Genomic DNA, 125,539 nt, shown 5'->3' on the forward strand with positions numbered 1-125,539 from the left:
GCTAAGTGCCTTAAAAATGCCTCATTTCTGGTACTACAGACTTTAGAGAATTACACTGTACATGTGCAGAGAGCTCTGAGACAGCAATTGCTGATCGCATGGGATCTAATCGATCTTTCATTAGATCAATAGGAAAGGATACCCATTGTGCACACGGATTTGTTGCTAGCATGAAGCACATATTCAGTTGGTGGGGGTTTTTTTAGCACAGAAGATGTAGGGCCAGCTCTACTTTTAAAGCAAGACGTCAGTTTAAGTCCTGGTTCAATCTGCTTTGAACTTTTGATCTAGCTTAGCAAAATTTTGTCCAGATTCCAAAACGTGACAGTGCCTGAACTTAACCTCTTTCTCACTAAGCTTTCAATCTCATCATGCTCTTAGCCAAGTCCATTTTAGCAGGTTGAGCCAAATTAGTGGAAAACTTCAATGTAATAAGCTAAGAGTATGATTACTGGAAATACTGGTTAACTGGAAAGCATCTCTTTGTAGACGCTTTGTGCAAGAGTCATCACAATAATTGCAGTACTTTGGCAAAAGCAAAACAAGGAGCAGAGAGTATTACTAGAATACACTGGCTGTTTTACAACTTTGTGGTGACAGCAGCGATCATCTTTCCCTGCTGAGCTATTACCTTCAGAAGACTACTTGGCAATAATCGGAGTACAGCTGTGGAAGGGATACTTCAGTGATAAACAACACAAGGTTTACAAGCAAAGAGAAAGGATTTAATTAACCTAACCAACGTAGCTGGAGAAAAGAGAGCAAAAAAAAATCCCCAAAACTCATCAACAAGCGTTCAGGCTCTTACGTGCTACAAACCTGAGGCGGAGTTTCCGGACTTGAAAGAAAGTTTGTCTCTCTCCTGTGCCTCCCACCCAAAGCCATATTGCTTTGCTGTGGTGATTGATAGTGTGGATTTAGTTACATCAAAGTGATCTCAAGTCTTCTACTTTCACCATGATTCGACATAGCTAGCAGGAAGATCACCCAAATAGAGAGATTTTAATCTGGTTTTGTATTTGGATTTTAAGTATTATGTAGAAGCCACATTTCTACAGCTGGCAATACAACCAAGGGGGGGGGGGGGTTGCTCCCATAAAACATTTTTTGCAAATACTGAGTAAAACAGAAGTATTTGAGAATCATCATGATGAACCTTCAATAACCATGGCAGATCTGCTCCTCCCAGCCACACCGTGCCCATTCCTGGACCTGAAGAGCTCAGTAGCTGCCCGACCACGGTGCTGGCGTGAGAAGAAAGGAGGGAGGTTTCTACAGTGCCTGACCATACCTGGCCTTCCACTCACCTACCTCCACTCTTTCTTGGGTGAGGGGAAAACCCTCCAGAACTGAAAGTCTTGTCTTTTTTGAAAATGAAAAATAATTCAACATTTCCCTTCTAGGGGAAATTCTGAATATTTGAAGTTCCAATTCAGAATGAAGTTTATTGAATATTTTCCAGTGAATGGAAATACCCAGTCTGTGAACAGTTCTACGTAGTGAGCATTGAAACAGCATGGTTTACAATTCAGTGTGTTCATTTATTGATTCATTTAAAGCTATCCAACCATGTCATGGCATGCCTTAATTGAAATATAAATTAAACTCACAAAAAAAGAAATAAAGTGGTTCGCTTTTCTAACATGCCAAATACAGAAAACGTAAATTATTTAACATATTAAAATTAATGGTTAATGGTTGGACTCGATGATCTTAAAGGTCTTTTCCAACTGCAATGATTCTATGATTCTGTAAAGGAAAAGGTCACTTTGGGGGATTAATTAAAATAATTAAACACAAAACCTGTAGAATTGGAGAGGAAAAATCCAAATAGGCTTGCTTTTTAACTTCACAATTTATTCCTTAATTTTGAATCATCCACTCACTGAACTGAAGGGAAAAAGTATGCTTTTTCTGAATCTTTCAAAGAAGCCATTGCTAATGTCTTTATTTGGCACTTGAACATATTTGGGTCTAAGCAACTAGGTAATGGCTTTCATCAGTTTAGCAACCTGGCATTTTCAGTGACTTCAGCAGCTAACAGAGACATGAAATATTGGAGCTACATTTGGTAAGGCTACAGCAACCTCAGTCAAATTCCAGTCTGAGAAGTTATTAACTCGCTACAGCGTTACGAAAAAAACACGTCAATGTAAGAAAATAGCAAGGCACTGAGCACGCTTGGGGTGAGAGCACAAGTCTTGTGCACAGCCTCATCTCAGTTTCATTACCCCAGCCAAAAAAGTTACAGTTGTACCATTGCCCACTGATTGCGTGGGTTGACTTCACTTTTCAAAGGGAAAAGGGCAAAGCAACACTCAATTTTTCTTCTCTGGGTTCTGCACGCCTCAAATGTGGTGTCTCATTAAACCATTGCCATCTCTTCTGTCTCAGTTTATCTTCTCAACCCAAGAATGAAACGCCATGCAATTATGTTGAAAAACATTCAAACATATTTATTCATTCTTTAAACAAACTTACAGATCAAGTAACTGCAATGCAGAACAAACAAATGATAGCAAAACTTGGAAAATTTCAAACTAAAAAACCCCTAACCATAAACAAGAAAGTTAAAGATGAGAATATACTCACACACATACTTTACATGCCAAACCACAGGCTCAAGAAATTCATCCATTAGGAAGTGTGTCAATTACTATTATTCAGGAAACAAAGAATTACCCAAAACATTTCTATATAGTGATTGAAACCATCCTCTGCGTTTAAGTCTTCTTTTGGCCTAACACCTTCCGTCTGTTTTTTCCACTCCTTTGGCTTTAAGAATTTGGGGTTTTTTTTTTTGTTTTACCATAAACACCAAAACAAAAGTCAAAATAATTTAGGGTAAAGTACCAAGGATCATCCTCCTAGATTGCTATACTGAAAGCCACATAACTTTATATTACACTGTTAGGCTTACTTATCTTGAAATCATACATTTCTGTTTGTCTAGTGGTCTATGATGAGCAACATTCTAGATGAGGTAGATTTGAGAAACACTTATATCGCTATAATGATATAAATGTTGTGGGGGAGAGGGAACGAAGTTGGCACAGGAATTTAATTACCCTTTCCATTTCCTTTCTGATATACCTCTGGAATATCAGATAGTGCTGCTAGCTGACTTTGTATAACCTGAGTTTCGTTTTATCTGAAATCCCTGAGACTTTATTCTCATTTTGTCTCATTAACCAATTTTCATAATGTCTTTTTTTTTTTTTAGCCTGATTGTAAGTAAAAGATTTAAGCTAATATGGGGTCTACTAGCTCTGCTACATTTCTCCTCCCCTTTCTACCACCAGTGACGAAAGGTAGATAAGAGATGTGGAGGAAACTGTGTATTTGAGAGGCTCAGTGGGGACCGGGGAAAGAATTTGCTTTATTGAGAGGGAGGGAATACATAAGAGGGTAAAGGATGTAAATTTGTAGCTAAAAAGCAAGCGCCATTAGTTCTATTTCTCACAGAACAGTATGTTCTCAAGATGTAGCATTCATTTCAGATTTTTGTTTGAATGGAGTTGGAGGACAGGGCTGAACTTTAAAAGGCTAGTGGCTATACAGTTTGTTCCTAGGAAACTTCTGAGATCTCTTCCCAGTCTGCTAAGACTGACTATATCAATGACTAACATGTCTGCACTTAGCTGGGAGGAGCAAGAAATTCCTGAACACTAACCATAAACAGCTTGCATGGATCCCTTTCTCCTCATAACATTACTTTCTGCCTGCAGCACAACCAAGATACTGCTGTTAACACCCTTGCAGCACAGGGTAGAAACTAATGCTCAGAATTCAGAGCAGGGAAATGTCACAGTTGTGCCAGAAAACGTCTGTTGAACTTTGCTGGGTAAAGCAAACTCTATCCAAAACCATCCAAAAATTAACAAATCAATTACTGATTTAAAAAAAAAAACAATAACCCCCTCCCCCGCCCCGAGTCATCAAGCTACTGCAGTAAAATATAGAACAATTTTTTTTTTAAAAGTCAAATCAGCACCTTGTTTTAAATTGCTAAGCTCCTAGAGGGGAAGCTCAAATCACAGCCTCATCACTATAGAAAGAATAAAGCTTATCCCTTAGAAAGCAGGCCAAGGTTGTCATCCCCTCTTCCCCCAAATCCACCAGCTCAGCAGTAAGGATGGGTCTTGAAGTCTTTGAACTAATTTGGTTTTAGTGGTTTAGCACTTGCTAATCAATTTGACCACAACTCCTTAAGCTCACGTATCCATGCTGGTAATTTTGCTGGACAGACTCAGGATGACTTAGCTTCCAAAAATCAGGTGGTCTCAGGCCAATATGGCCAAAGTAGAATCACAGTCTGGTGAGACTCAATACAGTTATCTGCCACTGCACAACACAAGTAAAAAATTCCATTTATCATTTTAAACAAAGTGTAATTAACCCAAGAAGTCCATGAAGGCAAGGCATATGAGGACAGGCACTTGAAAGGATAAAAAATTAAGTTTTTTCTATGAATGGTCTGAATATCAGCTGCAAAGCGGAGAAGCTTTTCATACACATTTTTAAAGAAAAAAACAACCCTTTTGTAAGGGCTTTCACCAGGCCACAGCTGACACACATTGACCAGAAGCGTAAGGTGGTCAGTCCATAAATGCCCTCTGGAAAGCGTCCTGCCCTGGAGCCCATGAAACAGGCCGTCCACAAATGGTCCTTGCTCCGGCATCCCACCTGGCAGCAGTTCCACATAGTAGCACTAATGAGCCATCTACTGTAAACAAGCCTCATCTCACCTGCTGCAAAATTGAGCCAAATACTTCAGAGAAGTCACAGTGCTTGCTCCAAAAAAACTCATTTACAGTCTAATGTGAGGCACAAACACAAGTGCAAATGGCAAGTAATAGGGCAGAGCTGGCTGGAGCCAGGACAAGAGATGCTGCAATACAGTCAGATCAAAGTTATGTACACGCTCATCTCGAATGATCCAAGATGAGTATTTCTACCAGAGATGGAGGAATGGCCACTGTTAGTGATGTATCTTCTGAGCATCAGAGAACTAAGGCTCAGAGAGGACTCAGTAAGGTGAAAGTTAGTGAATGTCTTACAGGCCTCTTCACATCTACATTGTCACCTGAGGTACGGGAGCAGGAATGAAAGTTTCCTCGTCTTTCACTGGTAAAGCAGTTTATCGGTTTTCTTTTTCAGAATTAGCACACTCTGGAGTTTCTGTAAAAATTAAAGAATGAATTTCTTCTTCCTTAATTAACCTGTCGTAAGCATTCACAGAATCATCCTTTGCACAGTTCTGAAAGAGAACAACAACATTTTTAACAGCGCTTCTACATGGTGAGCATTGTTATTTCAGCCCAGTAAGACAGACCCATTTCACAACATATTGCCTGTATTATGGTGAAAAAGCCAAGTCAGCTGGGCAACAAATTGTGCTTATTAGGGACATGGCTTAGGCTTGGTTGACAGAAGAGCTGTCCTCTCTGGAGACAAAGAAGAACTGAAGGTTGGCACATCTTAAGAGTGCTTCCAACTACAGCTAATGGGTGAAGCTCAGGCAGGAGGATGGAGAATTACACGCTTAGTAGAGTTTCCACTGAGACCTTGAGCACACAGAGAAGATCAAGATAGTACTCAGAGGCAAGAACATAGCATTACTGGGGGCAGCAACAAAGCACTTGTCAAAGCACAACAAAGTGTAACAGCTCCCATACTTATGATCCTCATGGCCAAGAGTCCCATCTTAGTCCCATAATGACCAATACCTGCTGAAATATTTATCCAAAAGGTAGTAAACTAAGAGGCCAGATCCATGCTTTCCACATAGTTCTGGTTTATTATTAGGTGAACTCAAAATACCCCTGTGGAAAAAGGGAATACTGGATTTTGGACTCTGACTCCATTTGCAGTTGGGAAGGATTTCTCAAAAAGTCAGCGATTCCTGCAACTCCTGTTCACCTGAGAACGTCCAATGCACATGCAGCACCAGACACCCCGATAGTCATTTTCCTCTACAAACGTTTCACAGGTGGCATAAATTTTGAGATGCAACAGTGAGTCAGAAGGTCCCTTCCATACAAGGATTGTGTTCAGAGAACAACATATATTGCCTCATGTCCAGGTTTGAATTAGGGCTTATCCGTGTACTTCCCTTAGGAGTTTTATAACAAGCTACTGAGTTAGATTTGTTTAGAAAGAAGAGTTTCCATAATCAGTATTATGTTTATTTTTCCTGAAATAAGGGCCTATAGCAACCAAAACTTGAAGCAGCTATAGTTAGTTTTGTTCTATTGCCAGCGAGAAGCTAAATTTCCTGATTTACTTCATAGCTAACTGACTGTGAATGTGAAAGTGCTAAAAATACAAGTTTCTGGTAGTCAAATATGAATAGCTTTATTCAGCATCATAAATATAAGCAACTAGCAAAGAAAGACCTGAATGTTCGGGAGAAGTAGTTTAATGGAGTTGCAAACCCCCACCCTCCCCTAAACACCAAAACAAAGAAACAAAAACCAAACAAAACCCCCCAACAACCAGAAAACCCCCACCCAAACAACCCAACCCCTAAACCAACCCAAAACACATCTAAGGGACTAGCAGTCTGTGAAATAACAGAATAATGCAATTCTGCTAATGTATCTACAAAAGTATACGCAATTTGAGGGAAAAAAAATCCCTCTCATCTTGGGGTAATTGTTTCTGAACAACTCTTACTATTGTAAATACTTAATTTTCATACGATATAATTACTTACATACAGTTGGTTTTAAGATAGACATACGTATTAGGAAAAAGAAAATTGGAAGTCTACAGATTCCAGTTCAATAGATTAGTTGGCTCAACAGCTTCTTACTAACCTGGGAATCCTCATTCTGCTCTCCAAACATGCGCTTAAGAATTTCTCTAGGGTCCGGAATTGGTGGCAGAATTAGTATTTTCAGCCTTCAGAAATTAAAAAAAAAAAAAGATTTAGATGAAAGATATATTAATTTTAAAATCACCGTTTCAAAGTCATACTTGGGTGAAGTCAAGAAAATTTTTGGAGTCAGCTTTGGCATCACTGGCCAGCTTTCATTTTCTGTGTAACTGTACCCAATCCTTATTTTTACTCCCCAAACCAAAAGGAAATGGGAATATTCACACAGACAGATTCTAAATAACTTTCACTGTTGACAAGGACAGCAGCAAATGTAGACTTTTTAAAAAAATGTAAAATATACTTTATATATAAGCTTAATTTCGAATTTAGTCTTCATTGCTTAAAGAGACCCAATGCAATAGCTGTGCAACAAGAATCTAACTATAAGCAGATATAAGCAATGTTACCCAAGTGCAACCAAAGCATGTATATAGTCTATAAACCTAATTGTAATGACTGAGGCACAATGGTGCTGGCGTTTTTGTTATGCAATACATGTTACAGATAAAACAGATGCTATTGAAACACGCCACATCATGGACGGTTACCTGCCAGAGGGATGAACTGTAGTGGATTGTAAATAAAAGGAGACCGTTATTTACCTTTTTAGATAAACTAGTAGAATTATCGTCGATACTGCTACTATTAATGGAATGGTGATTATTAAAACAAAATAGAATGTAGAGTCCATCTTCTCACCTGGAAAACAAAAATTGTAGAAACTTAGGGATGTCTTGAGAGGCTTTTTAGGAATAATGACAACAAATTAATTAATTCTCTAACTTGTTGATAGACTGAATGTTTTGCAAATACACTAGCAGTTTTGTAGGCAAGGACTCATTTTTCAAAGCATGAGATTATAATGTAGATACATTTGGCAAGAAAATGCAAACCAGCGAGACTCAGGTCAGAAAAGCTGACAGCACTGGAAAGGGGTCGTTGCACAGCTACACAATGGCAAGCCCATCAACATATATAGCAGTACGGCAGTAAGTCATGGCACTGCTGAAGGGCTAGAACTCTCTTGCCTTCTTTTCACCTAAAATTAAATAGATACATAGGAAGATGATCTTCGACTCCCATTTATTTAGCAGACAAAAGGTATTAGATGCCTTACAGATGAAGAATAAATTGCAACAAGTTGCAGGAACAGCTGCGCTCACCAATGCTCTTCTCTTCACTCCAGTCACTATAGAGCTTGCTGCTGTAACACTCGGGCTTTGGTTTTGCTCTTACTTTGAAGATGTACTTGCTATTAGGATCAACGCTAGGAATTGACGTATAATTCTTTTCAACCTAAGGCAAAAAGAAAAGGCAATATGCTTTGTTCAATTACCAGTGTATTTTCAGTAATTTACAAAGCCTATTTTCATTATGCAGTTAATGTGTTCTGGATGTTTTGATGGAAGACATTTTTGTGAATACTGAACTTCATAAAAAAGGACATAGTAGCATTTATCCAGCACAGACTGCCGAAACAGAGATTCCAAAGTTAAGATTTAATCTTATTCACTGCTACATCTATCATGCAGCATTTGGCATCAATGATTAAACTAAGACTCAGTGTCTGGAACAGTGTCTTTTTTTTTTTTTTTTAAGAAACATCTGCAATTTGCACTGTCTTCCCCTCTCTGTCAGGGCAGCAATGTTGATCTAACTTTGAGCATACCAAAGTCTTCTGTGATGCTTCTACAGAGAGGCACACATACTAGATGGGATCAAACTTCACTTATTTTTGATCCAAAATGCCAGTTTCCTGAGGAATGTTGGTATTATTTGTTTGCTAAATTTAAGGTAGGACAAACAACTAAATATAGACTCGTAGAACGGTTTGGGTCGGAAGGGACTTCAAAGACCATCTAGTTCCAACCCCCTGCCACAGGCAGGGACACCCTCCACTAGACCACGTTGCCCAAAGCCCCATCCAACCTGGCCTTGAACACTTCCAGGGATGGGGCATCCACAGCTTCTCTGGGCAACCTGTGCCAGTGCCTCACCACCCTCACAGGGAAGAATTTCTTCGTAACATCGAGCCTAAATCTACCCTCTTTTAGCTTAAACCTATTACCCCTTGTCCTATCATATATGCTCCACAGGAGAAGACTGCCACCTTACTTTTAAATTTATCACACTGTTTACCATTCTGATCAAACAGTACAATCAGTTTGGCTATGCCAATAGAGGCATGAGTCCACCCAGACACTGAACTCAATGTTTTTTATACATACGTTAAAATCAGTGTATCTAAGACTGCACACCTTTTTCTTCCCTCCCATCCTCAGTTTTTTTTCCCCCTTGTTTTTCTGTATAACATTCTGTGTTCTTGTGTGCACCAGCAATTACTTTTGCTTTACGGTAATCAAGTCACATCATTCAAGAACAAGGCAGTCATCTGACTGAGCACAGACCAACGACAGGAAAACCCAACACCAACAGACCAAAGTCCTGTACCACTGAGAAGCAAACAGGTACATGCACCACAGTGTATTTCCTGATAAGTGTTATTTAGTTTAGTATACACTTCTTTATTGGACTGTTCTTATACATTACCGCTTTGCCCTGACAAATGATGGCACGGATTCTGAAGACTCATATGAATTGAGCTGTATAGATACTACTACCAAAAACCTACTGTATGGGAGAAAAATCTTACGTCCACACAGCACTTCCAGCTAGTGCACCAGACCCATTCACATGCAGCATATATAATTTTTCATTTTTAAACAGCAAATAATTTGAGTTACTGTAAATATCAACACAAATTATAAAAGATACATAGAAAAAAATCAGTTAACTGTAAGCAATGAAGAATTACTTTAATTATCTGAGCAGTGTCCAAATCACCATTGTGATATTCAACTTCATAAAATAAACAATTTTCTGGAAAGGTGTCCGATTCACTCCATTTTACATATATTTCATCATTAATCTTTGCCAGTGTAACTCGTCTTGGTGTAGCAGGTTTTACTGAAATGCAAAATGGATGAATTAGTTAAAAAGTATATTTCACTGCTTACAAAAATTGTTCAAGTCCTGTATTGCATAATATTACACTTATACCAGGAACAGAAAGAGGAAAAAGCACAAAAAGTCAAGAAAGAATAAAAACAACTAAAGAATAAGCATGAGTGCAAAATGACACACAGCCCAAACACCAAACCCTGTTTATACAATTCCCAAATCAAAGATCAATAAAAGGGAGAGAATCATGCTGTCTCATCCACAGCTTATGAGGTGCAAGCTTCTCAAACACAACAATATACTAGCAAACTTCTTTTTTTAATTATTTTTTATAATGTGGTGTTAAACTTACCAAGGGTGGTAGGATTGTTACTTGCACATACAGGCCTAATTTCTTCAGAATCATCTCTAATTAAAATACTTATAGCTGGGTAAGTATTGGTGCCTTTTGGGAAGCTAAGATTGAAAGTGCATCCAAAGATTCCTTGGTGCATAGAATAGTTGCTGCACTTCTTATGGTTTTTCAAACCATCAAACCTATAGGAATAAAAATATTTTTTTAAACTTCAAAAGAATAGGACAGCAAGGGGAAAGCTTGTTTTTAAACCTGTGTTACAAATTCTAAAGACTGATCTTATATTAAAGATGTGCTATAACATATAAAAGTAAAGCTAAGCAAAGTAAGAAACTTCTAATTTATCTCAAGCTCTAGAAAGAATATTATTTTTGTAAAAAGTGTCAAGCAGCAGCAGGAGAGGCAGGTTTGCTTTATATCGAAGTATCAAAGACAACAGCTGTTGTCAGCTTTGGTCCACATTTTCCACATGGGAAAACAATTTTAAGGAAAAAAAATATTTAGGAAGCAAACTAATTCGGATCACTTCCTGTCCACAGAATTTCACTTCTGTGATAGTGTGAGCTGATCAATCTCCTTTAGCTATGCCTCAGGTATTGCAGCTCTTGTTTGAGATGGTCGAGTTTCACCTATTGCCTGCATTTACTTTTCAAAATGTTAGTATTCACTTCCAATAACAGAGAAGCTATGACAACGTTCTTCTGTTTCTCTTTGTTCTCCAAGTCCCAAAGAAAATATGCCTGTAGCTTTTCCTCTTGAGAAAAGTGGTTATTTATTTATTTAAAAATGATATAGAGTAAACCAGAGCTTCATTTAGGAGCACAATAGGAGTGACAACCCCCAACTTCACATCTCAATATATAGGGGCTGGGGAAGCCAAAACCATCTGCCCTGTTGCGCAGAATGTGCTGGGTTTGGCTGGGATAGAGTTAATTTTCTTCACAGTAGTTTCTATGTTTTGGATTTGTGCTGAAAATGGTGTTGATAACATAGAGATGTTTTTGTTACCACTGAGCAGTGCTTACACAGAGCCAAGGCCTCTTCTGCTCCTCACACCACCCCACCAGCCTGGGGGTGCACAAGGAGCTGGGAGGGGACACAGCCAAGAGCTGACCCCAAATGACCAAAGGGATATTCCATACCATATGACGTCATGCTCAACATATAAAGCTGGGGGGAGAAGAAGGAAGCGGGGCATGTTCAAAGTGATGGCGTTTGTCTTCCCAAGTCACCATTGTGTGTGATAGAGCCCTGCTTTCCTGGAGATGGCTGAACTCCTGCCTGCTGATCGGAAGCCGTGAATGAATTCCTTGTTTTGCTATGCTTGCATGCGTGGCTTTTGCTTTACCTATTAAACTGTCTTTGTCTCAACCCACAAGTTTTCTCACTTTCACTCTTCCAATTCTCTGCCCCATCCCGCTGTGAGGGGAGTGAGCGAGCGGCTGCCCGGTGCTTAGTTGCTGGCTGGGGCTAAACCACGACAGTCCTTTTTGGTGCCCAACGTGGGGCTCAAAGGGTTCGAGATAATGACAGTTTTGATTGGAATGTGCTAGATCAAATTTATACCTGTTAATGTTGTTTAGCTATTAATTGGCAGGCTCTGGCACTTGCCATGGGGTTTGCTTCTCTTACTGTGTATTAGTGTCTAGTGCTCGTTAGTGGCTCTTCTTGCTTTTGCTGTTGCTGTAGTGCTGTGCGGCTTATCATCTTACTGTGCTGTGCCTGGGAACATTTCGATAACAGCAATGGCGACGTGCCTGGGCTGGCAGATGGCCAGGGCATCCCTGCTGTTTCTGTGCTGCTGCACTGGACAGGCTGGAACTCCAACGTGAGCTTGAATCAAAAGAACCATGACCTGTGGATGAGTGCATGTGGGAGCAGGATACCCTGAAGCATCTGTGGCCGTGAATAAGTCCGCAGCAGAGCAGGAGCATCTCAAAGTGTCTGTGGCTGTGGTTATGTCTGTGCTGTAAGCAAGCATACCTCTGAAGGGATTGTGGCCCAAGGATGAGTCCACACTGGAGAACGTACACCTCAAAGCATCTGTGGCTGTGGATAAGTCCATGCTGCAGCAGGTACACCTTGAAGCATCAGTGGCTGTGCAAGAGGTCATGCTGCAGCACCTCAAACACGTGGACACAGATGAGCCCACGACAGAGCAGGTTTACTTCTGAAGAGACTGTTGCTGTGGGCAAGGCCACGCTGGAGCAGGGATATCTCTGAAGGCATTGTGGCCCATGGAGAAGGCCATGCTGGAACAGGTGCACCTTAAAGCGACTGGGGCTGTCGATAAGTCTATGCGACAGCAGGTGTACCCCTGGAGAGACTGTGGCTCATACATAAGGCTCCATGTGGAGCAGGTACACCCCTAAGGGACTGCAGTCCGTGGATAAGTCCAAGCTGGAGCAGGGGCGAGAGAAGGAGTTCATTGCAATGTCAAACCCGATGATCTGGTCCAAAGTGACCAGGGGTGGAAATTGTAATGGGAATACCTTTAGATTGTTGTAACCTGCAATTTGAGTTGCCTGTTATGGAAACCAGGAATGACCTGAACCAAGGGAAGACAAGCCTTACAAGAAGCAGTGCAAGTACAGCAGTGACCCAACCTGAGCTGGCTTTGGTGCTCAGTAACTCCACACAACACACCACCTCTCCTGTCCTGAGGGACCACCATAACAGATGGAGCCCAAAGTCATGGACTAAATGAACTCAATGGACATTTTGTGGACATTTTAAAGACATTTAACAGGGGTTAAATTAAAATTAAAACACTTTGCTGTCACCGCAGCTACATCTTTCATTAAAATTAGGGGGTAAATTGAAAATATATAGCTTTAATCTAAAGCACTATTCCAGTAAGTATCCATATACCCAGAAATTCAGATCTTCAACACCTCGTTGGTACTGGTCTTATAATAAAGAAAAAAAAAATTTGACTAGCGGTTTAGAGAGATAACAGTCCTCCCTGCGTTTAACTAAAGCAGCAAGTTTTCTGCGGTTTGCTGTCCAAATGCATTAAATTGAACAGCTAGCCTGCAAGACTGCCACTGGAGAGGAAGAGGAAAAAGTTTAGTTAGTTCAGGTAAGACAGAAAGCTGATTTAAAACTACAAGGGGCTTTCAGAAAGAAAACTTCAATATTTCTACAGAAGCTAATGTAATCTGGCATTTCACAAGCCCCATCAACAAGAAGTATGCATAGATTAGTGTGCACAGATCTTGATGCCAAGTTTTTGCTCACACCACAACTCTGTTCCTTTGGAACAAGAGTCTATTTATGGCATTCAGCTGGCAAGCGGGGATGATGATAAAAAGATGTTCTCCATAGCTTTCAAGGTGAAACGGTTATTTATGACATTGAAGACACAAACAAAACTACTGCTAAGTGTTATTAATGCTTTCATACCATTTTGCAATGATTTAAGAGCTGACACATACATTAGTGAGTGATTCTAACTTAAATGGCCCATGTTTGTTGGGCTGCAAAGAAAGCAATTAATATGTTGGTCTAGCTCAGTTCTTAATTCTTCCCTGTTTGAATCCACAATTAGAAAAATTAGAAAGCAATAGCAGTTATTTTAAAATGGGCTACAGAAGCAGCCAGTGCTTCACATGATAGTTATATAAACTTCACAAAAAGACTCAGCAACAGCAACCTCTTGACCCTTCAGCAGCGAAGTTTTCTGTTGGACAGGACCCAACACTAACTTGTACACAATGCCCTGGGACCTTTCAAAGCAACGGGAAGCAGACAAATAAAATGTGTAAGGTAAAACTAAAGATTAGCGCTAAAGCACTTTAAAGTTGGGAATAAAAAGTTCATACGAACCAGTAGAACAACGTATAATTGGTATCGCTGCTTGCATTCTTCCCAGGATGCCACGTACAAACCATGTACTCCAAATTGTACCAAACACAGCTCAAGCCAACAGCAGCAGTACCTGGAATACCTGCAAGGCAAGTTGGAAAGGTCTCTTAAGATTTATTTTGCTGTTAAAATCTTCTCTCCGGTTTCCGGAAGTAAAATATCCCTTTTTACATAACTGAAACTGTCCAGAAAACAACGACGAGTTACCTCTCAGCCTGCACTGCCTGTCTCAGCGCAGCCAGAGATGAATTCCAGCTGTTTATTACTTGCAGTAGCTGAAATCTCAGCAGGACAATTTCTAAATGGAAACTAATCATAACAGGGAATCTCAGTTTCCACCGTGTCTGAATTACTACTCAGAATTACCTTATGCTAAGGACAAGGCATTGAGTCAGGAAAATATTTTGTTCTATTAAACTACAGATACTTTAAAAAGAAGTTAAAGTAACTGGCAACTATAGGGATAGCACTTAGCCTTATTACAGTTATTACAGTCATCAATGGTAAAATCAGGCAGCATTTAATTATAGTATCTTCTCCAGATATATTAGTTTCTCAGTATTCTGAGTATGGAAATACCTATAGATCTTAAATGTGGACAAAAGCAACACAGGGGTAAGTTGAATTTTTAATTGAGACCCATATACCTCTAGATATTCAACTTCTTCAACATACTGAAAACCCAAATTACAGAACATAAATACAAATGAGTACACAGCAATTTTGAATAGAGATGTCAATGTATCTCCCAGGCAGAGCAATTATGGAATGAAGTCTTTCATATTGAATCTTGCATTTTTGTATGGTACAAGTTCTTTATACTGTATTATCATATTACAGCATATTAGGTATTTTTTCCTTTTAACAAGTCGCAATGTCTCCAAGAACTAAAAAAAAAAAATCTTAATTTTATCAAGTCCAGACTTTTATTGACAGCAAACCCCAAACTGCCTCCTACTTGCATTCTCCCTGAAGTAGCGACTAAGAGTACAGGAAAATGAAACTTGTTTTCCTAGTCCACGAGGTATTTAAAAATATTTTATCTGCAAGCAGATTTTTAAAAGCCCCAGCCTGTTTAGTACATGCTGTCCTAATGATCTGCTTCCCTGATTTTCCAGATTACCCTTTTGACAGACATGCAGACAAGCCTGACAAGGTCTCAGATTCTCCCGTCCATGTGCGATTTTCATCCACATCGAGTCACGCTCCTGGGTTAAGCAGACATTTACTACTCAGGGAAAGAGGCTCTATTTCCTTGCTGTACCTCCTAACTTCCAGCATCCACCAGAATACATTATTCCTAGAAGTCTGCTTCCTAACAATTTTGCTATGGACCCCTTATTTCTGGATGTCAAGAAACAAAAAAATATTATTTCTCTATTCATTTGCTATGCACAGCTTTGTAGACCCCAGTCATCTCCTTCGAAAAAGAGAGAACCCTACTATAATGATTTTAATTAAGTCACTTATTTATTCAACAAGTTGTTAAATTTGCTAGCTTCATCCCTCTAACATTTACAAACGTAGGGTTATGTTAGGGACTCATGCTTGTACAGAAAAATCATACAAAAAAACCTAACTTAGATGTTAGTCATGAAGTCAGCAGGCTTAATACAAACTAAGTTATCTGTTACCTCACAACCACAGCATTGCAGAGACCAAAGGAATAACAGGAATCACATCATTGCCTTGGAAGAGCATTTAAATTTTACAACTTGCCCATAAGGTTTTAAGCAGCAGAAGACTCCAGCTGTGTTTAAAGGTAGTGTAATCATTCTGTTTAAGCAATCAATTGAATCAATTGAACTACCTCTTGTGTCTGGTATCTCCCTACTTCTCTAAGATATATTTCTATGATATTTGGTTAGAATAGGACAGAAAACACGGCCATGTCTCCTCAGACCAAGAGAGGCAGGTCAGTCTCAGCTCTGGCCACTGCGTGTGTTACCTTTTGGCAGAAGAGAGGTCTCCACCCATCGGCTGGGCTCGCTGGTGTTATCATACTTGCACTCACTTCTCACTTTGAAACGCATTTCCTCATTCAAGAACGTATCTGTCACACGGAAGCGACTCTTACTCCATTCCTGGGTTTAGATGGGGGAGGGAAGAGAACCAGAACATTTGGCATACCGTATCAGACATATGGGAATTACTATTAAGGTAAGAAAACATTACAGTGCCTCAGAAAGACTGCAACTCAAAGCCAAATGAAATGAGTGGCTGACAACATGGGAAGCCTCAGCATCGCTTAGCTTTTCTTTTTCCTCATCAGGCGCACTCAGAACTCGCCAAAGGAAAACTACTTCTACTCCAGTGACCTGCAGACATGAGCAATGGCCACACTGAGATCAAGGAACAACTATAACGTGGCGGGAAATGGTCCTACAGTAAGTCTTCACGGATAATGCAAAATAAGCATGTTTATACTACAGCTATATAAATAGGAGTTTACAGATCTAATCTCCATCTTTCTGTGTGTGCACACGAGTGTGTGATGAACAGAAGAAAGAACATTTGAAGACGTAACCAAAAAGCAATGGAAAGAGTTTGCATGGATTTAAGGAGCAAAGGAAAAAAAATACCAAAACAAATCCACAAATGGCTATTAAATATAGTGTCACCACATCAGGCCCAAGTAATCCATGAGCGTCCATTTTCAGAAGAGAGTATGTGTTTCTGCGAGAAAAAAGGCTCCCTTTTCTCACACACTTTCCTGAGCAACTTTTATTGGGCTAGGGGGATGTCTTTTACTTGACTGGAAACAGGATACAAAAAAAAAATAGTATTTGTTATGACCAAAGAATGGTGTAACCACTCGTGTATATAAAAAAATAATAAATATTGGCACTAATGAAAGGGCAAGGAAATGAAACAGCAATTAACAGACCAGGTTCTACCAGCTGTAATGCAAAAAGATGCAGAAGATGATATATGCAGTCTGGTTCATCCCGCCGTGTGAAACTGCTGTCCCACAGCTCCTTCACTGCTGCTGACCTTAACGTCTGTTAGACCCTTCCACAAACTCATTCAGCTCATTAATCAAGCAGGCTTTCAACTTGTTAATTTGTTAATGAACTCATCAGAAGAGGTAAACAGGTTTCTGCACAGTTAGCAAGTTCAACTGACTCATCTAAAGGTCATCTAAAATCATTAGAGAAAGGGGTGTCAACAATGAAATATTACCCTTTTAGCAGTGTTAAGCCATTAAATCGGCTCAGTTGTTTTCCAAACTACAGCTTTACTTCAAGTCCAGGATATCCTGGAGCTGTCAGAAAAGTACGGCAGCCACCATGAAGAGCCCATTATAAACATCAGGCCATAAAAGGGTAATAGGGCTCAACAACAAAGGACCGGTTCAAGAGGCATTGTATCGATGTTAACTGCATCCAAAATAGCAGCGCTGCTGACCTCACAGTTGATGCGTATTCAAGGTTTCATATTCTGATGGTTTGGAATTATGACTGATGGCATATTATCTTACCAGCAATAAATTCTAAAAATGTTTGTCCTACAGCCCCTTCAGTACAGTGGCAGTGCTGCTCTCAATTAACAGTTGTTAATCCACATCAAGGATCACATCTGGGCTGCAAACCATCTACCACAGAAATAAAAACAAAAGCCCAAACCAAACAATTTTTACAATTTCTGTTCAGGGAACAAACGTGTTCCATGTTGTGTTCATAACACAACCCCCGTGGATAATTGAAAGTGCAGGCGCCAGGAGAGGGCAAATGCAGGAATACATTAATACTTGGCATTACCTTCAAAAGAGGTAAGTATCACAAGTACGCCAAGGTTAATGCACACGCCTCTTTCTTAAATTGAGTTCGGATTGAAGGAGATCGGCCTTTGCAAAATCACATTTAAGTCTTAAGGATGTGGACTGCCCTGTATGTATTTTATTTTCTCTAGAAAGCTGCATAACCCAAGACTGAAACAAGTCTTTTCACATTATTATTATGGTACTTCTGTGTTATCAGTAGCAGCTCAATTATCAGAGAGCGACAGACAGATTGTTCTGATCTGCAGATCCCACATGCTGGTATGACTCATTTTTGAGGATTTGATCCCATGACAAGAAGTTAAGGCTATATTAAAACTGTGTATATATATATTTACATTTCTATATGTATATATGCTTACACACAGTTTTATTACAGTAAGACATTTACTGGAGCATAGCAGAGTTTAAAGAGGCGATGCACTTACTCTTTTGTGCTGAGGGACCTCATCAATCACGATGTCACTGGAATACTCCAGGTCGCAGCTACTGCTGATGTTCTCTGGGGGGTTCCACGTCCAGTTCAGGGTGCAGATTTGGATAAATGAGTAGTCCAGGTTGGATGGAGGTGGAAGAACTTTTGCTTCTAAAAGAAAGAAGTTATCAGTGTAACAATCCCGTTGGTCCACATTTTACCCTTAGTAATACTGACTCTCCAACAGAAAACACAAATGACTTCTCAATTTCATCAGCTTGTATTTGCTATCAGATAAGCTACTATCCACTAAATTGTTTCTACTATTCCTGCTATCTCAGTCCATCAATCATTTAAATAATTATAAGAAACACACACACAAAAAGAAAATAATTGAAAAGTAATTTTTAAGAAATTGCAGCATGCAACAATGTAGTAGCTGTGGTAATGAAACTTCCGCTCATGGAGGGAAGATGAGTCTCATTTTTCAGGTCTTTTCTGCTGCAAGTTTGCATCGTGCATGCTGAATCTTTAGTAAAAATAGTATATACATTTTGTGGAGCGATTAATACTTTATTCTACCCCAAAGTTACCCATCAATGCAGTTGTAGAGAGAAAGCTTTAAAATGACAAGTGATTACATCCTGCAAGCAACAGCTGTATGTTAGAACCACAATTTAGCCCAATCCAAGCAAAACCGAGAATGTTAAAAAAACAACAAAGAAACCACAATGCTTTTTCAATTACTCACCTATTAAACGTTTAATGCTATGCTCTGGCACAGTGAGCAAAAACCAGTGTGGGACAAATAGTAATTTACTGCTGGCGCACTTCAGCAGTACATTTTTTCACCTCCCCAAAAGCAAGATAGAAGCAGAGGAAGAGCCATGACTCAGAGATAGCTGCTGGGATAAATCCATTTGTGCGCTGACCCTTCCTTACTCTTGTGCACTGAGTCACAGCCTTCTCAACACCCAGCCACACAGCTTGAAGGTCATATTAAAAAACAAAGAAGGGAAATATGGCAGAAAATAGAAAACTGCCAGGAAAAATTAAAGTATGTGTCAGACTCCAATTCTAGAAAAAAATTACGAATTGGTAATTCCCTAAGAAAATGAAAGTGAATTTTTGTTTTTTTAAAGGGCTACTCTACTGTGTACTATTAGAAGATTTAAATAAGAGCCCAAGTGAGACTGCTTCTTCAAGGGTATCTACAGGTATCATCACTGAGGCACCACCACCTATTTGTCTGTGGAAAGAAAGTACCTTGTTACGCAGTAGTTTCACAAACATTTCAAACTGATACCAACTAGTGCTGCAAGTCTTGCTTATCCCAGGAAACTTGCTTGGCCCAGGAAACCAGGCTCAACCCACCCCAACATTTGGGGGAGCACATAGGGAAAGGGCAGAATAATTCCACCGAGATCAGTTTTCCCATCCAGGTCATGGCGCAGCCCTGTTTCCTTCTGCTAGCACAAGAGAGCGGATGGAAAGGCAAAACAGCAAGAATTCTGCTCAAAGCGTCCATGACACCATTATCTTACACTTCCCGAGAGCCAGAGCTGCCAAGAAAGCTTGAAGAAAATTCATCAAACTCCTGGAGCTTTCTCAGACCTCTGCATAGTTAGAGGACAGGCAATGGTAGTCACCAGACATTATTAGCATCTGTGTGTCCGTGTGGAAAACGTATGCTCACACAGAATATGAGAATAATTACTAGGATTTACTGGTTTAGTCTGAATGTGCTTAGCTTTTTTTGAACACTTAAAACTTTTGGAATTTTTGTTTGTTTTATTTGTTCAGTTTTACAGTTGACCTCGGGAGCAGAGAAGAGAAAATTTTGTTCTTACAAAAAGACAGTCTCCTCTGTAAAAACTGAACCTAGCCAGAACATCTTTGCCTACTACCTGTTCCACTCACAAAAATTTATGATGGGTTTTAGGAACAGCATCAGGGCCTTAAGTTTGCAAATACTGAGTCCTTTAGATCACGTAATAAAAAGAAAAAATATTCAACCAGACTACACAGCTCCAAGCATCCTGTCTTTTCATGATCAAACTTTTTATTACCTACAAAAGCCACAAACCATTACAAAAAATTTAGTGTCATCCTTGATTGCCGTTCTGAAGTTCTACACATTTCCTCTTAATAGATTTGATTAGAAGTAATTTTGCTTAAGCTTGCAGATTTTTAACCACACAAAGAAGTGGGAATAGTCAAAGTTTATAAATAAATAAATATATCACATTAGCATAAAAAGTTTAAATCCAGTAGGTTTTAGATTAATCTATACCATTCTGAAGCTCGTGCTTTAATGTCTCAATCAACTGAAGATTTGCTTTTATTCATAGGCTTAGCCAGTCTCATAGTTTTGTTATATAAAATATACATACAGTCTAATACTTTTGTTATTAAAAATCTCATCACTACAGCAATTTAGCAGAACTCAAAGACCAACTACAAAATGTAGGCAAGACATTATTTCACTTTTAAAAAACAAAACCACAGTGATGCTACCGAGAAAATAAAGCGCGACAGTAACTAGCAGAGATTAGCTGAGGCAATCCTGCATAGAAAACATTTTATTTCTAGAAGTCCTAATGTGGAAACATCAATAAATACCTTGCATCGAGTATCGTAAAAGCGTTGTAAAGGACTCTGTATTTGTATTTTGTCCTCTTGTATTTTCTTAACGTTCATTTCATAGTTATAAAACGAATTGTAGCCAGCTGACAAATAACAATGCTGCAATGTTTGCAACTGTATTTTTGCATAACATCAGCAAAGACAGAGCTAATAAAGCTTCGAGCCCCAGTTCTTCGAAACCCTCACAGACACACACATATCTTTCCTGCAGCTAAACGTTCGTGCTTCCCAGAGCGGGGAAACTAAAAGTAACGGCAAACGCAACGGACGAAGCACCCAGCAAGGGGTGCAGCCCGTGCCCCGGGCTCCCACAGCCAGCAAGCCCAGCTCCCGCAGCGCGGCCAGCGGCTGCCTTCGCCTTACTTCCAAGGACCCGCCGCAAGACACACGCACAGCGAGAAAGGCGGTGGGCTTCTGCTTTGGCTTTTAAGGCAGAGACAGTCCCGGGAACCGAAGACAGAGATTAAAAGATTTCTGCCGATCTTGTCAAACGCTGCATGACTGAGAGAGAAAAGCAGATTTTTAAGCATCCCCGTTCCTCTGCCCGGTAAGAGGCAGTGCGCGCTACCGGCATTGCTCTCGCGCACAGCTGACGCGCTCCGGGCGATTTCTACTACAAAATGAAAGCATTTCGCTTGGATACACGAACGTAGATGCACCAAGCCCGCAGCCGAGCGGGCAGCGCAGCTCCCGCGGCCGCCCGACCCACGCACGGGAAGGTCCCCGCAGCGGCTGCCTCGCGGGTGTCCCAGCCCCGGCTCGGGCCGGCAGCGAGCGGCACCGCGGCCCTGGCTCCGCCGCGGGGAAGAGCGCCCGGCAGAGCCCGGGAGCGCAGCCGGCCGGTGGTCCCGCTCCCCGCCGCCCCTTCCCGCTCCTACCTGTCGCCGTCCCTGCGGCGACCAGCCAGCAGACGGCGAGGAAAAGCCGGCACCGCAGCGGAGCTCCGGGAAGATCCATGGCTCCGGCATCCGGGCCGTCCAAGCGCGGCCCCTCGCTCCCACTTCCCGTCGCGGGGGCCGGGCCAGACGGGAAGAGTCGCGCCGCGGCCCGCCCAGGTAACCCGAGCCGAGCGGGGAGCGGCGGCCGGGGCGGGCGGCAGCGGTCCGCCCCCACTACCTGGGCAGCGCCGTCCCCGCGCCGCCCCGCAGCCCTGCCCGCCCCGGGACTGGGCTCCCGTCCCGACACCGCGGGGATGCCCGCTGCCGCGGCGCTGGGCTGCGTCTCCCCTGCTGCCAGGGGAGCTTCCCACCACGTCCCCCTGTCCCACGCCGCCCCCACTTCCCTCCCTCCGATGTAACCCTTTGTGTCACCCCATGTGTCACCCACTGCCTTCCTTCCGGCCTCTGCTGGCCACCGCTGCCTCTCGCACCCACACCACAGACACGCTTTTCTCTCCCCTGCAGCTTTCTGTGCCTTTCAGGAGCTCTCCGCAAGCCCTGCCATGGCCCTGCCGTAATCCCAGCGCTCCAGTGCTGCCCAAGGGCCCTGAGCGCTTCCCGCGCACCCTCTGCAGGGACCACAGCCCGCACGGCGCACCGCGCTGCTCCCCCGGTCCGGCCCGGTGCCCCGCCGCCCTCCTGCAACACCCTGCCGGCTCCCTTCACATTGCACTTCAGCACGGCCATAAACTCTGAAGGATCTTGTTTTGGGAGTCAAAGTAATTTTCCTTTTACAACCAGATCTATACTCGGCTCCTACTATTATTGAAACGTCCCCAAGACGTTCATATCCTCGCACCAGGAAATCAGCTATGTTAGCACATCCCCTAGTAGTTCTCTTGATGTTAAACCTAGTTATTCAATCCCCCCTGCAGAAGTCCTCTTTTCAAAATCCCTCCTGCAAATTCAGGTCATTTCTATAGATCTCATCTGAAATAAAAATGCAGATTGTTCTTTTGCTGATCCACTACTACAGATTCTTCTTTCCACACACTTCCCCAAACGCCTCTTCCAAATGTGACATGGTCACTTGCAATTTTGTTCTCACTTTTATTGGTGTGATGCAGCAAGTAGTTTTCCCAAATTTCCACAGAATTAGGAGTACAAAGTGATATTTTGATACATTCTAGGACAAGAAAACATTTGGGATAAGACTTTTTCTTCTGAACTAGATTTTTGTGGTAGCTAGCATGCTTGCTCCTAGTTGCCACCCAAGTACAGGTATTACAAAAATAGTCTAGCAGAGAGGAAACTTTGGCTAAGTTTCAAGGCAAACCAAAATTCACTGGTGAAAATTACTTATTCCTAAGCCAACAGAAGATTTCAATATTTACTCAGCTCTTCAAGGAGTTTTGCAAGAATTCATCTGCTTTTTAGACACTCATTTTAGAAAAAGGGAAGCGGATCTTTTTATGATAGGGTGGGGAATATCCTGTGTTTTGGGTTTTTTTTGCTTTTCAGCCTGTTTGTTTTTAGATCCTGTGAAAAGAAGAGGATTTAGCAAATTTCCTAGTTGCTGTTAGAAAGTGCCCAAGGACCTGCAATTATAACCAAATAAAAATTGTGGCTTGAAGTTGCAGGACATGGAACTTTTAAGTTGTGTGACTTTGGAATGTTAAACTGTGTGACTGTGCTCAGGCTGTGCAACTACCTATAGCTGGCATGGACTATCCCTGATAGTGATAACCTTTGTAGAGTAAAGCTGATCCCAGATACGGTGACCTCCCTTCTTGCTTTCGGTTTCCTTGCTGATGTTTTCTTTCCTTCCTTTCTTCTGTTTTGTACACTCTTTCTCCTGGGAGAGCCAGTGCCAAGCACGCATCCAGTGGTTCACACACTTTTGGCTGCCTGCCCGTTGTTGTTGGCAGCTGAAATGTTTTTTCCCCAGCTCTCTTCCTCCTCCCTGAGCGCTCGGCTTGATGTCGCATTCCCATCCTGGTGTATGGCAATCAGAATTCCTGCCAGAGCCTTTGATCCTTGCCACCTACCCGAGACTTCCCATTTCTCAATCTCATTGAGTCCCGTCCTGCATCTTTCCGTTGCAAATCTCATGCTTGCTCATGTTCTCAGACAACATGCCTGCACTGTAGTGACTGGAACTCATATAGACACACCTGAGGTATCTTTAAAATAATCTGTTAAATAAGTACTTGGGGTATGGCTTCGTGCTTGGTGTAACCTGATTTATGATCATGCTGGTGATCTGCCCTTGGCCATGTGTTCCTGCTGTTGCCACCTACACAAACAAAGCTACTGATCGTGGGGCTGTGCAGCAAGTTTGCTGATGCATTAAAAAACCCCAACTAATACTTTTTTTCTGTGCATGTTCTCTAAATCATATTAAGAAATGACACTGATGCATGGTGTGGCTGCATGATCGCTATGCCCAACAAGAGGCAGCAGTAATTAGCAGCATGGGGCTGTGGGGAATTGTCCCTTTTGCGAGCAGAAGAGTCCATAGTTGCCCCACATGGATGGTGAGATTCCTCCTTTATAATTTCTGATTTTGCAGCAGCTTCTGTGAACACTTTAGGTCTCAACTGACATAATTATAGGCTCTTCAGAAGATGGCTGGGGTCAGTTCAAAAAAGGGCAGAGTCAATTAGAATACAGCTGGATCTGAGGCAAAAAAATCCAAACCTGTGAGCTGAAAAAACCCGATCTGACTCACAGGGCCTCTCCCTTTTTGACCTCAGTGTTCGTTGAGGGACATCTAGAGCTTTGTGATAGGTGTGTTCAAAACGGCCATGAACTCTGCAAGTTCTCTCCGAGCTGCTGCCCAAGCATCACCGGAAATCAGAAATTACACGGAATAAAAACTACATCCTTTGAAGAGCATTTTACAGTCAATAGGGAAACACGTATGCTTGTGAAAAAAATTGTATCCCCCCTCCAATAAATTGCTAGTGCAAGTCCATGCATCAACCTTTCCGCTCATAGTTCCCTAAACACCAGGGTCTGTTTAATTCACTGATCTGCTTGGCAAGGGAGTGACTCCTTGGCCTCCTATTACTCGTCAAGGGAGGGAGGCAGGGCCTGAACCCGGTTCTACAGCTGTTTGGCCAAGGCTTGCAGGAGCCCTGTACAGGAAGCCTCAGTGGTGGAAGAGAGCAGTAGAAAAAACATCTGATGGTGTGAGGTAAATAACAGTATAGCTGACTTCCGTTACATCATGTAACAGCCAATACAACTGCCTGAGCTTGGCATGTATATTAGTATACTAGCCATTTAAGTTGAATTAGTTGGAGTAGAGCAACAATAAATACATTCCCAAAGAACGTTAGTCTGGGTTTGAAAATTGGAACTACCAACCAGAGCAAAAACCCGATCACAAACTTACTGAATATTCTTTAGGAAAGTAAGGTGATTTGTTGGGACATTTCCATATTAGTGATTCACACCTTATTTTTATTTATAAATTTGTATGCACCTTGGTATCTGTCTCAGGTTTCCTGATGAACCATGTTTTTGAGATCCTCCCAGCTGGATGTGTGGTATTTGTGCCCTTTCAGTATTTCTGAATCAACACCTTCTATTTGCTGCTGAATAATTTACTGTTAACAATTTCATTTGGTGTACTTATGTATTTGAAGATTTATTACAGTAATCTTCTTTAGAGGCAGCATCTGCAATACCTCATTTGAGTAGGTTTTAGTCCCATGAATTGTACGCTGGTATTAGCTTCAGATCACTCATCCTGTTCTGTGAAGGGAAAAAAACAAAACCCTAAACAAACCATGTTTATTGCAACATTTACTTTTCCTGGTTTTGTAGCCTTTTATTTTGACCTGGAATAAACTCTATTTTATCTGGATTGACTGAAATGTGATTGGCTTCTGGTCAAAATTATTGATTCTTCAAGAAAAAGAAAATGAGAATAAAAAGAGCCATATAGGATCGTATTACTCGGTGTCAGAGGTACATCAGTTAACAACCGAGGCAGACGGGATGTACTGTTCTGTCGTTACACACAGAAGGTTGAACAGGGCTTGTACAACACACGTATTATATACAACATGCATGATAAAAGCATTTCTGTTATGAATATGTAGTACTAGGTGTTACATTTATATGAAAAGAGAGTAAATTACATCCAGAATAGCTGAAATAATGTGTGTATCATACTTGGTTCACCATTGCTTGACACAAGCATGTTATTTAAAGGTTAAGGACTACAGTCTGTGGCTGTGTAATAATTATCTGTACCCAGTACTCCTCAATCCAGTAAGAACCCTTTGTTTAATTAGAAGGGTTCAGCTCAGTGAACATCAAATGAACATGCTACTCTCCTCAAGTGGGTAAATTGAGTAAGATGGGGTTTTATTTGTATGAGACTTTTGAGCTCATGACTTCTACATGTTTTCCTCAAGTCTTTTGGGCTGTGTTATGTCAAACACCACATTATTCTGAAGCCTGCTGTGAAGTCCATGAGACTCTGTCTCTACAGGAAGGGAAAACAAACATATTTTATCTGCTTTGAGACAAAAGGTGCTATGTTTATGTAAACTCTTATTCTATATCAAGTACCATGTGGCATATGTTCAAAAGGCTTCTGGAACAAAATAAACGCATTACACACTACAGATATTCTTACAACCATGATTTTCCATTTGTTGGCCTATCTCATGAAAATTTGTATTATCAGAAGAAATTTAGAACATCAAGAAGTACGTAGAAATATATCCTTGCCTGCAGTAAATTCTGGGTTCCAGATTTTTTTGGGGGAAAGAAATGTAACTCTGAAGTTATTTGTCTTAAAATACTACTTTCTAATCTCTCTGCAGACAGAGAAGCAGTAAGTCAAAGAAGAGAGTAAATGTTCACTCTTTGCTTACTCTGTCTAGGTGTATAAATCTCTAAAAGCATGTTCTTGCACATAAAGTGCTGGCAGACCCTGTGTTGCTTTATATGTTCTATTTGCAAACAATCTGGCTCTAACACGTACCATTGTCCAAAACAGTCCTGATACTGAGAGCAGCCAAGTGCTCTTAATCCTCATTGACAGATACTTTACCCTATTTCTTCTCCTTTTATGCAAACAATTGAGTGATTGCAAAATTACCAATGCATCCCTTCTGGAGACTTGATGTGTTATATAGCAGTTTTGCAGCAAAGGTAATTAGAGGTGTATATATAAAATATGTATATGTAGCTATATTGATATATAGAAAGAGTGCATGCCAGGTTCTAATTTGAAATATGTCTACTTATTTTTCCAGACAAAAAACCTCCCATCATTCCTTAGGCAACGTAAGAAAAACAAGTGTTAATGAACAACAAATATTTATATTCTTCCAAAAAAGGCAGCAAATAGGAAGTACCTAATGTGAGTATCAGCTACATAAAACAGGCACATATTTAGTATGCTCCCCAGATATATCTGTCAATTGAGCTGTTCAAACCAGAAATAAGAAAAAAATCTGGAGGACTTATTTAAAAACTGGGACAGTTATGTAGGAAAAGGATAGGAAGAGAAAATGTGAACACCTTCTTGGCACCATTGTCCAGATACAGCTGTAAAACATCTAATGACCACTCCCTATCATTTCTAGATTGGTGAAAATGTAAAGAAACTGGTTTGTTACCAGTCTTTTAATAACCCATCTAAAAAGAACAAATTTGCCTTTCAGATTTTTCTGTTAAAAAAACAGTTGAATTATTTACCTGCAGGACAGAAGGCAAATCCTTAGGGCATGATCATTTTTCTAATTCATCAAAACTGCATGTAAATGTGTATTCTGAACCGTACTGGCTGTATATATTCTAACTGGACTGGTATTAAATACTTTTTATGGCTGAATTACCGAGCCAGCTTTCTAATCTATTAAATTGAAAAAAACAGGACAACTCCAATACCAACAATAAAATGAGAAGTTCAAACAAAAATTCATCTTGGACCATTAAAGACATCCGAAGATGTGAGTAAGAATTTCACTGGAATTCCAGCAAAAAGAAGGAATAACAATCGAAAATTCACCCAACAATGTTATTTCAGAACATTAAAGACATCAAAAAACCTGATTAAGAACTTCACTGCAATTCCAGGAAAACTATTAGGTTAGCTGTAGTATTTAAAAGAGCTATAGTGCAAGAGCTTTTGGATGTCCACATCGCATCATTGCTCACTGTATTCAACATGTGGCTTTAGTACTGATGTTTAGAGTTTAACTAGCTCAAAAAAAATCTTGTAATGTATCCACTGTTAAAGAGCTTCATCACCTTTTAGTAAAGTAACTTGGAAAACTCTCACTATCTGCCTTTGAATATTATTTGTTGAAAGATGAAAATCAATAAGGTAGTAACCATATTTAAACAAACTAGTCTCTCTTCCTCTTTCTGTTAAGCTAAATTTAGAGCCTGCCTGGCATAAAAGCACATACAAGCAGAAATGTGGTCTGTTTGTTCCATAGGCACATCTGTATTTTGCTTGCAACAGCTAATGGGTGAATTTACGGATCACAACATTATTTTCTCAGAAGACAATTAATTTTAGGTATTTAGAATCGTGCATAATAAACATTTTGAAATGTGGTCCAGTTACTATTTGAAGATAATTTTTGTTACAGAAATTAGAAGCCTAACATTTTATAGACACTATAGCCAAGCTAAATACCCAGCTAGAGTCCTTTTATTATGGCATTTTGTTACATATCCTTAAAAACCCCCACCCTTCCCATATGAACTACTGGAACCACTTTTACAATTTATGGGATTTCAAAAAACATGGATTTAAAAAATGCTGCTGGATAAAAGAATTACTGATCTGTTTTCTTCTTCCTGCATCTGAAAGTGTCTTATCAAAAAGAGACAGAGATAATGTATTAAAGCTTTGGGGAGGGGAAGAAGGAATAAAAGAAGTCTGGAAAATAATATGTCAGACAAAAACAATGGGCTTTCAGAAAACAGATCTGTTTAACAGGAGGGAACATGCATGAACATGCATGTCATATGATGTTAAAAAACCCCCTCAATTTTGTATGAATTATTTTGATGTGCTGCATTTTTTTTTTAAAACACATCTCACAGTTTATTAGAATTTTTCTGAAAGGTGTTAAAGCACTTGATAATTCCCAACTCAATTTAAGGTGTCCTCAGAGTTTATATTTGTCTGAGACCATGAATGGTAAATAGAAAAACTCATATCAAATGATAAATCTCCTCAGCGAATACAATCCATCTTCCTGCAGCCATGAAAGGTTAGCCAAAATTGAAATCAGCTATAGTAAGCTCAGCTCTCATGAGGGTTAGTTTAGAATTATCTGCTCGGAGGATGTATGAAAATTATCATTTCTGACTTAGGTTTTAGTTATTCCAGACTAGGAGAAGTTTATTCGCATTGTCTGAGTGCAACAGGGGCACCTGGACCCCAAGTCACTTTTTAGAAGAGGAAGGTCTCTTACTAGTGACTACAATTTCTCCTTCATGTTCCCTGTTCAACAAAGCTTTTTTAGCAGCAAATATGATATAATGCTAAATTCTATATACTCTATGCTCCTTCTATTTACAAAGTAGTTTTACATTTTATTATATTCCATTGTACAATTTTACACAGTTGTTATTTCAATTCATAGTTCAGCAATTCAATACATGTTTTGATAACTGCCTTTCCACGTCCTGTTATACATTTACTTAAAAAAAGAAAAAAGTAGAAAACAAGCACAGTGGCGCAATGTCCAGGCACTTTCAATGTTGCTTGGCAAAATAAGCAAGCACCCTGTTTGAAAGCATGGCAACTTTTTTGGGGAAAAAAAAAAAAAATCTTTGCTCATCATGGATTTTTTTAAACATCCTTTGTACAGTTCCAAGTATTCCTGAGAAAGCTCTGTAAAATATGACTGATATGTTTAAATTTCAGCAGTGGGTCTGAGTGAACAGTAATTTCCATCACCAGATGTTCCGCTGATCGCACAGAAAACATGTAGGGAGTCATGCATCCACGGCGAATGCATTGTATCTTCATGGTAGATCTAGACAAAACAAAATAATCACAAATTCAGTGTAAGTTTCAGTTCATTATTGTAATCAACCTGTTTAAAAAGGTATGCAAAAGAGATATCCAACCTTGTCTTCAAAGCTGTTTCGCAAAGGCAGCATAACAAAGAAATGAGAAAGAAGAGTAATTTAGCAATTTCTATAGCATTCATATATACACCATTCTGTGTATTACTGGATCATTTTTAGTTACAACTAACCAGTATAAGAAAGAAACCATTCTCTGTATAGCAATTTTTTATTATATCTTAGGAGTAACAGAATTCTAATAGTTTTTTGGTAAGCACGGGGAGTACCTGCAGCTAAATACTGCAAATGCTTGCTACATCCATGCCATGTGGCAAGATTTTGTACTTTAGAACCTGAAGGATGGTCTTACAGCACAGCATCTAACTGGACTGGTAGAGCTGCTCTAGAGCTGACTGTGGGTTTGTTTTTCACCCTGTGGTTCACTAGTCAACAAGTTAGCCCCAATTTACATTAGTGAAACTGAGATCACTGGCCATCATCAAGAGTTTCTGGACATCCAGTTTTCTGCCACTCTCTGACGCTTCCTGTACCTGTTCAGCTGCAGTTTTTCAGTTTTTTGTGTTTACCTTTCCCTAATTTAAAAGATCTGTAGATAGGTCACAGGCTGACCCGTGAGTTACCCATCTGCCCTGCCATCTCAAACTAAGTGCACTGCCCATCTTGTTTTGGGGCACTGACAATATTTAGAAAAGCGTATGTTATTTGCAATGAGAACCCTTAATTAACGTAATATATTTGTTATGTTTAATTGAGTAATTTTGCAGAAGAGGAAAACATTTCCATTAAGTTTAAACTGTTAGACACTTAGGTCATTTGATGGCAATACAAAGTTCAAGTCAGCACTTATCTACATAATGTTGTACAACCATAAAGAACAGAGCTCGTAAACATGATCTTCTAAGCTGCCTTTTGATCTAATACAAGAAGAAAGTGAAAAGTATATCTTCCCAGTGAGCCCTTCACTTTGACATTTCAGTTTCTGTTACATTTTGCCCATTAACCAAAGACAACACGACAGTGGATTTCTAAATCTATCAAGATAATAGGGATTGTGCTTTAACAATGCTTCTTTGTTCTAAGATAATCTTAACTACTGTACTGCGACGGTGCAGAACTGAGTGATTTGGTTTTGATTTGACTATTGCAGAATTCAGAAACCACAAAAGTTCCAGCAGCTGCATGCAAATTAAATGTCTTGGAAAGGTTTACTTGCAAACAGCTTAGAGTAAGCAGGTGGCAACTCCTATGAACGAACATTTCTGAGCAAAATTCAGCAGTGGAGTATACATGGTAGGTAATGCACATGAAAAGAATGAGTGTGCAGAATGTGCAAAATTAGTAGTTTGCACATGAAGAAAATGGTGGTCGTGAGCAGAATAGCACAGAAATCTAACAAAAGGGAGGAGGATGCAGCCGTCACTCTCAAATGGATCCTTCCTTATAGTCCTACAACAAACTTCAGCCCCATCATGAGACTGTTTCCCTGAAATTACATTGTACTCTTCCAAAAGAAGACTTTGTCTGATTCCCATAAGCATTTTTTTATTGTAAATAACCCTAACTTAGACATAGCAGCCTCGTGCAGTTGTATTATATTGCCACTTGCACATTTTTGCATTAGTTTGAACAACTGCTTGACTTATTGTGGAATTTACCTATATATTTTTAGTGACTTAAAATGTTGCATTTTTAATTAATAGTCACACATTGACTGTATGTTGAGTAACTGGGAGATTTTGAAAACATTCTTCTAAATTTCAAGTACTATGAATCACAATGCAGCCTCTACTGTTCATTTTATGTGCTTGATACTATAAATTTACAATGAGCTTTTTTTTTTTTGGTCACAATTAGAATTAAATATCAAAATTAAAGAGCAGAGGTATGGAGATTACTTCATAAAGCCAGTTTTCATCTAATTTCACAGCATGATACTAGGTACATGTGCAACTGTTCTTTGAATCTCTAACCTCTCTGATGCTACTATTCAAAAGTATTGTCCTAGAAAGATGCAAGAAAACATTAAAACGTAGGTCAGATAAATTAGCACAAATATTTTAACAGTGCACATAAATAGCATGTTGGCATTAGGCCAAAATTAAAAGAAAACATCGTTTAATGAAAAATAAAAAAAAAAGAGGAATTTAAGCTGGATATAACTGAGGAAACAGAAATTTTGCCAGAGAGTTTTGACCTGTGACTTATCACAGGATTCTTATGATGCAGAAAACATGAGACAAAACATGGAGGGTTATGGATGACCACGGCAGCCAGGAAACTAACGGTATGTGTCAGCAAAGACTCCAACCTGAAGCATACTGTATACCAACACCAGGCTGAGACTGTCAATCAACAAAAACCAGTTTTAGGAACCCATCAAGTGTATTATTTACTTTTCACCTTGTTACCTGCCTTTTTATATTTAGCTAAGCAACATGAGGAGTTACCAACTTTTCAATTAGTTTTCAGTAAGTTTTTGGCATTAGCTAATTTTCAAGCACAGGGAACCACCTCTGTGGGCTCCTGACATGCAGTACGTGCCTGTTCGTGGATGATGTCAGAAAGCTCTTTCACCATATCCCGAAAGTTTGATTTTAGACCCTCATGGTACTCCACTTGATCCTCCTTAATGAGTCGCTCGTTGAGCTCCAGAGCAATTCCACAGGCTTGTATAAACTTCCTGGGGAGGAAAAGAATGAACTTTGGGCATTACAATAGCCCAGTCTTCTACCAAAGCAAACAACTAGAGAGACAAATCTCATTTTCCCCCCCCTTTTCTCCAATGTTTGGGACAGGTCACGTTCTAGGGGCATCCCTGGCACAGTGGATCAGGGAATGGGGAGGGACTGCAACACAGGATTGGGCTTTTGGCTGGCGCTCCTTCAAGCCTGGGTCCTCAGTAAATGGGACATGCACACCTGCAGTGCAACACCGTTGTCTCGTACCTTCTGCCCAGCCACACACAGCTTGCAGATCCCAGATAAGCCCAACCAGCTGCACATAGGGAGGCCATGGTCAGGCACAGGAGGGAAATCAGTCGTACAGGGCTTGACAGATCTGGATGTATGTGATGTAGGATGTGTGCTTAAGGTCAAGTTACTAACAGCAGATACACTCTCCAGAAAGAGGTTTAGATCATGGGGAGCTGTAATATTGTTTTCTTGGTTACTGTTACTAATTTTCTTTGCTTCATTTCACATGCATATTTCTCTTTTTTATAGACTTTAATGAAAATACAAGCATGACTGGGATTTTCTGGGATTTTTTGCATGAAACAGAGATTGTGTTTGTCCTTCTGGGTGCACTGCAAGGCTGGACAGTAAAACCACCTTCCCTCTGTTCTGCATCCACGCATGGCGTGTTTGCAGGGATTGTTCCCTTATTTGTCACACGGTTTGCTGGGTTACTCAATCCACTGGAGGAAAACAGGATTGGCCCAAATGCTGCCTTCTCCACACAATGACCGATGGGCAAAATGGGAGTCACCAGCACCCAGTAATGAATGCAGGAGCTGGTGGGCAACTGGTTGCTCCCAAGAAGTCCAGAAAATAGTGTGGCAAAGGTGAGGTGAAGCAGGAGCTGCCTGGTTCTATCTTGGGAGACACTTTCAACTGGGAGGTAAAACTACCCTCAGGGACAGGAGTTAGAAAAATGCCTGTGCAAGTCACATAGTTTCAAAAATTAGCAACAGAAACAAGAATGATGGTCACCCATAAACCAGAAAGGGATTTGCTTTAAAGTATTTCAAGTTCATCATTATCTAGTAAAAAATCCCTTTGGAAAGATTGGGAAACAACGCACAATATGAAAGATCCCTGAACACAAGACTGTCAGACCTCTGGTTTTCAAACATACTTTCTTCACACTCAAATACCCAGACAAACCATTGAAGCAGGTGTTCCAGTACATCTCCTCGTGGAGATCATAGCCCTGTGCTTGGGAACTCTTGATGTACATTGCTACACTGGCTTTTTTCATATGTTTGAGCACCCGCAACCCTGTGAGACCTGGATCTTTATAAGGCACATCTGAGCATTTCAGCCTCTGCTACTTTTGGAGACAGACAAAAATAGAAGCAAAGCAGGTACCATGTTCCAACCAGCTGGGTAGTTTTTATTACATTAGAAATCCTACCTGAACATTTCTTTTAACTCATTCACCTTCTTAGTAGGATATTTGCTGGACTGGCTGTCACTTAGGAAAGCTCTGGCATAGGCCAAGGGACCGGCATTAACCTAGAACCAAAGAAAAAAGAAATTATTTATGCCAGAACTTCTGTTGAGTTGCTAAAGAAAGTTATGAAGGGAATAGCAAATATTGTTTTTTTTACAAAAGTCATTAGCATATTATTTGAATGCCACCTGCTCTGCATTACTAATGTCACTGGAGGCACCTGAAGTTTCAAAACTTGAGTATTAATTTTTCTATTTAGGTTTTTTAAGACCAAAATATAAATGGAGATAAAGAGAGATGCAATCTGTTTCCTCATATTTTCCTCTTATTTGTGTTTGGAAAAGCAGTATGGTCTGAGTCTTAATGTCATTTATCCAGTTTGAGAAAAGTCAAGTTCACAAAAAGACTATTTGTGCCTGATATTTACAGTGCAGTCTTCAAGAATTAAGTATATTTCAGCATTCACCCATGGCTAACTAATGTGCAATCATACTTGGACTTGACGCTGTAAACACCACTGGACAAAATGCTCGTTGCCATCAGCCCCCCGCTAATGTACTGCCATACGTGGCAGGGCAAGCTGTGCTGGCAGCTTGATGGCTGCAGAGCTGCAAACGAGGTAGTTAATGATTTCTGGAAAGTAAATGTGTTGCCTTGTGAAAAGATGACTCAGTTGGAGACGTGTATATAAATGTAATTTTGAGCTGACATCAAGCCTTACCTGCACAGAAACACAGCCTTGCAATTTGAGCTGCAGCTGGATCATGTCAACATCACCAGCAGAGCAGAGTTTCTGCAGCTCTGCTGTCTTGTCTTTTATTTCATCAGTAGCAACATCAATTGGTTTTAAATTAACCTGATGTTCATAATTGACTGGAATTCTCTTCTTCACATATGGAAAGGAGTTCAAAGCTAGCAGAAACAGCAAAGGAAGTTTATAGATTGAAAAGTGATGCAGCAAATAGGAATACTCTTCTCAGAACATACACAGGCAGATTCTTGCCCTCAGGGTTTTACTCAGTGTGTGTGAAATCCTGAACAAGGCTATAATTTACCAACACAATTTATTAATTTGTAAAAATTTGCACATAGAAATATAAGGTAAATTCCCCTACTGACCAGAATATTGTATCGCAATTCTGATTAAGTAGCTGAGAGAATTTCTGACTCTTTTGGGATATTTTAATGAGCTAAAATAGTCTAAAAATAGTTTCTGATACATACTGTCTCATGTTCAGATGCTTGTACTTACTAGTTAGAATGGTCCTTTTTTTACACTGTTCTTCCACACTGCCATGCTTTTTTCCAGATAAAGTGTAAGGAGTTTCAAATACAAATCTATTGATGTTATGATTTCTTTCAAATTCAGTCTTTCTTTCAGAGATTTCTTTGTCTTCAAAATAGGGCTTCACATAAGTTACTTGAATATAGGCATACTTAGGATCAAGGTCTTTAACATTGACCTGTGAAATAAGAGAGTTACTCATTAGAAGAACAAAGGTTAATAACTTAACTTATAATCAGTTAATTTATCTACTGGGATCTGATTTAAATTGATTCCCTGCTAACCCAGCCCCATTGCATGCAGGTGAGTGATACACCAAACACTCCCTTTGACCTCAGCTGTGATGTCTAGACCATCCGCTAGCAGACACACAAGACCAGGAGGTGTGGCACAAGAAAGATCTCATCTGGTGACAAACAAGCTGCACCTGGAACAGCTAGCTGTGTCACCTTATCCATCAATGCAGCACATGCCTGAGCTACTTAGTCCTTCTAATATGACCTTATCGCTGCCAGGTCATGAGCTAGTGCTAATACAGTGCTCTGGCATGTAAATCTGCAGGCTTGCACAAAGCAATCTTTGGGATCACCAGTATTGTCTTTGGTAACCCAGACATATCCATGGTTGCAACCTAAGAGTGTGAACAGCCCTTGCAGGGAGCATGAATTCCATGGGAAAAAGAAGGAGCTATGGCTGCAAGGCCACAAAAGATTTTCTTCTAGACTTGCAGTGTCAAAGCAACAAGAAGTAACTCTGCTTCCAATCATCTGCTCCTCTGTGCTGGCTCCTAACGCCTCCCAACAACAGGGCTCAGCGAGATGTGGATTGCATTTCCCATTCATAATTCCCAATTCATTTATTTCCACCTGGGAGCCAGATCAGCACCAAAACTTGTCGAGCTATGCAATATGTCCACACAGGAGCATGAGGATGCGAGGAGCAATTGGAAGCAAGCTGCTTCCACCAAGAGGGTGGAAGAGAGGGCTCACTCCTCCATTCCTACTGGCAGAAGAATGGGATGCTCTGTCATCTCACATCTTCAGCTCCACGGAGCAAAGCTCATCCTTCTGTGCTCCATTTGCACAGCGCTTAGAGCAGTGCAGTCCCAAGCCCTGACCAGTATTAAAATACAACCGATATTTCTGTCACACTCATCAGTGCAACTCTCTAGTATGTGGCCTTGATGTTCACAAGCATTTTATTAGCTTGTTCATGCAGTTTAACTCTACCTTGTTAGAATCCTGGATAATCTTTACAGTCTCCGACCCAAATTTTTCTCCATAAAGTTTAAGAAGTCTGAAGGAGATCTCCGAAAGGCCTGTTAGCTTGGGTTCCTTATAGATGTATTCCTTCCCATCTTCTTCTTCAAAGAATGTCTAGCATTAATCACAAACAAGTAGTGAGGAATAGCTGGGTTTCTTCACTTGGAAAACTTTATTTTAGATTTGCTACTTTGAAAGCAAGTTTCTACTAACATTTCAGAAAGTCAGGAACGTTTAGAAGGCTATGGGTTGCATAAACTGAACTTTGCCTGTTTAATAGGTTTCTTCAAAAGTTGTGTAAAAAATCATAAAATTCCTCAACCAACACAAACACGTCATTGCTGAACACAAAGGCTTGAGTATGACCAGTGAGAAATCTAAACAGTGTGGAAGATGGGTTTGGCCAGGGGTTGACTTTTTGGAATGCTGGAAAGAGACAGGCAGGAAAAAAACCCACAAAAACAAGGCACAGAGAAGGAGCAGAAAGACACGTAAGTTGAGGAAGCCCTAATAGCAGAGCCACATGAACAGTCTGAAGAGAAGGATTTTGTGCAGGCTGAAAGGGACTTCAAGCAATAAATAAAGAAATGGGTTTCCTCTGCCTTGATTCCTCTTGTATTCAGGGAAGTGGAACTTGGTGTATTTGCTGTAAACAGAGACAAAATTGCATTAAAGGTTGTGCCTGCATCACCAGTCCTCCCTCTCATGGAAACAGCATGAAAGCTTCATGCTTTGGCGAGCTGTTCCAGTCTGAAGCTGTGACAGAGCAGTAAAACTATCTCTGTGTAGCTGGCATATAAAGCCAGCCAAGCTTTAAAGTACAAAACTGGATCAAGTATTGGTTGTCAAGATGATATGTAACATAGCTTAATTTTAGGGGCTGATCCAGTTATCTCTACAGCTTCTAGAAAATTAAACTAGCAGTTGCTTCCTTTTATCTATTCCTAACCTTATTTACTTTTTACATGTCCAAAGTTGAAGATAAGATGAAGACAAAAATAAAATGTATGTTTGCTGCAGCAAAAGTCAATGCTCTGGTATGTTGTGTGTGTAATGACAGTGGTGTTCAAAGGTACAAACCCAAGATGGTTTCAGGAGTATTCATCATCTCCTTTAAAAGAAGGAACGAGAAAAGGCCGGGCTAAGATAATTTACATAGCGTTTTCTAACAAAGGGTCCTGCATCTCCCCCATGGTTATGGGTCCACAAGCAGAAGCAGGTAGTTCAGAGACACAAGGGAGATGAGGGGTAACACGATTGACTAACTGCTATAGCAGGATTAAAAAAATAAAACCACAACTGCTTTCAGGCTCAGAAGACTTAATTAGCTATAAGATCATGCTCCTTCTTGGGACTCTGAGCCCCAGATCTTGTCCATTTTTCCAGCTGTCTCAGCTAACAAAAAATACTATCTATCTCTACAAGTATGTAACCAACACTCATACATATTTTGCCTCCAGCTTCTCCCATAAGCTTTTACAATACTAATATCTAGAAGGGAGCAGCAATTGTGTGTAGAAGAAACAGTTACTGCTACTACTGTTTATATAATATGGTTATATACTGTTACTGGTTATATACTATATACACTGAATTGTGTTCGTGTAACTTATAATAACTGTAATTACAAAAAACCCCTAGTGTTTTCTGAACCCACTAAGCCACTTCCTAACTGCTGAGCTGTTTTATGGAAAGCCCACCAGCAGAATCATAAACTTTATAATAAATCAAACATTCCTGGAGAGAGACACAAACCCTCACCTCAAGGGTGCAATACCAAAATGCTCACGTAGATGCGCCAGTGGCTGCACCAGAGGAGCTAGCAGGCTTTTTAGCTTCAGGTCTGACAGAGCAGCAGCGTTAGGGGCCGGATGCCTGGTGAGGGGTAGCTGGCGAGCCGGTGTATATACTTACTTGTCCATAAAAGGCCACTCTGAAAAAGGTTCCAAGAAGCCTCTTCCTTGTGTGCATTACTTCCAATATCTTAGCATATGCTCCATGAAGCGTTCTGTACAGCTGAGTGAGTTTCTAGAAATCAAATCTTGACATCATTAGAGCAGAATTTTCCAAGCAGGAAATTCTAGCTAACACTGGAAGCTACTGAGATATCTGAGCACAATTCTTTGGAGAATTCAAACTTGAATTTCTAAAGGGGTTGAACTCATGCAGTTTGCTTTGAAAAAACTCAGTTTTAAGCACATGCTTAGCTTCAGGTCTGAAAGGTACACACACTGCAGTAACACCACTATCCCTGGAGAGAAGGCTGAACCTACTGCCTCAGCATGTGCCCTGACCAAGCCTTTAAGGCTTACAGTATTTTACCGAGAAATTATTTTTTGATTAAAAACAGTTTTATGATGACAAAATAGACCAAGACTTCCCCTAGCTTCAGTCATATAGTTGGATGCTGTCCTGATGTGGAGGGGGTCATGGGAGAGGGAGGGAAAGAGGAGCGCTATTCAGTAGTTGAGCAAGGCCTCACCAAAGCAGGGGTCACAGCAGGGGTTAGGAAGGAGCGAGGTGGAGGGCTGGTAGCAGCTTCCTTCCTTCCTCACCACTTGCCTACAGATCTAGTCCTTTCTTTGAACAGTTCTCACTCTGGTTTTAACCCTTAAAATGCTCAAGTCTCAAAGAGAATCTGGCTTTGATGAGCATGTGGGATGATGACAGCTTTATTTTAGGGGAGGGAAGGTGGGAATTAGTCACTAAATATGAATCTTCCATGTCTTTAGCTTTACTAATTACCCTCCAGACCATTGCTTTCACTGATTTGTTTAATGGCCAGCTATGAAGCACAGTGTGTGCTTTACTGACACCAATTCATTAACTCATAACTTCAAAAGTAAAAAAGCCTCCCGTTTTTTTCTTAGCAATCTAGCAAATTACCTGATATACGCAAACTAGTTCAAAATACCTACCTCAAATTCACGCCGCTTTTCATAAATAGGAATGATCAGCTTGGAAACTTCAGAAATTGCTTCATAGCGCTCTGCTTTCCACAGCCCATCTACACATTGCTCCAGCAGCTCCACCAGGACTTCCTACAAGAGCAACCAAATGGGTGCTGTTAATAACAGTCAAAGTTAGAAGAGAAAACCATTTTAACTTCAGGTACTTTAACAGGTCCCAGTATAAGTAGCCACAGTTACATAAGTTTAAACCATGTGTGTTCCTGGCCTTTCCAAAGGTGTTCTAAATTTTGGAGAAAAAAGAAAAAAGGACAAGTAATTTTTAAAAAGTTCATTCATTCTTAATAAATCACTAGCACAATAGCCAGCAAGTATGTCTTGTTTATTTAGCTCCCTCCCCTGGAGAATGCCAAAACTCTGGGAGGGTATGGAGATGACAGCACTGGAAGTCAGAGGTACATGTCTAAGAAACAGGTGCAAGGAACATGTGTGCAGTAGTGGTGGGATGTGATGCTAAGGATCCTCAAGCCTAGTCTTGATGAATGGGCAATTGGGTAGCTGGGCTGCAGGGTCGCCTTGCTCAGTTGTACAGGGATGGTGCAGAAGTAATTGTGAGACTTCATGACTCACGGAAGGATCTACCCTTTTCCCCAGTGCCCTGCTATGGTTTCTGGATTGTTCTGCTAATGTGATGTCTTGCAGCACAGCCCTAACTCAAGGGGAACCTCACTCGGTAGAGCTTGACTGGCATTCTGTCCCTCCTTAGAAATACCATGCTGTGCTGCTCTGTGCTGGCAGAATTAGCATTTGCATAACATGGCAGGCAAAGACTGTGGTGTAGGCTTTTCAGTCTCAGTGCTAGAAAAGCCTTCAAAAGGAACCAAGAACTTATACCAGTTTTACCTATCTGAATTGTACACAGAAAATCCTTCAATGCAGATAATTGCTGTGGAACAGTCTTCCTTACAGATGCCAGTGCACAACTATAATTTGTTAGAGCTCACATGAACAAAGTCTAAAACTAAATCCTAATCAGCTATCAGCTAGACTACTATCCTGTAGTCTATACTACAGGACCTCACCTCACTGTAATGTACATCCATCATCCCACCATCTTCTTTCATTGCACCTTCTTCATCAATGTTGGGAGTGATTTTCCTGAAGGTGGTGCATCCACTGGGGAAGAGTTCTGTAGCAGACAAAAGCAAATAGATTAGTGGAATAACATATCTCAAATGCATCATGCTTTCATGGCCAAGGAAACAGTCTAGCTGATAGCAAAGTCCTACAAGTAGCAGGGGACCTGACTCACATTTTTGCTAGTGATTTGCTGTATGAGACCGAACACAATCAGAACCTCCCCAGCCATGTGCCATGGGAGTCATTCCTAGTGCGTAACTAACACCAAGCACAACAGATTTCCCAGTGTGCTGTCTGGAAGTCATCTTTGACCAATCTAACCAGCTGCAACCACCTGAAAGTCAGGAGAGAAGGACGAGGGTATATCCTTGCACAGAAGATGCAAGAAGAAAGCTACTGCTGGATGCTGGAGAGCTGGGTGGTAAGTGAGCAGGATTGTACACTCCTAGCAAAAAGTACAGTTATGTACTCCAAAACTTTGAGTAGTTCAGCCTTTACTGAACCCTTTCCAGCCTACGTATATGTAAAGAATGACAGTGACAAAGATAACTCAATGTATTCACTTGATATTCCTTCGGATTTGTTCCTCTTCTTTTTTAGAAGTTCTCCTTTACCACCAGTTGTGGTAAGCAGCCTCCAGGGTACAAATAAAGAATTGCCAACTTTCAATACTCTCCCCTCGGCAGCCATGTGAGATGTGTATATGTATCAGAAAAACAAGTCCTGATTTTTCCCACTTAGCCAATACAAAGTACAGAATTTGGAGGGACTCCAAGCCCCCTGAGCAAGGCACTTAAGACCTTTCCAGCCAAGGCAGTGCACGTAATCAGCTTTTATGCTGTCTTAACTTTCTGAAATGTTAAGTGTCCATTTCAACAATTACTCCCTTACATGGAAATGAGAAATGGAGTCAGTATATCAACTGTGGAATAGATATTTAAAAGAAAACCTGCAAAGTGGTCTTACTTGAGAACACACAAGTCTGTCCTTCCTTCCTGTTTTGCATTAAACCACAACATTCTCTTTTTTCTGATTGTTCTTCACATGTCGTATAGTTAGGCTATAGTCTCATTTTTTGACTGAATTTTGACCGCTTTATTCTACAGTTTTCTGTAGTGCCTATAGTGATGTTTCTGATGAACATATTGACAGTCAGTTTTTAACATGGGCTTCCCCTGTGAGCACATTTCCTAATTTAAAATACAACTGAACATTTAAACCGAGACACGATGTGTCAGTTCTAATTTCACTCAGCAACGTGCCAACATGACTGTCTATGCAGACCTGGCCAGCCTAGTAAATGCCTGTGTATGAACAATTGGATTCCTTTCTTAAAAAATACTAATTTTCTTCTAGCTTCATCCACTGCACTATTTTTTTTTTTCCTTTTCGGCTTGTTTCTAAAATAATCATTTACCAAATTGGGAGAAACTTGTCTTTAAAAAGATTCTGATTCCCTCAAAACCCAGCACTGCATCGTCTTCCTTGTGCCTCCCAAACAGCACACACTTACTTTTCCTGTGCAGAAACTCCGCGACGAGGGCTGCTACATGAACATAACACATGGCTGCCTGCAAAGTACAAAGGGAAAATTAAAATGCCATCTGTACATCTGTCTTGTTGCGCACCATGTTTTTAATTATGTGAATTACCTCTGAAAAGTCTCCATTTTTTACATGTATCTTTGCCATACTGTCCAGCCAGGTTTTCCGGAGCTCTGGGGTACTTGCATAAGATTTGGCTAAACTGTACTGTAGATCTATCAACATTTCTGGGTCCTTTTCATGTTCTTTCATTTGTGCGGTAGCCATAAGCACTGTACGGATTCTTTTCGTCAAATCTTTGACTTCGGAGGGAAAAGCAGTTGCCTGACACAAAACAAATCTAATTAGAAGCAAATACAGAAATAAAAGGCTTTGCCAAAGAAAGACTGTTGCTACCCGGTCAGCCAACACTCCGCCAATCTGAAAATGCCCAGAACACGGGAGATAAGACTAAGTAGCTTCTACTTATTGAACTCACACTGCATACAGTGTACAGTATTTCATATGCAATTAGAGGCATTTCAATCTGGGTGTGCACAGGGCCAATCTCTCCTGGTCATGCGCAGGATGCCAGGTTGGCTGTTCCTGTGCTACAGTGAGGTACTTTGACATCCTGAGGAGCTGGTGTGAGAGCGGGACAGAAGTGCTCCATGCATGCGAATGTCCCAGCATGGGACCATAAACTATGAAAGTATTTTTCATGTCATTCAACATCCGGCTTGTTAGTCTCTGATGTGGTCACTCTTTAATTCCTAAAGCACCAAAGGCATTTGTAGAGCTTCTCACCACAGGAATGTAATAAATAGAGAAAGAAACGCAGGCTCCAGTCTGATCCCCTGCTCAGAGCAGGGCCATCATCGAGTTAGAGCAAGGCTTGTCCAGCCAAGTTTTATAATCTCCAAGGACAGAAATTCCACCTCCTTTCTGGGCCCTGCCCCAGGGCTGGACCATGTTCTTGGGAAAGAATTCTTTAAGTTGGAGCAACTTGTGCCTATTGCCTCTTGTCCTGCCACTCCACACCTCTGAGAAGAGCCTGACCTCCTCACCTCTATAACCTCTCTTTTGGTAGTGGAAAGTGGCAGTTAGGTCATCCCTCAGCTTTCTATTGTCCATGATGAGCCTGGCTCATGTTCCTTCTCCTCGGGCTCCTACTCCCTAGCTATTTCTGTGGCCGTGCACGGCATCCTCTCCAGTGTATTGAAATCTCTCTTGTACTCTTGCACTTCTATAAATACATAAACTGGATATAATGATGGTCTTGTGATGTAAAATATGATCAGCAAAGTATGGCTCAGTGAAACCCTTATAAACACCTGTGTACAGAAGAGAACTGAGTTTTTTAGCCAGGTATGTCCTAACTATAACTTTGTAATAGCACAATTTAACACCTAACTGAGGTTCCCATTCCACCTTTAGGTCATAGGATAATCACAGAACTGTAAAAATACTTTCTGTTTTCCTCTATCCTACTTTGGCAGCTGTGCTGTGTGCAATGGAGTATGCAGTGATGATATAGTGTTCAAGGGGTGGGGTAGAAGCTGTTAATTCTAATGCTAAGACAGAAAATTATTTTCCAAAGAAATACAACCATTAATCTCCATGAAAGAGTGCTTTCTTAACATTACTGACACTCAATTAATTAAAATTAATTCCTGCTAATTATCACCTTCAGGCAACAGAAGTACCAGACCCTCCCTTGTCATTCCTCTCAAAGCTGGAAGTTCTTGGAAAGCTCTTTGGACACCCTTGCAAGCAGCACACCTTGCAAAGCGTAACCTGAATTGCAGAGCTCCCTCTCCTTGGCGTGAGGCCTCACAGATGGAGCATGATCTGCTTGTGCAGCTGGCCCTATTGCTCTTGGCAAAATACTTATATGAGCTTATAAGTCATAGTTACAATCATTAGCTTTACCCTTAAACATGATTTCCTTGAGTGCGTCCCCAGTCTTACATTAATGGCTGACAGCACACGATGTGATTTCATGTCTCCAACTTACCTTCATAGGCCTGTCACTGTTTGCAAAGTTGTTAATGATGAGCAAGGAGTCCTGAAACCTTGTTCCACCACTGAGTGCCACATCTGCTATTAATTGGCTCACTGCAATTATTATCTGTTGGGACAGGGTAGGGGCTTTATTTAAACAAGTCCTAAGAGAAGAGTTTTATTGTCACAGTTACATAAAATACTCATAGGAAAACATCAGGTCTTTCCCACAACGTAAGCAATGGTTGTTGTTGTGGCTTTGTTGTCACATCTCCCAAAGACAAATGGTCTCCAGAGGATCAAACTGCTTTGCTGAACAGCAAGTTCACAGAATTAACAATATAACAATCATAATACAAATTCCTGTTTGCACATTAGTTACCTTCTTCTGTGATTCATTACAACCCAGATGGTATTAATTGTGTCCATAGGTATCTAAATTTGCTTCAGAAAAAACAATGCTACAAAAGCAGCTCTAGAAAAATCCCTCCTCCTGCCTCAAAGGCAGCTCTTCTTGCCATCCCTTCCACCCCAGCCCAGCCAGCCTCCAGGGCAGAGATGTTTCTTGTGTCTGTGATTCCAAAAACTCAACAGCTTGGACAACTTGATGGCAGTGTATTTTACCTAAAAGGCCCTGGGCCAATCACTGGAAACAGGAATTAAGCAAATCCTGGAAATCAAGAGGATTTTTGTCCGTATAACAAGTGACACAGTTATACTGAAATATCTTTTCATTAAGTTTGAGGCGTCCTGCTCTCTACCTTTTCCCCGGTCACTGACCTGAAGATGTGTTCTTAGAAATGTTCTCCTTTTGGTGAACTCAAAGTTATTTCTCATCAGAAGATACAGAAGAGCAGAGGCTTCATTCCTCGTGGAGGACACCTTGGAAGTGCAGCACTTCAGGATCTCGTAGCAGAGTGCAGCGCACATGTTCACTCTTCCCTTGAAAAATGCTGAGGGAAACTTCACAAGAGGTATGCAAATATTAGAAAATACACCATTAAATTACATCCACAGAGCTCAGGTGGGCAGGGGCATGGGGCAACACAGTGGGCCCCAGCCTGGAGAGCCTCAGTAGAACTTCTGCCAGAGTTTTGAGCCTGAAAGTATTTGTGGGAATGAATTCGGGACCTATTTTTAATCACGTTTCCTAGACCAATGTGAACTTTGCTGTCACACTTTTTTGGGATGTGCTTGTGTATGTCCATCTATCCCCTCCCTCAACAACTTTTGGGTTCATTGACAAATTCTCACCAGATTGGACAGACAGAAGTTTTATGTTCTTACAAAAGCCAGAAACACTAGCAGCAGGGCAGAGAGGAGAGGTCCCACAGACATTCCCACCAAAGGCTTCCATCTGGGACATCAGAAAATCTGCCAGAGCTCATCCAGAAGTCTGACCCCACTGGGAAACATGACCTGCAATGCTCGCACAGCTACTTCTACACATCCCCCCAAAAAAACCCAAAATCATGACTGCTCTCAGGAATGCAAACAAGAGACTTGCTTGTCCCAGAGAGCCTAAAATACCCAGTGACCTGCCCTGGCCCCCCCAGACGGAGCCAGCCCCAGTGAGCAGCAGGATCAGGCCAAACCGCAGCTACCTCGGTTAGCAACAGGGCTCAGAGATTTGCAGCAGGGTGAAGAAAAGCAGAAGGGGAAGATCAGCACCCCATACTGCCATAGCACGGCTACCACCTTACCAAACACCTACTTCTGAGCACGTCTGCGGGGGCACGCTCAGCCATGCCTGAATAGCAGATGGCTGCAGTGGTGCCCTGTCCCGGTGGGCAGCAGCCTCCATGCAGGGCTCCTCAGAGCAGGGACCACCAGCGCGCATCTGTCTGGCCATGGTCACGAGTGGTGGCTGGTGAGGAGAGGGCACCGCACATGGCTTCCTTCTACCCCAGTCACAACGGGCTGGGCACAGGGAAGCAGAAGAAGTTGCCTCCACAGCCACCACAGGGACCTGCCTGGAGAAGGGTGATGCCAACACCTCCCGGAGGGAGCAGAGGCTGTTTGAGCATCACACAGTGACACTCTGCTCCCCCTGCTGCAGCTGGGGACTAGCCCCAGGGAATTTTCTGACACAAAGAGGCAACAGAGGCAACCATGCTTTTTGTCTGTTCAGAGATGTGCTCAGTTCATTCAAGACCCAGTGGTCCTCATGGGGCATGGTCCATGAGCCACTTCTGTCTGCCCCACTACCTTTTCCCCATGGGAAATGACAGTAAATACTGTCAGAGTATTCACTCACATCCCCCAAGTCAGAGCCTGGAGCTGTTACTGTGGCCCTCTACTCCTTGCATTACGTACATATGATTCAGAAAAGCTTGTAAGTACTGCTGTGGCCACCACCATGGTGTGCTGGTGAAAAGATCTTAAAACAGGAACCTAGGAACTGTGGCTAGCAAGACTACACCCTTGGGATTACACCGAGCCACACAGGTTACAAGGCAGAATGAAGACACTGACCAAATACTTGGCGTTCACTGCCTTGGGCCAAAAATATTTTCGGAAAAAAAATGGGAGAAAGAAAAGAAGCAAATAAATATCATAGTAACACAGGGCCAAGAAGATCACGTGTGCACTTGGGAAAGGAGGTATTAAGTAATTGCTGCCTGTTGTAATGCAATCCTTCTCCCATAGCGAGATGGGGTCACGCTCAGAACTGGGTTTAACACAGAGCTGGCCACAGTGATGCGCGACTGGGCACGCACAGGCAGCACACAGGCACACAGGAAGATATGGCTGGCACGTTCTCAGCAGGGACCACTGCTTGCCTGCAGAGGCTTTTCAGGCATTTCCAACCCAATGCTAGGGAGAAAAAATTTTGCCTGGGAATCTGCTGCAGAAGAAGCCCAAGCTCCCTCGCTGTGCACCCCGCACTACACCAGCTCTGGAGGAAAACCTGTGCCCTGTTCACAGGGAACCTGCTGCCCTGTGCAGCTCCTTCTGGAGATCAAGCCCAAGCAGATGCAATCGGTCCTGGTGCCAGGTTCGGGGCAGCAGACCCAAGGGTGTATGCCTGCTGGAGATCTGGCCAGGTACTGCCTGTGGCTCTCCAGCTGGCAGGAGAACACGAGCTGGGAAGAGCTGCAAAACAGCATGTGGCGTCAACTCTGCGTGTGCTGGAGGAGTACAATTCTGATCCAGCCCTAATATAAAGGGTCAGAGCAGGAGTCAATGCAGCGAGCAGCTCCCAGAGAGGCTTTGGCACAATAGGAACATGAGGGGAGGGCAGCCACCACGGCAGGCAGGACATGCCAAATGCCCTTCACAGCTGCATGGGAGGCTGTAACGATGCTGCATCCTGAGAGCACTAATGGGGAGGGAAAGCACAGCTTGACATGGTTGGGGGAATTGCTAACAGACAGGGAAAAGCTTCCCAAATCAGCTGTTGCAGGAAAGGACCAAGGCTCTGCTGCCCTGGTCCTTCAGGGCCTGGGATTTGTGATGCCTCTAACATGCCCTGCTAGTGTCAATGCACAAAGGAACAGGCAGGCATGGAGCAGGCAGTTACATGGGGTTTCCAACACTCTCACATCCACATGTCTGAGCTGTTCTTTAATGAAGAACAAATTATCTCAGCCCCTTCCTCTGTGCATGTTTTCCTTCATAATCTTTAATTTCAAGACCATTCCCAAGCATATATATATGTATTTAACTGTAAGTGATGCCTTGAAAAGAAGGATTTAGTTGTTAACAAAACCTAGAGTATAAAACAAGAGCAATCTAGCTTTTGTTGCCTTTTCCCAGCTGGTAAAACAGAGACAGCTTTCTTCCGAAATTCCCAGCACACATGCATGCAAGCCAGATTCATTCTAAAACCAAAACTAAACATGCAAACAATTATAGAACTTGTTTGTTCTTTGCTTTCTTGCAACATTGCTTTTTTTTTTTTTTTTTTTTTTAAGACTTTTGCCTATCAAGTAACCAGATTTAATGCAGAAAGCAAGCTCTTTCAAAGACGTATTTTGGGATGCAGAATAAATCTCAGGAGTTTTTTCCCCTCCAGCAACCATTTGCTGTGACCCTAGAAAAGAGGGGGATTCTTTTTATTGTAATTATTAGCTACAGAAGGCCATAAAAATGTCAGATTGTCCATTCTACCTGCATCAAAGGTATAAGGTTTTCTTGAATTTAACGCTAATTTGTAACTAACAGTGATCTGCAACCCAAGACAAAGCAGTGCAGCTTTCATATTTCAAAACAAACTTGCAGGAAAACATGCCATCCTTGCACTTGTCATGAAATCCAGTGACCCACCCCTGCTATTTTATTGTCACTTTGGGCCTTAGAAAAGCCCTTCAGACGACTTAAAAGGAAGTTTGGGACTCATGTGGTTATGGAGTTGGCAAAGAAAACACTTCCTTATAGATACCATCTGCTGGGCTCATATCTTGCTTTTACAGAAGCAATGCTGTGTCCTGTCATAGGGGAAATGTGAGAAATTAACTGAAATCAATCTTTCATATTTTTGAAGACCCACAATGCCAAATTTGGTGTAGATTCAGGCTGGCATAAATCCAAGAGAACGACCCCACTGCCCATCCTTCCAGCAGCCAAGGACGCAGCCTCCATTGCCGTAATTGGCATTTTGGAAAGTGAGCCTGGAACCCCTGAAGGGCTCCAGATTTTGAAGGCTGATGGTGAGATCAAATCGAGCAGGTGTGCAGGTTTGGCTTTGCATTTAAACAACAGCAGAAAATTTGCCAGGGAAGCAAGGAAAGTCTCTTATTTGCTATAGGCACAAACCAAATACTTCTGGCTAAACAAACTTTTGACTAGTAAAGGGAAGAGGTGTGCAGAGAGGCTGTGTCTGAGCAGGGTGTGTGCAGATCTGCAGCAGAATGGATCTCAAGGCTACGCAGATCACAGCCAAGCAGAAAACTCAAAAGAAAGGTAAAGCAATAAACATGTATTAGACAGTAGAAAAACTGAGTGATTCCTGCCAGTGCTGGTTGCCAATCTGGCAGGCTTTCAGAAGCCCCATGGAAAAACATCTTGTAGGAGACCACGCTGTCTGGAGCCAGATAGGTAGCTAGCAAGACTTCTGCATTTTCTGCTTCTCATGTGTTTGCTTAGGACAACCCAAAATTCAGCCCTAGACTTACTCATAGCTTACTCTTAGCTACGCTGTGGGGTTGTAGTAAAATGTACATAGCACAGACTTTTTCCACCTTTGAAAAAAAGTTTAGCAGTCTCTTTCTCTAATGAAACTTTGCTCAGCAACTAGTGCAAGATCTCCTTTGGAAGTAACACTTTGCTGCGTTTCGTTCACATACTGTGCTCTGCCTGGCTGCAATCTCACGCCACATGGATTTACCTCCATTAATGAAGTGTTGCATTCAAGTGATTTGAGAGGGTTTCATTCATTTTGAATTTATGATAACTGTGCAGCTTGGAAGGAATGGAGTTTGCATGCACATCTGGTCTACTTATTGAGAAACGGCAAGTTTTGACAAGCATGAAGGGAAATGTCAGCAATAGCATCAGTCACTGCTCTTACGTGGTTAGCTGTGACTTTAACACTTGAGCTCAGGGAATTAAACAGCCTTGCTGTGTACCAGGGTTCAGAAAAGAGTAGAAAGAGGTTCAGCAAGCACCACCCTCTTTCAAACACAGTGGGAGAGGAGGAGCTTTTCAGTACAAGTACTATTCAGTCAATAGCATTGTCAGCAACATTGACAGTTTGGAGCAAAGGTTCAAGAAGCACCAGCTTTTGGTTGAACAGATCCTAATTGTTCACAGCAGTTCTGTGACCAAGACAAGTGAGGGAATTCTTCACGGTTTCTGCTTTTGCTTCCTGACATCCAACAAATAATAAATAATTGTTGAAATAGATAACTTAACCTGGTCTGGTTTTTAAATCAGTGAAGAAGTTGTTTTCTAAAACACATCTCCAAACAGCACAAAATATCAGTTTAACAGGAGTTTAAGCATACTGGTCTCTTCTGTCATACTTATATACATTCTCCTGCACTTTTGGAGTCATGTGTCACATACCTTGCTAATGAAAGCTCTCAGAGAGGCAAACACATGCTTAAGAGCTGCTTCTGACTGCCCGTTTTTGAGAAAAGCAAGATGAATATCAAAAACCTTCTTCATGAGTGGATTGTGGCCATCGTTGCTTAAAAGCTGGGTCTGGAAAGCAATGAGAGAATTTATTTTGCAGAAATGTTGTGCTTGAAGCTGGAAATGATAGAGATAATGTTGCCTAATTAATCACATAAATTCTTAAGCGAGATAAGGAACGGAGCCTTCAGTAAAAATATAACCAATGAATGTGACAACTAGTACAAACTTACACTAGTTGGTCAGAGGCTATTTTTATAGCAGAGAATAAACCAAAAATATTTTATCACTTTTGCATGACTACTTCCAAAAGCTAACTCAATAATCTGTACAACGTTCACCAGTTGCCTAGAGTTATTTTAAATAAAATAATCTGTTACCAACATAACTATCACACTGGTTTTTCCATTTCTTTTTATTTGTCTCAACAGTGTTTTATTTCCAGCCCAAAAGAGATAGAAAAAAAAAAAAGACTGTCACATCTTTTCACTGGACAGATTCTTAGCTGTAGTAAGTCAGGACACTTCCCTTGTCTTCTGCAAAGTTTTGACAGTTTGCACCTCCTGGGAACCTATCTCCCTTTTCTCCCTTCCCCACAGAGAGATGGTAAAATGGAATTACTTGGAGAAGATTAATATAGTCTGGTGTCAGAGTTATCGTGCCTATGCTTGCTGTCATCCTTGCAGCCGCTGCACAGGAAGCCTGGCATATCGTGGCCACCCGGCGAGGACATGGATGCCCCATATCAGTAGGAGATCAATAGTCCCTATCTCATTGCCAGTCCAAGCAATCCTTGGGCTGGCTCAGGTTTGTCTTTTGACATCCTATACGCATCTTGTAGCAGGGTAAGTTTAGGATCCATACTTTTTAACTGAACTCATTTAACTCTGTCAGTAAGAACATCATCAGCACTTTTACTGCAGTATACAGCACACTTCTGTGTGGTAACACCGTATGACCATAAAAGCAAAGCAGAAGCCCATTAAAGCGGAAGGGAATCCAGTTTATTCTGTGGTTTGAAAATCACATTGTTTTGTGGTTCAGCCATATTCAAAAAGAGGCAACTGAGAAAGTCAAGCAAGTTTTAACTCTTGCATCTAAATCCTTCTGCTGTTGCCAGACTTTTAAGGAGTAATTTAACGTACGCATGAGGATGGGTTTTTTTTGCTTTGTAACAGAAACAGAGAATATGGTGACCTTTCTCTTCATCTTGTTCAATCATCCATCTAAACAGAAAATCTTCATTGTGCTTACTCTGAAATCCAGAGTTGTTCTTGTAACATTATGCAAGACACATTGCTATAAGCAGGATTCCTCCAACCACCCTTGAAGGAAGAGCTTTTCTGGAACAGTATTTCAGTATTTTGCTGCCAGCCTGGGGTTCTGGTCACTACAGAAGCTTTGATTCTTGTAGATGGCAATGACAGCTGGCAGTGTGAATCACTATATGGAGGAGAAGACTTCTACCAGTGGTACCGGTCCTGTCTGAACTGGTAACCACAGCTGGAATGCCTCAGCCCCAGCGACATTTATGTACAGTGAATCAAAGAAATGTAGGCCTTGTTTCCAGGCAATTTATGGTAGAAAACCACAGCAGTGACTGTTCTAAGAATGCTAGACCTTCATTTCCATTTCCTCTAGTCCCTCCTTTCTACATGATGTACATTTCCTCTTATTCTATTTTTGTAATGCCTACACTCATGGTATAATGTCCACGTAATTTTCTATGCTCTTGTAGTTTTGAAGAAATTGCAAGATTGCGTAAGTGCATAATTACTCTGAGAGCCTGTGAAACACTCAGTGTTTGGAAAATAAACAAGCTGCAACTGATGTGCTTTTGTAAAGCTTTCCATAATCTGCCACTCTAGGAGAATGGATCACCAAAATCAGCAAGTATACAGAAATACAGCACACTTTTCTGCAATGCTTTTGATTTCAATACTGACCTTGAAACTCTGAGTGAAGAAAGAAATGGTGTCCAGGACCGTCAGGCACACTTCGGTGGCGATATTGCCCTCCAGTAATGCCTGGTGCACAATATCTGCTTCTGAGGTGCCTGTATCTGCGGATGGAAAGCAGATCAGGAGGAAACAGTGTTCAGCACCCCAGCTCCCACAAGATCTCCATGCTGATATAGATAAGCTTCTCCCCTTACACTTCACTGAGTTTGGGAGATGAGGTAAGAACAGCAAGATGCTGAAATTGCCAGCTCCATTCAGAGAAGCTGTGTCAGCCTGATGCCAACCAAGAAAATGAATGTCAGTATTTCCCCTTTTTCTCACTGTCTTTAAAGCCAGACAGAGAGCGAGGTGTCCAAGTTGTATCTGCAGAGAGGAAACGGCAAGGTGCTTCAATGGGGCAAAACTCACCCACGTGGAGATGCTTAGAGCAGATCCTGGCCCAGGTCCCTGTGCAGGGCAGCTCTCCTGCCTGCCCTGCTCACTACCCAAACCAAGGCATCACCTGCACACACACTCAGCCAAGGAGCTGAGCCAAGACAGGTGAGAGGAAAAATCCACACAAGGCCTAAGTCCCAGGAATGGTTTTTAAGGGGCTGGCTCAAATGTCACCTGCACCAATCTAGGGATGTTGCAGGGACAAGCAATGACCACCGTAATTCTGCAGAGTTTGAATATCCTGAAGCGACAAGCAGCAAGTGGAAAATGGCTACAAGCAGTTTTCAGCAGGCTAATACTCCACAGTCCCATCTCGCTCTGCTGTACATACTGTGGTTGAGCGTGAAGGAGGTCTCCAAGCTGCCCAGATGCTGGAGCCGCACCTGCATCCCCCCAGCTCTGCTGCGGAGCGCTGGCATCGTCTGGGATTTCCTATCGGCTCCCGTGTGCTTGGATAACCAGGCGTCATGCACCCTGCAAGGGGAAGTGAAGACTGCAGGTCTGGATGAGCAGCAGCAGCCACACCACTATAGGATTACACGAGGCACCAGGATGGAGACCTGACCTTCCTCCAACACACTAATATGGTTTATCCCAGACAATCCCAGCGGGACTGACCAGACTACCCTGGTCCTGCCTGCACCAGATGGCCCTAGAGCTAATGAAACAGCAGTGCTCTGCTCAGGGGCAGAGACGCAGCCGTGACTCCTGTCTCACCTGCAGCCGACTGTGGGGGACACTGCCAACCTGCGCGGGCAGCCAGGAGCGCCTGGGCCTGGGGGTCTCATGCAGGAGCTGGAGGGGAGGGAAGGGGCAGGGTGCTAAGACAAGGGGACTCGCGGCATGGCGCTGAGCAGAGTCCCGTCCCTGCAGGGGCCCACCTGGTGTGGGTGTGCACGCTCCCTCCCTGCCTCTGCTGCAGCAGGGATCACGGGGACAGCCCCCCACCCCGGCCCTGGACGGGAGAATACAGTACCTGGCGATATTTCTCTTCCCCACGTATCTGAAGTGAAATAAACACACCCTAGAAAGAAAATAAAATATGTATCTGTTATGGATCCTGCAGATCAGGAATGATCCAGAACATTTAACGATGTTAAATGTCCAGAACGATACAGACCCTGTCCCTGTCTGCAGCCACACTCCTCTGTGCAGGAGGGTCTGAGGTCTGTACAAGTTACTTAACCTCACACCCTTGGTTTCCAAACCCTACAGCACATCCCTGTCCCCCCACCCATCTGTTCCACTGAACCCGCTGCAAAGCAGAGGTTGTGCCGGTTGTGGCGGGAGGCTGCACGGTGAGCCCTGCTCCCCCACGGGTGGGGGGACACCTCTGCTCAGCCCACATTGAGCACAGGGCACCACCACTGTGCTGTGCTGCCTCGATAGACACCTGCTTCTCCTCAGAGGGAGGAAGACCATTTCATTACACCTCAGCCAGACACCTCTAGTGCTGCACAGGACCACATGCACCCAGCAAGGCACACTGCACTCATGTCGTCTTCTTGGCCAATGCTGCCCACAGAAAGGGGCAGTGTTTGATTTGCAGCCTCATGATACTCACTCCAGAAGCACAAGGACACTGATCAGCTCTTGGGGGGAGAATTTGTTCCAGTAAGCTAAAAGAGTATCTGAAAGAAAGAAAAGTCCATTGAGATTTAAATAAAATAAAAGGGGAACCTTACAGACCAAAACCATCAGTGATGGTCTCTTGTCTTTCTGGCTGCCCCTCAGTGAGCAAGAGCCACCAACCTTCAGAGATCATCTTCACGATGTAGAGGTAGCACATCAGGAGCGTCCGGATCTCAAACTGGTCCAGGCGGCTGCAGTGCGACACACTGCTCCTTGTGGAGCTTCTGCGGATCTAATGGGACACGGACGTGATGCAGACGCCAGAGGCCCCGGGTGCCTGGGCTGCACCCGAGCAGAGCACAGGGCTAGTCACCGTGCAGCGCAGGCACAGCAAATCCAGCACATACCAGATGTGCCAGCATTCCTCCTGCCCCCCTGCATGAGCACCCCCACCGCACCGTGCTTTGAGACATCTTATCCTTTGGGGTTGCTGCCCATCCAGTGATGGGCACTTTGGAAACCCTGGACACATGGCTGAACAGAAAAGAGATGTCTGGGCAGAGAATGATGGCTTATCCAGCAAAATGCACAGTAGCCCTGCTTTCACTTCCCCTGCTCTCTGCAGTGTCTAAGCTCCCTGACATTTTTGGAGTCAGTTCTTGTCAAACAAAATAGTTCATTAGCTGTCACAGTTTAAAGCAAGAATCTAGCTTTCTGTTAAAGATGCACACTTCAAAACAAAATGTCAGTTATTAAAAAACCAGGAAATTTCAGCTTAAGAAAATAACTTTATTTCCTCCCTGATTTTTGGAAGTGTCTCTTGTTTTTCTTCCTACTCAGTGACTTAGGCAACGATAACTGAAATCCTGCTGGTGAGTCAATGTGTGTGGGAAAGGCTTAGATATTGTGTGATTGAAAACATGACTTTTAAAGCTTTACCAATTCTTTTTTGCATTCTTCATGCTCGCCCTAGCCGTATCCTCCAACAAATGGATATGATTAAGCTCTAAGCAGGACGCTTTTCTTAAAGCTGTGCCTCACATGTTTGGAGAGTGATCCACAGATCTTATTTGCTGTTTATTCTGGGACAGGCTGTGGACATGAGTCATAACGAAACAGAATTAAACATTCAGTTTAGAGTTGGAGATACAGTGCTATAGCCATAACTTTGCTGTTGAACATGTGAAACTATCAAGTCAGCACACAACTCCAGGGGAACAGGCGATAAGCAATGTATCTACCTCTGTAGCGCAGTGTTAAAGCTGTGCCTCTCCACGTGGCACTGTTTTTAAATGGTTTTGTGGATATTGCATTCCCTAACAGAAAAGCTGTTTTCAGCGACTCTGAAAAACATACTCTGAAGAACACAGAAGAGGCTTCCTAGCTGTGGGAAAGAGCTGACTGCCAGCAATAACGCCTGCTGCAAACCCCACCAGGTATTGCTGCCAGCAGGGTTGAAGCATATGCTCAGAGCTTTGCTGAATCTGAACAGTTTGATAGTCAAGTGTTTGGCTATACTATACTTGGTCTTGTAGCTTCATGATTCATGTGAGAGAGCCTGAAAGGCCCCACCTCTCCTAAGCATGTCAGGACACAGTCAGCAGGAGCCCGAATAATCTTTGCCTCACTCATCATAAGGGCCAAAGTTTTTAAAGATGCATCAATGATTCACGCCAACCTAAGACATCTGGAAAGCGCCTTGAGGAAAACCAGGGGCTGGTCTGCACAAATACCTGATTTCCATGCGTGCAATCTGCCAACAAGGAAAGTACACCCTGTCTGAATAGTGGGGTCAGAGCTCTCTGTGGCGTGACCGTGGTCACCTTCTGCAAATTTGGGGCTGTGGTTATTAGCCTGTGCTGATTTTCCTACAAATACCTCATCTTCTCTTACGTCAGCAGTCACTGGCAATCTCACATCACGGTGCTTTGCCTCCCAGTCATGTGTGGAAACCAGTTCACAGTACTGTGCACTGGGCACTGGCCAGGCTCAGACCCATCCACACACAGGGAGCACATCTGAGTATGGATAAATGCACCATGGGAGCAGAGATTTCCCCCAGGATTTTGCCTTTCATTTTTGATAAGTAATTTGTCAACAGTTGTATTTTTGGCTCAGAGAAGTTTGAAGAGGGAAAGCATACCAGACCCATGAGTCTGACCTGCTCTGTTAAACATGAATCTGTTTACTTCCGAACAGAGATATTTATAAGCTGGTGTTTGAGAGCATTACCATGGGGAACTCCTTTTCCCTCCCCCTTATTTAACACAGCCCACAGACCGGTGCAGTGAGCACCATGCTTTCTAATCCCAGATATGTTACATTTTCACTCTGATCTGGAGAACCGGTTGCCCCCTCTGAGTTCAGGGATCCTTTCGAGTCCTCTCGCTTTATTGCGTGGCCATTTGGAAGCGCTGCTCCACAGGCTGGAAAAAAAAAAAAAAACCCAAACCATGCAATTAACCCCTTTGTGCTGGCACTTCCCAGTGCGTCGTGAACAGTGAGTGGAGGATGCGATTCGGACAGCGCAGATGGGGCTTGCCAAAGACCCATGTCATAAGCTGGTTAATCTGGAAAGGACAGTTGGGGTGGCACCATGTCCAGGGAAAAGCATACAAACTCAGAGAGGTCTTTTAGCAGATGACTATTTCATGTTTTAGGTAATGGGGTTTGGGGTTGCTAATAGTTAAGTTCAAATTAAATGGGAAAGTTAAAGTTTGGAAAAATTAATTTACCTGGATCTTTGTCTGCAATCAGGCTGGATCTATTTGATGGGGATGCAAAACTGCACATGAATTCATCCCTTGATGCCTGTAAAGCAATATAAGGTTTTCGTGACCAATGGAAGATAACACCTATTCTCTTATAGAAGAAAATAATGAAATAAAAAAAGGCAAACTAGAGCAGCTTTTAAAAAACAGATGAAAAAAATAATCTATTTCCTTACTTCCATAACAATGAGACTTGGGGAAGAGTACAAAGAAGAACAGAACATATTAAAGTAAGTCATAGCTGTTTTTTCCCTTTTGTTTTTCATCATTTGAGTTGAAATTTTGAATTGTTTTTCTCAAATGTCTCTTTTTTGTTGTTGTTTTGCCCTAAACAAGGAAGAAAGTCTAGTCTGCAAAGCTAAGGTGCCTGGGAACCACACACAACCCTCAGGCAGACGGGCAACTCCACAGAACAGCTGCTGGAGCCTGATGCTGAGTCCTATTGCAACTCATTGCACTTGGAGGAACTTACCTCACCTCATGGCACTGCACATACCGTAAAGAAACATGTTAAATGATAGCAAGTAAAAGGGCAGAGAGACAGTACCCAGTGCTACAGACAGAACAAAAATCACAGGAAAAGGCAAATTAAAAGAAACAAGCACATTATGGGGCAGTGGGGTGAAGAAAACCACACTTATTTCTAAAGCTGAGCCTGGCTGCAGGCAGTGGAAGTTGCACAGGGCTGTGTGGGGAGAGGAGGACCGAGGAGGAGAGCAAAGAGACATCGCTGGGCTTTACTCACGGGGCTGGAGGCAGCTGCGCAAGAGTAGAGAGCCTCGTGGCTGGCCACTCGCTGGAGGTTCTCCAGGAGCAGCCCGAACAGTGGCAGGTAGAGCTGGGCTATTTTTGCCTGCTGGTTCTGAAAAAAGACAGGGAGAAAAATTTAGGTAAGAGCTTAAGAGCTTTCAATGGAGTGAAAAAGTGAAACTCTTGAGCCAAAACACGTATACATATAAATGTACACACTGTATATGGTGTCTGAGGACATGGGTTGGTTTGGATTCTTATGCCCACTTCCAGAGCTGCCAGGTGGGTACTACCCTTCCAGCAGTGAGCTTGGGGCACTCGGGGATTTTGGGGGCTGAATAACATTCCCAGTCATACAGGATGTGTGACAAACTAAAATCCCAGATTTCCTAACTCTTTAACTGGCACTTCACTCACATGGCTTGATTTTCAAGTGCAACACCCAGGAGTAATTAAACAAAAACATTTGCTCCTCGCCTGGTGCTGGTTATTGCTTCCAGTCAGGAATTCTCCATAGCAGATGCTTCTAGTTAAAAGTTTGTAGGAATAGATTAATTATGATTAACTAGTACAGATAAAAAATGGTCTAGTTGACGTTATCTAAATGCAGGGCTTTCTTACATCCAATTCTTTTTTGTTAAAAATTTATTATTCTGGACTTGACAGAAAGGTTAAAAAATAAATTTAAGGCTTGCAAATTGAATGGTACATTTTGACTGATACAAGGATCCAACTTTTTCTTCTGATTTAGAAAATAAAAGAAATCTTGAAAATGCCCATGGGTTGAGAAAAGCCTCTCTCAGCCATCAGTGGAGCTGAGGTTTCCTTGGTTGGAGAGACACTGCAGCAACAGACCCTGCCACGCTCAGCCTGTCGAGCCTGTGACGTGATTTTTTTGCTTTGATGTCGTGGGACACCAGCTGGACATCCTGCCTTGGCTCCAGGCAGTTCCCTGGTCATGCAGCCTGCAGGACAACAGACATACAAAAATCCAGCGGGATAATTTTAAGACGGGTGGTATTTTTGAGGAGGCAGGGAGAGTGCTGCATGCTGAGGGGGCAAACAGCTCCTGAATTGGTAAGGGCTTTCAGGCACCCAGAAGAGCAGAAACAGGCTGCCTCTGACCCAGTCTTGGCAGAGAACTGGCAAATCTCTCCTGAAATATCAAGTCTTGCCACCTACCCTGGGCTGCAGTTTTGTTTCCAGGCTGTGCAAGTCACCAGGGATCCTCGCTGCAGAGAAAAGCAAGCCCACCTCCCGCTCAGTCCTTCCAAACAGGCAGAGAAGGGCGAGGAGAGGAGCTGGCTCTGGCTCCATGCAGAGGGCAGGAGCCCTGGGCACATTCAGGTCACTTCTCCCATCCTTCTAGCCACATTCCCAGATAAAACCCAGGAATGCAGCACACTAGGAACAATTTGAAGAGCTAAACTCTAAACAGAGGCATGCTTTCAGCCTAGAGCGAGGAGAGGTAGTGTCTGCACAGGTAGCTCTGCAATTTCAAGGACACGTGGGTCAGCAGGGAGCAGTGTCAAGAAAGAAAACAAGCCCATCTCCAGGCTTTTTTAGCAATATCACATGCTGAGCCTCTGACTGAAGAAAGCTGAAAGCTACCCAGCGGAAATCCAGCATGTCATGAGAATCCACAGATCCTCTCTTCTGATTCACTAATTAGTAAAACATGCAGCTGACTTGTAACAGAGATCAGTCCTGTTTCCTAATTATAGTATATTAATGCAGGATATTAATTTAAGCCCCAGACCAGAAGAACATTGACATTGCTTAATTTTGTTGAACAGCCTCTTGGCTAAGGGCACTCTCAAGTTCCTTAATGGCTCAGGGTTTTATTATCTAAATACTCAGCATGAATAAGAGTGCTGCAGTTATCTGACTGCATTGTTTGTGTTCCTAGATAATTTCTCAGAGCTATTATTGTAATGTCATAACTATCAGTTACTTACAACAGTTCCCTAAAAAGTAAAGAGAATACCCATAGTGCACCATGCAAGATCTAAAACTCTGACATGTGCTTTTTCATAAGAGAACATTACTTTCAAAAGTCGACAAAATATGCCTGACCTTGTGCTGGTATCTGTTGTCGAAGGCATGCTTTATCAAGAGATTTTTTAAGACTGAGATGGCCGTGTATCTGATATCGTAGTTGTCCTGCAAGGCAACAGAGGCTTCTCTGAGAAGCATCCCCACCAGGAAATGATGCCTGCAATACTCATCAGTTAAACTGTATTCAAGATTTACATCTGAAAGAAACAGCAAGGCAATGGTTAAGGGAACTATTCCGAGGATCTGTTCAGAGCAACACATAACGGTCATGTAAGCCAAAACAGTCCGCAAGTACAGTTATCTCTCTCTCCTATAGCTGACTGATCTTTTAATAAAGCCTGAACTTCTCCTCCACTGAGTTAAGTCGTATGAAAGAACTTGGCATCTTCCAGTTCAGTCTAATCATTAATTTCAGCCCTCACAGTTTCAGCAGCAACTGAATGAAGGATTACCGCAGTGCGATGCTTCACAAACCTTAGTGCGCCAAAGAGTAATTTGTAGTCAGAGATGGATGAAATGGGGAATGACAGCATGACTTACTGCCTGGGGGCTGCTTTGCTCCTGACTGGGGGTGATCCTGTAAATCCCCCAACTACCCAGGCAGTGGAGATGCTGACCTCCACGGAGCAGCTATGGGGGTGGAAAGGGGCAGTGGAGATGGTGCGTTTATGACGGTCGCTCAGCCCTAGCAGTGCCACCTCTGCAGCTTGTTCCACATCCTCCGTGAAATCTGCATTCCTTCTCGCCAGGTCAGAGAGCAGAGCAAAGGCAAATAGTCCTGCTGGGATGAGGGATGCAAACAAGGACGTGGTGCCTAGTGACCACTACTGCATCCTCCAGCAGTTTACACAACTGGGCTTTCCAGCCCCGCTGCAAGGACCGGGGAGCCAGGGCAGGGTTCCAGGCAGCTGCTTGTCAGAAACTGTGAGACTCCATTAGCTCCCACCAGCCGATACTGAACATAGCTCCTTAAAAGCTGCACTGACTGCCAGAAGAAAGGCAGCTCAGTACCTAATCGCCTTGGTTAACTTAGCTTGTACCCTGCATTTCACGTAGATTCAGGCTATATACTGTGATCAAAGGAGCGGCTGCTACAAGGGTAAGGCATCATTTTCACTGACTTGCCTGGCTAATGCAGCAGAGAAGCAACAGAGACACAGATTTCAGTGCAGGGTGCGTGTGCACTCGGGCTGCTATGAATGACCTTGCCCTGACACCGTTATCTCTGTCAGGCAAAGCATGTGCCTAATCAGAGCAGCAACAGGCACCGTTTGACTGTTGCATTATGGCACTAGGCCTCCCAGAGGAATAACCCCAAAACTGTATGTTCTTCCCCCAAAGCATCCAAATGCTGTCTCCTCAGCTCAGACCTTTTTTTTAATTTCTTTTTTTTTTTTTTTAAAACCCCACAGGTGTGAAAGTTTTTCTGTGGTAAGGCAGGGTGCATACACACAGCTTTGAAAATCCCAGCCAAAGGGTTCCAACAGCTCTGTGGCTGCAAAAGATATTTTTAAGTTCATTGATTCATAAGTAGCATTTACTGGTTTGTGAAAGTCTGATTCAGAGGAAAGAGAAAGCAACGTGGAGCATTATCTAGCTTTCATTATTAGTCAAGTTAGCAAATACCTAAGTGTCACACATCATGGTTATTTCATTAGTTGAAGGCAAGCTAATTGATTTGAAGCTGCGTGTTCAATTTGACATTAGAGGATTCGGTGATCCCAGTTGGACCTACCTACTGAAGTGAACCGTTCCACAGCAAATGAAAAAAAATCTAATTCATGTGTAAAAAGAACAGGGATAAATAAAAAGACAGCAAAAATAAACAAGAATAAGTAATGCTCTACATCTTGGAGAAACAGGACAGTATGTCATGTTTTAATATTACTTGTAAAGCTATTGCTTAACTCCCAGCTTCTGTCAATCTCTTGGGTTCTTTGCTATCACAAGATTGCAAAAACAATTCTGTGCTGCTGGTTGGGAAGACAGGCTTAGGGGTTTTCTCTGGATGGTGAAACACACATGTTGCCCAGGTGAGGCAGCGGGGACGCAGAGCAGCAATCAGCCTTATTAGTTGAGACATTTCAGAGAAACTGCTCCAAGATGCAACGTTCCAGCTCAACAGGATGTGGTCACAGGATGTGCTCTGCCTGCAGGTCCATCTGCACCAGCTTCTGCTGCAGGAGCCATCTTTATCCACCTTCCTGGGGACTATTCCTTCTTTTCCCAGAAACAGAGTAGTGGGGGGGTGGGCACATCCCCTCTCTTCACTCAAGCTGATAAAGAGGTGAGGCACAGCAGCAGGATATCTCCTTGGTGATGTGCACATCATACCTCCCCATCTCTGAGCTCACTGTCCCCCATAATCACAGGTCTGTCCATAGAAGCAGACAAGTTTGCAATGGAGATGCACCACTACACGCCTCTACCGCGGCCGGCAGAGCACAGGCACCACTGCAAAGGCACTTCTGCTATCTGAGGATAGGCTGCTCTACCGTCAAGAGATGTGTGAGTGACAATTGCTACCACTATTTTAAAATATATATCTTAAAAATAAAACCTCAGCTGGTATGTCCTAGTCACAGTAAAACAGAGGAGGAAAGATGAGCTGCTCTTACAGCTTTTCAGTTTAACCATTGCAAATACAAAGGTGAATGTTAACCAAGAAAGAGCATCCTTATGTTATCACGTTACTAATAAGCGATGGGGAGGCACTGTGGTTGTGTATTTTTCTCTTTCTCAGCCATTTCTAGCAGTGCACTTCGTTAAGCTATGCCAGGCAAGTAGCCAAACTGATGTAACATTAGCAGTTGGTCCAGAAAGGTCCGAGCAGTCAGAAACATAACAAAATAAGGGAAACTTGACAGTTTCTGCTGCTTCTGCCCCCTGGTAGTAAAGGGAACCACTTTGGGATTTGTATGGCTGCACCCTGAGGCACAACTAAAGATCCCCTCACCTGCATCAGAATAAATCCACTGGGCTTTCACACAGGGGAATCCCAAACCTCACTCTCCTCTCCGACACTTATCTTGCTAGGCTATTAGCACCCAAACCTGGCAATCTTTACTGTATTTATCTAGCAGAGATGAGAAATCAGGACCCAGAGAGAATGAGGATATGTCTACAGCAATCTTAAGGGGCCAGCGAGGCATGCTGCTGGGCTCAGCGCTGTGTGTCCGCACTGTCATCGGTAGCACAGCGGAACCATCCACACTTGCACAGTGCCTCAGCTCGGCCCCCTGCAAACCCCACCTGCCCTGTGGTGAGCAGCATCAGGACCAAAGGGGACATGGTGTGACAGTGACAGCAGCCTGAATATGTGGTGGTGTCACAGTAGGTATGCCCTCGGTATGCACTAAGAATTGGCGTGGGCTCAAGTTCTCCGTTGGCTGCCTTCAGCCCAGGTTTGAGTACAAGCTTGAACGCACTGTGTACCGCTATACTCTTGCTCAAAATGAAAGCAGAAGGTCACCTAAATCCCCTTCTTGCGGCCACAAAGAGAGCTGGCAGTGGAGCAGTGGATTCAGTCTGTTCTCCTGTATCTCCATTCTCTACAGCACCGATCGACAAGATGCCCTACTTCTCAGGGAATGCTGACACTTGTGGGAACAAAGGATTACACTCACACAGTTTGTGCATTTACTGAAATAGGGGCAGTTGCTTTCGGATACCGTTAATCTCATGCAAACTTAAATACAGGAAATACTTAAAGGATTGATTGCAAAATTATGTAAACCTGACAGAACAGCATCTTTTCCTGAGGTTAATGTAAATCAGGCTAACAAGGATATAAATTTCCTTGACACCAAACCAAATTCTATCCCGTCAGAAGCCATCAAGATTAATAAATTATAGCTCTCTAGCCAGTCTCTTGAGAAAGGACATACCTTGAACTCTTTGCAGTTTGGGTTTGGAAAAGGTCATTGGTAAGTTCAGAGGAATGTAGTGCTCATGATTGCAAATGGTTTGAAGAAATTCAAACTTGTATTCAACCAGCAGCTGAGAAAAAAAAGACAAACACAAACTGTGGTTACAGTTTGACTCATTTGCTTCCAGTTCAATGCATTTATTGCACAAGGATTGGGGAATCTAAATAGCATTTGGTGAAACTCAGTAATAATTAGCAAATTTTTGTGTTGCTCCCCCTAAGTGTCACTGCATGCAACTATCACTTGGGACTTCTTTACCTTTTTCATCCAGACTATTAACCAACCTCTCCTTTAGTTCTGACTCTTTGCATACAGGCTCTTGGCCCAGACAAAGAGGTCTCTGCCTCCAGAAGACTCTGCAGGTACAGTGTCTAAAAGGCCTCCAAGAGTGGTATAAAATAATCACTTTGACTGATGCAGATATGTACAACTGCAAACCACCTTCCAAGAAATATACTGCTTACCTTAGGGTCTTTTGGGCTGAATCCAGAAATGTAATCATTTATCAAGTTAAAAACAAATCCTCTGTCCATAAAGGTCAAACAACGCTGGAGAAAAAACAGCAACATGTGACCAATCATTAAAAATAAAAGCAATCATCCTAAATCATCTCCATACCACTGTCCCACCAGCATTCAGATTTGATCCTCTGGGCTGCTGCTGACTTTCCAAAATGTACTTGATCCTGTTTCTCTGAAATTATTTGGATGACCTCACTTACATCTCCAGTAGACAACAGAAATATTTAAAATGAGAGCACATGTATTTCGTCTCAGGTTTTGAACAGTTACTATGCATGACTGAAAACCCCAGATAACATATAGAGCATCATAGTCTTCCCCTTGGAAAGAGAAAGTTTCTTTCCCAGGAAAGCTAATCCCCTCCACAGTTTTCATCAGTGAAGAAACCAAAGATGAAAAAGTACAAACACATTTGTTTGCTTGCTGCTTATTTCTAATTGTTGGGGTTTTTTTTCTGATAAAACCCTGGGAGAAGAAAAGAAACTGCTGACCTTCAGGAAGTTCGCCAAGCTAAAGTTGACATTCCTGGACTCTTCGGGGATTTCGTTATAGCGAATGGTCACGTGAGGAATGATGGCAAGCAGCAATGAATGCAAGGCGTGCTGGTAGGAGTCAGGGAAGCGCTGACCTCTGGGCAGCTGAAACCAAAAGCACGTTCTACACTCAGTGCTGCAAGCAAGCAGCTGGGGAGAACTGAGCGCAGGCACGAGTTCCCTTTAGCATTTGGTTATGTTGTTTCCAAATTAAACATTGGCCCAAAGAAAGCACTGGCTGAAATTGCAGTAGCTAGTAACAAAAAAGGAGGCTGCAGGAGCCATTAGGAGGTCTGGAATTTTTAAATCACAATTGAGAGTGAAAAGGGGAAGAAGGGAAAAGTGGAAAAAAAAAAAAAGGAAAGATTTGGTTAGCTGTTCAGCTTGTAAGGGTTTTTTAAATAAAGGGAATTACATAGTTTTTCAGAAAAACTTTTGAAGGGCAGTTAGTTTGTGATGGCTCCAGTTCCTCTCTGTACTGGGAGCTATGGAAGGAGAGAAATACTTGAGCTCTGTGCTCACCCTGCTCTGTGCAGCATTGAACAAATTTATTTTTACCTTGATTTTGTTTTCTTCCAGTAAGTACATTGCCATTGACTTCGCCAGTGCTTCAAAGAAAAACCACGAGTACTAGAATGAACAAAGAATACTATTACTTTTCTCAGCAGGATCGAACATGTCTGACTATGTGGGCAAGCAGCAGTGTGGGAGGGAAAGCTCACATTCAAATGGCATTTTGTAAGCACGGCTGTGCTTGCCCAGCTAGCTGGACATGGGTGCCTTTGCTACCTGGAAGAGTCCTGCCAGTCTTGCGGGGGGGGAATAACTCCATCCCCTCTGCACCCCAACATGCCCTGCAAAGGCCCAGCAGAGTTTAGGGCGCAAGCCCTGCAAAGGCCCAGAGAGGCAGAAACTTGGTCTACCTCCTGTGAGTCAGTCCTCATGCATGGCTTGGAGAAAATAGATAAAACTGGCAAAATGAAAAGCCCTTTGCTGTGTCCTGCCATGAGCCTTAACACAGCCAGGTTCCCTGCAAGAATTCCCCTCTGTTGTAAGGGGAGAACCTCACAGACGTGGATGCGAGGAGCTGCCCTGGTAGCTTTGCTCCTGCGGTGGGTTTGGACAGGTGGAAGTGTTGGGCTTTATACCAGACCCTCTTTTCCTCCCTTCCACCCTCGGTGGCCAAGTACTGCCAATACTTCACCTTGAGTAGCTTATTGATGGCTAGAAAATCTGCCGACTGCTTCAAGATCGTAGCCATGGAAAGGACCAGGATTTCATGGGTCATCTTCGCCTGTGCGACACTGGGTTTCTCAGCTCGAAAGACGTACTGAGGCAAGAGGAACAGCATCAGCAGTGTGCCTGCTCCCAGCAGGGAGTTTTGCAGAGCAGTGTGTCATGACTGACCTTTATGAAGGAGCGCAAGTAGTGGTCTAGACCTTCTTCATGGCACTTGGACACGATGTGCAGAAGAACCCTGGGGAGAAAAGTGGTTTGTGCTCAGCACGCAAAGTGAGGGCAACTTCCTCTAACTCAAGAAAGTAGACACCATCTGTGTCCTACCAGGCTCAACCCCAAAAGCCTCACTGCTGGCACAGCCTGATTTGCAAAGAGTCAGTACTTGCAGGCTGCACCCCTCACAGCTCCTGCGCTGCACCATCCTTGCTACAGCACAGCCCCTTGACAGAGCACTCGGAGCTCAGGTGGCCAAAGCCTCTTCTCCACTTTGGTGCTGGACCAAGTATCACCCAGACCAGCTGCCTTCAATGCTCAAGGCTCCCTGCATGAGGAGGTGAGGTGGAGCATTTCTCTGCGGGGGACATATCCTATTCTTTGGCCTCCGTGCATGCCAGGGTTAAAGCCTGCCGCTACTTAAATTCACATTGCAGTGAGCATTAGGCACTTGAACAATGCTCAGGTGTTCACAAAAATATTAAGTTAGTCTGCTTTACACACAGATCTCTTTGGCTTTATCTACGGACCTGCCATATGGAGAGCAAGCTCACTGCCCCTCCTGCACACGCTACAGATTCATCCACGCTGTACAGCGTATCATGTGCTGAGTCTGTCCTCATCAGGAGCCCTTTCCTAATGATAAGTGACAATGAACAACCATACTACTAGACCAAGTCTGCAAAATGAACATAACACCCCCCCGCAAGAATCTCTGCTGAGAAGCGAGAAGAAAATTCTCCATCATTGTCATACTCTGATACCTTCCTGCTTCCTCTGAATTTATTCATTCTGCAAGGCTCTTTTTTACTGAATTTACATCATATGCTCCTTGTTACATGCATTAGATTATTTTCAGGCTGTTGCCTTGCAGTTCACTGGGGACAGGCAGACCTTGGAGAACATGCCAGCCCTCTGGAAGCGCTCCAGGCAGCTGATGAAGGCAGCAAGTGCCTGGTTTCCCCAGCCAACATTGGGGATTTACATTCCAGTCCCAGCCAGAGGGAACAACAAACTATTGCACATTGTCACAGGAGGAGTTTACAAGCCATTTATCAGATAAAGCGGGCTTTAAATTCCACTCTGAAAGTCTGGATGAGAAAACAGTTGTCATTAAACAGAAAGCTATTGACAAAATGGAAAGGATCAGGCCAAGCTTTGAAAAAATCTCTGGAAGTGAAGGTGGGAGTTGGTCACCCAGCAGATAGCGGGGGTCACTTGTTCCCCTGTCCTTGCCCTCTGGTGATTCAAGCAGAGTGGGATTACAGTGCTCCGCACAGGAGGAGTCCCCATAACCAGTACCACATGGTGCAGGACTGTGATTGCAATGGGCCCCTCATCCCTGGGGGACCAGGGCCCTGGACCCACACCTCTGGGGGGTCAGGGCTCAGCCTCTGACCTCTGGTATCATGGGAGCGAGATGCCTTTGGTACATGGATGCACGGTACCTCCTGGAGTCAGAGGAAGATCTCCATGGAGTGGCATCCAGCATCCCCCTTTGCACTGCAGCACTTCACAGCAGAACAACCACGGGAGGAAAGATGCTTTAATGCCTCCACCAGGTTAGGGGTGTCGTGGCCAGAGCTAGGCAAGGAAGGTGCTTTTGCACCTTTTGCTCCTTTGGGGCCCTGCACAAGCCTGCACACCGCAAGACCTTTCTGCGGGGACCAGGCCCTAGTCGGTGCTGCCCTCTTGGGGCTGCAGGCACGGCAGAGCATCGCTAAACAAACCTCCGCCTGCTTCTGGCCATATATTCTGAGCCAACACAGATGTAGAGGCTAATTCTGCAGCGTAACACACCCAGCTCTAGGGGATTTTTAGCAATACTCCTGTCACAGGAGCCTGGTCTGCAGGGATAAGACTTGGGCATCACTCCTGCAGGGAAACCACATCTGCTGCCTGCAGCTGGGATGTGCCTGGGTCCTCTGGAGCCTTTTGACGCCCCAATAACTTGGCTGCCAGAGACATCCCCACCAGCAAACCCTTTTTCTTTTGAAAAACAAACCAGGAGTATCTTTTAAATACTGCAATTTTCCCCACACAGCTCCCAGGACAAGGTCCCACTGCTGCCCCATGCCACCCAGATGTGTCAGAAGACAGTGGCTGGTGTTTCACAGCATGGCACATGCTGTCACTTAGCACCTTGTACTGGGAAACCACACCCTGCTTTGCACTGTAGTTTGTGGCTTTGCGTTTGTAACTGAAGAAAACTGGATGGTTTATGAGACACTCACATGGTGCAGTTGACAGCTACTTCATCTTCCTGGGTCACATTTGTAAGGACTCTAAATAGTTGCATAAGAATTACAGGTAGAAACTGAATCATTACTTGGATCTCCATGGCGTGCAAACACTAAAACAAATGTTCAAAACACAGACACTTTTAGTTCAACATTTTGCAGATGTTAAATATTTATAGTCCACAGACAATTCTGTGGCAATAGGACAGGCATTAGCAAATGCTTCAGGGTGTGAGCTTCAGCCTGCCAGAGGACAGGAGAACTTGGACCCGTAGCAGTGCTTGCTGCCTGCCTCCCAGCTGACAGATCCCAGCTGCATGCCTTCAGGGAGCAACGTGAATCACTCATGGCAGGTATTAATCCTCCTCTCAGATGTGCCCAAGCAGCTATGACTTAATTAGAGGTCACATGCTACAATTTGACCCTAATAACCCAGAATTTAAAGCTGAAGTTTTGCTCCCAATTCTTCTCGTCACTTGTGACAGTTTTGTGAAGTGACTAAGTCCCATTTTCACAAATGCCTTTGGAGCCTGGAAACCTGATGGCCGATGACTTGCAGTGAGACTTTTCTCCAAAGAGCACAGCTTGCTATCGGAAATGGGATTTAAGAGACTTGGTGAAGGTCAAGATCATCTGGTGCAGACACTCTTCACCCATCTCATAGACCTCTTTTGCCTGAATATCATGATACAAGTCTAGGAAAGACAGTGCATTTCATTTTCAGTTTTCAAACCTGCAAATCTAACAAAAGGTTCTTAAGTCTGTATCTAATTATTTAAATTACTGAAATTACTGAGGTATTGGTGGTAAGAAGCCATCACTTGTGGCTAGCATGTAGAAGTGCAGCAAGGTTGCTGTGGCTGGGCACAGCTGGGACCTAACCAGCCCCTTGACGAAAAGCTCACAACAAAGCAACTCTTCCTTTAGTGCTTTGCCTCAAAACCTGCCATTATTTCTATTTCTTAAAATATTTATACATTATCTGAAACACACCCAGTAACTTTGTGATGATAAATCCCTCCACTGGAAGTGGAGCTGTTGCTACAGCAGCGCTGTCAAAAACAGGCAGTTATGGAAGGAAACAAGGACAGTAAACAGCCAAGAATCCTATTCCCTGCAGAAGCCTTTGCTGGATCTGCTCTGAAAACCTTACTCATGCCGCTGCGATTGCTGAAAAGCTGGGTCTGGGTCACAGATTATCTGTGGTCAAATTTAACTAATTGATAATCTCACAGATCTTTTTCAGCCTGAAAAAAACCACCTTATTTTGAATGGATAAATACCTGAAAACAAAGAATTGTGCAACAGTTTAAAGATTTGAATCAGATCTAGTGCGAGCCCACCAGGAGGAGGGTTTGCCATGAGCATGGCAGAGCGATGCCGACTGCTTGTTTTACCTGCTGTGAAAGGCAGTGGGAAGCAGCACACAGACAGCAGGCAGTCATGTCAGTAAGCAAAGGGTAGGATCTTGCACAATGCACTGGTCCCAGGGCTGCAGCCAGGGTGTGTTCCCATAGTGCAGGGCTCTGGGTATTTACTGATGGTCTGTAAAAACACAAACGAAGGCCACCAACAGGCCCTGTTCACCTTTAGGCATTTAACAAGCTCTCCTGGGACTTCCTTAGCTCCCGCCTGAACCAGCTGGCAGTACTGGAAGAATTTGTGCAAGTGCATGTCCTGGAAGAGAAGAAAAACAAGTTCAATGCAGCAGCCTCAATATTTGTCAGCCTCTACTCTGCAGCTTACACCCTAAAGTCTGCTGACATACCTGTGGCAGTGGGCCATGTCCCTAGCAAGCCCCATGTTACTACCAGTGGCACTCTTAGTCCCCAGCTGCCATCTCCCAGGACTACAGTACTGCTCCCTGCCTTTTCCAAGGTACTCAGCCACTGCCCGTCCCTTGGCTCCCAACTAATCTCAAGATTAACCACAAAACTGTCAGCAGCGTTAAAATTCTCCTGTGGTTGCACTACCCTGAGTCGCAATCCCCATCCAACACTGGCCTGGAGAAGCAGGAGCCCTTCTCTCCCAGCTGTGACTCTTTGAGACTGCCTCATCATCTGCCTCACTGACGCCCTACTGTCCATCTGAGGCAGACTCTCCTTCCCATGCTTCTCTGTTCCAATCCCCCCTCCTCCATGGTTAAATTTAATTACTGGGTTATTTAACCCTGAAAAGCATCTGGGAATGTAATTTGCTGGGGAGTGGAACTACTATGCTGCTCCCAGTGCTGTACAGAATCAGTAAGACCCTAAACCAGGTTTAGACGATGCTGAAAGTGAGTTGCTGTGACTGTAAATGCAGCTGATTACATCCAGCACAAGACAACAAGCCCTGCCACGGGCATTGCCCCATGAGCAGTGCTGACAGGAGGCGCCCCAAAACATGTGCTGGGGATCTTTGCTGCACATCACATGAAGCTTGGGGAAGTCCATCACTACCATAAGATGGCAGAACATGTGAGGATTTGGTAAAACAGCCTGAACTGGATTCAAAGGGAAATCAAGGCTCTTGTTGTCTTACATATTCTGTTGTCAGAAAACTTTTTTTTTTTCCTTAAACTCAATAAACAGTCTAATATTTGGGGAACCTCACATTTCCATCAGTTCTTTTGCGTCATCGAAGCAGCTCATTTGCTCAAATGTTTCCTTGGTCCTGCTAGTTACAGTGCAATTGGCCAAGAAAACGTCAGCCTCTCCCTAGGCTCATTCATTCACACAACTGTCTCGTCACATCTGGACAAAGGAGCAGAGCCCTGCAAGTAATCCCAGACCTGCTGCTACAGAAGTATCTCAGTGCTGCTCTGCAAACACAGGTACCTCTTTCCCACAGCACCTACAGTAAGTATAGCTGTCACAGAGATACAGCAATCGTTTCCTCTCCATTTGTGTCAAAAGTCTTTAAGAACGAGGTGCTCGACTTACCTGGGTGTAAATGGTTGAGTCCAAATGGATTCTGAGTTTAAACAGTGGCTTTGCTCCATCCACCCACTTCGCATCCACACTGGGCTGCTGTGAACAGACAACATTCAAGTACTTGGTTTCAGACTGCGGTGAGAAGGTGGCTCTGTGCAGACAGACGCCCGGTCAGAAGGTACCGGTTGGGGCGGAAGAACGGCCCCCCCCAGTGCAAACACCAGTGGCATTGCAGCCACGACAGGGCAGAGCGGTCCCTGCAAGAATCTGCACGCAGGGCATGTCCCCACTCTCCTGCTCTGCACCGTGTGAAATGGCCCGATCCAGCCTGCCATGAAAATATTCCCTGCAACCTATATAACCACAGAAAGTGGAATTAAGTGTCCTGAATCCCACCCCTAAGAACCTTAACCTTTGGGGGCTGCCCTGCAGTAGGGATCTTTCCAGCTGAGCAGAGCACTAACAGAAGCCCAGAACTTACAGTGGCAACTAAAGCTCAACTTTCCTCTTCCCTTTATGTTTAAGTCCATTTTAATTGGCCTTCCTACCCTTCGTGACTCTGTGTCCCCAAGACCCAGGTAGCCAGGTGGAAGGTTGGACGAAACCGGCAAATGCCGCTCCAGGGTGACAATCCGCCCATCCTTCAGCAACGGGACCCAGGCATATCCCACTGCGGAGGCAACCAGTGACCAGAGTTAGCAGACACACAGTGATATATGTTTAGCTCAAGCTCCAAGCTTGGAGAACTGTGTTTCACTCTGAGAAAATTCAACTTGCAGTTGTGCAAGTGGCTTCAACGAGGCTGAGATTGATCATATCAGCCTTGTTAAAGCACATTTTACCCAGTGAATTGGTGAACAAAATTCAGATGCAGCTCAAGCAAGATCAGGAGGGGGTTGGAGGGGCAGAAATGGTGTGTGAGTCTTGTGCATCATGACAAGGGTCCTTCAGTTGCCTAAGGACCGGCTGAACAGAGAGGTATCCCAACCAGTGGGACTGCATGTGCTCAGTCTCCTACACATGCCTCGTGGTGGCAGGATCAGGCCCTGAGGCCCTGAGCTCACGTCAAGTTTTTGCTGGTGACTTGACTGACAATAGCCCTTCATGCAAGCCAAGTCAAGAACACGCCGAAATAGCTGTCAGATTGCAGCAAAAATTTGAGCTTTATTATACACTAAAACCATTGTGTTTTATTCCAGTTTAGACCTATGATTTGTATGAGGTTGCTTTCCAAAAAGAAAATTCAGATAGGCTAATATTTTAATAAAATATATTTCATGTCCCTACATTTATTCTATCTCACATTCTTACACTCCAACAGAAGTAATTTAAGCAGTGAACATACCTTGAGTTTCAACGGTGTCCTGTTTTTTCGATGTTGCCTTTGTATTTATTTCACAGCTGACATGATAGAAGGTGAAAAGCAAATGATGCTTTTGATGGAGGTGAATTGGAAGCTCAATTTTAATCTAAAATGATATCATGATAGATAAGACTGTATTTTTAATTGTGGAGCAATATTTTAAGTTCTATTTTCTTTTACAAATGCTATGTTGTATGCAGTTACACAAGACACATTACTACCCATCTTAAATAACTCCTGGCTAACGTTTTTATTACCATTTGCACATTTCTTATTAATGGGAGTGTGTGATTGGAGTGCACAAAGCGTGACAGTAAAGATAGCAGAAAACAAACTGGCATTAAAAATTGACAAAGTCTCTGGCTTTGCTGAGCCCTTCTACTGAGGCAAAGGGCTGGCGATTGTTTTTACCCCTATTTCTCCCAGCCCTGGAAAAAGAGGTATCCTGAAAGCCCCTTGGCTTTGTAGCATCCAGGAAAAGCTGCTATTTCCCACCATTTCATTTTTACCTCGTCGTAGAACTCCGGACTCTGATTGTGATGCAGCACAGCAGCATATGCGTTTGTGGTCAGGAGATGGCCTCCGGGTTTGCCATATATACACTGGAAACACAAATGAAGAGCTGGATTCAGGGTTGCTGCCACCCTAAATTAGCCAGCTAAATTAAAACAGCATGGAAACTCAGTGCTTTCTTCTTGCACTGCTCAGCCTGGCTGGCATATAGTACACAGCAGCGAGCCCCAGGTCCCCAGAAATAACAGGTACCCACCTTCAATGGCTTGGCATCAGCTTCATCTGAATCCCTGAACTCTACACAGACAGCAATATTCCTTGCCTGAAATGGGGGAGAACAGGAGGATGAGCCATTGGCACAGGTCAGCAGCATCACCCCAGGCCACACGCAGTCTGGCTGCAGCCTGCTCTCCAGGCTGCTCACCTTCGCAAACACCTTCTGGTTCTCATACTTCAAATGCAAGGGGTAGACATAGAGGTGGTTTTTGTATACAGTGAAGGGATAACAGTATTTTGCAACTTCTGGGACAAGCTCCTCCACTTCAACTGCAATGTCCTCACAGCTCTTCTCAAAAGGCTTTATAGGAATATAAGAAGCTGTGACACAATCTAGAAGAGAAGGAAAGCTTGGATAAGTGCATACCCCACAAACATGGGAAGTATAGCCCATATGAAAGGAAATTCAAGGGTTTGAACCTCTGCCATTGCCATTGAGCATCCAGTTCTCTTCACATCAGAGGATCGTGTGTGTTGACCAGGCAGCAGGACTTGGACCACTCCCATTGAAATGATTAAGGGAAAATTCTCCCCTTGATCATGCAACATCTGTGGTTCCCAACTGCATTAGCAATGCCAAGAAAAGATGGGTGCACAGGCACGATGGGGCTCTGCTCTCCTTGTCAATGGGGACTGCAGAAGTGGCACTTTCCTGTAGCTCTGAGCAAAGTCAAAGGGTCTTGTGAATGACCCATGTCTGGGCAGGGATGGCTGCTCTGCCCAGGACCTGCACCTTGAGTCTTCCATTAAGTTACTGTTTTATAAACCATGCAAACATCACCTGACTGAAGCAGACAGGCTATTGAGATGATGACTTGAAACTGACTCCCACTACATCAGTCCTTTTCCACTCTCTGCTTCAGAAAGATGTTTGACAGTTATGCTGCCTCAAAATATGAATATACAAGCCCTGCCTAATTCACTGAGACTCACATCCACCATGAGGGAGAGTTCATCTCTAGTGATGGTCTTTCAAAGAACAACAGAATTAAGTCCATGAGAAGAACCTTTTGGACAGGGGACCGGACTACAGAACCCGTGACGGGAGCTGCCAAAGGCCCATGGGGTGACAATGAACACATCACAAGTCATTTCTTTGCCTCTGTTTCTTTAAATGCAAAGTGGAGAATCACACTGACCATGTTTGTGAGGCCCTCTGGTGTTATGGATCCAAAATGTTATAGGAGATTGGTGTAATAACAACAGCAAAAACGGGCAGGTGGCTTGCTTTAAATTTAGGATGTGACTAAAGTGGGTCACTAAATGCAAAGCAGATGCACCCCTCAGGTAAATCTCTGCACTAAGACCACATCCCTCCACAGAATCCGTCAGAAAGACTTACAAGTCAGTGTTTGTGCTGAATTACTCATTTCTCATTGCAGCCCTGAGATACTCTTGTTAACAAAAGAGCAAAACTCCCCATAGAAGCATTAACTCCTGAGGCTAGAGCCATCAGCATTTATTTTAAGATCCAAGATCCTTACTTGTGAAGTCTAGTGGGATGTCTTTGATGACGATATTTAGCTGAGCTGGAATGACCTGTAGTTTCGTCTTCTCTGGTCTGTGTTAGGGAGAAAGGAACAGTGTGAACCTTGAAAGCTCAGGTGCTGAACGCATCAGCAGGACTTTTTGTTACCCTCTGAGTATTTTAGAAATTATCATCTCATGCTTATGCTTACTGTTAAAAATGTATATTAAAGTGCCTGCTCAGCCTCTGCATCAGTCTCTTACACTTACTTCTTATACTCTGCTAGAAGCTTCAGCATATCTTCATTTGAGAGTTTGCTGCTGTCTTGCTTGTACAGAGGTGAGAATTTTCCTTCAGCATCAAGAGCGCCCTGGGAGTCTTTGAAAACTGGTCTGAGGAAGAGACACATTCCTTAAATGTTGGTAAATATGCAGACACCGAGGTCTTCGACACGTCAGACTGAAGGGCAGTTTATCAGGCAAGAGGTTCACTGGCCTGTGACATCTCTGAATGCTGCCAGACCTCCTCATCACCCTCCTATCCTCACGCAGTGCTTAGACCCCACACAGGCTGCAATCCACCATGTCACATAAAATTGGGCGGGACATCACCCATTTCCCTTCTCTCCAACCAGGTGAGAAGGACACACCCGGCCCAGCTCCAAGCCTGGTCCACAATCACAAATGCCCTTCAATCCCCTTCCACTGACACCAAGTGGTAAAGTATCTTCCTAGTTGCACATGGAAATCCTCCTAGGAAAGGAGTGCGCAATGAAGACCAGTCTCAGGACATACATCAGCTTCCTTCTGAAGCCAGAGTAGGAGATTGGACTCTGCCCTGGATGAATACTGGCATCTTTGCCCTTGAATATAAAGGCTGCAAGTGTCTGCATACAGCAGGAACATGAAAGCATTCATACTCCCTTTCTGTGCAAATAGCTTCCTCTCAAACCACAGGGAAACTGTTTCAGGGATGCAGAGCAACACAGCTCCCCAAAGCAGGCTGTTGGCCACTCAACTCCTCAGTCTTCAAATGCAGCTCTTTAACCAGCAGGAACAAATCTGAAGCCCGTCACAGTCAATGTCCACACAGAGCCCACCATCAGGCAGAGGCACCACTTGAACGAAGGCAGAGGCACTGTGCAGGCTGTGTGCTGGCTCCCGGGAGCGAGCTGCATCCCAGAAACGCCATCTCAAAGCTGAGCAGGCCGGTGTCACAGGAAAATCTAGCTCAAGAATACACATTGAAAGTGGTATACCACCAAATCCCATCCCGCTGTGACAGCCATCTGGTGTTCCCAAGTCATTACCATCCCTTTTGTCAGCACCAAACAGCAATTTAGGAACAGGAGGCAGTGGCAGAGGGATGAAGTCACCTTCAGGCCTTCCTCTGACGTGAGATTTAAGGGAGTTAGCACTGATGTACTTTATCAGTCCCAGTAAAAGACCAGTGAGGGAATGGGATCACTATGTCCAGTCATTCCCAAGAACATTAATTAAAGCTGAGTCTAAGACGGGAGACAAAGCCCAGCTGATTGCCACTGCCAGGCCAGGAGGTCCTCCACTCTCATCCTGTCCCTGGCAATGGCTGGTGCCAGGAGGGAATTTCTGCACCGACTCCCGTGGTAGCACGGGACAGGGTAATTCGTCCCCAGGAATGTTCTGCCCTGATAGCAGTAGCTACAGGTCAGCAAGAAGGTTACTGTCTTCCCAGCACTGTTTACTTTTAAAAATTTTGTTTCTAATTCTAGATAGAGCATTTCAGGCCAATCCCCATTCTGTCTTGGGAATGTGAGCCAGATTGCCCTCAGCTGCAACTTCACTGACTTCAGTCACTTGACCCTTCTCCTACTCGGCTGGATCATGTCCCGGATAACTTGCAGCAGCAGCTCCCACCACGGCCCAAGCACAGCCCAAGGTGACTAACCTGGCAGCCCAGCCGAAGGGCATCCTGTACTGCCCCAGACGGCTGCACACCTGCTTGGCCACCTTATGGACCTTCTGGGCAGTCTGCAAAACACAAGAGAGGTTAGCGTGCACCATGGCTTCCACGCTCCCCTGGAAAAGCAGTAAGGAGCGCTGCACTCTCCAGGGAGAAGAAACTCTCCGTACACCACAATGCACAGCTCCCCAGGCACACAGGAACAGTCGCCAAAGCAGTCGATAGACATCCCGGTCACTTCACACCATGCATACTTATTACTTTTACAAAGGAATAGCAAACACGTTGTGGGCACAGTCATATTAAAACTCTTCTTGATTCTGCATTAAACTGTCAGGGTATTAGCATTTTATTTTCCAAAGGGTATTAGTAGTTATTTTCAAAAACTGATTGTAATTGGCTCATGCTGTACACATTTACAAAATGTGCCGAGGGAATGTCATCGCATACCAGGTTTTCCACACACTGAATTTTGGGACTAATCTTGACTGGCTGCAGCAAGACAGCATCAGCTCTACCTGGCATGCAGAGACTGATGCCAGCAGGACCAGGACCAATGACCACCCTTTGCATAAGTTCCCCCATATGATCATGGCACTCTGCACAGAGCAAGACAGAGGCAGGGAGAGCAGAATAAAGGGTGAAGCCCATGTTCTGCTGCTACCAAAACGTTGTTGTTCCCAGCCTGTGTGAGACTGGACCAGTCCAAGACACTGTGTGTAGCAGTGCGGCCCCTTTCTCTGGGGATGAAGTGTCCCGCTTTTTTGCTGCCAGCCCAGGCTTCGCCTTGTTGAAGCGTAACAGGAAAAGTCCCCCTTCCCCAACTGTATGGATCTTTCTAAAAATCCTCTGCCTCCTTTCAGGGGAAGGAACCGATTCTCCCAGCACAGCCCAGCTGATGCCAGCCTGGGAACAGCACAAGTAGTAGAATGAAGACCAGTATTTGCCAGAAAGCAACTAAAGAGCAGCAGAAACAACCCATGTTTCAGACCACACTACCCCCCATAGCAGCAGCCAGCATCACTAAGCAAATACTCTGACGGCCCCATCCAATACCTTCCCCGGGTCCGAGTTTTTGATGTATGGCTCTGCACAGTGCGTAATGCTGCCCTGCAGCACCTTCTCCACGCGGGCCACCAGGAAGATCTCTACGTGTGGGTCTGTCACGGAGAAAACCCCCTGCAATAGATAGACAGTAGGCTGTCAGAGAGCAAGACACCCTACCTGCACTGCTGAGTTTGGCCTCAATCATCTCGCTGTCCCCTCTCATAACCCACATAGACCCTGCTCTGGTTGCTGCTGCGGATGGGCCATGGGTGCTCAAAAGGCTTAAGCATGGTCAAGTCATGAAAAGCTCTACCTGGTGCTTTGCCCAGTGAGCCCAAAGTGGTAATCAGCTTGAGACACTGACCAAAACATGACAAACTCCCACAGCCCAAGAGAAAAGCTGACTTCTGCATCTCCACACAGTGGATAACAGCACACCGCAACGCTACTGAACAGCCTCAGCTTCAGTGAGGATACAGAATGAGAGGAGAAAGTCAGTTCTTCACCCGTTTTATGTAGCGCAGGCAAGACTCGGGGACTCCGTGCACAAGGCTCTCGCCCGGCAAATGTCCCTTGGTGCCCTCCGCTCCAGACGCAGAGTTATCCAGCAGCATGTCACGGACAGATGGAGGGTTCAAGTCCACATGGAAGTCAGCTGAAATCTTGCAATTATTTTTCAGGTCAAATAATGCCAAGCTTAGGAAAAAGGGCTCAACCTGGAAATTTGATTGAATATATGTGTCAAAAAATGCATGATACGGGCTCAAGAGTATTCACATGCATTGCCCTTCCTGCTAGGTTTGCCTTCTGCATCTTTTTGTTCCTTTAGTTTTGTATACAAGCTTTTTACAGAATTCTTACAGAGAATTTATTTGCTTTATAAACACATAAAAACATTTTTTCCTGCATCTTCTTGCATTTTGATCTAGTCAATTTGAGCAAAGTTACTTTAAAACCATCAATGAAATATAAAGAATGAAATCCATAGGGTTTTTTAAATAAGTGATTAACTATGAAGTTGGGAAGAAAAGATGACCCCAGTCCATCAGAGCTGTTTATCCTTTGCAATGAGAAAGAAATCAACTTAAGAGTGTTTATGCTTACATGCTAAAGACCACTTAACTTATTGTCCAAAGTCAATCAACTCTGCAAGACACTCAGAAAGTTCCTCAGCTGCTATATGTTGGGCAGCACAGGAGTAAAGTTAGCTCTCCCAGTCAGGAGAGCTCAAATACAAGGCTAACACTGCTGAGGAACTGCATGCACAAAATCTGCCAACTTGTTTGTAGCTATTGACCTTGACAGCACAAGGCAAGTGGCAACAATTCCATGTGTTTTTAATTCAAAGATCCTAGCAGGCATGCGTCCATGTAAAGGTAAAAGCGAAGGCCTGAAGATAACACCATAGTGCGTCCAAGACATTACAGCATAACTTGGAGGCATTACATCAATACTAAAAATGTGCTGCTTAGGTCTGACTCTGTGCCTGATTAAGGATGAATAATAAGAATCTCTGCTATCAGCCACACATTCATCTGCTGGGAGTTACCGAGGAGAACGAGCCTGGTTCGTTCTGTGAGCTACCAACATGAAACCATCACAAAGAAGCCTTTGCGATTCTAACAGGCATCAGACAAAGCGCCATCAGCAGAGATCGGGCAGTGCCAGTGCTGCTGCCTCCCCTGCCATGCTATCTGCTGCTCTGGCACCCTTGCATAACGGCTTGGCTCCAGCCAGAGCAAATGCAGACATTGTAATAGAGATTATGTTTTGGGAGGAAAGGCTGGAGGAGCCAGGTCTGTTCAGCCTGGCCGAACAGAGGCTGAGGAGAGATGTAATAGCTGTCTACAGACATCAGAGGCTCTGAAACTCCAAGGAAGAGCTTTTTAGGCTAAGGCACAACTTTGGCACAATAACAAATGCATGTAATAAAGTGGCTGTGAATACAGTTAGACTGGGAGTTAGAAGAAGGTTTCAGAACAGGGAAATCCCTTGCCATTAAGGGAAATGAAATAAAACACAGCAGTGAGTGGTTTGGAGATGGAGCTTAATCATTTACCAACAGGACTTTCACAGAGACCCAGAACGTGGCAGACACATGTTCCCCATTCCCTGTGCCTCTGAATCGCTGGTTTCCCAGTGGTCCTAGTTCCTGACAGGCTGAGGCATGTCAGGACAGACCCTGTCCCCAAACACATTTTTGGAACACCAAAATAGAAAGGCAGACAAACCCTGCAATGACCCTGGGCCAGCAGCCACCGCCTGCCCAGGTCCCATCGGATCTCATGGCAAAATGGGATGCTTTTATCCACCCAGATTAATCTGCCAAGGTTTTTTCTTGCCAGTGAGGAGAAAGAAGACAAAGCAGGACATGCCAAAGGTCCCCTTACGTTGGTGGGTCCTCCTTCCGACCTGTCGCTGAGCTGAGCAAGGAGGTTGAGGGAGAAGTCCTGGCAGCACACCACGAAGCGCCTGCTGCACTTTTCCTCAAATGGCTTCACGTCTGGCTCAATCCCCGAGAAGTCTAGCCTCTAGACAGCAAACAAACAAATCTGGTCTCATTAAAAAAGAAAATAAACCCCTGAATAATGTTAAGGGATCACATTACAGCCAATACTATCTTAACCAATCTTTTTTAAAGTGGTACAAAAGATACAAGACATTCACAAATGAGTGTCATTTGGTGACATTACACAAATGTATTCAAGACATGAATTCATGGGGATGTATCAATTTTTAGAAATCTGGTTTGTAGAGCACAGAAAACTAAACCTCAGTATGATTTCAGTTCCTTCCTGCTTTGCTGTAACCCTGGGGATCTTCCCAAACACCATTTAGAGCTTGGGGAAGAAAGCGGAACATAAGCCGTCGTTACACTCAGAAAAGTATCTTCCACTTTGAAGATCTGACTAGTTTAAGAGATGGTCCCTGTGCCTGAAATAGAGAGAAGGCACACGCCGTTGGGATCGTGAACAACATCTTGAAGTGGAAGGCATTTTTAGATGCACAGCAATAACCGGCATGGTTAGAGACAACAAAGGTGCTCTGCGGAGCTGGCTGGGAAATCCAAACAGTCTTGATTATAACCACCTCCTTCCCAACCCACAACACCCGAGCCTGATCTGCACCTCAACATCTGCCCTTCCCAGGCAGCAGACACATATGCAACCAAAATACCAGTCAGGTACAGACTCTCAGCCTTCATCATACCCATCGTACTGGACACGGGGGACACAGACACCAAACACCCCTAAATACCAGCACATCTCTCAGTGACAATCTGGCACAGTCCTGTTTTTCCCCTCAAATCCCGCAGAAACCTGCATGCCAAAATTAAGGTGCTGTTATCTTACGATCAAGTAATTTCAGCAAAATAGGCTGCAATTGTTAATCCAACTCTGGGAAACTCGTCCCATTGTTTCCCCTATTTCCTTTCAATGAGGAAAGTACGTTGCAGATATATGTTCCTGCTGCTAGTTTCCTTAGCACCAAGCATATAAGCATGCACATACACACCAGCACTGACTGGGGCAGTGACTTCAAATGCCTGGTGTTATAACAGATCTGACTGACACACACCAGAATGAAGAGCTCTGGGTATAGGGGGAGGGCAGTGAATTCAGCCTAACCATTTGGTTAGGTAAAAAAGATACCTTAGATACTCCACACTGAATAATATTTCCATTTTTACTATCTGACTAGAATATAGAAAACTTCTCAAAGCTTCTCTTAAAAAAAAAAAAAGCCTCCTGGATGCTTATCTTCTTCCTGTAAAAGACCTTAAAGAAGTGCCAAGAGAAAATTTCATTTTGTACAACTAAACCTTTTAAAGACTAATTACATTTCCTTGTTAAACCAGAATGTTCTTTTTTACAGGTGTGAACAAGTCAAATAATGCCAGAAGGAGAACCAGAAACTATGAAATAACTTGGCGCAATTCTCTAAAACAATGTTAACAATTGCAGCTCATTCCACTGAAATCACACACCTGGACCTTGGCAGAGAGCTCAGCAAAGACATCAAAACCGAGAAGAAAACAAGCCAATAGTCAATGAACCCCTACTCCAGTGCATGAGAACAGCATGGCGTTTTTTTCTGTTTGTATGTCCTCTACATTTGAAAACTCTCTGAAGACTGAGACTCTCCCTGTAAGCCCCTATCACGGTCTTTAACATCACTGCTCCCTACTCAGACATGCTGAGCCCATGCAGCATTGAAGGTGTCTGTGCAATACCACTTCTACTGCTTCTGCAACCGTGAGAACCTCTCAGAGACCCAGATGTTGGGTTTGAAATCCAGCAACATCGAGATGCATCACACAGAAGCCAGCAAAGCTGGAGGGAGGCCATGTGTGGGGCTGCTGTGAGTCCTCCCTTTATTTGGGTTATCACCTGAGCGTTGACATCTTGTTCAGCTCTCACTGACAGGGACATGGGCTGCACCTCTGTTCAGTCCATGGAAAAACACACTGCCTCTGCAGGCAAATGCTGTGGCCATGCAAGGGAACAGGGGAGGCATGACACCAAGGGAGCTCTCACAGAGAGCACAACCTCACATTTGCAAACATGAGGATGTTTACCTGGACTTCTGGGTCAAAAGAAAAGAGGTTTTGTCTTCCATCATTTCTGCTCAGTTTGTTCAGCTGATCTGTTTCTCTTCCATACTAGGACAAAGGAAAGCATTGATATTACTGCCTGGCCACACAGAGGCAAACATTCACTATTTGGAGAGAGTGGAAACAATACAAAAGAAATATTTTTCATGTTCGCTTTGCAATACATGAGATGATGCAAGGCTTCTCAGCTGTAGTCACCAACACGGTGCAATGACAGTAAAGTGATGTGGCTCTGCTGAGTGAGAAAACAGACAGAAGACAACCACATTTTGGATCATATAGGAGGTGGCTGCCACCTAACTGCCCCTCTGCTCTCATGGCCAGGATGGTCACTGCTGCTGAGCAGGACTGAGCAGTACTGAACATAATGGTTCTTCCTTAAGGGCCCCACTCTTGGAGATGAGGAGCGTGCAGCCTTAAATCACGGAGCTCCATCCGTGAGACAGGCAGACGAGATAACAGAGACCCCAGCGGCACTTGGTGCCTGCCCAGCTCCCCCGGAGCTGAAGACACAGAATGCGGAAAACCCATTTTAAAGACATGGTGGAGAGAACTAGCTACAGGCTGGGAGACCTATCTCTGCAAACACAATACCTTCATCAGCTCCGGATGCATGCTTCTTTCCAGGCTCTCCAGGATGTTCTCCGATTTTCCCTGCGTGCTTGATTCATCATCTGCGAGGACACAAAACCCAGATGTTCAAAACAATTGCAGAAACACCGCTCTGCCAGAAAGCATCCTGCAATATTTGCTTACAATAGCAGAGAAACAGTTTATGGAGACTTTTCCATTCCTCAGGAGTAAGATTTTTTCCATACATTACTAGTACCAGAGTGTAATATTACAGCCTGCTAGGTCTTCAGCACAGAGCCAATTTTCCAGGAGTCTTGAAATTTTGCCATGGATTTCCCATCCAGAAGAAGGGTCATGTTTCCCTCCACTTTTATTCCTCAGACTATTGTCTACATTATACTAAGCCCTTTTACATGAAATCATGTGTCAGCCACAATTCTTGCTATTAATCCAGAAAGAAAAGTATATACTTTTCCAAGCACACACTGCTTGCGTCCTGCTGGAGCAGGGTGAAGGTAGATGTTTATTTATAAACCGACCTTGCACAGATTCCACAGTATCCTTCTTCTCTTGCACCAAACCTTCGGTATTGCTCTGAATGATCTTTCTCAGAGTTACCAGCCACTCCTCCATCTCCTGCTCAGTTTCAGCTGCCAGATAGTGGCTGTACTTATCTATCGTCTTGAGTTCAAATGCATAACGGCGCATTTTAGGACACTGAACAAAGAAACAAGAAATGACAAGATTTGTATTACACTTTCCTCAACAACTCAGCACAGTACCTGCCTTAAGGCTCCTCTCTGTTAAAGCATCCTGAACTGAAATACCATTAAATGCAATGCAGGCACCCTCCTGTCCTGGTTTTAGCTGAGAGGGTTGATTTTCTTCATAGTAGCTAGTGTGAGGATATGTTTTGGATTTGTGCTGGAGACAGTGTTGATAATATAGAGATGTTTTTGTTCTATGGACTTATTGTTGAGCAGTGTTTACACGGGGCCAAGGCCTTTTCTGCTTCTTGCACTGCCCTGCCAGCGGGATGGCTGGGAGTGCACAAGAAGTTGGGAGGAGACAGACAGGACAGGTGACCCAAACTGACCAAAGGGATATTCCATACCATATGACGTCATGCTCAGTTTATAAGGAGCTTGGGGGGAAGAGAAGGGGGGGGCGGCGGCATTCGGAGTGATGGCGTTTGTCTTCCCAAGTAACCGTTACGCGTGACAGGGCCCTGCTTCCCTGGAGATGGCTGAACACCTGCCTGCCCATGGGGAGTGGTGAATGAATTCCTTGCTTTGCTTTGCTTGTGCGCGCGGCTTTTGCTTTACCTATTAAAATGTCTTTATCTCAACCCACGAGTTTTCTCACTTTAACTTTTCCAATTCTCTCCCCCATCCCGATGGGGGGGGAGCGAGTGAGCGGCTGCGTGGTGCTTAGCTGCCGGCTGGGGTAAAACCACGACAGTCCTTTTTGGCGCCCAACGTGGGGCACGAAGGGTTCGAGATAATGACAGATTTGATTGGAATGTGCTAGATTGAATTTATAGTTATTACTAGCTATTAATTGGCAGGCTCCTGTGCTTGCCATGGGGCTTGCTTGCCTTACTGTATATTAGAGGCTAGTGCTTGTTAGTGGCTGCTTTTTGCTTTCACTGCTTGCTGTACTGCTGTACTGCTTATCATCTTACTGTGCTGTGCCTGGGAACGTTTTGATAACAGCAATGGCGATGTGCCTGGCCTGGCAGATGGCCAGGGCACCGCTGCTGTTTCTGTGCTGCTGTCCTGGACAGGCTGGAGCTCCTGTGTGCACTCGAGTCAAAGGGACTGTGACCTGTGGATGAGTCCACGTCGGAGCAGGACACCCCAAAGTGTCTGTGGCTGTGGTTGCGTCTGTGCCGCAGCAGGTATATCTCGAAGTGTCTGGGGCCGCGGTTGCGTCTGTGCCGCAGCAGGTATATCTCGAAGTGTCTGGGGCCGCGGTTGCGTCTGTGCCGCAGCAGGTATATCTCGAAGTGTCTGGGGCCGTGGTTGCGTCTGTGCCGCAGCAGGTATATCTCGAAGTGTCTGGGGCCGCGGTTGCGTCTGTGCCGCAGCAGGTATATCTCGAAGTGTCTGGGGCCGTGGTTGTGTCTGTGCCGCAGCAGGTATACCTCTGGAAGGATTGTGAGCCAAGGATAAGTCCATGCTGGAGAAGGTACACCTCGAAGCATCTGTGGCAAGGATAAGTCCATGCTGCAGCAGGTACACCTTGAAGCATCAGTGGCTGTGCATGGGGTCATGCTGGAACATTTCAAAGTGTGTGGCTATGGACGAGCCCATGACAGGGCAGGTTTATTTCTAAGAGGACTAAAGTGACTGTGGACAAGGCCACGCTGGAGCAAGTATATCTATGAAGGCATTGTGGCCCATGGAGAAGGCCATGCTGGAACAGGTGCACCTCGAAGTGACTGTGGCTGTGGATAAGTCTATGCCACAGCAGGTGTACCCCTGGAAAGACTGTGGCTCATGGATAAGGCTCCACTTGGAGCAGGTACACCCCTAAGGGACTGCAGTCTGTGGATAAGTTCAAGCCGGAGCAGGGGCAAGGGGAGGTGTTCATTGCAATGGTAAACTTGATGGTCTGACTCGAAGGGACCAGGGGTGGAGATTGTAATGGAAATACCTTTAAATTGTTGTAACCCATGATTTGAGTTGCATGTTACAGGAATTACTGTAGCAGAAATCACCTGAACCAATGGAGAACAAGCCTTACAAGAAGCAGCGCAAGTGCAGCAGTGGACCTGACCTGAGCTGGTTTTGGTGCCCAGTAATTCCACACGTCAACCACCTCTCCTTTTCTGAGTGACCACCATGGTCGATGGAGGCCAAGGTTGTGGACCAAGTCAACCCAATGGACATTTTGTGGACATTTATGGACATTTTAAAAGGGTGGTCCACAGACTAAGGGAATGATATCAGCATATTATATCAAGGGATGAGAAGGGTGGTGGTGCTTAATGAGGATGTATTGAATTGTGTGGGACCTGAGCATGACGTAAATAGTATGGAATAAGGGGTGGATAATGTCCTGGTTTTAGCTGAGAGGGTTGATTTTCTTCATAGTAGCTAGTGTGGGGATATGTTTTGGATTTGTGCTGGAGACAGTGTTGATAATATAGAGATGTTTTTGTTCTATGGACTTATTGTTGAGCAGTGTTTACACGGGGCCAAGGCCTTTTCTGCTTCTTGCACTGCCCTGCCAGCGGGATGGCTGGGAGTGCACAAGAAGTTGGGAGGAGACAGACAGGACAGGTGACCCAAACTGACCAAAGGGATATTCCATACCATATGACGTCATGCTCAGTTTATAAGGAGCTTGGGGGGAAGAGAAGGGGGGGGCGGCGGCGTTCGGAGTGATGGCGTTTGTCTTCCCAAGTAACCGTTACACGTGACAGGGCCCTGCTTCCCTGGAGATGGCTGAACACCTGCCTGCCCATGGGGAGTGGTGAATGAATTCCTTGCTTTGCTTTGCTTGTGCGCGCGGCTTTTGCTTTACCTATTAAAATGTCTTTATCTCAACCTACAAGTTTTCTCACTTTAACTTTTCCAATTCTCTCCCCCATCCCGATGAGGGGGGGAGCAAGTGAGCGGCTGCGTGGTGCTTAGCTGCCGGCTGGGGTAAAACCATGACACCTCCTTTGCACAGTGCCTCTCCTGCAGTAATCACAACAGGCTTCACAGCTGCAATCAAGCAGTACGCAGCTTCACGGTTGCCAGCTACTCTGAAAGTGGAAGAAAGCCAGACAGAACCACAGACATTGCACTGAGGAACAGGAGCAAGCTCCTTCTTATGTCTTTAGACCTTTAATATTTACCCAGAGAAGTCAGGAACTGGATTTTGTCTGACACAATAAGTAATGCTGTTCTCCAGGACACTTAGAGGCATCTATCTTAACAGCAAGCGGTTTGATGCAACTTTTCTGAGCTCTGCTGGCTTTTAAACAGCATTTTCCAACCATAAGCCAAGGCAAATTTGATGCAACTTGGGAAGAACACCCTGTACATCACTGAGGCATGTGCACTACTGCTTTTATTGTGTTCAGGAAGATAAATGGTAACGCACAGCTCTGACTCATCCATGCTGAAGCAAACTGCCAGAGTAATTTAAGCTGCCCTGCACCAGCTCCACCACAGTCAGTGCTTGAAGCTTCTGCAGAGACAGCAATGGCAGAAGACACAGCAGCAATCCACTGCTGTACTTCATGCTCAGCATAACAAAGCAAACCCAGGTTTAAGCCCTGTACAAATACCTTCTCCTAAAACCTTACAAGCCCTTTGCAGGTCATAAGTCCCAAAGGGCTGCATGTTTGCATGGACCTATCGGGATGTAACCTAAGAAACAAGAAGCTGGTGTGAGCAGCAAACAGAGGAGGAAGGTGTCCAAGACTAAGTCACACCAGTTACTTACTGGCTTCAGCTCTCAGAGTGTCTTGGAAGGCACCTGACCTATGATAACCAGGTACAGGAGATGGACAGAGCAGGGAGACAGCAGGTGAGGTAACGATGAAACACTTCTATTTTACTCTGACAGCAGTTCTTCCACTTGTTGTCTTTCTGGCCAAAAGTATAGCACCCTTATGAAACTCCTTGCCTGCCTTTTAATCAGATTGTCTGACAGACAGTTTGTAAATCCGTGCCTTCGCCTCTCGATGGCACAAGCCTTGAGAGACCATTTCTGTCTTGGAGCTAGCAATGCATAAGGTCATGTACAGCCACGCAGAAAGCACACCTACCTGAACAACATCGTTGCAAGCGTCCAAGAAAATACAGCCTTTGGATTCTTTTGAAATTTTCTCATCTTTGTAGGAATTAAGAATATAGGAGCCATCTGTGAGTTGTGACAAGTAGAAATACCTCCTCTTGAATACCTGCAAAAGAACAGAGTCTTGCTCATACAAGTATTCACCCTGCTGTATGTCACAAACCACAGTCTCAGTTTCAGCATCTGCTCTCCTGCTATTTAGAAAACGCCTCAACGAGAAACACCAATGAGCCTAGAGTTGCAGATTCACCCCTCTGAGTATGCCTTGTTTTTGTAAAGGGAGATTTCGTCATCTTCTTTAATTTTAATGTCCTTGCTGTTATAAGTTTGCCCATCTAAAGCAAAGCCCCAGGGCTTCCAGCTCATCTCTCAGCTGGCTCCAGCCTCATTTATCTTTACAAAGAAACACTGCACGGTAAATTCAGATCAGCATATCGCCTGAAGATTCATCCCACCCTACAGCAGGTATTTCCAGAGCCTTTTTGATAAAGAACTCAGAATTACAAAGCCATTCTCCAGAAGACTTTGGAACAGACATGTGGAAATTCCTAGCACTCGAATGCAAGCCAAGGGACACTGTAATCCATTCAACTGCTTGTTTTTTTGTGGGGTTTGGTTTTTTTTAATACAAACCTATTTTCATGAACTTGCTTTGGCTTAGTGTTCAGTTCTCACCTCAGAAAGCAGTAAGTTTGGGAGAAGTGTTTCTGTGTTTGAACTATTGATTTTTATGAAGACTGTGCATTATTTAAAAAAAAAAAAAAAAAGTTCTCCAGTATGTCAGAACACCTTCCTTCACGTTTGTCAGCGAACAAGCACTGCACTATAATCCAGGAGAACATTTTGGCAGCAATTATGGTAGCACCATATGCTATCAGGTCTGTAAGGAGCAGGGTGCATTTCACAGTTGCTAGATAGCTGTGTTAGGAGAATCATGAAGGAAGCCGGGGTAAGTGGCACTGTGAGTATTTCCACTGTTCTGCATATCTGGAAGATCTATGAATAAACATAACATTTTTTCATCCCAGATGGGCGACTACTAGTAATTTCCTGCTCCCATCATTACTGACACTAGCAAATGTTCAATAAAACCACTCGCTTACTCACACAAAACTGGAAGAGAGCATTGTGCTCTGAACGGTAACCTAAGCCCTCTGACAGGTAACCTCTAGCATCATTTAGGGCAGTTAGCTGTAGAGATACTCCAAGGGCTGTTGAGCTTTAAGTTTTATAAGATTTAACTAAACCTTTAGTTCAACAAAGCATAAAAATACATGGAAATCTAAGTATGCTAAGCGTTAAGCCAGCTTAAACCCTGATTTAGTGCTTCACTGAATCAATCTCAGAAACTTTGGCAGTGGATGCTACAGAAACCCATGACAGATTTCTCCCTTGATATTACAGGCTTGATATCCCTCGTGGGTATAGGATTTCATGCTAAACTATTTGCATCTTCTGAATTCTGTTCAAAAGGAAATGCAGAAGCAAGCAGCAAACACTATTCTTATCATCTTTCCCCCTTGTAAGCACTGCTGTCAGAAATAATTGTCAGAATACCGTGATAATTTGAAATGAATACCATAAACCTAGGAGCAGAGGGAACATCCCCTCTGATCAGGCTACAGACACTGTAGGTGAGCACAGCAATTGCAGAGGGATGGCTGGAGAACTGAGGAAGTCCCTTTGGGCAGAGAAGAAAGAGAGACAGAGAGACAGACCTGATGCCACAGCTGTAATGCAGCACACCTAAATGCTGCAAACAGACAGCAAGAGTGCTGGGCCAAACCAGGGAAGTTCTTTGCAAAGGAAAGGTTACTCTGAAATAAAGGTTGGCAGCTGTAGCCTAATTACAGTTTGCTCCTAGGCTGGGTCTCCACAAAATACACTCTGCACAGGCTTAGTAACAGTGTGAGGTATGAACTGCTCAGCACGTCACAGCAATGAAAGAACAAGCACCCAAAAGATGGGTGCGTCTGCTTCTGCGATAGCACAGCAGCCTCTCAAAGTGGTGATAACTCCGAAGACGTTCAAAGTCCTCAGATTTCTCGCACGTGCCTTAGGAGGTGTTTTGTAAGACACAGAAGTGACCAGGACCAGCTCAGAAAATGGCTACTGATTTTTGGTACTGTGATATCTGAGAGACTCTGTGACTCTTATTAATTGAACTGAAGCCAGTGTAGTTCAGATAACACCTCTGAAAGGTGGGTCTGAGGTGCTGGGCACTGAGCCCAACAGTACCACAAGAGGCTCAGTCAAGAATGGACCCAACCCAAACCATTCTATTCTATGATTCTATGACAACTGTTTTGAGCATGTATGATACCTCCTCCAGAAGTTAGAGGAGCAAAAATGGCTTCAACCTTGCTGCTCGGAAAAGCAGAGAATCAGAAAACCCTGTTCTGTCTATCGTCTTTAAGCTCATGAGTAGTCATTTTAAAACTCAAATTAAAATTAGCCCTATGAATGGTCCTGTTCCACTTCTCATGAAAGCATAACTCATTGAATCAAGCCTCAGAACAACTGAGCTTTTTGAGATTTACTAATATCCTTACAAAGCAGCCTCACTGCAGCCATCCTTCTGCTGCACAGTTGAGCATAACTCCCTAACATTCTCTCTGTGCTGTAACAAGGCAGCTGCGTGTTGGAACAACAGAAGGGCTCATTGCCACAGCAAAAACCTGCGGTGGAACTATCAAAAACCTCCATTGCAAAATCTAAGCAATGCCACACTGGATTACATACAGTGGAGAACAGGAGACAATGCAGCTGTTGCTGCTAGGTCAGTAATGCTCCATCTCCTCAGAGATATCACCCCTGCTTTTAAAGCAAAGCCTTGTCATTTCAATTTAAAGCCGGCCTCCATACATATTTCCTACCAGCAAGGAAACTATCAATTCAGTAAGTCTTCCTTGCAGGACAGCTGTTGCGGTTATTTAAATTGCCTTCCTCTTTTGGGCCTCAGCTGCGCATTCAGAAAACAATCTTGGTTTACTAAAACACACTTTGCCTTTTTGTTCAGCTTGCCTGTCATGATTTAAAGTACATTGGTCTTATATTCTAGGGAGGGACGCGTCAAAAGCTGTCACCAGACTGGGTTTTCCAGTCCACTTTGGGATACTCTGCAAGAAGGACGGATGCTCATCCCAACCCAAACCCACCTGTTGGCACTGCTGCTAGCTTTAGAGATGTTTGAACTTAACTTCATGCCTTATTCATGAGTAACATAATGCTGGATCAAACTCACCTTCATGGTGACAGTGATTGTGCTATTTACATTTGCTTTGTGCAGCCAGCCTTGCTTTATCACACCACCCTTCTGGGAGCACAGGGATGAGGAATCCTGAAAGAGAGCAAAAGATCAGAAAAAGAGGAGGTCAGGTGAACTGCCTCCCACACAAAATTCCCCTTGGACACAAGGGATATGTCCACCCTGGAAAGCTATACAGTTTTAACTACAGCAACACAGTAACACGTAGAATGTATGTATAATACGTACAGCTACACGTACAGTGTTATCACAAAAAATTCAGGGTTATCTCTTTCCAAGAAAGAGGCAGAACAGGTTCATTTGGGTCACCTTTTAAACAAGAAAGATTAGATCTATGCTGATAGAGCTGCACAGCAATTTTGCAATGAGGAAATGCATGTTGGTTCTTAGGCAGTATTTCAAAAACCTGGGGAAGAAGGAAATTTTCAAAATGGTCTGTTTAGAAAGTTGCAAAATGCAGAACTCCAGACTTACTTTGTCATTTCCTTTTGTATAAATCAACTCTCCATTTTAAATTTAGGAAAAACCCCACCAAACTCCAATAGCCGAAATGTAACTGACTGGTTTTACATTTATCAAAACAAAAAGCGTCAAGTGACCCAACCAGGCTGTTCTTGGCATACCGGTTCAAATTTCCATCTTTGCTCCTGTCCCGTGGTCCCAGGAAGGGAGAACTGCCCTCCATCTGTGCCTAACTGTGACCTCCACTGGGGAGGGAGGGAAATCAGATCCCAGACTGGTGAAAAAAAAAACTCACCCTGGGACTTCCAGTGACTCAGCAGCAGAGATGGACCCGGACTGTCTGCCGATGAGCTATGAAAGGACTGGTTTACATCGTCTCCTGCATCCCAAATGGCAGGTTTTCACTCCTTCCTTGTCAAAATTCCAATGACAGTAAATTGTCTAATGCTTTCTTTCACCAAGAGATTTCTTTTACTTGAATTTCCATTACATAATTCTAACATAAATGCTCCATCAGGAAACTATAACAGAATCCTTTAGATATGGCCATACCAAAAAATATCTGCCAAAGCACCGTGAATACTCTTCCACAACCAACATCAGTAACTTCACTTGTTTGAGTATTCAGGATGCTGACCAGAAGGAAAAAGGTCTCCATCAAATTTTGATAGCATATTTTTGTCCTTTTGCTTTTTTCCGAGGCATGCTGATAACATAGTGCACAGCTCTGTCTCCAGCCCAAATTAGATTATTAAAGAGGTAACAGCTCAAGTTAATGATGTAATGCAAACTGACAACACAGCCAAAATAATAAAGGCCAAACGTGAAAATACATTTCCATTTAGGAAAAAGCTATCCCAGTTCAGACCTGAGGTGTGGGGACATACACAGCAATTGCGAGAAACGTGCATGAAACAGCCCCTTCAAATCTTCACCTCTGCAAGAAAGAAACTTCCCTTTGCCTCTGCAAGTTCCTCAGCAGCAGCATCTTGGTGCCATGAGGATTTTAAACAGCTGGACTAAACTCTTCCCACCATAAATTAAAACTTCTTAACGTGAATTAAGCTTCACATGGTACTAGAGACAGAAAAATGCTACCCCTCCCTTTCGTAGCAAATGCGATACGCACAGGGAAACATGGCATCTGCATCATCCAAACTGACCACCAGACGTCCCAGTCGTCAGAGCTCCCAGCTCACCCCCTTGGAAGAGCTCCAGGGTTGCAAATATTTCCTGCAACCAGCTGAGCACAAACATGCCAACTTCTAGAGGAAGCAAATGCCTCTGAACGTTTGCACAGTACACACAGAATGGGACTGACACACTGTGAATGTTGCGTAGAAGTGACTGATTAAGAAAAGCAGGTTATGTGATAAAACACAAAACTTTTTAACGGGAGGACCCCAATATCACAGTGTAGTTGAAAACCAAATTGCCCACTTTTAATTCTGGACATGAAAAATTTTACTTAGTAATTGTTTGGCTTCCTTTTTTTTCTCTTCTGCTGCTGCAGTGTTTCAAGTGAAAAAGCCATCAGAAATATTATGGCTAATCTTCCAGATAATTTAGGAGACCCTTGGCTCCAAGAGACTATCTTGTCATACTTTGAAACAAATCACTGTCTCAATTTTGGTCTCGTCTTCACAGTACAAAGCATCTCACCAGAAAACCACTCCTGGGAACTGAATTCTGAGTTTGTGTTGTGAAATCTGCTTTTTAACAGATCTTAGAGTGGAATATGTAAAAAAAAAAAAAAATCTCCTTACCTCATCCTTTTCAAAGTCTTCATCGATTTCAAACACGTGGCTTGGAATCTTGTCTGGCCTAAAGGACTTACTGAAATCACAACACATTTTCATTTTTAATGACTGGGAAAGGAGGGTCCTCTGAGCCAGCAGCTGATGCTGGATCCAGAACCAATAGCCAAACTGCAGACTACAGAGCACAGCAGAACTGTCCTCCTGCAGGAGATAGATTTCAAGAGACCTACAGCCTCTTACAGCTGGAGAAAGCTAACTAACTTCTGAGTCCGTTTCATAGAAATTAAGCACAAGCAGTGTGTAATATTAGCTTTCTCCATGTTAGCTGTCTGCCTCTGCAGAGTTTTTGCTGACTGGCATTTGTGCAACACAGAGATGCAGCAGGCCAGTCTATCTTCCATCTTGCTAAAAAAGAAGCAAGATCAGATGGCAAGGTTATTCACAAATATCCACAGTGTTGCCCCATTGCTGCTTCACTTCCCTGCGAGATCCTCAGAACAGAAACGCTGCAGCCAATTAACAAGAAAAAGCATTTAACAACCTGCCAGCACATGAGCAGTCAGAACTGTGCTCCAGACGTGGATGGAGCATGGGGAGCAAGAGCAGAGCAGGCACCACGACTGAGAAAATAACAATCCAGCAGAAATCTGATATGCATATGCCTGTCTGAAAAACCAGATTAGCTTTGGGGCTGGAATCACTGGCACAGCCCAGCATTTCAGAGCACACAACTCTGCAACCAGCATCAACAGTGATACTACACCACTGGACTGAAGTCGTCCAACAACTTCTCTGTGACAGGGGCACAAAGAAGATCTGCTCAGCACGGGAACACTGTGTCTAGCATGCAGAGAACATCAGCCCAGGGGAACAACAAGGCTCCCGATTTGGGATGAGCAGACACTGCCAACGGTATTTATGCTGTCACGTGCCCAGACTGTAGTCCATCCTCATCCCAGATGGAGGGGGCTGTTCACACGCTGGCGGATAGAATGTGAAGTAATGACCCATGCAGGCAATATCATCAGCATCTCCCTGACACAGCCAAGTGACAACAGCGCGATAACACGACCCCCTGGCTCTCTAACCTTCAGAGTGACACAGCTCTGGAGGGGCGGCTGCTTGTGGGACAGGCATCAGGAAAAGGGCAGCTATTTCTCCTAAGCCTGATCTAACTGCAGCCCTGTGACCATGTATTAGTATTCCAAGGGAGCGCGACACTTACCATGGCAACATCCGAAAGTCTCCTGAGTATTCCTCATACTTGTAGTTTACCACGTGCCAGTCTGAGCTGTAGGTTTTAATGCACTGAAAGGAAAACAATACAGCTCTTTGAAAGCTGCACCAAGCAAAACAAAACCATGCACAAGTCTGAAAGGTTACAGACTGCTGGGTGAGGTAAGCACAAGTGGAAAGGGTCTGAACAAGCTGCTTCACTTGTTTTGCATTGCAATACAGAATTTCATACGGAACCTTTTCAACACAGAGACAAAAATCACACAGCATCTGGCCTGTTACACAGCTACTGATTTTGCATTTACATTGCTCCAAGGCTTTAAAAAGGGAGTGGTGATTTGGGAGGGGACTATTTTCCAGAAAGCACTAATTTTCTGCCCTTGGAAATGTAGTGCCTTTAACTCGGCATTGACCATCACCTGGCATTTAGTGCCACTGCACTTGGAGGGAATGGTTCTAGACAGCAGTGCTGTATGAAACAAACCCATGGCCCTCAGGATGCTCCGGAGAGGCTGTGTAGTCCACCCCTTGCCCTGCTGCACGCCCGCACCTTGCAGCTCAGGCAGGCAGTGCAAAGCCACACACCTTGTCTGCTGCGTACAAAACCCACTGGAAAGACGCATCACACAACAGCCACGTGTGAGAACCATCCTGTGCAGCTAGCCTGCCAGTGACCAGAGCTTCCTACACAGGAAAAGCTAAGTGATCTGCAAGCTCACAGACCAGGAGCTACAACAGAGCGTCTTGCTTAAGGGAGCAAGTGCTGAAGGCAGGCGTTGTGTGGACTTTTGCCCCTACCTCTTTGATGAAGAGACTCTGCGCTTTCTTTAGAGCATCTTCTGGCACTGTAGACTGGACAGTCCTTCTCTGCCGACCGATGACTGAGATCTGCAGGGAGAAGGAGAACATGGGTTCAATGCAAACTGGTCTTCAGGGCTTGATACTTGCTTTAAATAAATGTGGTGGGTCCAAATCACCAGTGGGTCATTTTGGTTTATGTGTCAGTAATGCAGCCAAAATCAACATGTGGCTAACAGTGGAAATTTTCCAAGGTAAGCAGGACTGGAGATGAGTGAGCTTCAAACACGAGAAATAGCCAGCGCAAACTCACAGATACATCCTCAATCGGAAATATCAGCAGGTCCCGGAGGGGATCACTGTAGATCTGAACTTTACGTTGAAGGATCACGTTCTCATAGTCCAAGGGTTCAACCACTTTGGTTTTTTCCTGCAGGAAAAATAGAAGATGATAAAAATTACGTATATATAATATAAAATAACCAGCAACTAACATCTTGTGCTTAATTTAGCCTGACAATTTCAAACCGTGTTACCGATGGACTGCTTGTTAATTCAGCAATCTGATGCTCATGTGATGCAGGTAACCACCGATGTGCATGTTTTGCAGAGAGGGAAACGAGGGGTTAAGTTATTTGAGCCTGGTAATAAGCTATGGGAAGAAACAAAGCACTGCGCTGCTCTGTTCCAAGCACAGTCTAATTTCTTAATGGAGCAAGAAATCCTCCTGGACAGGCCACAGCTTTAACAGCTGCAAGCTTCAGCATCTTTATGAATGAGCAGCTCATCCATACAGTTGAGAAGAAATACGGCTTCCTACGCTGGCTCTGCTCAGCTCGAAGCTGGTTTTGCTGGAGGAGCTGATGAGAGTTGTGCTCGCTCTGGAAACGTGCTGCCGGCGAGACGAGAGCAAGCCAGCTGCTACGACCTCCAGAGCAGGAATCTTGCCTCATGGCAGGAAGAGCAGCATCCCTGTGGAAAGGCAGGAAAGCCCTCTCCGTAAATCACACCTCAGCCACAGCCAAAGGCTAGAAAAATCTGGGGCCTGGTTTTGCTCACACTTACATTTCTGGGAAGCAAGAGGAACTTCTCCAAAATCCCTGGAGTCACGAATAAAAACTATTAGGAGAATGCCATCACCTTCACTATTGCAGTACTTTTGTCCATGTTACAAGTCCAGAAAACAGAACTTAAAAAAAATGTGAGAAAAACACAAACTTCTGAAGTAGGAAAATGTCATCTCAGCTGCCCAGCCCTAGACTTCAGATTTCATAAGCAAGAGTCAGGCACTTAGCACAGCAGCTGTGAAATTTAAACTTTACACCAAAAGCAAACCCATGACTCTGTATAAATATGAATGTTCATCATAAAAGTGGAAGCAAATTCAGATACATCAACTTTGCCTTGTTTTGAATCTTGACCAAAAAGCTGTTGATGCCTGGCCGTGCCACGGGCAGTGTTTACAAAACAGCCGTGTGATGCCAGGATGGCACGTGCCTCTGGAGATGAAACCCTGGCAGGATGGCGTGTTTGGGATCTCCACCCTCGGAGGAGGAACGTTGGATGCTTCCCCATCAGCAGCAAACCTTACCCCCCAGCTGAATGGTTTTGCTGGGATGAACTATTCACGTAGCCTGTTCCTTGAATTATAAATGAGATCAGTACAAGGTCCCTCACTGAGGACTGCAAAACCTGCAGCCTGAGAAAATGCATCCAAAATGAGGATCAAAAGCTCAGCACCACTGGGCAAACAGCCGCACCACTGAGCATCCAAACAGCTCAATATTACCTATGATACATGAGGTAAACCAAGAAATCAACATTGCTTTTCCAAAACCAATCATAGCCAAAGGGTTTCAGTCCTGCGCCTTTGGCTCCTGAGTCTCTGCGATGCATTAGGTAATGTCTTCAAGCTCCTGGCAGCAAATGTGAGCCAAGGTTTTGCTTTAATGACAACTGAGCATCTAGTTCAACTCCACTGAAGTAGAGCTGGTGCTGGGACTTTGGGGAGACATTTGTCATGCAAGGGGGTAACGGCCCCAGGCAGGAGCTGTTTGGCCATGGTCATGTTTTAATCTTGCTTTGACTTTTTTCTGAAACATTGCAGACAATCTTTGTATGCTGATTTCTTCTCATACACCAACACTTTAAAAAAAAACCCCAACCATCAAAGAACTGTAGAAAAAAAATTATTTCCTTTTTTGCCATACTCTGGTACATGGTAAAAAGAGAATTAAAATCCAGGTTCTGTAGCAGACCTGGATGGTCCACTGGGCTGGAGCAGTGAAAGCAGCCATCTCTCTTAGGCTGCCTCTGGCTTCTCTCACCCAAAGGACCAACCCCACCAAACAGAGGTCATTCCTCTGTCCCAGGTGCATGACTGATGCGTGTTCTGAAAGCAAAACCGAGATGAAAGCTTTTCCTCACAGCACATCATAAATGCAAGGTGGGTACCTTTCATGCTGCGTTTCCCAGGACTGCATCCCAGCAGCAGAACGACATCCAGCATCTCTCTGATGGAGAGCAGCACAGAGCCTATGTCCAATTAAGGCCCGTTTTACTAATGTAGACAATGCCTGGGTCCCACGCAAGCCTCTGAGCAGAGTGATTTCTGCACAGCCTTTTGCGGAGCACCTGCTCTGCTGTGCTTCTGGTTGTCCACAAAGAAGCTCTTACTCTTGGCTGGAGAAGATATACCTCCTGCCCCAGACAGATTTGCACTCAAAACACCTCTCTTCCATGCTGCAGGAATCCAGCATGGAATCTGAAACAGTTCCTTCTTAATTGCTCTCTGGAAGCTTTGCTTCACTGCTCACACATTCCTGAAAGAAACCTTGTAAGCCTCAGTGCCACATTAGCACCTCAGAAGCTCTGCAGCCATTGTAGAAGCCCAACCGGCGGGTTGCTCAGCAGAAAGCCCACGCTGGGTGCCAGAGTGCCCGGGTGCTGCTGCCCGGCTCCCCCGGCCATGGGGGATTTGGGGCACGAGGTGGCAAACGCTGCCAGCCCTGCTGCACGTGGAGCGCCTCTTGCTCCTGCAGCCAGGACCTGAGCAGCACAGAAATCTCATAAAAAAGAAAGAGACCATCTGAAAAATAGGAGTCCCTAAAACCCAACAGGTAAACAGAGAAAAGGAACCCATTTTTCTCTCAGTCTCATGCTCTTTAAATGCTTAATTGAATTTGGTTAATCATCTGAAACACTGGTCTTATTTCAGGATAACACTATGCGCTTCTGAAAATTGGCCAAGCTTTGCAAATTAATGTGAATTAACAGGACATTCACAAGCTGCTCTCCCATTTTCAGGTCTGGGGCCAGGCATCCCCAAAGCTTGGCCACCCCATGAGACCAGGCAGGACCCTACAGACCAGGTGTACGGCTCTCTGCCGACCTGTCCAATTTGCTTTTCTCGCTGCTAATCACCGCAGCAATCCCAGCAAAACTCAGCAGTGTAAGCTGGTTACAGAAGCGCCATGAGCCTGAGTGCTGCTTACACCAACTCCCCATCTCACCTCGCCCCAGCAGCAGCCGTAATAGTAAATTAGATTCCCTTTAAGAGCCTTTCACATCACTATAGCATAAAATAGTGGCTTTGGGTATGCAGAATTCAGGTCTTCCAGTTACACAATATCTTTAGTCCTTTTTTATTTTGCAACATGGACCTGAAACTGGGACTCTGTTTCTAAAGTTGTTCTTTTTAAAAGCTGGGGTTTTGATAACATTTCTTTTCTAGCTTTGACATCTCTGATGACCAGCAAGACCAAGTCCTGGCAGTGATCCTCATGGGATTTGATGACAACTAAAGGGTAAGGACTGAAAAGGATCCCACATCCTCCCATGAGAGGCTTCAAAACCCGTACCGCACTGCCCACCACAGATATGAAAAAACTCCTTAAAATAACTCACTACAGCCCTTCCATTCTTGCAGATTTAGTGATTTTGGACAAAACATGCTGTGCAGGCTGGTGCTGTGATCTGTATCCCGTGAGGCCATGCTGAGTCCCAGGACACACAGTTAATGACCCAGGGAGCTCCAGGAGCTGAGGGATGTGTGCCTGCAGGGCTGCAGAGAGCTGTCACCCCGATGGGCTTTGCAGCACCCACAGACAGGCATTTCTCCTCCAGAGCTGTTAGAAATGCAGTCCCTAGAGCTCTCCTTACCCAAGCTGTGTGATTTCCCTGTTTTAGCACACAGCAGCCCTCCGTCACCTGCAGCATGGCGTTACGTTAGCCGTGCTCACAGACAGCATGACACAGACAGGCTGTCAAAGGCCACAACAGGAACCCCAGCAATGTCTGTAAAGTGAAGACAAAAGATGTAGGTCAAGCTGTTTGCGAGCAAAGCAGCTGCTCACAAAAGGATGTGGCCTGTCCCCTGCCTGCCATTGAGGAAACACAGACTCCTCTGTCCATCCCAAACCGTGCTGCCTGCCCAGGGGGGCCAAGCATGCCCATGGCCCTGCAAAGAGACCTGCAGAGTAAGGAGGGAGCCATCACAAATATTTTTCACCCTTTGGCCCAGCCCAGTGCCCAGTGTACCAACAGGGCTGCAGGTAAATCTTTAAGCCCTGAAAATCAGATTTCAAAGTCTTAGTTTTTCTGACGAGCTTGGTTAAAGCGCAGACCTCCCAGCATCCAGGGCTCAGCCTCGCTCTGCCCGGTGCTGTCACAACAGCAGATGGCACCCACCAAAGTCATTATGAAAGCAGAGGAAGAACTATTACACTAAAGCAATTAGAGTCTTAGAAACCACAAATTCCTCCACAGAGAAAGCCAATATGCAAGTACAAAGAAATGCTGCCAGTCCAGCAACAAAATCAACCCATTTCTGCAGGAAAAAAACACGCGGTGCTGCCAAAACCATCCTGTTCTCCGGCATACATACAGCAGCTGTCCACCCAGGGCAGGCAGACGGGTGCACCGTGATGCTCCTTGAGTTCCTCTGACCTCTTGTGCAACAGCAGTGTGGGCAGGTTGGGGTGAGCTGCCTTCTCCTGCAGCCCCGTGGTTGCAGCACCCCGAGCACACCCGGCAGCAGCTCCCAGCCCAAAGCACTGCAGCCCACTGCACTGGATAAAAATCAAGACCCATGGGAAAGACCTCATAGTGGAAAAACATAAACACACACGATTTAAATCAAAAGATAACAGGAGAGCAGTGTACCCTCCCAGATGAGCCCACTCACCTCTCAAAAAAACCCCACTGGTTCAAGTCCCCCACACCAGCCTGTTCCCCAAAACACATCTTGCACCCTCTGCTTGTGCCCCGAGACTGCTGCTCCCCTGAGCACGGGGCCATGCGAAGCACGAGGAAGAAGGTCATCTGCCACGCTCAAGCCCCCACCCAGGCTGGGTCATGAGGCTCCACTCGGACAACGGCACAGGCGAAACAACAGCCTATCTATTCGAGTACTGACTCTCCACCAGCAAGCAAGCTGGCTGGCATTTTAACCGGAAACTCAATGAAATTACTTCGACAGCAGCACGCCCACAAACACCAACGCAAGGCTCTGCACAAGGAAAACCCCAAGTAAAGGTCCTCATCCTCAGTGTCCCGCTCGTCCTGCCGCCCTCCGCCAGCCTGAACACAAACCCCACTGCATAGAAATCACCAGATTAAGTTGTTATCTTTCTGTATCCATATGCAAAGCCTAAAAAATTCCTTATATATGCTTTATAAACAAGGGTTCACAATGACAGCTGGAGATATTAATGGAAGGAAATACAGGAAAGGACTTTTCTTTTTTAACTTTTATTGCCTGAAAAACAGTAGCCACCTGTCTTCTAGTGTTCTGCATTTGTACATCATACAAATGTGCCAATGTTTTAATTACGTTTTTAATGTTTTCCTGAGGTCTTTTTCTCCCAGAATTACAACAGGTATAATCCAAATGATGTGAATGTACAGAAAGTGAAAGAAAAACGTTTCATTTGAGGATTTTTTTAAAACAGCAGCCAAAGGAAAAACATCAGAAAGCTTTTGTATTTTCAGTCCTTTCAGGCTGGCTCTCATTTAAAACAAACAATATCCAGAGAAGAAAATAATTTGAGGGCAAACCCAGCTGGTTTGGCTCCGCTTTAACCAATTTGCTCGGTCCTTTGCATTAACATGAGCCCCCACGGCGTTTTCCGTTGCACAGCGGAAGCCATGCCCAGAGCAACCCCCAGCCTGGCACAGGACCTGCACCATTCTCGACTTTCGCTTCCGACGGTGCTAACGGCCAGCACACACACACGCTGCTCCATCTCTGTCCTGCGCAGCCAGCCCTGCAACGCTTCCTCCGTGCCTTCCACTGAAAAACTCACGGGTTTGGCAGCACCCAGGACATGGTGTTTTCTCACTTCCTAGAAACGAAGCTCAGCCCAGCGCATGCATCCACATGCGCAAAGCAGCTAGAGACACACAAGTAAGCCGAATATTAAAAGTGATTTTTCTTTAGAGCAGCCAAAGAAAGAAGAGGAAATAGCATGGACCACACATACATTTAGATGTATTTCCTCAGACCGTACAACTGTTCCCCAAAATTCAGTGAGCACTTTACAGTGTCTATTCACTGACTCATCTGTTACCACCCTGTAATGCACTTAAGTGCAAAGCCTGGCAAAGCCCAAATTTTAAAACAAATCCCGAAGGACCAAGTAGGTGAAACACAAAGAAAATAGGGGAATTGATTAAATTCTGGGGAATTTATTAAAAGCTAAAGGGACGGGGGGGGGGGGGGGGAAAGGAAGTGTACAACTACCCTTTAGACACACTAGTCACAGTCACATCACTTCCGAGACTGGCAACGGCCCAGGGCAGAGAGGGACCACTTCCCACCGCAATGCACAATCTAGAAATGCAAAGATACCTCGCAGACAGCAAAGAGAATTCCCCATCTTTTATTTTGTTCATGAAACTTGACAGTACATGGGAGAATTTAAATGGGAACTGGGAAAACTCATTTGGCAACCTGTATGGGCACATGGAACCAAGGAATTTCTATCCATAGAAAAGCTTTTCTAAAGCCAGGGATTCAAAGATCTTGGGTCAGGGGGTCTTTCAAATTGTGTGGTCTTTAACGGCTTTTTTTTTTTCCTTTTTTTTTTTTAAATAACACATTTATGACTCTTCGCTTTTTCTGTGCCCAGTTCCTCCACTGCTGTGTGATTCCATATACACGCTGTAACTCAAGCTTGCAGGAAGGCTACAGAGCTTCATTTTAAAAAGCTGAGATTCACACATAATTTGTCATTCCAGGAACCTGGGCATAAGAAAGAACAATGAAAAGTGGGAAATCCTGAGCTTGGCTGCCCAGCACCTGAAACTGCCATAACCCTGTGCCAGAATAAAGTCTGTGCCCTGAAGACTTTGCATTCAGAAGCCCAGGAGAGAAGGCAGAGGTGGAAACAGAAATGAGAGGAGGAAGGGCAAACAGGGAGACAGTGTGAGTCAGCACACACGGCAACAGTCACAACACGATGTAGCCTTGCAGCTGCCAAGAGGTTTGTGGGCTGCTCAGCAAAGGCACATTTTGGGAGGGAATCAGAAGGGAGGCAATGAAGCAGCTCTCGCCAGGTGGTGGGGAGCTTGTGCCCGTGAGCCTGCTGCAAACCCAGCACTCAGCTGGATGTAACAGCAGGGCCCTGGGCACAATGCAGAGATGGGCTATGGTAAAACCACAAGGATGAAAAATAGTCAATAAAGCTGGGTATGAGCAGGCCAAAACTATTTTTACGCTGGCCAGAGAGAAGGAAGTTTAAAAACACAAGAGGAATGCCCTGACAGGAATCCTGGCTGTGCTGAAGATACAAAAATACTGAGCTTGAGACACAGGGGAACCGTCTGTGCCTGGAACAGAGGAGAGAGACAGACTGTAGGATGGACATACGAACACACTGAGCATTTTGTGACATGCCGAGGGAGGAATGCCTCCTGAGGAGGAGGAGGAGGAGCAGCAGGGGAAGCAGGGAGAGGGAAGGGTGTCAGGAGCTGGTCCAAGGCTGTGCAGGGGTGGCTGGGATGGGGCCACGCTGGAGGCAGGTAAGAACAGAGGAGGTGTCATGGCAAGTGGGGCTTGCACAAAAGCTGGGGCTGTGTAGCTGTGAGAGGCAGCAGATGGGGACAGGGAGCCCAAGAGGTGACGGCAGAGTGGGTGTGCAACACAGACAAGAGAGAGGAACCCCATGGGCAACCAGGAAGGGAAGAAGGGTGAAGTGAGGAGGAGGAGTCTGAGAGGATGAGATCAGGTGCCAGCACAGCTCAGAGCAAGGCTCTGCACAGCCCTATCGCAGGCAGTGGGCGAGCAGCCCCCGAAACAGCAGCACTCCTGGCAGCTCCGGCGTGACGGTCCCAGGGCCCAGGCTGCCCAGCAGGCACTGCCTGCTGCAGGACAGCCCATCCTGCACCCCTCTCCCTGCTCACCCAGATCCTGCATCCCAGAGCGAAGCTGGCAGCACTGCCTTGCAGGGACGCTCACAGCACAAGAATGCATGTGGATGCTTTGTAGTCCAGAGCAGAAAGAAGAAAGCAGGATGCAGGCTTGTGCAGACCGCACCAACACACGGGAGCAGATCTATGGCATGCCAGCCCTCTGAGGGCTCTCCTCTCCCAGCAGCAAACAGATCCTCCCTCGGGCAGTGTGGGCTCCCCGAGGAGGGAGTTGTTAGGTGATGCCTTAGCAGGGTACCCCAGCACCTCCTTTTTCCCCTGCAGTGCTCATGCTATACTCTGGAAAGAAATGTATCCCCAGCTGCGGTCCAGGCAAGTAGACTGTCCCTTCCCCAGTCCCCAGCACCCCCACAATAAACTGCAGGACTCACTTTGTCTCTTTTATACCCAGAAGTGGGTACATGGGGCTACGGGAGCCCAGCGGCTAGACAGCAGGAGACATAGCTGCACGTACATCATTTCCAGGGGTCTCATTAGATGGGGGTCTGGGTGAGACCCCCCACATTCCCATCTCCATACAGGAGTTATATGCCAGTCTGCACCATGGTCCAGCTCTGAAACAGTGCAGACAGCACAAGGCTGCTGTGCCCCTCTCTCCCCCTGCTCTGTATTAAATGGAGATGTCTGCATCTTACGGGATACTCAGAGAAATAAAAAGCCATGTGGCGGGGAAGGGGAGGGTGGGTGCACAGTCCTGGCACCCTGCAAGAAAACACTTGCAGTGAAAATGACTCATACTTTCCATCCAAAAGCACGAAGCAAGAGCCTGCCCCCTCTCCTGCACTTCCCTCCATTCCACTCAAGTCCTGTGCAAAAGCATATCACAGACCCACACCTCCTTCCTCCTGCCTCGATGGCCCCCAGTGGCAGCAGAACTTCATCTGAGCACTACAAAGGGCATACTGAGTTCTGGGTATTTTGTAACTTGGATGTCTCATTTTTCAATGTAATGCCCAATTCTCTAGTGACAAAGCAAGTCTTTGCTGTTATCAGCACTGTCTCTGAGAGTGGCATCAGTGCAAGACACCAGCTCAGAGAAGGCTTGAAGAAACAGTCAAAAAATTGATGTCAGTGTAGACATATGAACATTCACCTGTCATTACTGCTTAGGCCTGGCAAATAAAACTAATTCAGGCCTCGAAATGTCTTCAAACTGGCTTAAAAATTACAGGAAGTCAGGATAATCAGTGTACGGTTCTTCATTTCCCTACCAATTATTTAGAAGTAGACTCTACACAGCCTTTAGCAGATCACATTTTGAAACTTACTTCTGTAGCCACAAGGGCCAGGATTATTTTTTCCTGAAAGCTCGAGATTCTTGCATAATCACTTAAGCAAAGGAAACAGCCCTCAGAAAGAAGCTGCGTTGCAATGAAGCGGTGAGAGTTCACAGCCAACCTGAGTGGCCCAGGCTGCAAGGCAGTGCTGTCGCTCCAGCCCATGTGCACTTCACCTTCACACATCACCTCCAAAAATGATGCCCTGAACAAGTACAGAGTCAATAGGAAAAGCATCGTTGGAGGCGAATGGTAGCTGGGGGCATGGCCCATCTTTGGCATAAGCACACATTTGAGGTGATCCAGCACTGCTCCTGCACAGGGCAGTGAATTAGGGCAAGCATCTGAGATTGCTTTCAGTACCCTTGTCCTCTGTGCCCTGACCTTCCTCAGGATCACCAAGTGCTTCTGTGTGAGAGACATCATTGAGAGCTCGGTACAGACTGCCACAGTGTCTCCAGTCCCCAGATACAACACCTGAAGTCCTGTGTGTCTCTGCCCGCACAGGTACATCCTGGCTCAAATCCAGCCCTTCTGCACAAGGAGGCATCAGTGTATCTCTACGTTAGTAGAGATGTGCACCTGCATCCAGCTGAGCATCTGCCACAGAGCTTCAGAGATATGAAAACACAGCACAGCTTTGATTTTCTCCTCTGAAAATAATAGCATTAATAGAAATTGGCAAAAGGGTACTGGTTTCTATGGGACAGCTGAATTTCTGCCAGATCTGACTTCTCAAAACATTCTGTAAGCACAGGCACGCTAAAAAAGGAAAATAGTAATTACAATGACAATAATATATGTTATTTATATAAGTTCTTAACTGGAGCATCCCAAAGTGCTTTTCAGATGTCACTGGTATTTCATCATTTATTTATGTAGTATCAGTTTTATATTTAGCATCCAGTTCCAGAATAGCCAGCTTCAGAACATCTTAAAGCAATTAATTGCACATAAGCAGAACCCCTCCCTTTCCTGCCTGCTCTTAAAAACTCTTGTTTTTCAGTCAAGAAACCACTTGCGCACAGGGCCAAGCCAACTGCGCGGCCCCTCCCCAAAGGCGAGCAGGCGAAACGCTCCTTGGCGTTGCTGGGGCATGAACCGAGCCAGGCAACAGTGAAGTGACTTGCCCCAGCCCACACAGCAACGCCAGGGAAAAACGGAGCAGGAAGTCGCAAGACAGTTTTGGGTTGCCTTAGCAATACAGCAAACACCCCAGCAGCAGTCAAACCCCAGAGATGTCAGTGGTGGTTTAACCAGCTCAGGAAGTTGCTTGTCTCAGCCCCCATCTTCAGGCTCCATCTTCATCTCCATCTTCAGGCTGCAGATGGCTGCAGCGGCTGCAAAGTTAAACTCTTTTCTCCCCAGCAAACACAGGAGGGTTTGCGGACAGGGTCTGCAATGGGTGGGCTGTGCAATGGATGGGATGTGCAATGCTTCAGCCCACCCGCAATCAAAATGCTGTTGTTGACAGAAGCACTTCAAAGTTTCCCCCAGATGAAGGCATCCATACAAGCTCCAGCACTGGGCAAAGGGACAAGGGAGTGCTTAGGGCTGCCCAGGCACAGAGAAAAAGGCAAAACTGCAAGGGAAACCTGTCTGAGTCAAATGCAATTTGCCTGGACCCCCAAACTGCCACAGAAAGCGGCTGTCTGTTGGCAGCTGGGTTTGCCTCCCTGAAAACCAGCTTTGTGGGCATCATCTCCCTCCAAGAGATGGATGCTCCTTTCTCCTCTCCTGACCGTGCCTTTCCTACCTGCCCCTGTCATAAACCCAGCCCCTGCCAAGCCTCTCCTCTCCCTGTGCCCCTGCCCCTTGGCCCCTTTCCAGCTGGCCCAAGGCTTCCCTCCAGCCCCTGCTCCAGCTAACCTTCTGTCCCGGAGGGCTGAGCCGCAGAGCCACCGGCTTGGCAGGCTGGCAGAGCCCTGGCAGCCGTGGCGCCAGCCACCATCCTGAGCCGTGGCTTCCTCCAGACCTGCCAGGAGATGTGCTCTGCTCCACACAGACACTGCACTGCAGGTCCAACCCACATCCCAGGCTCCTGACCACTGCCAAAATACGGTTATATATATATATATATATATGGCTGTTACAGAGAGCAATGTACAGCACTTTGACATGACCAGCTCCTAACACTGCACAGGGGAGATGTCGTCTTTCTGGCTGCACCCATGCTCTGAGGATGTCACCCAGCACAGAGCCAGGAGCAGAATGATGGAGCAGGGAGTGCTCTGGACTGAAACAGGCAGGGTCTCCTTTCAGCTGCTCCCCAGGGACAGTCCTGTGGCAGGAGATATTAGTAGGGGGGAGAAAAAAAATTGCATTTCAGCAAGAAAGGAGAGAGGGGTGAGAAAGGGGTCAGGAATGAGCAGACCTGACCCCATTAGAGAAGCAGCGGGAGGCAGGGAAAAGCTGTAAAGATAAGTCAGGGCTGTGCTGAAGGAAAGAGGAGCCAGCAAAGGAGAGCTTTGATTTGTACTTTTTAAGGGAATGAAAGAAATGGAGGGAGATGGTGGTAGGGAAACATACTCCAGCATTTCTGAAATGACAGTAATGCCCTCAAAGGCATATGAAACTACCCTTTTCTTCCTTGGACAAAACAGGAGTGAGGAGGCCAGTTAACCGGGGAAGCCAAAGCACACGTGTGCCCCAAGCCTGGCTGCTGTTCAGCCGCTGTGTGTGACTGTGCCATGCATTCTCAGGCCACAGAAATGTCAAAAGCTTTGTGTAATTTTGCATCATCAGAGGTAATAAATCAGTGTGCAAAGGGCTAAGTGAAATGCTGTAGAAGCTACCAAGCTGCATATATAAAAGGATGCTGCAATCTGCACCACAGCAGGTAGTCCAGATTCAAACGCTCCTGGTCCTGGAGGTGCTCTGCAAATATCTCCAGATACCAGAAAAGGTTGAAACAAAGCCTGTGAGCCATCCCCTCACTGGATTTTGAGTGCACCAAATCCCCAGCCGCATTGCTGGCATTAGCTGCAGGCACCACCAACAACCATCTGTTCCAGGCATTTCATTGCATTGACGGTGGCAGGTCGGGGCAGATGCTGTCAGTGCAGGGACACCTGCATTTTCATGATACTGTCCTTGGCACAGAACAAACCACTCTCAGCCTGCCCAGCAAGTGCTACAACCCCGGCCACACGACTGGCAAAATGTGGTAAGAGGTATACACACACGTGTGTAAGGGCTGGATGCTTTGCTCTCTTTCTAGAGCTTTCCTATAATGGGCAAGAGGACACATATATTTAAATGATGCCTTGGGAAGCATTTAGCACCCATCAAAAGCTTGTCATAGCCTCCAAAAACCTCAAGAAATGGACACATTGACTATAGCTCATCCTATAGTACCCATTCCTCAGTGCATAGGCATGCGTGGGGGAGCAAGGTATTGCTCCATCTCTTCTGGACTGGGTATTGGTAGGACGCATGCTGGAGATTTGCTAAGTGGCCCCAAATAGCTGCACAGTGTACCTGGGGCCTTGTTTCTCTCTGTAAAATGGTGCCCTGCATCCACTGCACAACCGGTGTGTGCTCAGGCAGGAGCAAACCAGGCCACCTCCACGGCACGCGCTGCCCGGGGCTGTGCCACAGCACTCAGCCAGCACTGAGCTAAATTCAGCCCCTTACAGCACACGAGCCCCAATTCAGGAGAGCATGTGATTAATTTTAAGAATGCATTTAAGTATTTTCTTGAATAAGCCGCTGTGAGCAATAATCTCCCCGTAAGCACTTCCACAGAAGTCACCGAGCAAGCATGGTGGCCAACTCCGGAGACACCCTGCTGCAGCAGGCAAACTTGCCCTAGCTGAACTGACAGCAAAACTCCCACCCACTTATGCACGCACAGGCAGAATTTCCTCCCATGTCTCATATATGTCTCTTTTTCTATGTAAATTATGCAAACACAGCGTATTGGCTGCACCCGAGGGGGAACATGCATATATTCCGTGTCTCTCTTGAGCACCAAGATCACTACAAATGCTGCATATAAACAGTCTTCACACTGATCAAAGTGAATTTAGCTTATTAAAAGAGGATTCTATGCAGAAAGCTGATATATTCTGCATGAGTATAAATTCAGACACTAATAATATAGTTTAAGCAGAAAAAAAAACCACAGAAAGAACAAAATGCCTTTTTGCCTCCAGTCAGAACCTTCTTAATAATCACTGTTAAGGAGCTTTTTATCTCCTTTTTGCGTCTGCTTGAAACTGAGCCACCCCTACAAGCCCAGCCAGGATCAAAGAAAACCCATCTTCTCCTGGCACGCTGCCTGCCGCCTCACGGTGAGGTTTCAAGGGAGCACATCCCACAGCACCATGTAACACAGGAGAGCAGACACGGTTTGAATACCTTGGCAAGAATCGATGCAGTTGTTTGCAGGCAGAGGTTCTCCCACACTGCAATTGCTGGGAGTTCATGTGCTGGCAGATGTGTGGCCAAGAGCTGTGAGCGTGTCTGGGTGCCACCAAGCTGCACCCAAGCTGCCCAGGGACGCACCGCTCGGCTGGCCGACACTCAATGTGGGCAAAGCCTGTGCAGCTGCTCCTTCTCCGATAAGGTGCTCCAGGTTTGCATCCTTTGTAAATCTCTATGGCGAAGCAGTAAATGTATCTTCAGTTAATCTGTATAGAAATGATCTAAAGAAAATCAGAGTAATTGCGGGAGACACAGAATTGCCACCAGATGACTAGTTTTGGCAGCACTGTGGGAAAGTGGATTGTCTGGGTTTTGTCAAGTACTCACCCCTCTGATCTCATGCCTCCCACACATTTTCTTTCTCTGTCACGACACAGAGAATGACACCTTTGGAAAACTCACAACTGGCTTGAGACACAGTCCTCTCCTTGCGGGGGCCCAGCCGCTGCCAAGCACATCGCTCCCGGAGAGAGAGGGGAGGCAGAGGGAGGCTCCGGCTCAGCCTTGGCCTTACATGCATGCTGGGAAACAAGTGACCATATGCAGCTGATTCGGGTCCTGAGGCAGAAGGTAAAACCTTTGCTATTTTCCTGGCAGTGCCACCAGACCCAAGATTACAGATCTCATTCACACGTGTGCATGCTCTTAAACTGCTCAACTCTACAACACTTTCAGGGGGAAAGAAAAGATGGAGTGAAGGAGAGGTGCACGGCACCTCTGCCAGACCAGGGGACTGCACACCAGGTGTGCATGCATCCTCCTGGCAAGGGCTGAGCTCTGTCTTGCAGCGCTACCAGGGCTGCCCGGGTCCCATGTCAGTGAGCGCCTTGGTGCAGGTTTCTCCTCCCTTGCCGCACGACTTTCCCATTAATAGTCAGCAACATCCTGAGGGTGGAGAGGACGGGAGGAGGGAGATTGCACTGAAGGTCTGAGCCAAAATCACCCATGTCTATCCACTGCCAAAAGGGCCCTGACTGCTCTCCTCGAGGTCTAGCCCAGATGTCTCTCCTCAGGTATCATCAGCACTTTGTATTCCGGCTCTGAGGTTGCACTTCTAACACAGTATTTTACTTCCGGTGTCCCAAGGTTTAAACTGCAGGTAATCTCTTGGTTAAGAATGGTTTAAGTTATCACACTTAGGCTTTGACTGTTCCTCTCTTTAACCTAATCTTAAAATTTTCCTTCATCTTTTAGCGTGTCATTTATCCCACCTGCCAACTTAATGCTTTTGCTAAATTTGTCTGTTTATTTAAACAGTGACCTTGTTGGTCAGTTATTCTGCCAAAACTCCATCCATGAGTTATAATCAGCAGCACACATCAGGGACCATTCAAAGCTGAAATTGATACAATCTGCCCTACAGCTTTGCAAAGAAAAGTGCACACAGAGAACCAGGGTTCCCACCGCCCTGGCTGCCTGCGGCACCCCTGGTGCTCCCGACTCCACTCCGCAGGGCTGTGCGTGCTTTCAAGGGATTCCCACTGAACTCTTTTTTGTCGCCAAGACCTCCCTTATGCAGCCTGTCTGTGAACATGATGCAAGGCCAGAACGACAGCCAGGATGCTGGGAACACCAGTGCAGTAAGAAGGAACAAAAGAGCCCCAAGTGAAAGCTGCAATTCATCCTTCCCCATCCACAGAGACCAAAGTGCCTTTGAGCCACAGCCTATGCTTACTTTCACTGCTACGGCTCCGGATTACAGCTTATACCATGGCAAGAACAGCACTGACTGCATCCTAGCAGCTGGACCAAAGGGCAAAGGGTAGGTCACGGGCACCCCAGGACACCTTGGAAAGGGATGGCCTCCCTTAGCTGCTGTCTGACCACCACCATATGCAATGCTCCCCTTTCACAGGTACAGAAGAGCGAAGCTCTGATGGAAGTCACCGACCAAACTCCCACCAACTTCACTGCAGCTTTGAGCACCAAAGAGAAGCGTAAATATTCTCTTGGTACTACACAAGCATAAACGGAAAACCAGGAACAGAAACAACACACCATGAGCTTCACTGCACCTGCAGGACAGCACTTTCAGAGCTGCATTGTACCAGACATCATGCTTGCTCAGACTGGCTGCGCAGGAGCACGGTGCTCCTGGCTGAAGATGCATCTTCTTAACACACAAATTATGACTCCATACAAGCTGACCACTTCCACGACATTAAAGCTTTCCTCACTGAGACATTTTCATTTACAAGTATTTCATTCACTGACTACAAATGACTTCTTACTCTAGACAGTTCCTTGTCTCAAGGGAGTGCCTTGAATGCCCAAAAAGCTGAGCTCAATCTATGCACTGGAAGAGCCTTGGAGTGCCTACTCCTCTTGCAGCTGAAGTTGTGAGCTCTGGTACATGCAGCATGATCTCTGCTCCTCACCCCTTCATCTCATCCATGTTCACCACCACCAATCCTCATGGTCTGAGCTATGACTGCCCCAAGGCAAGCAGACAGCGAAGGTACCCGACAGGATCACTGAGGGACAGGCAGGGTGTCCCCAGGATCCCGGGGAATACTAAACTACTCACATGCTCTTACTGACTTAACGTCACCTGCTGTGTCCAGGCTGCAGGAGGGGAATGGGACCTGCCAAGCAAGGTCCCTAGTGCAACTCCAGTCTGCCAGACTGGCCAGAAAGCCCCAGCTCCTGACACCCCGGGAGACACCACACCGCATGTTGCCAGCCTGCTCCATCCACTTACCAAGCACCAGCCCCGGCTCCCATGTACCCATCGACCACTCCATGCCTCCCAGGGGCACTGCTGAGTTCAGCTCTGCCCCAGGCTGAGGCAGAGTGGGACTGCAGCCTGCTGGCACACACCCGATGCTGGGGCAAGGAGGGGGCAGACGGGTAGGGGTTGCGCTCATGCCACGCTCTGCAGCTGCCCAGCTCATCAGCACCAAGGCTAAGCCTTGCCTTGGGAGCAGGATCAGAAACTATGGCTTTTCACTCTCCTTCTCTCCCCACCATCATTTCCCGAGATGCCCTCTCCACCCTCCTGACAGCCAGCACAGCAGCCCATAGATATCCATTCCTCACAAGGACGACGACCTGGTAGACGGAGAGAAGCCACCTTTTCCTTGGAGCAACCTGGAAAGCATGAACCTCATCCTTAATCACTGAGGGCGGCCAAAGTGCCATCTGAGACAGTCCTATAAGCTTATGCCACCTCCTTCCCCACTCCCTGAACACTGCAGTGTCTTACAGCTCTTCCTAATGATGCAGAAGGGATTTATCCCTTGCTGCTGAACTGTCGAAAGCAGGAAACTCTGCCAAGACCTAGGAATCAGAAACACCTGCCCTCACCCTCCTCCGGCGCTTGGCTGCAAACACTAAGCAGCACAGCAGCTCTGGGGGATTTGCCTGTCAGAAAGAGAAAGCGAGCTGGCAGGGACGGTGTGGTCAATGAAACCCTAGAGAGGATCTGAAAGAGAGCGGCTGCTGATGGATGCTGGACTCTGCCGGCTCCTTTGGGTTGCTGTCAGGGTTTTATTTATTTTCATCTGCAGTCCCACCCATCCCTTCCCTCTCTGACAGAAGGCACCTGGCACAGGCACTGAGTAACCATTTGCCTGTAGGATATCAAAGCTCTTCGGGTCCTACACAAACAATTTCATTTTTAATGAGACGTTCCATCAGCTTGTACAAAGCATTTGTCCCTATGTATTGTTGATGAAAGAAGGAAAGCAAATCACGTGGAAGCCCGTAAGGATCCCTGAACAAGTGCACATAGAAAGCAATAGCCGTGGCACTAGGAAATCAGACTGGATTATCACCATGGCTTTTTACAGCTTTAGAAATCAGAATATTTGCAAGAAAACTCTGTTTTTAAAAGAATTGTTTAAAAGCTTCCATTTATTTAACAGCGCATGCTGACAGTAGAAAACTAATAGGAATTATTCACTGAACTTGTACTGCACTTTCTGCATATCCCATTGACTAACCTTCCATCAAAGTCAAGGTCAAAGTTGATTACATGCTAGAATAATTCAATGAACAACAGTGAAATACATCCAACAAAGCCCAGGGAAGCTCTGAACTGACCCCAGCATCCACCTAGGGTACAGCAGCCAACATTTGCACAGCTGTGAGCACAACAAAGACAACCTGCTGCAGCATCCCACACGCAGGGATGAAATGCATCTGACAAAGCATGTGACTTTCACCCCAGACATTTGAGCGTGATTCCTGGGATACATTGGGCTCCCCGCTCACACCAATGCCCGTGTCTCTCTCTCACCTTGCCAGGCTGTGCCCTTCAGTCCTGCCCTATTTATTTGCCAGTTTTATATTGTCTGCACCCTAAAACGCGTGAGCTCCAATACCTGTTTTCTCATTGCTCTGCATAGATGGATTCTCATTAATTCCCGCTCCCACCACACAAGCACTAACTAAGCCCAGGCATTAAAAGTGCCAGTTCCCTGCGATCCTCACATCTCCAAACTGCGCTCAGACGGGCACAGTGACGGCAGGTGGCAAGTGGGGTGGAAGGTGGGAATGGCGTGACACAACACATACGGAGGGGAACCCAAAGAAGGCATTCTGCCCCTGCCCTGCCCTTCCCCTTCCTCATCCCCATCCCCTGCCTTGCTCAGCCGCGCCCTGCCCATCCCTTGCCCAGCGCTTCCCAACCCCGTGCCCTGCGCATCCCTGCTCTGCCCCTTCTCCATCCCCCGCCCAGCCCTTTCCTTTTCCTCTTCCCCCGCTCTCCGCATCCCCTGCCCACCTCTGCCCCTTCCCCAGCCGCTGCCGGGCGCCTCCCCGCTGCCCGCCTAGCGCCGTGCCGCCTGTCCCGCGGGCCGGGCGCGGCCCCGCCCGGGAGCTGCCCAAGGTACCGCCGAGCCGAGCCGAGCCGGGCCGAGCCGGGCCGAGCCGGGCCAGACGGGGCTCCCGGCCGCGGCGCCCCCCGAGCCGCCCCGAGCCCCGCCGCGCTCACCAGGACGAAGGAGCTGCGTACTGCCTCCGAGACGCTCTGCCGCAGCTCGGCGGCCGTGCCCGGCTTGCTGAGCCGCTTCGTGAACTTCCTCACTTCCGACATGGCGACATGGTCCGCACCGACCGCTGCGGCGCCGCGCCGAGCTGAGCTGAGCTGAGCTGAGCTGAGCTGAGCCGAGCCGCGGGCTGCTGCCTCCCCGCCGGCGGGCGGAGCCGCTGGGCGGGGACGGGGGCGGGGAGGGTCGCTGCTCGGCCCGGCCCCGCTTTGTCCCCGCGGCAGGTGCCGCCCCGGGGCCGGCTGCCCCGTGTGCCGCGCTCCCCCCGCCGCCTGTCCTCCCTCCGCCGGACATCTATCCTGCGCCGGCACACAAAGCCCGGGCTGGGGCTCTGCGGGGACAGCCAGCAGCTCCCAGGCTGGTGCGGTGCCACGGCCTGGCACTGCCGCGGACCGCGCCTGCTCCGGGGAGGTGCTCCCCGGCCCCACCACAGTTGCAGGGGATGCTCCCTTGATGGGGCTCCAGGGATGCAGCAGCGGTTTGCCCAGCAAGGGCACAGCGGTGCTGGGGCTCACCCACAGGCAGCCAGCCTCTAGACGAAGTTACTGGGCATTTCTAACAGCACTACCCCGGGGAGGCTCGGTGCCAAATGGAGCACCAGCCCATTAGACTGGTGATCTCCATGTGGCTCTGCCCAAGGTGTATCCCTGCTATACTAGCTGTGTTCCTGTAAGGATAAGCTGGATCCAGGATGAGATCTTATTACTGAGCATCTCCAACCTATTGGTTTTGCTATAGGAAAGTGCTTTGATTATAAAGGCCATGATCCCATTGCCTGCCTGCAAAAGCAAGAAGTAAGGATGTGGAAGGAAGGTTCCTTAGGACGAACATTAATTCCTAGTCCTTGTTACTTCGTCATTGCCCACTGTTTTTAAGGATGACGATTTGAAATTATAGTAGAGGTAGGGAACTATTGATCCTTTATGTCTTGTACATTAAAACCTTATTTTTAAATATTTTTATTTATTTTATTGTGTGCCATGTCTTCACAGCAAGATACTGAATTGGATAGAGTTGCCATGTAGTCATACCCTTAAGGAATTTACAGATATTCTGCCATATGGCTGATTAAATACTATTTCAAAGGACTTCACTGGAATTATAGGCATGCTGTCAGTCACAAAACATATAGAGAAATTGTTTAGATTATGAGAGCCAATCTGTAGGGGGTAATGAATACAGCTATTATGATCCAAACTGTTCAAAATGTTATTTGCAACTTTTAAAGCATGCAAGCCAATTATTGTTCTCCTTTTTAGCAGTTCACTGAAGGGGCAGCAGACACCATTGCATATTAAACACTGCTCTGATTTTTTACACCAGAGGCAAAATAAATCTAAAAGTTTATTTTTAATTACCAAATATCTATTAGAAGAGGGACAGGAAAAAAAAAAAAAGAGAGAGTTTATGAGCTGGAGAATTAGCATTTTCACAAGCAGAAAGCTTTTCCAAATCTGTCTAAATGAAGAAGCAAAAAGCATGGTGACACACAATTCCAGCTGCAGCGCACTGAGGATCACTTCCTTATCCCCACACCCATGCACATTCCTGCAGAGATTTTACCAACCACTTCAAATCATCACACCATGCAGCTCCAGCAACTGCACTGCGATGAGCTGGGCCATGGCTATACTGGTAAGTAAAATCATTAGGTGTCATTCACCTGGCTGTGAGAGGACAGGTAACACAACAATGCTCGTCACAGAATGGGGTAACCCGGATCATCCTGCCTGCTGAGAAGAGCCCCTGTCCCCTGTGCTTCCTCAGAGCAGGCTGGGCACAGCAGGGAGCATGAACCAACGCAACACTGATGACTGGGGGCCCGCTCTTGACAGCGGTGTCATTTCTGCCTTTGGTTTGCTAGATTAAGAGCAGCTCTGAGAACCAGAGCGTTTGCCAAGAGGCTGAGAAGAGTGCTGTGATGGGTCACTTGACAGGAAATAAAATCATCCTCAGAACACCCACCCCTTGTTTATCGAGTCAGAAGCAAAAGGTTCCTACTAAGGTTATGAGCTTGGTGTGGTGCCAGCAAGGGCACATCAGCATCCTACTCAACTGAGCTAAGAAGCCATGGAAGACCAGAAAACAGCGAGGCTGTTTTTTTGAGCTAAGCATGAAAACAAAAGGAAAATAGAAGCAATGGGAAGGATACATCATATGAAAACTACATGCAGAAAGCTGTGACTCCCTCTCAGGAAGACCAAACATCAGAATAAGAGTCTCAAGCACAAGGAGTACTAAAGCAAGGCAACAGCAGCTACAGCACCACTGTGACAAGACAAGCCCAAGGTTACCAAGGGTTGTGGTTTTCATCTCCTTTTCATGGGGAAGAAAGGCCAGTGATGGCTTATCAGCATAAGAAAGGCAACCAAGAACATGCAGGGGCATTCTGGAGGTGCTGAAGAATTGAACTGCCTCAGATAACTAAACTTTCCTGAACTCAGCCTGCCATGGGGAACTGCGGCCTCATTTTCACCTCCTTATTGAGACCAGAGCCTTGAGGTCCCTAGTGTCATTTTGATCCCAGGCTTTTCCAAAACATCAGCATCACTGAAATCACTTCCATTTTCTTCCCCTGTAAGCAGCTGCAGCCTCTCCTTGTCTTTAGTGGATTCAGTCAAGAGCCCTGAGCACCAGCTCTCCAGCTGATAGGCTGCAGCTGATGGATTGGCTGCCCTTGTCCAGGCACTCATTGGAAGCACAGGAACTGCAATGAATACCAGGTTCTCTGAAGAAAGAAAGTCTTTGCTGCAGGCTGAGACTGTCTTTAGGACAGACAGCTCTTCCCATTTGCTTTGTCTGTCACCCTCTACTCACCAACTTCAGACAGAGAATTCCTCTTTCTGTGGAAAGAATTAAATTCAACAGAAATGTGCTCTGCTACTAGCTTTATGACCCACCCAACCCAAAAGGAAACTTCAATAAAACAAAAATATCAACTCAGGAGAGAAAAAAAAAAAAGTGGATCTGCTGAAACAACACAGAGTTCACAGGCAAAAGGGAACTCAGCTGATCCAAAACTCTCAGCCTGTAGCAGCTTTTGACTTTTACTATCAACCTTAAAAACCCTGAACCATCTTCACAGCAAGCACGGAATTAATGACGACACTAGAAAAACAGTGGCAATTTCGGTGGTTGGCATTACGTGTGTTGTTGGTGAAACCTCACAATATCAGGGTGTGGGCAAAGAGCTCCCCACGCTACTTCAGCCAGCAGCCAGGAGGAGATTTGAAAGGGAGGAAGGGATGATGCCCCACCACAGACAATCTTTTCACCCCAGAAATCTCAACGTTCCCAGATAAAATGGCATAATCAGGCAACCCAAGATAAGTGCAAAAGGAGACATGTGCATCTTCATATGACTTTGTAGAAAGTTAAATTCTTAACCGCACCCTTTCCAGCCTTCAGACCATCTAGGGTTTGCTTCCCAGACCATCAGAGGTGCCCACACCTTCCTGGCTGATCAGAGGGGGAGCAGCAGCACCAGCTTGCAGTGACCTGTAAGGAAAAATGCTTGAAGGTGTAGCCAACATAGGTGAAACACCTCCCCTGCCACCTCCTCCCAGATCTGGCAGGCAGCACAGACTATGAGCAAACAAAATTTGCAAAGGACATCACATTAGACTGATAGTGGAATCCTTCCCACTTACAATAGCCCTACAGCACAGAGGATGCATTAGGGAGGAATCAGGGTTTTTTTGCTAACATCCATCAGTCTGCAGCCAACACTGATATAAGGTCTGGAACCATATATAAGGGACTCCTGGACCAGCTCTGAAAACCTCCCAAAGAAGTCAAAGATTAGTGGCAGGCTTAGAATTTAATTTCTCACAAGCCATACAAAATAAGAGTCACTTAATATCATCAGGAAATAGTCCTCTGTTTTGCACTGCCTTCACTAGTTGTCTGTGGACCTTTTTATCACCTGCAAATGGGCCTATCCCAGAAAAACACTTAACTATGTGATTAACCTTAAGCAGGTGATTAATCCCAGTGCTTCACTCCACTGGATAGGGGCCTGTGTTCCTGCAGTAAACCTGCAGGACTCAGGAACCCAGATCCAGACATGTTTTTTTGCTGGAGAGGGAGAGGATTATAAATGCCAGTACATCTTCAGTTTCCCAGCTTCAAAATTCCTGTGAGATACAGCTGTGGTGTTTTAATGTATTTCAAATACTTCAAGATTAAAAAAAAGTATGTGGCCTGAGGTGTGACCAGGTGGATGATCTGCTCAGCCTGGTGGCAGAACTCCATGAAGAAGTGGAGAGGTTAAGGAGCATCTGAGGGGCGGAGAGAGAGATAGACTGGTGGAGCCAAGCTCTACCCTCCGTGAGGCAGAAACAGGGACAGCTAATGGACCAAAGCCAAAGTGAAGGGGACCCTGTATCCTCCCCTCGCCAGGTAGAAGGCAGCAGCCTTAAAGAGGGCAGCGAATGGAAACAAGTACATGCGTGGTGCGGCAGGCAAACCTTCTCCTCCTCACCCATGTCACCATCCAACGTACCCCTGTGCAACAGGTACAAGGCTCTGGCTGTGGAAGGCCGCTAGAGCGAGGATATGGATGACAGTCAAGCTACCCCAGAGGTAGCACCTAGGCCCAAAAGGCCCATGCCTCGGGTCATGATCACCCCAGCAAAGAAGAAAAGGAGAGTTATAGTCGTAGGGGACTCCCTTCTGAAGGGTACAGAGGGCCCAATATGCAGGGCAGACCCTCCTCTCAGAGAAGTCTGCTGGCTCCCCGGGGCCCATGTCAAGGACATCATTAGGAAACTCCCCAGCCTGGTACAGCCCTCTGACTTTTACCCACTGCTGCACCTCCATGTGGGTGGGGATGAAGCAGAGACACATACCACAAAAGCGATCAAAAGGGACTTCAGGCTCTTAGGACAGTCACTGAAGGATTCGGGGGCGCAGGTAATATTCTCCTCCCTCCTTCCAGTTAAGGGCAGCAATGGTGGGTGAAACAGGCAGATGCAGTCCATAAATGCATGGCTCCGTGGCTGGTGTCAATGCCACAACTTTGGGTTCTTTGACAATGGGGCAGCCTACACAGCACCAGGCCTGATGAACCCTGATGGGATTCATCTCTCTCAAAGGGGGAAGAGGATCTTTGCCCAGGAACTAGTGGGGCTCATCGACAGAGCTTTAAACTAGGCTCGAAGGGGGAGGGGGATAACATCAGGCTTCCCAGCGACAGGTTGTGGGATGATGTGCCCAGGTTGGAGGGACGGGGCACTGGTGAGGGCCCTCAGCCTACTGCTCAGAGACGTGCCGGATGCACTACAGCACCCTTGAAGCCTAGAGGAGACAAGCTGGGGGCTCCGAATGCAACAGGAACCAATGGGGTAACACTGGGAGAATACATCAAAAGAATTCCAGCCACCCCAGCCAATAAGTCAGCCTCATTGGGGGGCACAACTGAAATGCCTCTTCATGAACGCACGGAGCATGGGGAATAAACAAGAGGAGCTGGAGACGTGTGTGTGCCTGCAAGACTATGACCTTATTGGCATTACAGAGACGTGGTGGGACAGCTGCTATGACTGGAGTGTTGGGATGGAAGGGTACAGGCTCTTTAGGAAGGACAGGCAGGGCAGAAGAGGAGGGGGCATCGCCCTCTATGTCAATGACCAGCTGGAGTGCATGGAACTCCACCTGGGGATGGATGAGGAGCCCACCGAGAGCCTATGGGTCAGGATTAAAGGGAGGGCTAGGGCAGGGGACATCATAGTGGGGGTCTGCTACAGGCCACCTGACCAGGGAGACGGAGCAGATGAAGCCCTCTATAGGCAGATAGGAGCAGCCTCACGCTCACAAGCCCTGGTCCTTACGGGGGACTTCAACCACCCTGACATCTGTGGGAGGGACAACACAGCTGAGCGCAAGCAATCCAGGAAGTTCCTGAAATGTGTCAATGACAACCAAGTGACAGAGGAGCCCACGAGGAGAGGTGCCATGCTGGACCTTATTCTCACCAATAAGGAGGGCCTGGTAGGGGACGTCAAGCTCAAGGGCAGCCTTGGCTGCAGTGACCACAAAATGGTGGAATTCAGGATCCTCAGGGCAGCGAGGAGGACGCACAGCAAGCTCAATACCCTGGCCTTCAGGAGAGCAGACTTTGGCCTCTTCAGGGATCTGCTTGGTAGAATACCATGGGACAAAGCCCTGGAAGGAAGAGGGGCCCAAGACAGCTGGCTAATATTCAAGGGTCACCTCCTCCAAGCTCAAGAGTGATGCATCCCAACAAAGAGGAAGTCAAGCAAAACCACCAAGAGGCCCCCATGGATGAACAAGGAACTCCTGGGCAAAGTCAAACAAAAAAAGGAAGCCTACAGAGGGTGGAAGCAAGGGCAGGTAGCCTGGGAAGAATACAGGGAAACTGTCTGAGTAGCCAGGGATCAGGTTAGGAAAGCCAAAGCCCTGATAGAAATTAGTCTGGCCAGGGATGTCAAGGACAACAAGAGAAGCTTCTATAGGTATGTCAGTGATAAAAGGAGGACGAGGGAAAATGTGGGTCCCCTCTGGAATGAAACGGGTGACCTGGTTACCCAGGATATGGAGAAGGCTGAGGTACTCAGTGACTTCTTTGCCTCAGTCTTCACTGGCAAGTGCTTGAGCCACACTGCCCAGGTTGCGGAAGGCAGGGACTAGGAGAATGCAGAACTGCCCACTGTAGGAGAAGATCAGGTTTGAGAATATCTAAGGAACCTGAAGGTGCACAAGTCCATGGGACCTGATGAGATGCATCCGCAGGTCTTGAGGGAACTGGCGGATGAAGTGGCCGGGCCACTCGCCATCATATTTGAGAAGTCCTGGCAGTCTGGCGAAGTTCCCACCAACTGGAAGAGGGGAAACATAACCCCCATTTTTAAGAAGGATAAAAATGAAGACCCAGGGAACTACAGGCCGGTCAGTCTCACCTCTGTGCCTGGCAAGATTATGGAGCAGATCCTCCTGGAAACTATGCTCAGGCACATGGAAGATAAGGAGGTGATTGGTGACAGCCAACACGGCTTTACTAAGGGCAAATCATGCCTGACAAACTTGGTGGCCTTTTATGATGGTGTTACAGCGTTGGTGGATAAGGGAAGGGCAGCTGATGTCATCTACCTGGACTTGTGCAAGGCATTTGACACTGTCCCACATGACATCCTTGTCTCTAAAATGGAAAGACATGGATTCGATGGATGGACCGCTCGGTGGATAAGGAATTGGCTGGATGGTTGCACTCAAAGAGTTGTGGTCAACGGCTCAGTGTCCAAGTGGAGAATGGTGATGAGTGGCATCCCTCAGGGGCTGGTACTGGGACCGGCACTGTTCAACATCTTTGTCAGTGACATGGACAATGGGATCGAGTGCACCCTCAGCAAGTTTGCTGACGACACCAAGCTGTGTGGTGGGGTCGACAGGCTGGAGGGAAGGGATGCCATCCAGAGGGACCTTGACAGGCTGGAGAGGTGGGCCCGTGCAAACAGCATGAAGTTCAACAAGGCCAAGTGCAAGGTCCTGCATGTGGGTCGGCACAATCCCAAGCACGACTATAGGCTGGGTGAGGAACGGATTGAAAGCAGCCCCAAGGAGAAGGACTTGGGGGTATTGATTGATGAGAAGCTCAACATGAGCCGGCAGTGTGCGCTTGCAGCCCAGAAAGCCAACCGTGTCCTGGGCTGCATCAAAAGAGGTGTGACCAGCAGATCGAGGGAGGTGATCCTGCCCCTCTACTCCACTCTTGTGAGACCCCACCTGGAGTACTGCGTCCAGCTCTGGAGACCCCAGTACAGGAGAGACCTTGAGCTGTTGGAGAGAGTCCAGAGGAGGGCCACGAAGCTGATCAGAGGGCTGGAGCACCTCTGCTATGAGGACAGGCTGAGAGAGTTGGGGTTGTTCAGCCTGGAGAAAAGGCGGCTCCGGGGAGATCTAATTGTGGCTTTCCAGTACCTGAAGGGCCCTACAGGAAAGATGGTGAGGGACTGTTTATCAGGGAGTGTAGTGACAGGACAAGGGGTAATGGGTTTAAGCTGAAAGAGGGTTGATTTAGGTTAGATATTAGGAAGAAGTTCTTCCCTGTGGGGGTGATGAGGCACTGGCACAGGTTGTCCAGAGAAGCTGTGGATGCCCCATCCCTGGAAGTGTTTAAGACCAGGTTGGATGGGGCTTTGGGCGACCTGGTCTAGTGGAGGGTGTCCCTGCCCATGGCAGGGGGGTTGGAACTAGATGATCTTTGAGGTCCCTTCCAACCCAAACCATTCTATGATTCTGTGATTATAATCACATCTACCACCTCTCTCAATAACAAAGCCAAGACACAGATTGCTCCAGGTCCACAAGTGAAGAACTCCTTAAGCCATTTTTTTTGTGTAGCTCATGCCTCCTGTCATAGCAAGGGAAAAACTATGTATTTGGGAAATCTGATTAGACATCACTCTTGAGCTATGCACACAGCCAGCCAGCACGTCTGCTGCTCTCAGGAGAAGTCCAGTTGTGGCACCAGGCTGGATATGGCAAGAGCAGCTGTTTGGACTCCCTTGCTATTGCTGTCAGTCCCTATGTGTCACCTGTCCTGTCCACTGACTTGTGTCACTTACCACTAGAGGTGTCACTGGGACTGTCAATAAGCAGTTGGCTTCTCTACGCCTGTGAAGGGAGCATGATCCAGCTGTGCAACAGTAAATTGATGCTTAATTCGGGGCTATGAAGTCCTTGCTGTTAAAGGACTGCCCTCTGCTGACTTACCCAGGATTGCATGGGCACAGCTCCTCAAAGATGGGAGGAATGCCAAGTCCAAGCACTGCCTTTCCCAGAAAGGCACCATCTGCGTGAGCACTCAACTCAGCAGGACCAAACACTGCTGTGCTTCATGCCAAGGCTGCTGTGCTCCCTGCATTCACCTGACTCAGCTCCTGGAGATGGGAGCCATGGGAGCTGTACTGTGTCCACGGCTGGTGGTGGTGCATCCTGTGAGCTCCAACCAGCATCTGCCTTCATGGAAGAGCATATAAAGGTCTGCAGGGACCAGGGGAAACCTCTCCTTGCACGAAGGGTCAGTGAAGTAGCACTAAGAGGTACCACCAGTAACAGTCAATCCCTTTAACATACCACACTGCTCCTAGCATAGCTATGAGCCTCAGAGACAGTATTAGCTCAGCAGCCACCAGATTTTTGTATTTTGTTGAAATACAACAAGTGCAAGTTCTCCCAAGGTTTAGTTGCTGGAAAATAAGATACTTTATCATAAAATCTGATTTAAGAAAATGAAACAAAGAGACATGCTGCTCCTGAAATACCTGTTGTTAACTGTTTTCAGATACAGAACTACAAATTAGATGGACAGCTCTCTAAATCCCCTCTTCTTAATTTTTAAGAGACTTTTTAAAAAAAAAAAAATTCTGCCAGAGAGCTGGACAGAGATAAAACCTCCCCTAATCACTTCAGGTGTTCTGTACAGCCAGAGGGTGGAGGGATCAAGATATGGTGGTCAGTGATGGCCAGCAGGAACTTACTGGGCGCACTGTACAAGTGGAGAGCACTGACAGCTATTGCAGAGCTGCTGCCTGCACCAGCACTGCACAAGCATGGTCACACGCAGCAGCTGCCTCAGCTGTCTCACTGCCCCGCAGGCTACATCCCTAACCCTGGTGAGCAGAGCATTGCAAAGACTCACATTCTCTGGTGAGAGAACCACTTGTGGCAAATGGAGAACACTCCAAGGGGCAGAGGTTTGGGTCTGTTTTTGTGTTTGACCACTCTCGACAGGAAAAACACCCCCACTGTTTCTTATGTTTAAATGGGATTTCCTATATTGCATTTGTGCCCATTGCCTCTTCTCCTTTTGCTGGGTACCACTGAGAAGAGTCTGCATCAGGAATTTATACACATGGGTAGAAGATCCCCCTAAGCTGCCTCCTATCCAGGCTGAACAGCCCCAGCTCTCTCAGCCTCTCCCCATGTGTCAGATGCTCCAAGGTCCTCCTCATCTGAGTAGCCCTTTGCTGGACTCTCTCCAGTATATCCATGTTTCTCTTGTACTGGGGAACCCAGCACTGCACACTGAGGAGGGCACTTGAGCTGTGGCCTCATCAGTGCTGAGGACAGGGGAAAGATCACCTCCTTTGAACAGCTGGCCACACTCCTCTTCGTGTTGGCCCTTTTTTCTGCATCCTGGATTACAACTGAGCAGATGGGAGCAATGGTATGAAAGTACAGGGTTTGGTTGAAGAAGTTGAGCTGTGCAGTAATGAAGCAGAATCCAGCTTATGAGTATTCTATTTACCTTCCTCTGAAGTCTTTAAAGATCATTTATAGTAACTGCCACACAAGAGGATTATTAAGACCTCACACAACTCCCATGAGTATCTCTCTAGCTCGGACAAAGATGACAGCAGTTAAGAGGAAGATATACACAGCTGCTGAACATTCCACTTGAGGTCAACATGCCATTGCTGGCTGGTCCCAGCCCAGTATTTTACAGGACTAGTCTGGTGTGAAAATGCAGAAGAAAAAAAGTGGTAAAATCTCCTTGTTGTTTCCTTCTACAGATCTACTAGGCCAACAGGAAAACAGTATGAAGGGGCCACCATCATTCAAATTCGCAATACAGCATGAAGTACTGCACTTATATTGGCCTGATTTAAGAATCTCTCACCTTTTCAAAATTTCTGAACTGTGTTACTGCTCTTGAATATGTTTCCAGACAGCAAAAGCAAGGAGCTACAAGGGCAGCTGCGTGGATCTCCTGCTCCTTGTGCAGGAACCCATATACCAAGAGTTGAGGTTGTGCCTATGGCAGGCTTGGGAGTGGTCCAGGCCTTCCCAATTGTTTTCTGAACACCTCATGTAACTGTAACCCTCCAGGGTGCATGACAGTAGATCCATTACAGATCCCTGCCAGAACAATGCTTTGTCTTCACCTTGACCAGT

The 125,539-nt window shown here is 45.1% G+C and overlaps 2 protein-coding genes across 9 annotated transcripts; both read right to left on the minus strand.

Annotated features, from left to right (window-relative positions):
• Positions 1 to 2,433: 2,433 nt before the first annotated feature.
• On the minus strand, positions 2,434 to 22,166 carry IL13RA1 (interleukin 13 receptor subunit alpha 1). 3 transcript variants are annotated; one of them, XM_054839520.1, is made up of 10 exons: positions 21,787 to 22,166; positions 18,276 to 18,433; positions 16,015 to 16,150; positions 14,028 to 14,148; positions 10,197 to 10,381; positions 9,699 to 9,850; positions 8,047 to 8,179; positions 7,486 to 7,582; positions 6,822 to 6,906; positions 2,434 to 5,181 (listed from the first exon to the last, which is right to left on the minus strand). In XM_054839520.1, exons 1-10 carry the CDS (start codon positions 21,863 to 21,865, stop codon positions 5,125 to 5,127), a joined length of 1,203 nt encoding a protein of 400 aa, XP_054695495.1. In that variant the 5' UTR covers positions 21,866 to 22,166; the 3' UTR covers positions 2,434 to 5,124. The 3 variants fall into 3 exon arrangements, with proteins under 3 accessions (XP_054695495.1, XP_054695493.1, XP_054695496.1); XM_054839518.1 differs by having other exon boundaries at positions 2,434 to 5,260; positions 21,787 to 22,165; XM_054839521.1 differs by having other exon boundaries at positions 2,434 to 5,567; positions 21,787 to 22,165.
• Positions 22,167 to 23,052: 886 nt separating this feature from the next.
• DOCK11 (dedicator of cytokinesis 11) lies at positions 23,053 to 114,751 on the minus strand. Of its 6 annotated transcripts, none has more exons than XM_054839154.1 (54): positions 114,568 to 114,751; positions 95,810 to 95,926; positions 95,497 to 95,586; positions 94,688 to 94,770; positions 93,469 to 93,538; positions 91,217 to 91,312; positions 87,944 to 88,078; positions 83,715 to 83,892; positions 83,197 to 83,276; positions 82,567 to 82,650; positions 80,378 to 80,518; positions 78,494 to 78,703; positions 77,997 to 78,119; positions 76,926 to 77,008; positions 75,269 to 75,391; positions 75,016 to 75,092; positions 73,680 to 73,864; positions 73,512 to 73,577; positions 73,252 to 73,344; positions 72,725 to 72,848; positions 71,928 to 72,049; positions 71,389 to 71,472; positions 70,052 to 70,141; positions 68,459 to 68,577; positions 66,180 to 66,249; positions 65,977 to 66,102; positions 65,331 to 65,402; positions 64,731 to 64,877; positions 64,183 to 64,266; positions 63,677 to 63,788; positions 59,808 to 59,986; positions 57,727 to 57,843; positions 56,946 to 57,021; positions 56,533 to 56,636; positions 54,391 to 54,502; positions 54,203 to 54,269; positions 53,615 to 53,662; positions 53,356 to 53,433; positions 52,970 to 53,112; positions 52,189 to 52,304; positions 50,174 to 50,311; positions 44,945 to 45,127; positions 44,178 to 44,291; positions 42,290 to 42,505; positions 42,151 to 42,208; positions 40,580 to 40,686; positions 39,507 to 39,629; positions 38,503 to 38,616; positions 36,556 to 36,702; positions 35,294 to 35,504; positions 34,763 to 34,953; positions 34,003 to 34,103; positions 32,410 to 32,548; positions 23,053 to 29,813 (listed from the first exon to the last, which is right to left on the minus strand). In XM_054839154.1, exons 1-54 carry the CDS (start codon positions 114,667 to 114,669, stop codon positions 29,691 to 29,693), a joined length of 6,291 nt encoding a protein of 2,096 aa, XP_054695129.1. In that variant the 5' UTR covers positions 114,670 to 114,751; the 3' UTR covers positions 23,053 to 29,690. The 6 variants fall into 6 exon arrangements, with proteins under 6 accessions (XP_054695129.1, XP_054695128.1, XP_054695131.1 ...); XM_054839153.1 differs by having other exon boundaries at positions 71,389 to 71,475; XM_054839156.1 differs by having other exon boundaries at positions 32,397 to 32,548; positions 71,389 to 71,475.
• Between the last annotated feature and the right edge of the window lie 10,788 nt (positions 114,752 to 125,539).

Source organism: Grus americana, chromosome 12, assembly GCF_028858705.1.
Source record: "Grus americana isolate bGruAme1 chromosome 12, bGruAme1.mat, whole genome shotgun sequence".
Lineage (NCBI taxonomy): Eukaryota > Metazoa > Chordata > Aves > Gruiformes > Gruidae > Grus > Grus americana.

Bases quoted from the DNA above. Each gene is read 5' to 3' on its own strand.
- IL13RA1 (XM_054839518.1), bottom strand. From the start codon at position 21,865: ATGGATCTTCCCGGAGCTCCGCTGCGGTGCCGGCTTTTCCTCGCCGTC. The intron at 18,434-21,786 runs GTAGGAGCGGGA...TCTTTCTTTTAG, and splicing joins CGCCGCAGGGACGGCGACAG to AAGCAAAAGTTCTTCCACCT. The intron at 6,907-7,485 runs GTAAATAACGGT...TAATTTCTGAAG, and splicing joins CTACTAGTTTATCTAAAAAG to GCTGAAAATACTAATTCTGC.
- DOCK11 (XM_054839153.1), bottom strand. From the start codon at position 114,669: ATGTCGGAAGTGAGGAAGTTCACGAAGCGGCTCAGCAAGCCGGGCACG. The intron at 83,277-83,714 runs GTCGGTTTATAA...GTGTCCTCGCAG, and splicing joins TACTGTGGAATCTGTGCAAG to ATGATGAATCAAGCACGCAG. The intron at 53,663-54,202 runs GTGAGTATCATG...TTTTCTTTCTAG, and splicing joins AGTGTCCTTGTGCTTCTGGA to GGTGTGTTTATTTCACTTCA.